Source organism: Cheilinus undulatus, linkage group 5 (genome assembly GCF_018320785.1).
Source record: "Cheilinus undulatus linkage group 5, ASM1832078v1, whole genome shotgun sequence".
Classification (NCBI taxonomy): Eukaryota; Metazoa; Chordata; class Actinopteri; order Labriformes; family Labridae; genus Cheilinus; species Cheilinus undulatus.
In genome coordinates this window covers 51,136,372-51,280,550 of record NC_054869.1, presented here as the reverse complement: position 1 = coordinate 51,280,550, position 144,179 = coordinate 51,136,372, and the positions used below count along the sequence as shown (strand labels likewise).

At 38.2% G+C, this 144,179-nt stretch overlaps 6 protein-coding genes across 9 annotated transcripts; 3 read left to right on the top strand and 3 right to left on the bottom strand.

Annotated features, from left to right (window-relative positions):
- The first annotated feature begins 2,688 nt into the window (after nt 1–2,688).
- Nucleotides 2,689–17,920, top strand: LOC121510331 (leukocyte surface antigen CD53-like). Its single transcript, XM_041788330.1, has 8 exons — nt 2,689–2,838; nt 8,068–8,152; nt 11,033–11,221; nt 13,685–13,759; nt 14,317–14,424; nt 14,534–14,638; nt 14,715–14,798; nt 16,610–17,920. Exons 1-8 carry the CDS (start codon nt 2,735–2,737, stop codon nt 16,679–16,681), a joined length of 822 nt encoding a protein of 273 aa, XP_041644264.1. The 5' UTR covers nt 2,689–2,734; the 3' UTR covers nt 16,682–17,920.
- Nucleotides 17,921–25,955: 8,035 nt separating this feature from the next.
- araf (A-Raf proto-oncogene, serine/threonine kinase) lies at nt 25,956–51,157 on the bottom strand. 2 transcript variants are annotated; one of them, XM_041787288.1, is made up of 16 exons: nt 51,112–51,157; nt 41,721–41,935; nt 38,850–38,953; nt 37,004–37,106; nt 36,764–36,918; nt 34,945–35,040; nt 34,698–34,842; nt 34,369–34,396; nt 34,134–34,264; nt 33,819–34,021; nt 33,523–33,699; nt 31,426–31,472; nt 30,877–30,995; nt 30,053–30,184; nt 29,528–29,662; nt 25,956–28,739 (listed from the first exon to the last, which is right to left on the bottom strand). In XM_041787288.1, the coding sequence occupies exons 2-16, from the start codon at nt 41,829–41,831 to the stop codon at nt 28,599–28,601; spliced, it is 1,827 nt and encodes a 608-aa protein (XP_041643222.1). In that variant the 5' UTR covers nt 41,832–41,935; nt 51,112–51,157; the 3' UTR covers nt 25,956–28,598. The 2 variants fall into 2 exon arrangements, with proteins under 2 accessions (XP_041643222.1, XP_041643223.1); XM_041787289.1 differs by lacking the exon at nt 51,112–51,157 and adding an exon at nt 50,245–50,265.
- A 4,505-nt stretch (nt 51,158–55,662) lies between these two features.
- On the bottom strand, nt 55,663–63,607 carry imp4 (IMP U3 small nucleolar ribonucleoprotein 4). Its single transcript, XM_041786587.1, has 9 exons — nt 63,503–63,607; nt 60,231–60,339; nt 60,027–60,110; nt 59,521–59,630; nt 57,813–57,945; nt 56,984–57,138; nt 56,795–56,889; nt 56,623–56,696; nt 55,663–56,062 (listed from the first exon to the last, which is right to left on the bottom strand). Exons 1-9 carry the CDS (start codon nt 63,503–63,505, stop codon nt 55,950–55,952), a joined length of 876 nt encoding a protein of 291 aa, XP_041642521.1. The 5' UTR covers nt 63,506–63,607; the 3' UTR covers nt 55,663–55,949.
- A 1,082-nt stretch (nt 63,608–64,689) lies between these two features.
- Nucleotides 64,690–71,277, top strand: si:ch211-102c2.4 (uncharacterized protein LOC568178 homolog). Its single transcript, XM_041788434.1, has 5 exons — nt 64,690–64,769; nt 67,312–67,599; nt 68,807–68,896; nt 70,416–70,438; nt 70,522–71,277. The coding sequence occupies exons 1-5, from the start codon at nt 64,733–64,735 to the stop codon at nt 70,537–70,539; spliced, it is 456 nt and encodes a 151-aa protein (XP_041644368.1). The 5' UTR covers nt 64,690–64,732; the 3' UTR covers nt 70,540–71,277.
- A 9,344-nt stretch (nt 71,278–80,621) lies between these two features.
- On the bottom strand, nt 80,622–109,442 carry rabl6b (RAB, member RAS oncogene family-like 6b). 2 transcript variants are annotated; one of them, XM_041788384.1, is made up of 17 exons: nt 109,315–109,442; nt 106,023–106,381; nt 105,762–105,896; nt 102,143–102,190; nt 101,910–101,939; nt 101,466–101,518; nt 101,202–101,290; nt 99,246–99,386; nt 96,677–96,782; nt 96,339–96,442; nt 93,492–93,877; nt 91,334–91,487; nt 88,374–88,577; nt 86,018–86,279; nt 85,561–85,747; nt 81,362–81,420; nt 80,622–81,271 (listed from the first exon to the last, which is right to left on the bottom strand). In XM_041788384.1, exons 2-17 carry the CDS (start codon nt 106,150–106,152, stop codon nt 81,080–81,082), a joined length of 2,280 nt encoding a protein of 759 aa, XP_041644318.1. In that variant the 5' UTR covers nt 106,153–106,381; nt 109,315–109,442; the 3' UTR covers nt 80,622–81,079. The 2 variants fall into 2 exon arrangements, with proteins under 2 accessions (XP_041644318.1, XP_041644319.1); XM_041788385.1 differs by lacking the exon at nt 101,910–101,939.
- A 1,168-nt stretch (nt 109,443–110,610) lies between these two features.
- traf2a (Tnf receptor-associated factor 2a) lies at nt 110,611–129,537 on the top strand. Of its 2 annotated transcripts, none has more exons than XM_041787834.1 (10): nt 110,611–111,179; nt 114,375–114,453; nt 116,234–116,332; nt 119,029–119,190; nt 120,862–120,936; nt 121,072–121,146; nt 125,074–125,556; nt 125,893–126,070; nt 126,165–126,313; nt 129,319–129,537. In XM_041787834.1, the coding sequence occupies exons 1-10, from the start codon at nt 110,992–110,994 to the stop codon at nt 129,535–129,537; spliced, it is 1,707 nt and encodes a 568-aa protein (XP_041643768.1). In that variant the 5' UTR covers nt 110,611–110,991. The 2 variants fall into 2 exon arrangements, with proteins under 2 accessions (XP_041643768.1, XP_041643769.1); XM_041787835.1 differs by lacking the exon at nt 129,319–129,537 and adding an exon at nt 127,558–127,833.
- The last annotated feature ends 14,642 nt before the right edge of the window (nt 129,538–144,179 follow it).

Sequence of the window (144,179 nt, the reverse complement as noted above, 5' to 3'; positions counted from 1 at the left end):
TGCTGTCTGACCCCGGATAAGCAGAAGATGGATGGATGGATGGATAAATGAATCTCAAATTAAGAACTGCAGAACATAAGACTGCCATCAGAAATGGTAACAGATTATGCCATCCATTGTTTGTTTTTCTTTGTCCATGGACCTCTGTTATATCATCTATTTTATGTTTGTTGTTGTGCTGAGCAGTGATGGGAATAACGGCGTTAAAATAAACAGCGTCACTAACGACGTTGTTTTTTCAGTAACGGGTAATCTAACTAATTACTATCTCCATCGTTACAATGCCGTTACCGTTACCGGCAATTAAATGGGGCGCGTTATAAACTAAAGCTACTCATTGAAGCTCTTGTCATCCGACTTGGCTCTCAGCCACAGGAGCTGCAAAACTGTTTATCTTTTTCTTTGGTTAGGGAGGAGGGAGGGGCAAGACAACCACATAAGTGATGGTGATTGGCTAAGGTAGAGTAAGCTTTCATGGTAAGCCAATCAGAGGCAGTGTTGAGTTTACACACAAACCACACGCGCACACACCCAAACTATCAGAGGTAAGCTGCAGCAACGGCGAGTCTGGAGGAAAAGTTGGTGTTTTCAAAGTGGAAGTACAGACACTACTGTATTCTCCTTGAGGTAAAAGGCAAGAACGTACATGTGAAGTGTACATTATGTCCCGGAGCGAAGTGTTTGTCCACGTCCGTTGTAAGTAACTCTAATCTAATGAAGCATCTCTTAACGGCACACACTTCTACAAAACTAGTGGCCAAAAACACCGCTGTTGACACCATTGATGATGATAGCAGTGTGGCTAACGTGAGCTCCGCTAACAAAGAAGGGCATGGAGCCATGCCGTCCAAGCAGCTAAAGCTCGATTTTTCCAGCTTCAGAAAAACTTGTGACACAGACTGAACTGAATGGAAAAGTTCTGTGTAAGTACTTGTCTATGCAAATGCAGCCTGCGACCCCCAAAATAAAGGTGCCAGAGACCGGGGACCCCCACTGTACCTGAACACAGCCATGAACATTCAGAGAATAGTCATGTGGAGACAAGGCCGCTTATTAGGGGGAAAAATGGGAGAGATTTATGGAACCCAGCCAAACTGGGGGGCAGCAAAATCATGGTCCATTGTAAAGTTAAGCTGTGGTATTTTATATTTAACCTGAATAATAACCACTCTAACCAAAGAAACAAATTTTAATTCATTTGTTTATTAAGTAGTCCTCTTAAAAATGTTAATCCTTTTGTTGAAAACAGAATTCAAATACAATAAAAATGGCTAAAATTGGTTAATATAGGCAAGACATGGTGGGAAAGGTATAGAATTGGATTTTAAAAGTAGCAGAAATGGTTAGAAGTGCCAAAAATTAGATAAACGTGGCAAAATAACCAAAAAAGGCAAAAATGGGCCAATTTAGTGGTAAAAGTGAATTCAAAAGTAACTGAAATTGTGATAAAGTGGAAAAAATAGGTGAAAATTTTGTGAAATGGGATGAAAGTTGATAGAAACTGGCAAAAAAGGGTTAGCTGAGGCAGAAAAAGTCAGAAACTGGCATAAATGGGTTTATCGAATTGGGAAATATGGCTTGAAAAGTGGTTAAAGCGGTTCATAGTGGCAATCGTGTGTCAACAGAGCCAGCAATAGGCATAGAGTCGCAAAATTTGGTTTAGAAATGGCAAAAAAAAAAGCAGAAATAAGTGTTGGAAAGGGTTTAAAATTGACAAAAGATGGGTTAACTTGCAAAAATGTGTTAAATTTGATAGAATTGGTGGGTAAAATTAATAAAAATAGGTTAAAATTTGACAAAATTGATGTAAGTGGCAACAGTGTCATTTAAAAAAGTTCTTAGTTTTTCAAGGCATCTGGAGACCCCCTCTCAGTGTCTCGTGACCCCAAATGGGGTCCCAACCCCAATGTTGAGAACCCCTGCTCTATGCAACTGGCTTGTGAAACCTTCTTAGAAAAAAAATCCAAATTGTAAGACATATTTAAACTAAAAAAAAAAAACAAACTAATGTAATAGTTACTTTCCCTGGTAAGTAGTTACTTTTATCATTGAGTAATTCAGTTACTATCTTAATTACTTTTTGGGAGAAGTAACTAGTAAATATAACTAATTACTTTTTTAAACTAATGTGCCCAACACTGATGCTGAGTGATCTTGTTGGTAATTGGTCATGTGACCATGTGCATTAAGCTTTTAAATGTGCAGCAGATTATAAACAGTACAATATTATGCAGAGACGCACATATAACAATACAGAGTGTGGCTATATGACTTTGCATATGACTGACCAGAACTAAAGGGACCATTGCAGCTAAAGTGCATAAGGCAGGTGGTAAAGTGCTGATGTATTGCCCATGATCCTGAATGTGCTTGAGGAAACTGCACATTTGCCCTTGGCCTGTTAATTAAAGTGTTGATATGATTGCACAGAGTTTGCATACAGACATTTCTGTGCATGTATTATAGCATAAATAAGTGTATCTATGCTATAGGGCTGTAAATAACTAAAGTACAGTGTCAGCTCTACATGTCTTGACCTCAGCGAGACTCTAACAGTATAAATGGACTCTATTTCTGCATGTTTGTCTACGTCTAAGTATAAGCCTGTCACCGACATGGATCTTTCTGTCTCAGCTGCTGTTATTTCAGTTTGCACGCTGCACTTTCTCAGTCATAGATTTTCCGTGTTGCTAATTTAAAGAAAGAGGAAGTGTGAAGGAGGTGCTGTGAAGTGATGCACAGTCCAATGCTCGATGAGAAGAGGAAGTGCAAACAGCAGCAAAGTCCACAGACAACGCGTCTGAGAGAGAGAGACGAGGCGGTAATTCTTCAGAGAAGGTAAGACCTGAGCAGAACTTTTTTACCTTTTGAAACATCTTCAACATTAAGAGCTGTCAAAAGATTATGTGTAGTTTTTTCCTGTTGACTGTAGGGAAATGTGTTGGTGTTAGATAACGTGAAGTATTCTGAGACTGAATAAAGAGGTTTAAAACTGGGAGATTATTTTTCTGTAAAACTGAGTTAACATTTTACTATAAGCTGTGAAAGTGAAGTATGACTGTAGAAACTAATCAGTATAATGAATGTTTTAAATGTAGCTGCTGTAAGTAAGTAAGTAAACTTTATTTGTATAGCGCTTTTCACAGACAATAGTCACAAAGTGCTTCACAGTAGTAGACATATATAAAACGATCATACAGTCGAATAAATAATGTAAGTATGAGAACTATGATCAGCTGCTGCTGATCATAGTTCTAAAATCTTTTATCATTATAAATGTTTAGTCTGCCAATATTTAAATCATGCTGTCATCATTTTGTGTTCTGTCTTACTGTTATCTTATTTCAGGATTAATCCTGATGTTTTTTGATCATGTTTGTTACGTATTAAATCTGCACGAAAGGCATTTTTGGTTGTATGAAACAGGAAGTGAAATGTTTTAGCATCTCCTCCCCACATTGTGACTCTGTTTTTAGTGTCAAACACACACACACACACACACACACACATGCACACACAAGTGTGGTCTCATCACTTCTAAAGGAAATTATGACGTACATTAGTTCAGACTCACTCAGCGGACCCTTATCACAACTTTTTCACTCTGACCTAAACTCAAACCAAATTATATAAACTAATCAGCAGCATTCAGCAGTGAAGCAGGGGCATAGCTCGGCATTTTAGGCCCCAAGAATGAAAAGAAAATTAAAGCCTCCCCTTTAGCTGGCCCCTCTTAGTTGTTTTAAAAATATCTATACATTTTAATGTATTTGAGAACCATACTTTCCCTACATTAATGAGCAATATGGTTAAATTAAATTTACTTTTATGTGTTTATTAGCATATTCCCAAAGTATGAGATGGTAAATACCATTTTAGTGTCTAGGTGCTACAGATGTGAAGATAGAGGCTCTCTCAGTCAAGTCTAAAGTTAATGGTAACCAACATTGTTGATGTTAAAAACCTGAGCTACATTTACAGTGTTTTTGCAAAGAGCCCAACAGCCTGGAGGTTACATTCCTCTGCAGGTTTACAACAAACGATAAGAAAAAGCACTGGGGTAGCTTTGTGGCAGTGTGATGAGTATGAAGGTTATCTTTAATACTTGAGGTCATGTTTTTGTGATTAACTTTGGCTTGCAGGAACAAATTAATACATAACTGTAAGATCCCAGTGACCTTTGACCTCCAAAATCTGATCTGCTTATGACCAGATCTAACCTGACATGCCAGATGGATTTGTTTCACACATCCATCTGGGAAAGCTTCAATAGGAAACGTTTGGGAAAAGGCAGAAGATTTGAAATAAACTCAGGGTGTGATTGGATGAACGTTCTGTCTGTCACATCTCTACGGGCCAATCGGAGCAACAAAACATGTGACGTAGCTGCTATCGAGCTGTGTGTGCGCAGCTACCGAGGAATAACGCGAAACATGGCGAGTATAGACATGTAAGTACTAGACTATTGTCGTTTTTGAAAAGAAACTCACTGCTGTTCTTTGTTTTTCTTTTAATGAAGAAATGTTGTCAAGTTCTGATAAAACTGGCATTTTAGCAGCATCCACGCTAATCTCTTCCTCCATAACTGCACCAGCTCTTGCTGCTGCTTGTTTACGTCACGACTCTGCCGCGCCTGAAAGTACTGCCTTTTGTCGCTGATTGGCCCTGTCACTTTCTAACCGGACCCAAACAGTTCAGATGGGAGCTTTGCAAGATGGATCCGCCAGTGAAAAACAAGGAAATGGGCGTATCCATCTGCTTTGCAAGGTTAGACCAGATCCAAGTAGTTGGAAGTTATTGAGAGATTGCATTCATAAGCATTGGATGAACATGCAGCCCAGTGACCATGACCTTTGACCTATGATCTCTACAATGTTAGGGGTTTATCCACCAGACAGAGTTGATATCTGTGCAAAGTGAGGATGACATGCAGTAAAGCATCCTAGAGATATTGTAGAAAGGTCTGGAAGGACAGAGCTTAATGTCACTGACAGGCATAAAACCATTAGCACACATATCATTAGCCTCATAGCATAATTGCCTGAGTCATTTTTGGGCCAAATTGTGAAATCTGCCTAACTCTACTCTCCTAACGTTGCTGGTTCATTGTACCTTACTGCCTATAGCCTCAGCCAATCGGAGAGCTTGTTACAGTCCATAATCACCATATGCCTCAGCCATCTATTAATTATTATCTATTAAGTCACTTTTATTTGTCATGTAGTCCTTGTTGTGGCTTTTCTTTTTAAGAAACTTATTCACACATCTGATAGAACTTATTGTTACAGAAAAACAGCAAAAATCTTTGTTTTTTTTCTTTTCCACTGAAAAACTTAAAATATGACTTTGGCAATTATGCTATGAGGCTAACGATATCAATCAGAGAGGCTCAATATGAGTTCAACATATTTATTTTCAAATCTTAATGAAAGAGAAATGTGCAGAGTCTTTGGCCATTAGACTCCATCATGATGACTTTATGTGCTTAAAGGGGTAGTGGGGCAAATGGCAGGAATAGAATACCACCTTATAGAGTCCAGACACTGATGAGGGGTGCAGGATCAGATGAGAAGTAGACTTCTGAGAAGCTGGACCAGGACCCAGTGAGGTGGCTTGGAGGTAGACACTGAAGAGTACAGGATGAGAAAAGCAGGAGACCTGTGAGGATGCTGATCAACTGAATGGAGGCGGCTGGGGTGGAGGAGGGTTGTAACGTCCACACTAAACGACAGGCTGACTGTGAAAGAGAGGATGATTAAAATGTGACGAGGGGCATAATGATTGGTTGAACGAGGTTGTGGCTGATTCTGATTAGCTGAGTACTTAGGAGAGTGAATGCCAATGATCAGCTGATCAGCAGAAAGAAGAGAGAAAGGATGGAATAAGGGAGAGAAATGAACGACTAATGAAAGAGTAGTATTTCGGTATATTGTAATCCTAGTTATCACTTTAGCCTGGGGATCAGACAGCACATTGGACAGCACTCTTATTTTTGCTGTTTTTTAAAAAATATTGATTCAAGGTTAACTCCTAATCTTGCAAAGCAGATGGATTCGCCCGATTCTGTGTTTCTCACTGGCGAATCCATCTTGCAAAGCTCCCATCTGAACCATTTGGGCCAGTTAGAAAGTGACAGGACCAATCAGCGTCAAGGGGCAGTACTTTCGGGTGCAGCGGAGTCGTGACGTATGCAAGCAGCGAGAAGAGGCCGGTGCAGTTATGGCAGGAGAGATTAGCATGGATGCTGCTAAAGCATCAGTTTTATCAGAACTTGACAACATTTCTATGTTAAAAGAAGAACAAAGAACAGCAGTGAGTTGTTTTCTTTACAAAAATGACAAAAGTCGAGTAATCACATGTCTACAGTTGCCATGGTTCGCGTTATGCAGTTCCCTATGGAGTTTTCTCCTCTGTAGCGGCTATGTCACGTGTTTCATAAAATCACTGATTTAACCAAAATAAGATTATTTTGATGATTATGTAGCAAAGAAACAATTTAAATCTATTTTTTTCTTTTTTTGAAATTGATCTTTTGCTGAAAAGAAACTGAAATGTACAATAAAACATGGAAAATAGCCAGCTGTATTTAAGTGACGAGTCAGCTGTTTGTCTGACAGCTGAGGATCATTAAAAGTCCTGGAGTTTATTTCTGTTCAATGAAGGAGCTGCTGATAAAACAAAGTTCTGCTAAACATTTTCTGTTTAAGATTTACAGCAAACATTCTGATTCAGAAATAAGTGAGTTATGCTGTAGACCACAAGTTTTAAACTCAAGGCCCGGGGGCCACATCCAGCCCGTGGTGCAGTTAAACCCGGCGCCCCAGATCATATAATATTTTTATTAGAACTGGCCCACCAGTATGTGGTCTGCAGATTTCCTCCAGTATAAAAATTCATACTTGATAATTTATAATATCCTTGTTGAGTCATAAAAATTAGAAAAAGTAAACGGTAAAGATAATTTGATAAAAAGTCAGGAACGTGGGAAAAAAAATGGTATTTTCTCTATATTTTTAATTTTGCATGTCACAGTTATGGTTTTGACTTTTTATTTCATATTTTACCTTTTAGATTCTTTATTTTAAATTTAAAATCCCATTTAAACCTGTTAAAGTCATGATTTTGATTTTTATCTCATGTTTTGACCTTTTTCAACTCCTAACTTGAAGTTCTATCTCAGTTTTTTTTCCTTCAAAACTTATGATTTATTATTTCATCTCAGTTTTTTGACCTTTTAAAAATCATGACTTTGACTTTTATCTCATGTTTTGACCTTTTTCAATTCCTAACTTGAACTTTTATTACATTTTTTTACCTTCAAAACTCATGATTTTTTATTTTATCCCGTTTTTTTTACCTTTTTAAATCATGATTTTGACTTTTATCCCACATTTTGACCTTTTTCAACTCCTAACTTTAACTTTTATATCTTTTTTCAACCTAGAAATATGACTTCTTATTTTATTTCATATTTTGAAACTCATGATTTTGATATTTACCTTATATATTGACTGTTCAAAATTATGATTTTGAATTGTATCTCGTTTTTTGATTTTTAATTCATGGTTTCAGTATTCTTTCTCATATTTGCCTTTTAAAACATTATTTTGACTTTAATTGTCATGTTTTTCATCTTCTAAACTTATAGGTTTGACTTTTTATCTCAGATTTTGAGTTTTTAACTTATCATGTTCACCTGTCAATCGCAAAATCATTTATCATCAGTGCCAAGTTTTTCACCCCCATAATTCATTTCTGGTGAAAATAAGGTTGACATTTGATGGTTAAATATCGACCCTGTTAGACCCTCAGGTTAGACCCTAGTTCAGAATCCGCCCCCAGTTGTGATTGAGTTTGACACCCCTGCTGTAGACTGAAATGAATCACAGATATCACTGACTGTAAATACTACACGTCAAAATTAACTCATGACTAAGTTTGCTGGTAATTCCCATTAATCATTACGACATTATTCATGTAAGCTGGACTAGCTTGATTTTGTCTCGTTCTGTTATCTGATATTCTGAAATACAATAACAGTAACTGATATTTTGTTTCTTGTTGCAGGTCTGAACAGAGACGTCACAGGATGGCTCAACACTGTCTCAAGTGCCTGAAGTACACCATGTGTCTGGCCAACTTCCTTTGTTTTGTAAGTAGATTTTCTCCTGAACTGCAGTTCGATGATGTCGGTGTCATGAGTCATGTTCCTCACAGAATTAGGAGAAATTTTTAGACTCTAATGCTAAGAACTTGTAGAGAATATCAGCTGGATGTTGTTTACATTTGTTCAGCCCTCTTAAGATCCTCAACGAGGAAATGCCACAACTTTATTTTATTTTTTGTTTCATTGTGGGTCATGGTTCATGAAGTTCCCCCACAGTTTAGTTGCTGGAAAGGGCTGATCTGTCTTTTACTTCCTTCTTTAGCTCCACCGATGCGCTGAAGCTAGAATAAAAAATGCACTTCCCTTCACAGCTCTCTACATAGTGTCTGAGAGTCATTACTGTGATCATTTCTGGGCTTCTGGAAAAATTCTACAGTTTGTTGTATTTCTTCTAATCTGGGACCTCAATGTTTCTGAAGATGCAGAGCTGAGCAACAAATCCACTATAAAGGAGGCATGGCTCAGTTGTAAAAGCACTGTTCCTCACATGCATTAAACTAAGGTTGTCAGTTTTTGAGAGGTGCAGCTGTGACACTCTGACTTCTTTCATTAAAGGTACAATACGTAGAGTTTAACCTCTGCATTGTCTAAATTGATAGAAAGATGAACTCAATCTCCTCAAAACCCCACAAAGTGGTGGCGTTTTGGCTGAATTTGTAGAAACTGTTGCCTTTACTCAAACATGAACAGAACATGTGATTGTGTCACAAGTTAACACAGTGAGTGTGTCTTCCACTCTACTTCCTGTCTGTGTTTGAACACATCCCTCAGACTGTATGCGTCTGTTTCAGACAGCCTGTAAGAACAGACCCATACAGTTCATGACAACAGTGACACGGTAATATATCCCACAACAAGTTCTAGTTACACTTTATTTTACGGACCCTAATCACCTGGTAAAGTTATAGCAATAGGTGCAATAATTTATCATGTAATTTCTCAAGAATAAGTTGTTATTTACCTAGATAAGATGGCATTATACCAAGTAATAACTCTGTAACAAAAGTATTTACCAAGTAATAATGAATAATTATCAAGTTATTTTTGTAATATTGTGCCAGTTCTCTGGTAATTAGGTGGTATTTTACCCCAACCCTAACCCCCTAACCCTCATAATATTGCAGCAATTTACCATAAATTAGGATGGTATTTATCCTGACCCCAACCCCCTAACCGTAACCCCCTAACCCTCATAAAATTGTAGCAATTCTCTGGTAATTCGGTGGTATTTTACACCAACCCCCTAATGCTAACCCTTGTAATAACCTGGCAGTTCTCTGGTAATTAGGTGGTACTTTACCCCAACGCTATCCCCCTGACCCTAACCCTTGTGATATTGTGTCAATCTTCTGGTAATGAGGTGGTATTTTACCCCAACCCCTTAAAACCCTTGTAATAACATGGCAGTTCTCTGGTAATTAGTTAGTATTTTATCCCAACACTAACATCCTGACCCTTACCCTCATAATATTGTGGCAATTTACTACAAATTAGGATAGCTGTCCTCTGCATTTGATGGTTTAACAACATTATACGATGATAGCACAGTGGGCTGACTGATACTGGGACAGTGTTTCATTCACAGAAACAAGGAACTTTTAGATCAAAATAGCACCAAGGGGAACTCCTACAGAAATTTAAATCCACCTCACACTAAGGGGAAACACAGACGTCAGTGCTGAAGAGCTGCTGTGTGGCCTTCTGAACTACAAAAAGACTTAAAATGAGAATATATTACAGCTTAGTTTTGTATTTACCCAACTGAAACACTGAGTAGGGGAATTTTTGACTTCTTTATATATCATAAGTTTAATTTTTCTCTTACTAGGAAGCCAAAGAATCTGGAAATAACCTGTCTGGCTACTGATCTTTGATTCATTCTTTTATAACTTTCTATACTTTCTTTTATGAAAAAGATGCTATTTATTTATTTTTCTGTAGCATTTAGTGTCTTATTGAATCAAAAGTGACTAAATGAATCGGTCAAGAGACTGGGATTAGTATCAAACAGAGTAAAATGGAGATGGTGTGGTCCAGTACTGCAGAATAATACAAATAAATTTAATAAAAATATTGCTCATAAATTGGGAAATTCTGGTTCAAAAATACATTAAAAAGGAGAAATATTTGTAGAAATGAGGCAAAATTTGCTGCTTGGCTAGCTGGTTAAGGGGGGCCCTGTGTAATATTCTTTCTGGGTGCCCTAAATGCCGAGCTACGCCCCTGTCCACAACACCCCCTTTCTTTTAAATGTTCTTTCCTTTTGTTCGAACAAGCGCCTTCCTGTAGTTAGAAGTTTTGGTGCAGCTCGGCTTAAAAAAACATGGAACTTTATAGCGACATTTACAACTGGCTTTTTAGTTCGAAGGTTGTTTTAAAAACAAACTTACAGACTGTCTGGGGATGTCCTTACTCACATTAAAAGGTTTTTCACTCATTAATATTATGGGGACAAATTGATTTGATTTTACCAAAGTACACACATTTTTAACCTTTCTCCATAATAAATTAAGAAAACAAACGTGACAGAAGTCATCACTGTGGTCAAACACAATAACTGTCCACAAACTCCTATAAAAGCCATATATTTGCTCCTGATGTTAAATCAGTAGTATTTATAACAGTCTAATGGAGAGCGACATGATTTCTCTCTAGCAGTATGAATAAACTAATGTGGCTTTCTTGGCAGCTGAAGTTGCCTGTGCCTGACCTATAAAACCCTGTTTTTCTAATCGACTCATGAACCGTCGTTCTTTGAATGACTAGCTTTGTCACTGTTGTGATGGGTGAATAAAGCAGTCAAGTGGAAGAACATGATGTGACACATGTATGAGGCATGTTCCTGACTGCCCTGTCTCCTCTCAGATGTGCGGCGTGGCCGTGTTGGGCTTCGGCGTCTACATGACGATGAACAGCAACCTCACTGAACTCACCCCCACCCTGGCCAAGTTTAAGGTGGCCAACATACTGATGATCTGCGGCATCTTCATCACCTGCGTGTCCTTCCTGGGATTCCTGGGAGCTCTGAAGGAGAACCGCTGTCTCCTCCTGATGGTAGGACACTGACACACTCCAACTACACCCTGTGACCATTCCATCTACATGTGGTTGTTTACAGGTGTCAGGAAAAATGTTTTATGTATGGGTTTAAAGTGCCTGGATGTCTGACCACCTAGTCCAGGGGTTCTCAAACTTTTCAGCCCCCGACCCCTGAAATAAAGGTGCCAGAGATTGGGGACCCCCCCTGCAAAAATGGGCTAAAAGCACTAACCACTGGGAGAAAAAAGGGCAAAAATGGAAAGAAAAAGTGACTAAACTGGGCAAAAATCAGAAAAAAGGTGGGGAAAATGAGTAAAAAGGGGCATTTAATTGCAATAGGCAGCTTAAATAGACAGCTAAAGTATGAAAAAAATAGCAAGAAATAGGATAAAAGTGTCAAAAGTGGGCAAAAAAATGGCAAAAAGAAGTGACAAAATTGGGCTAAAAGTGGCAAACACTGGGAGAAAAATGGCATAAAAGGGCAGAAAGTGGGGAAATGGGTGGGAAATGACCAAAAAAATGAGTAAACAGTGGCAAAAATGGCGCTAAAGTGGCAAAAACATGCCCAAAACGTGTGAAAAGTGACTAGACTGGGCAAAAATGTGAATAAAGGTGGTAAAAATGGGCAAAAAGCTGCAATTAATGCAAAAGACAGCTTAAATTGGCAAGAAGTGGTAAAAGAAGTGGCAAAAATGGGCTAAAAGCAGCATACACTGTCATAACTAGTCAAAATGGGCACATCAAACAGTGAAGTGTGGTTGAAATGGGCAAAAATGGGCGTAAAATGTGATAAAAGGGGTTGATAGGGGCAATAATGGGTCAACAGAGACAACAATACATGGAAAGTGGCAAGAATTGGATTAGAAGTGGCAAAACAGGCATTAAAAAGTGGTGTAAACGGTTTAGAGTGGATCAAAACGGTTTTAGAGTGGCAAAAAATGTGTGAAAATTGGCAAAAATTGTTGATAAAAGGGATGAAAATGCATTAAACTTGGCCAAAATTGAGTAAAGTGGCAAAAGTAGGTCCAAATTGTGCAAAATTGGTGAAAAGTGGCAAATAATAGTCATAAAATTGGGTGGGAAAAAAGTATTTCAAAAGTATTCATTTATTAAGGCATCTGGCGACCCCCTCTTAGTGTTTCATGAACCCCAATGGGGTCCCAACCCCCAGGTTGAGAACCACTGATCTAGTCGACAGAGCATCAAAACTAGAAATGAGAGTTTAAATTGTGTTAGACTTCTGAGAAAGTCAGAGAGGGAAATACAGCTCAAGAAGACTGTACCATTGAATGTGGAGCAGGAGGGAGCAGACATAAAACACAAAGCTCATTCATGGTGCTGCAGCACCCTCTTCACCTCCCAGATCATAACTTCATTTCAATGCAGAATTGGGAGAACAAAAACTCATAATTATGAGATCCTTGATCCAGTGATCTCAAGGGTCCAAATATTTTTCTGGAAGGCATCCCGAGTGTCTACCAAGATAAAGGTTTATATTTTTATGGATGAAAAGAGTATTAAAAACTCGACATCTGACATGTTTTTAACCACAGAAAAAAGGAACTTGTTATGGATTGAACAGGAAACGGGGAAACAGTACAAGTTAAATGCTTGATAACACAGGGTTCAGATGATGTCTGACTCGTCCACTGAGCTGTCTCAGCGTTTTCAGAGTGAAATGAGACATTTAAGAGCAGTGGGGGGCTTATTTCACATCACTGGGGCTGTAGGGAGATGCTGCAGTGGCTTAACTAAAGAGACAATAAATCATGTGATTACTTGTGATTTTTAAATCATTGTGCACTAATTGTGAATCTTAATTCATTAATTCCCACCATCATGAAAACAGCAAACTGATGCATGCCATGTTACGCTCATTTGCACCTAGTTTTCGTCATGTGTGGCGCATCCTCTCCTTTACAGCACAGCGTATGCTCCGCCCCTTCATCTGAAACAGCAGAGGCATGACATACACTCCAGCTAGTTTTAAAGGTCACATATTTTACCCCTTTAAGACAAGTTTATACTGGTCTTAGTGGTCCCAAAAACACGCCTGTGAAGTCTGTTTCTGAAAAAACACTCCAGTATTGGATTTTTGCATGTCTATAATATGTCAATATGTCAATAATATGTGTCTCTGGACAGGCCAGAGACACATATTATTGCTAGAAAAGCCCAAAAAGTGTATTTTGCATAATATGTGACCTTTAAAAGCAAGAAAGCTTGAGAAGCTGAAATATAGGCAACAAAAATTGTTGAAAAGACCTCAGGAGTACAGAAAATTTAGATTCAAGGAGCTGTAGAACAAGGTAAATGAACTTGCTTATTTTTTGTGACTGTCTTCTAGGCTCTTCAAGTCAGCAGGACAGATTTATTCAAACATTTGAAGTCCACACTATCATGTTTAAGTTCTTATAATTGATGTAAACGTGTGTGATATTTTCTTATTAATGAATGTCGTGTTGTTTATGCTGACAGTTTTTCCTGCTGCTGTTCCTGCTGATGCTGGTGGAGCTGTCTGCAGCGTGCTTGCTCCTCATGTACGAGAGAGAGGTAAAGTCACATCATTTATCAGTCACTCATTGGAATAAGGTACACAGAAACAGCCATAGTTACTCCTTAGTCATTTACCTAAAAAGCAGTAAGTTCCTCATCCATGACCTACGACAGTGTTTTCCAACCATTTTTCCTTGGAGCCCTCCTACATCTACCTAAGAAAAGTGGAGCCCCCCCACAAGGACCCAAGAGAGAAGAAAAAGGTGGTTCACTGCTGCCAAAAATCAACACAGATTTTAATTGTTGCACCGATAAAGCCCTAAAAAAGGCTTTGCTTATTAAAATACCTTTGTATAAACTACTTAATAACAGCTTTATCATGGTTTTAGTCAATATTTGCAGATCTAATTTTGGCAGCTCCGGAGCAGACAAGGCCTCTTGCCCACCCAAAGATCCCCATCCCCCCCACCCCCCCACCCCCAGGGGGTCCTGGACCCCAGTTTTCTTCGTCCCCTTAATTAGCTGATTGTTATTCATTTATTGCCCTGTAACTATGCAATATTTGTTAACCGTCCTGTGAAGTCTTACCTGCCTCATGTCATTTTGTTATTCAGATTTCCATATGGGTAGAAAAAGATCTTAACGATGGCCTGGAAGAGGCGAAGGGCAAGGTGAAGAACTCAACTGACCTTCCCACCCAGTGGGATTACCTCCAGAATACAGTGAGTTTATAAGAAACCGTAAACTGACCGCTCTACACATACACACATAAAAATGTGACGTGATCTCAGTCTGTTTATCTAAGACTCCTTTTAAAATCATCTGTTGTAGCTGAACTGCTGTGGAGTCAAAAATGCAACGGACTGGGGAGTCAATTTGCCGCAGTCCTGCTGCGTGGGCGGGTGTTCCCCTTCGTACCACCAGTACAAGGAGACGGTAAGGCTGGATTTGACAGAGTTCAGAGGCCTACAGCCAGACAAATGTCTTAATACTGTGTGCTCTTTGTTTACAGGGCTGTCTGGACAAGTTAAAGACCTGGTTTGAGGAAAATTTCCTAACCACTGGTATTGCTGTCATCCTGCTCTGCATTGTCGAGGTAAGTCTACGTGCATATATTTATAATTTTAGAAAAAAGACATTAAGACCTGCTTTATACCACAACATCAAAAATAGAAGCCCTAGAAACCTGATATGATGATTTTTATTGTCGTTATTATCAGAAACTGTATGATAACTTCTACATGCTCTCTAAACTGCACAAGTATGTTGGCAACATTAGAAAAAATGTCTGGAACTCTAATAATTTCAGGCTCTAACAGTGAGATCAGTCCCTTTATCATAGCGGGCCATGAGGGGGCGATTGAGATATCTTAGGCCGGCCACACACTAGACAATTTTTAATCTGAAACGATTTTTAAACTGTGGGAGACCACAGACTTCAGGACAATTTCCAAAGATTTTTCATCTTTAATCCTCTGAACGCACACACTAGTTGACTCAGCCAGACTGTCAGATCACTGGAAACCACACACCTGCCGACCTGCCTACGACCTCACGTGATCACGTGACTTCAGAAAAAAAACAAAACACGGTTATCTGTCGTTACCGTCTTGCTGTCTCTCCACAACAGGCTGTCCTGGCATGAGTTACAAGTGCAGCAATAATCATAAAACAAGGGAAAGACTCGGGATGAAATCATGGCTGAAATTTAGTTAAAGTTGTGTTCATGGTTGTGAGTGGTGAAAGCATAGCATATATTATGTCTATGGGTGAAAGTACGTATGATCTGGCTGTGACGCTACCCCGTCTGCTCGCTCTCATTGGTCGTCGTGGGTACTCCATCAGTGGCACTACGACCTAGAACTGTAAATATCAAATGTGTGCAATTCTAGTGCCGCTAGATAAAATAGTGGCACAAAAAGGGATAAAACATGCAGGAAAAGTGGCTTAAATGGATCAAAGAATGGCCAAAATTGGGTTAAAGAGGCAAAGAGTATCATAAATTGGTTACTAAAGACAAAAAGTGAGGAAAAGGGGTTAAAAAGTGGCAAAAATAGAAGAAAATAGCAAAAATTGATTAAAGAGTGGCACAAAGGGGATAAAACATAATTGGTTAAAGAATTGCAAAATTTGGGTTAAATAGGCAAAAAGTGTCAAAAATGTGTTAAAAGTGACAAAAAATGTTTTTAAAGTTGCAAAAATTGTTAAAGAAAATGTGATGAAAAGGGGTTAAAAAGTGCCAAACACAGAAGAAAAGTGTCAAATGTGAGTTAACACTGGTGCTAAATCATTGTCTGGGATTCTCAGAGGCCAAGCCAACTCTGTTGTCAGGCCGGCCTCTTCGTGGCCTGCCGCTTTATAGATAACAGGGATAGGTCTCACTAAAAATACAAATACTACTACAGTAATATTTAAATCAGACCAAAATGTTTATTCAATTTTTGTATATTTGAAAGTTTGGTCCCCAGAGTTTCTGTGGAGACGAAATCTGGCCCTTGTGCGAATGTTCTTGATGAGCCCTTGTCTAAAGGAAATAACCCAGAATTCCATGTCCAGGACTTTTGTTTTTGTTGCTGTGGAATCAAATCTATCATAGTTCATATTTCTGATGTTGTGTCTACCATGTGTCATGTCTTTACAGAAAAAAAATATATAAATTATGAAGAACTCTTCAGATGAAAAATGAGATATGGCTTTTGGCCCTGCCCTGTCAGCTTTAACACTGTAGTTGAATTTAGACTCTTTAAAAACTATTTTGTGACTTAAATAGAAACTTAGAGGGCAAACACAATTATTTAGCTGTTTTATGCATTTAAACTAAGGATATCTCTTTTCCATTTTAAGACAAATATGAAGGAACCTGTTTAAACGTCATGTGTGTTTTGTCTTTATCTTGTTGGTCTCCAGGTCCTGGGAATGTGCTTCGCCATGACGCTTTTCTGCCACATCAGTCGATCTGGACTGGGCTACAAGTTATAAACAATATTCTCTCAGCCAGTCTCTTCTACCCTGTCAGTTTAAAGGTTCATGTTGTACAGTTTTCTCCTCACAGAATCATAAAATTTTAGCGGGGGTGTCCAGTTCTTATTTCACAAATACAGAAAAATATAAAGATGACTGACCTCTTAGATAAAGCTCATCTTAAGTGTTGTAAAGTAAGTGAAACCTCTCCAGCTTAGGTTTAGATATGCTTAGTAACAGAATTAAAATCAACCTCTGTAACATGTTTTCATTACTGGCCTCCGAGGTCCGAAACCTGGATTTTGGGCCCTGGCGATGGCTCCATCCCCATTGGTCAGGATCAAAACAGTCAGTAGAGAGTGGCGATGTTGGCGGCTCATCTCTAAATTCATAGACAAATCAAGAATGTGCCAGACTTCTCTAGGAGTGTAGGTGCTTGTAGATGATCAGCTGATCTATATCAGACCTTAATAGAGATAGAAGAGCCAGTGATTTGTACTGCTGTTTGCTGCCATAATCAGTTTTTCTTTTTGCATCATGGTGTCATGAATCAACGTATCATGATAATTGTGTATTTTTGAAATGTTTGTATACAGAGTGTACACATTAGCTTACAGAGAAGAGTCTGGAGAAAGATTCTAGTGTGAGCTATATTTCATTGTATTTTTAGAGTGTGCTACCGGTGGATTAAATATGAGCTGGAGTGCATGTTGGCTATAGTTTGGACACCTCTGGATTATGACTGGAAAAAGGCATGCTCCTAAAAAAGCTGGCCTTTCCTAGTTTGCAGAAAGTAATATATATGTGCCTGTCTTAGTGCAGTGAGAAATTAAAGCGGGTTTGTTGTTGCTTTTTGAAACTCGACATCTTTTGAATTTATTCATCATGAAATAGATGCTTCAACTTCAACGGGCTTTCAGTAAACGTTTCAAATTCCTCTAATAAACCAGTGAAGTGTTGTAAATATTGTAAGCCTCGCTCATGCGAACAGACCACCACTGTTTCCTGTCTCAGGCTGCAGCTCACTCCTCTGTGGTGGAGCTTTAAATGCTACCACTTCCTCTTTTCAACTTTTTCACCCATCAGTTCCTTAACAATAGAGCATGTCACTCCTATTTATTTAGATCACATGACTGAGGATGAATCTAATGTTTAAATCCCTGTAATGCTGTGAAAACTTCCTTTTTTCTGTAGATGAATAAAAAATTGAAACTTTCATGTTTTACAGATTTGCTGCCAATAAAGTGAATTATTTCAGGCCTTGGTTTTCTTTTAAGCTTGACGATTACAGCTTATAGATCATCCAATCCAGTCCGATTCAGAGTTTAAAAATTTAAGAATTAGGGACGAAGCGTGAGCCCTGGTGACAAACATCAGCCCTCAGCAAAAAACTCCCATGATGCCATTTTTGCCCAGTCTCTAGCTGTTTCTTAAAGTCCAAGTTCCTTCCTCTGTGGGAAGGATCCTGGACTGTGGCACTGCTGGGTGTTTGAAGCTCAGGTTGCTCTGATGGCAACCTAAGCTTAAATAGAAAATGCAGTTTCTAAATGGTGATTTTATTTATGAAAGGGGTAAAAAAAAAAAAGTCCAAACCTGTCTGGCCCTGCGTGAAAAAGTAATCGCCCCCTGAACCTAATAACTGGTTATTCCACCCTTGGTGGCAATAACTGAAATCAAGCGTTTGTGATAACTGCTGATGAGTCTTTCTCATTGCTGTGGAGGAATGTTGTCCCACTCTTCTTCTCAGATTTGTTTTAACTCACCCATATTGGAGGGTTTTCCAGCATGAACTGCCCGTTTAAGGTCACACCACAGCATCTCAATTGACTTTGACTTGGCCACTTCAAAACCTTCATTTTGTATTTTTTTTTTTTTTTTTTTTTTAGCCATTCAGAGGTGGACTTGCTGGTATATTTTGGGTCGTTGTCTTGCTGCATGACCCAAGAGCGCTTGAGCTTGAGGTCATGAACTGATGGCCGGACATTGGCCTTCAGGATTTTCTGGTAGACAGCAGAATTCATTGTTCCATGAATCACAGCAAGTGGTCCAGGTCCTGAAGCAGCGGCCCCAGACCATCACACTGCCACCACGTTTGACTGTTGGCATGATGTTCTTTTTCAAAATGCTGTGTTATTTTTACTCCAGATGTAACGGGCCGTGGTTAGGTCATTCTCCTTGACCTAACCGCTGCCTTCGACACAATATCCCACACCATCCTCCTTGACCGCCTGTCTCACCATCTTGGCATCACTGGTACAGCTCTCTCCTGGTTTCACTCATATCTCTCACAAAGAAAACAGTTTGTTACCATTGGCACCTCTCACTCATCCCCCGCCCCAGTTAACCAGGGCATGCCTCAAGGCTCTGTTCTTGGACTTCTCCTTTTCACCATCTACATGCTTCCCCTTGGACAGATTATTCACAAACACGGTATCAGCTTCCACTTTTATGCAGATGACACCCAACTCTATCTCAGCACCAAACATCCACCCAGCTCCCTCCCCACTCCCTGGTCAACTGCCTCCATGACATCAAAGCCTGGATGACATCTAACGAACTCAAACTCAACAGCAATAAAACAGAGCTCATGGTTGTGGCCCCCAAAGCGCTGCTGCAGAAGGTTGGAGATCTCACGCTCAATGTGGACGGGACCTCCATCTGTCCGTCCTCCGAGGTCCGATACCTGGGCGTCATCCTGGACTCCACCCTCTCCTTCCAATCCCACATAAAGTCTGTCACCAAATCTGCCTTCTATCATCTCCAGAACATCTCCAGACTCCGACCATCACTCCCTGATTCTGTGGCTGAAACACTCATTCATGCTTTCATAACCTCCCGCCTGGACTACTGTAATGGAGTCCTGTCTGGAGTTCCCAGCAAAACCCTGGACAGGCTTCAGTACGTCCAAAACTCTGCAGCTAGAGTTCTCACCCGCACTAGATCCTGGCAACACATCACTCCGACCCTCATCCACCTCCACTGGCTCCCTATCAAGTCCCGTATCAACTACAAAGTCCTCCTCCTCACATACAAATCTCTCCATGCTCTGGCTCCCCAGTACCTTTCTGATCTCCTCCATCCATAAATACCATCCCGCAACCTTCGATCTTCAGACACCGGCCTACTTTCCATGCCCAAAACCAAACTCCGAACCTATGGAGACAGAGCCTTCAGTGCTGCAGCTCCCACCCTCTGGAACACTCTTCCTGCAGACATCCGTAGCGCTCCATCTCTGGAAATTTTCAAAAAACGTCTCAAGCACCACCTGTTCACCACAGCCTACAGTCTTCACTAAACCACCCCTTACACTCATCCTACCCCTCACATAGTTTGTCCATGTCTATGTGTTCCTGTAAAGCGTCCTTGGGTTTCTTGAAAGGCGCTATATAAATTCAAGATATTATTATTATTATTATTACCTTCCAGAAAGTTCCACTTTAGTTTCGTCAGTCCACAGAATATTTCTCCAAAAGTCTTGGGGATCATCAGGATGTTTGTAGTTAAATGTGAGACGAGCCTTTGTGTTCTTTTTTGTCAGCAGTGGTTTTGGCCTTGGAACTCTCCCATGATGCCATTGTTGCCCAGTGTCTTTCTGATGGTTGAGTCATGAACTCTGACCTTAACTGAGGCCAGTGAGGCCTGCAGGTCTTTGGATGTGGTTCTGGGTTCTCCTGTGACCTCCTGGATGAGTCGTCGTTACACTCTTGGAGTCATTTTGGTCGGCTGATCACTCCTGGGAAGGGTCACCACTGTTCCCAGTTTTCTCCATTTGTGGATAATGGCTCTCACCATGGTTTGCTGGAGTCCCAAAGCCTTGGAAGGGTCTCTGTAACCTTTTCCAGACTGATAGATTTCAATCACTTTGTTTCTCATTAGTTCTTGAATTTCTTTGGATGGTGGCATGATGCGTTTCTTTCTGAGATCTTGTAGCCTATTTCACTTTGTCTGACAGCTTCTATTTAAGTGATTTCTTCATTCAACAAATCTGGCGGTAATCAAGCCTGGGTGTGGCCAGTGAAACTGAACTCAGCTTTCCAAGAACTGTGGTTAATCACAGCTAGCTCATGATTAACTGGGGGGGCAATTACTTTTTCACACAGGGCCAGATTGGTTTGGATTTTTTTCCCTTAATAAATAAAATAATCATTTAGAAACTGCATTTTGTATTTACTTGGGTTGTCTTTGTGAGATATTAAAATTGGTTTGATGATCCGAAACATTTAAATGTGATAAAATGCAAAAACAAACAAACAAACATCAGAAATCAGAGAGTTTTACTTTTTCATGGCACTTTAGGTAGTCAGATCCTTCTAGATATATATTTGGATAAATCCTGTAGTTCTCTGGCTATACTACCTGATTTTTTTTGTTCTCAACAGGTGTTTTTGGCTAAGTGGAGATAGAGCCTCATGTTTATCTTTGCCTTGGACTCTAAATTATGGGTGTCAAACTCAAGGCCCAGGGGAAAATCTGGCCTGTAGTACAGTTTTACCTGGCCCACAGGTTTATATCCTATTTTTATTTTAGCTGGCCCACTGGTATGAGGTCTGCAGATTTCCTCCACTATAAAGATGTAAATTCAACCTCAATGATTCAAAATATCCTTGTTAAGTCATTGAAACATTAAAAAACTAAAGAGTACAAATTAATCAGATAAAATGTCACGAAAAATTAATGTGTTTTCATTTCATACTATCAATATTGTATCCCAGAATCATGGCTTAAACGTATGATTTTGACTTTTTATTTCATATCTTAACCTTTTCAATTCATAATTTTAACTTTTATCACCCATTTTGAACTTTTGGATTCACGGTTTTAAATTTTAAGTCAGTTTTGACATTTTCAACTAAATATTTCATCCAATGTTTTGACCTTCCAATTACTAACTTTCCCTTTTAATCTCATTTTTACCATTTAGACGAAAAATGTGATTTGAATTCATATTGACCTTTTAGGCTCATTATTGTGACTTTCTGTCTCATATTTATCCATAAAATCATTATTTTTACCTTAAATAACGTGTTTTTACCTTTTAACTCATTCTTTTTTTTTTTTTTAATCTCAGAGATTGAACTCTTAAACTTATTTTGACTTCTTTTAGATTTCAAAAGTTTTTTGGCCCATAATTTATCACTGGTGAAAACGAGTTGACAGTTTATGGTTAAATGTTGACCCTCTTAGGCCCTCAGGTTAGACCTAAATTCAGAATCTGGCCCCTGCTGTGATTGAGTTTGACACCCCTGCTCTAAATCTTAAAAATAGCCCTTGGGTGAAATTCTGTCTCAAAGCAGCATTAGAAAACAAGCAGGCGAGATACACATATGAATTTATTTATTTAAAGAATAAATCCTGCATCAATATTTTAAGACAAAAAGAAAAAAAACTAAAAAAATACTAAGATTTCCTTTACACTTAAAATAGTTTTGTTCTTTTTGAAACCGTCACACAAAAAATAGAAACAAGTACAATTTTTTTGTAATTTAAAAAAATGTAACTGTACACAGCAGAATATACCATTTATTGCAAACTGAACACCCCCTGACACCTCAGAAACTATAAACACAAGTATTGCAATTCACCTAGAGATATGAAAGACAAAAAAACTACTCTGATACACAGCTCTTCTTCTCTGGACCAAACAGCTGAGTGAAGTCTGGTTTCCCCTCCTGACAGCGCAGTGTCTCATTTGGGTCGATTCAAACGGGGATTTTCAGTAACTGTGGCACTTGTCCCCTCCTCCGTTAGTTACTAGAGGAACAGAGTCCTCTTTGGGAGACACCACGCCAACACAAAACGGAGCCACAGTGTTTCAAAGTCCTTAAGAGCGGGAAAAGAAAGAGTCCTCCACTGCAGTCAGTGGTGATGCACTTATTACACTGATTTACAAAAAAAGCTGGTGCGACATTGAAATAAAGCACTCCTGATTTTGCAATATGGAATTTTGTCCTTGCTAAAAAAAAACGCTCATTTAGAAAGCATGGGCTTATTTCATTCATCAGTGTGTTTGGGTCACTGGATATTTGTTTCTGAAACAGATACTAAAACTAAAAAAAATAAACAAAACAGAGGAAAAAAATATTTTTTTGTTTTTAATCTCTGTTTCAGAGACCAATATCCGATGACCAACAGCTACACAGACCCTTCAGCCACTCAGTTAGTTATGTACACTCAGAAATCACAGGACACACTCAAGTTTTAACAGCCCACCATAGAACAAAGTCATTTTACAGTATTCTGAAGTGTTGCCATTAATAAATGCTATCGTAGTGAAAACCATTGAACGAGACATTGCCTGAAACCCAGTTTGAGCTCAGGATGCTTACAAGAAAAGTCATTACAAATGCCCCAACAGGAGACAGGAAGTCGTTCAGAGGAGTGGACAGTACCGTGCCGAAAAGAACATTCTTGTTAGAGAGAGCCGTGATGTGAACGCTGCACAGTGTTCTCTCCGTAAACATTGAATCCACCTCTAAAGAGTCGCAGGTGCAGACCAGAATATCTGCAAAGACATCAATAAATAAAAGTGACAGAGACAAATCCCCACCCTACTATCCCCCGCCTGTCACCGACACCTCTGAGACCACGATCAGACCGCATCACTGGAATGAGTAAGAACAGTTAGGGTACCCAGCCCCTAGTTTACAACATAAATTATCAAGATTTAAAACATCTGATCTGCACTTCATCATTTATGACAAATGCAGACATTAAGATCTGGTATGCATCATACTTAGTCACATCACAAGCAATATACAGAGAGGCAAGGCCAGTTATCAGACCACTAACCACCAGTTCTGACAGCCCCCTCACAGCTGATAGTCCATTTACTAAAGTGGGACACTAAAAACTTTACGAATCAACACAAATACCACTAAAATTACACCAGAGAGCAGTAGATTCTGTATTGACAATTGACCCTTTGTCTGATCCCTGATTGGTCCACCTACCCACCAGAGAGCCCCCTCTCAGAGCAACCACTGCTGGACTACTTAACTTTTCCTAAGCCAAGCCTCCTGACCTTAATGAGGTTATTTCGACAAGTTCTAAAGGAGCTGTTGATACCAATATCCTTATCTGGGAGTAATTTTCACCCCATTTCTTAAACTGAAGAAAATAATGACAAATGCCTTCTTTGGATTGACTCTTTAGATAACCACCCTGGTAATCCAAGTCATCAGCAATCACAAACTGGCATTAGTGATGTTCTGCTCATGTGAAGTTGTTTTAGAATCATTTAACAGCAAAGCAAGCTAATGTTATGTTGCTGGTAAAGTTAGCATAGGTAAAGCTACTCTGTTATGTCAGCTGATGGGAGTTATGGCTGGTCAAGATAGGCAGATTTGTTATACCTCTTTTGAGAGGAGGATGGCTGCAGACAGGCGATCTCAGACCGCGCTCCGGCAGACCGCTAATGTGAGAAGCAGCATATCTCAGATCGCATATCTCTGTTGTAAAGTGATTGGTTGGACTTGTAATATAAATTAGGATGTTATAAAAGTAAAAAAGGCTCACTGTATTAGGGACACAATGTGACTAATTTCCTTTCTTGCATATATGCCACCAATGCTTCGGATCAAAATAGTCTTTTACAATGAAAGCAGGTATAAATGCTTATTTTGACACATGAAATATCAAATTGAGCTCATTGCATTTATATAGTAAATGATGTATTTTTAAGAGGTCCAACCGCAGAGTCAATGAGCTGATTTCCCTGTGTCCTGTTCTCCGCCTGACTTTAATATATATAAACCAACAGCGTGTGAAAGTTAAATAAGATAGACAGTTATCAGTTAAATACAAACCAGAAAATGCTTAATAGGAAGTTCAATCCAAATTAATTTTAAAAATACCATGAAAGGAGACGATTTGTTCTAGAAGTAAGCTTTTTTTTTGCACATTGAACGGTTCTAACAAATATCTAACTCTTATGCAACACAAATGATTTGAGTGTCCCCCAAACAAAAATAGATATATAGCTAAAACACTTAATACGAAAGTGTACTCTGGTTTTATTTTGAAAGGTTTGTGTTTATTTCAGCCTGGAGGGTGGAAGATTTTCAACAAACCGATTTTATTTTTGGATGTTCTCACATGTATTTCCATTCTGATGCATGGCGTCTCAGATGAACGGTCTGTAGCCAGACTGTCTTGCCTCCTAGTTTTTAGTGATATGGAGTTATCCTCATACACTCTAGATCAGTGTTACTCAACCTGCTCAACTGAAGAGCCAAATTGTTGAAAAATACCTTTGCAAGAGCCACAATCTAAGTGGTGAAAAGTGGCAAAAATGGGTTCAAGTGGCAGTAAAATAAGTTAAAGGGGGAAAAATGTACAGAAAGAAGAAAAAACGGGTGAAAAGGGGCAAAATCGGCATAAAACATCAAATACTGGGTGAAAAGTGACAAAGATGGGTGAGAAAAAGTGGCAAAAAAGGGCAGAAAGGAGCAAAATTTGGGTGAGAAGTGACAAAAAATGGGTTACAGGTGGCAAAAATGGACAAAAAGTGGTAAAACATGACAAAAAATGAGTGGAAAGTGACTACAATTGGCAAAAAGCAGCCAAGAGTGGTGGAAATTTTGGAAAAAAAGTGGCATTTAATGGCAAAAGGCAGCTTAAATTGGTGAAAAGTGGCAAAAATGGGAAATAAATCACAAAGATTAAAAAATAGGATAAAAGAGTCAAAAACTGGGCAAAAAGTGGCAAAATAGAAGTGACAAAAGTGGTCTTAAAGCAGTAAAAATGAATTTAAAGTGGCAAAAAATTGAAAATATACAGACAAATTTAAATGTTGACAATTAAAGCCAACTGTGTGAGTGTGGGAAACAAACTGATAAATGTACCTTGCAATTGATAATTTCTGAGGTCAAAGTTTCCCTTTATTTAAGGTTTTCTAGGGGAATAATATTTCAAATTAAGACATAAAAGAGCCACAGATCATCACAACAGAGCCACATTTGGCTCTAGAGCTATGCATTGAGTATCACTGCTTTAGAGTATCAAAGTCTTATTGAGTTAAGTTTTTCATGGCTTTCACTCTAAGTTTAAGATGTGTGGAAAAATTACACAGTAATCGATAGAAGTAAGTAGAAGTATGATTCAATGTCTGTGTGATGGTTAAGGCTGGTATATAAGTTTGGTGTGCCATAAATCTTTTTATAAAAAAGGAATGAACGTTGATTCAGCAGATGATGGTACTATAAACTTAAACTGCTTCAAAACTACTTGAATGAATTCATGTGGCATGTTTCTGAAAACTGATGTTGTGAAACTGAAAGAAGAGTCAGCAAACTGAGCAGCACCCTCTGTTGTTAAAAATGAAGCCAATGCACAAGTGCAAAAAAACTGCAGTCTCTCTAGTGTCCACTTGAGGCTGACTGAAGAGGTCACATATACACCTATTGTTAAAATACCGACTTTACAGTAGAAATAAACCTGTTTACTGCCTGGTTCAACATGATATTGGTCACAGTTCATGTGTTTATAGGGATAAAATGTACAGGTGGTGCTTTTTAAGATCCATCTGTTTTGATTTCACGAAGGATCCAGGATTTGGATAACTGTGGGGAATGGCTGATACGGCTAAAATCCATCACAGAGTAGTTGCATGTTAGGAGGTGAAAGGCCCACCATAGATCCCCCTCTGTGTCTGTTTACTCAAAATACATTTGAGACAGCATTTTCAAAATAGTAACTGCCATGAATTGGCTTCAGATGATTCCTTCAGTAAACACATGGATAAAACAACAGGGCATGTTCCTGTTATTGCATCTGAATAAACTTCTCAACTCTGTAAAGGATGTGAAGCCTCTCAATAAAACAACACAAACATCCTTAAATATGCAGTTCTGCAACCCAAAGCATGATGGCATTGTAGTCAAATCTGTGATGACAAACTGGACTAATGATGTTAAATAAGCTGTTAAAAAGCATGCTGATCTGTGCACAAGGGACTGGTTTATAAAGGAGATGACAATATCTTGTAATGCAGAAGTTGTGTAACACCGTGTCCTAACAGCATGCGAGCGTCAGGTATTGTGCTGAATCTGGCAGTGGCTGTCTACATTGCATCTGTTAAATATTTCATATCTGCCCTGTAAATTTGAGTTTTGCCCTGGAACAGTGAGACATTTAGTGCTTTTATTTTGAATGGAGAAGAAAAAAGTGTTGGGCCAGCCAGAGTATAAGATATCAACGATGGATCATAGATATGGATGCAATTGATGCTTCACTATTTCCACGTTGTCGAAGAAAGCAAACAAGCTCCGACAAAAGAGAAAGAGAAAAAACAAAGAAAATATTCCTGTGGGGCACTACTAGTGCCTTGAAGCGCCTTGACCATAATAATACAAGCGATGGAAAAAAAAAAAAATACAAACAGGGCAAGAGGGTAAAAGTTAGAGGCTGCATCATGCTGCATTACTGGCGGGCCGTTAGGAAACAAACAGAGAAAAGCTGATGTTGCAAATGTTCACGCATGGAACATGCTGTTAGGACACCACTGTTACTGCCACACCAATGAAGGAACTACCATTCTATTATAATGCAGAAGTCGTCTCCTAAATTTAAAAATATATGCAACACTTTCATTTTTGCTTGACAGGTTATATGAAGGCATACAAGCACTCACAAAAGTACAAACTGTCAATAAAAGCTGCATTTTTCTCCAATTGAATCTACTCGATAGTTAAATCAGTTAAAAAAATAAAATAAAATAAATGATTTTACACAGGGATAACGTCGGCTGCATTAACAGAGAGGCAGAGCTGCATGCAAAACATGCAGTATCTGGGGTATGTGTTGTGGGACAGAACTGCACATTATAAAGATATTCTTATTTTTTAGTAGGGCTGTCAAAAGATTAAAAATTTTGATCGCGATTAATCTCAGGATTTCTGTATTTGATGGTGATTAATTGCATCCTTTCAATCCCATTCTAAAATTCCTCCATTTTGCATTTAAATCTGTTTTTGCATCATCTCTTAAACTGAGAAAAACTGACTTCCTGTTTGGACACAGATCTGCTTTTAGAGGTAAATTAAACATTTTAACATCAACTTAACCACAGAAAAAGGAACCTGTTATGTACTGAAAAGGAAATATGTGAGCAGTAAAAAGTAAATGTTTGATAACACAAGAATCAGGTGACTTCTGGCTTGTCCGCTGAGCTGTCTGTAAGTTTTTACAACTGAAATGAGACATAGAAGGATCAGTGGTGGCCTTATTTTAGATCACTGTGGCTGCAGGGAGACGCTGCAGTGGCCTAGCCAAAGTTTTTTTCAGCAAAAATAAAGCATGCAATTACGAAATATTAATGATCTCATTGTGGGGTGTAGTTAATTGTGATTAATGCGATTAATCTCTACAGCCAAGTTTTTAGTTTAGATTGCATGACTGAATTCAAACTACTCAGTGTTTGATTTTACACCTTGTTTAGGTAAGATGTTGAATGTGCTTTTTCCCCTCCTCAATCTTGGCAATCAGGTTGGTTTTAAAATCTCAGATTTCACCAACAGGTATAAGAATATGATAACTGAGCATTTGAACAATGTATGACTGTGGTGAGAAGCCCTCTAGAAATGAGGTCCTGAGGGCTTCCACGCTATAAAAGGCTAGCTGGACACGCAGCCTAATACAGCTCCGGGTTTTCTCTGGTGGACTGGTCAGACGTACGTTTTTACCTTTAGGAACTGGACATTTATCTCACCTAGTATTCAGATCCTTTTCACCTGTTTAACTAAAAAGACATTACACTTCTACACACAACAAATCTCTGCAGTTACTGGTTTTTCTGCAGCTCCTGGACTTTGCAGCAATGGAGGGGGAGTTTGGGGTTCGTGGTCTGTCAGGACAGTCAGCCTGTGGCCTCTTGGAGGCACTGGAATGCTGTGGTTGTGGCAGGTCGACGGCCTCTCTGCCCTTGTTGTGGTTGAGCTTAGAGGGGCATCAGCCTGGTGGTGTGGAACAGGAGGGGATTCAGATCCTCAGCATGGACGGCCCGGTGGAGCGACGGCTCGGAGCGACTCCGCTCAATTTTTGGCAGCAGGTCTTGCACCTGCTCAATGGCTACCAGGATCTGATGAGAGAATACCAGATACAGAAGAAAACTTTCAAAGTGAGATTCGAAGTCTGTGTTTGCATTTAAGTAGCACCCGGTACATTTCAAATGTGATCCCCCTCCACCAAAACTCTACACGTGCATGTGGTGATGGTTAGAATAAGTATGTATGAACATTATCTGCTTTAAGAAATGAGAACATGCAAGACCACAAAGGAGTATGCACATTTAAATAATGCACAAGCTGACCAGCAGTCCATAAAAATATCCTACTTAGAACCTGGAGGTCTGCAGACACTTCCTGCTAATATTTCTCATTCTTCTCTTTTTGTGATAGTAGAAGGAAGACACAAGGTAAAACAAAAAACAAAACATAAGGTTGGAAATCAGCTGATGGGTCTGCACTTTTTGGGCTGAAGTGTGCAGTGTGCTGCCTGACTTCAGAAGCAGTTGTCAGATTGAGCATCAATTAGAACAGAGTACTTTATCAATCCTGAGGGAAATTCAATCAGAATATCTGATTGCAGAACAATTAATGTTGGAGTGGGATTTGAGCTTCACTGTTTGTTCTTGAATGGAAAGAAAATGGATATTTCTCCTGCTTTTCTTGTTTTGAAGGTTACCTTGTTTCTAAATAAACAGCTTTATGCTTACTGGCATCTGACATGGCAAATACATTTGTTATCAGGCAGTACCTTATACAAGGCTATATGAAATGAAAAAGAAACAATGTTTATGCAGGTATGTGCTCCCCATGGTGCCTGAGCTAAATATGCTGGAGACGTTCAGGAGCTTTAACCACTCACCTGTGGAAACAGCGGCCTCTCATCTCGTTTGAACTTTAGGCAGTCAATGATGAGCCTTTTCATCGACTTGGGTGAGGTACTATACAGCTTACTGAGGTCTGGAGACAAGTAACCGCGTCCAACCATAAAGATTATCTGAGAAAGAAGGTAGGGAGGCAGTTACTACATTAAGAATTACCACAAATACTGTTATGAAGTACACAAACCAAACTCTCTTCTGTCATTTCTATTCTATATTAGTGAAAAATATGTGAATTCAGATATAGAGAGAAACATCCAACTTTAACTTTTCAAATCTTATACTTACAATACCTATAAAGCAGTCATGTTCCCCCAGTGTGATGAGGAACTTATCATGCTTTGGTTTCCAAATTACAAAAACAAATGTGGCCACAGGAGCTGTATTAAATAGTGTAGACTGATTTTTGTTGAGTGGTATTCAAACATACTTCTATGTTGTATTTCAACATTATTCCTCATTTAAATACACAAGTGTTTCAGGTAGAGTGCACCCGTATGACTGACCTGGTCTCTGTTGTTGATATTGGAGTAAGGCAGGGTCCCTGACATCAGCTCAAACAGCACAACTCCATAGCCGTACACGTCAGACTGGAATGTATAGGGGTTGCTGTCCTGCATTCGGATCACTTCAGGCGCCTTATTAAAAATAAAAATACAATTGAAAAAGACAATTTGTGCAACTACCTAACAAATACATATAAATAAGTAGCAATATTAATTTTAGGCCATATCACCCAGCCCTACTCTTCAATTTAAAAAGATGCCTTTAGCATCTTTATGAAATGCTAATGGCATAAATACACATACTTGCACACCAGTTATATACCAGTTATATAAAACCCATCAGCAATAATCGTATTAAAGATAATATATGCCACTAAAAATGGATGTGAATTTTTTTTCATTTTTGAAGCTAGGGGTTAGTGTTAAACAATGTCTGATAAGGATTTCCTTATCTCTGTGGTATTTATAACAAGTATTTTCTATTCTTTAAAGCCGGTAGTATTAAAAAAGTATCAGAGTAATCAAAATTTTGACAACTTTAGCAGAAATTTAAGAAAATAAGCCCTCTTAATGCTGTTCCCTGAAAAGAGATGTAAATATTAATCAAAACTTAATCGGCCAAGCATGGGTGGATGATTAGAGAGACTAGCTCATATCCTTACAAAAGCTTTCTCGCAGTCCATGTTTTAGTTTTACTCTGAAGATTGATTTTCTGTAAGTTTGTCCACATCAAAGCTATTCCTTTATGTTGTAATTTTAGAAAAATCCCTCCCATACAAGTAAGATCTCTTGGTCTGTCAAAGTCGGTGTATAAAAGGGCTTACCATCCACAGAATGGATCCACTGGGTTGTTCTACCTGTTGAGAGCCGCTCCATCGGGACTTTACTGTGGCCAAGCCAAAGTCACCAATCTTGACGGTCCAGCCCTCATGGAGAAAAATATCTGGCAGCAGAGCTCAGGACATTAACAGAATTCTGGTGTAAAAATTCGTCACACAGGAAATAATAAGGATTGAGAGGTACAGAGAGGAAACTTTAAACAGGAACCAATGGGAACGATAGCAACTCTAAAGAATATGCTCCAGTGAAAGACAGCATTAGTAGCATTAGCAAAAACCTCTACATGCCAATTTCATCTTAAATATATAGGCATAAAAGACCACAGTCATGTGGTCAAGTACCTCAATGCAGAGACAAAAAGATGTCATATCTGTTTCTGTACTTTAACTGTTCCGCTTCCTGTTTACAGGTGATGTATGGTAAAGGTTTGCCACACATCTAAAATTACCGCTGCGGTTACCACTTATGTTCAGAGCTGTTAAAAGCTACATACTTACATGGCTGCAAGCTTTACCTGGACAAGAAAAGGATACTGTTTGATTTCAGATCTCTGTGAATTATGTTCTTAGCATGAAGATAACTGAAAGAGGACAAAAAAAGATGATTATAAGCTTTCTCAGAAGATTTCTAACAGTCATGACAGTGTTTAGTGAGTGACAGCATTTTTGCAGAGTTCCAGCAGCACTGTTTGGTATTATCACATGGAACTGTGCAGCTGTTGACCAGTTAAACAAGTTCCTTAACTTTAAAAGACTACAGCTCTGGACTGCCTGGCTTTGATTACACCACAAAGGGCACGGGGAGGAAATCATCATTACAGTTTTAATTTCTAATAATACAGGTCTGATTCTTATTAGGTATGTGCATGGTTAATTGTGAAATGGTTAAATTTGTTTATCAAATTAGTTAATCCGGTGCGGGATTTACAGGTCCGTTAAACGAATTACCTATCATGTTTTTATGAACATAGGCTTGACATCCTGGTCTATAATGCTATTTTAAACTGTAATGAATCTCCTGCCACTAGATGCTGCTGTAGCTTCAGTTAATGGCCGCTGCCTTCCTGTCTGGCACTTCACTGGACATAAATATAAGAAGCTCAGCGGTAGCTCAGCGGTTAGCCTGTAGCAGGAACAGCACAGTACGACAATTTTTTTTTTTTTTCTTTTTTTTAAGATTTATTTTTGGCCTTTTTGCCTTTATTTTGATAGGACAGTGGATAGAGTCGGAAACAGGGGAGAGAGCAGGGAGAGACATGCAGGAAATAGTGTCACGGGCCGGATTCGAACCTGGGTCGCCTGCGTATATGGCATGCGCCTTAACCACTCGACTACCGGCGCGCCAGTACGACAATTTTTTAAAAGCAGCTGTCAAGGGTTGAACCCATGTGGCCTCTTTTCACTACCGAGGTTAAAAGAGGCCAAATATTAAAGCACAATATTAATCTGCAAAGAGCAACGAAGGCCAGCGACACTAGCTTTTAATGCTAGCCACGCTGGAAAGAGTATATCCTGTGAGGAATTTGACTGTTTTCTAGGGATTTTCTCCTCTTCAGACTAGTCAACTAAACAAAATTTAAATGAGCGTTTAGCCAAATAGGGAAATAAATGCTTAGGAACATCCTTAATTCTTATCTTGCATTTTTCCAAAAGAAAAAAGAAAAATTGCTAAGCACTACATTTCAAGATACTTCACCCAGACTCTAGTAGGGAAAATGGTTCAACTGAAGAGGATTATTTTAGTTAATTAGATCTTCTTTCTTGAGCCTTTTAACCGACAAAAAACTTGGTCAAAGTAGCATTTGCTTTTTCAGGTCAAACACATCCTGTAAATTCTGTCAAATGTATTTTTTAGAGCTGTTTCTTTAGATTAAGAAAGAGAAGGCTCAGTCAAATCAATGTTTCTTAATAAAGTGTAACATTCTTCGTTTCTACTGAGTTCCAGGGATTGAACAGATTTAAAGGAGAAGTATTATGCAATACTCACTTTTTCAGGCTTTTTAACAAAAATATGTGCCCCTGACTTGTCAACAATCCCTCAAGAATCAGAAAAATCCATTCCCTTCCCCTTCTCTTTCTCCACCTTTCAGAAAATGCTGAAACAAGCCGTTCTCAGATTTTCCCCTCATGATGTCATGTGGGGAGTTAGCCCCGCCCCCAGGTTTGGTTGGCCCTCCCACTTGGAAGAAATTTCTGCCCTCGGAGTCAGACAGCTCAGTAACATTTAAAGCTACAGACACAGAAACAGCTCGTTCTGAGCAGGGCTGAAACGGATGGGGTTTTAGACATGCAAAAATCCAGTACTGGAGTGTTTTTTCAGAAACAGATTTCACAGGCATGTTTTTGGGACCTCTGAGACCAATGTGAACTTGTCTTTAACGGGTAAAATATGTCCCCTTACTACTGAGTTCCAGGGATTTAACAGATTTATTATCACTGAGATGTATCATGAAATGCAAATCCATCCTATCAAAAAATAATGTTATAATGTGCACAGGGCTTTTGTGCTTAGGTAAGCACCCAATTAAAAATACACTGTGTGGTGATTCACAAAGTAACTGGTAATGTCTAGTAATCCCCGGAGGGTTACAGCAGTAAAATGTGAAATTAGAACAAGCATTTATTTCTTACTCCATGCCCTGCGCCGTCTGTCTGGCCACATCGATGCGACGCATAGTGTCAAACTTGGTTTCTGTGACATGCAGATGGCGGTACAGGCTGCTGCCTTCACACCACTGCGTGATGATGGCAAAGTTGGGCTTAGTCATGTAGCCCATGAACAGCAGGATGTTGACGTGGCGAGTCTTCCTGCAGAGAACATATTTGCTCATTCTCTATTGACACACATTTACTATTGCAGCACAGAGTGTTATCAGCATTTTTTCATTAAAAATGGACTTCATGTCAAACACAGTAAGCGCCCTCACCTTAAGACCTGCATTTCATTTTTGAAGGCCTGTAACTGCTCAGGTGTCGGCTCTGTTACTTTAAGGATCTTGATGGCCACATCTCCATGCCACTTGCCCTTAAAGACAGTTCCAAAAGAGCCGGCTCCTATTCTCTTTTGAATACTGACTTCACGCGAGTGGACCTCCCAGTAGTAACTTGAGTCTCTGTAGCCCCCTCGGTGCTGAAATACATGGAAAAGCAGTGTAATGCATTACACTTTCAGTATTCAAGGAAGGACTTTGCAGTCACTGATAGCTCTCTATTTGTCAGTCTGAGAATGCAGGGTTTCATACCACTTTCTTTTTATCGTCTGATGAGGAGGGCTTGCGCTCCTTGTGCTCTGAGGGAGACTTGGGAGGCCTCCTACCAGGGGAGCCCAGAGAAGATGGCGGGCTGGTGGAGGGCTTCGGTGAGGTCTCAGGACCTGCAGTAACGGGTCATGATTAGAAATAAATATTACATGCAGTTTTACACATGAACACAACTCCAGAAAGAGAGTGAAATCAGCTTATTTAAAAAAAAACATACCCATTGTGTTGTTAAATTTTAGTGCTTCCTAAAAAGAAAAAAGAAAAAAAGAGGACAAAGCATTTTTAAGGGTATACTTTGTATCTTTCACAGGTGAATAAAGACACTGAATCAATGCTTCTTCAACCAGGAGACAACAGACTTTTGATAGGAAAGAAGTTAATAAGCCCAACACAAGTTTGGACAGCTGTAAACATCATGGATCTCTGCTATTTTGATAGTGCTGCTCTATACAAAATCACCATCCGTCCTACACGGCTGTTTAAGTTAGGCAGGTTAAATCCTTACAACTAGCCAAGTCAAACCATAGCCAATGGTGCTCCACTGACCTCTATGATGCTGACACCAGCTGGGCCCACTGAACCAACCATATGAACATTAGGAGTGGAGGTGGAGCGATGTCGCTGGAGAGACTGGCCGTCTCCAGCCGGCAAAGGGAAACGGAAGGCTGACGTCGGGGACAGGAGGTCCATCCTAGGAGGGAGTAATAATTAGTCCAGATTTTATTTTAATGCCACTGACAGTCTACAAATCTTTTCGTTTAGATACAGTAACTTTGTAAATGTGTGTGCTTACCCAGAGGGCTCAGGGGTTAAGGCTAGGTTGCTCTGTGATGGGGAATTGTCTGGCAATAGTATCTGTGGGTACTCATCTGTGCAGGTAGTGGAGTCACTACAAAAGGGATAGAAAATCTCAGCTCACATGACTCCATGACTTTAACTGCCAAGAAATTAACATGCAATCTAGAAGTTTACTGGTTTATGGCTAAGGACACATGTCTCAACATCACATCTTGTGAACAATCAAAGATAAAATTTTAAAAATCTCTAAGACCCTTGGCTTTCCAGGATGTCTCTTGTTCCCCTAAAACACAACCATCATGTGAAACCAAAAGCAGTGTCCAGGTTTTATTTTAAGGCAAGCCATGGCTTTTTATAACCAAAAAGTTAGCTTTAAATTAAACAGAGGGAAAAGAGAATAAAGGACTTTATTGGGATGAATGAAAATTAGATGTTGGAATGTTAGATGTGGCAATGTTACACTCGTACTATGAAGTATAAAGCTTAAAAACAAGGAAAAATAGGCAAATACAATCTGTTGTTTGGCATAATTTACTCTACTGTATCTGTAACTTGCACTTTACTTCTTAATACATCAGTGCAACCAAATTTTGAAATGTCAGAGATTTTTGTTGCTTTCTTCCCAGTTGAACTGTACTAATATGGTAACTACACTTGAGCCTCAATAGCACTTTTCTAGTCAGTCAGCGGCTACAACTGTGTGTATTAAGACGCTCTGCTTGGACTCTGTTAAAATGACCCATCCTGTGTTTACATGACTTATTCAGCTCTCCTTCACTGAAGAATACAAGTCATGATTTTTCACACTTAAACCAGCACTCTCTACCTTTACATATCCACAAATAGCCTTTAATATGCTGTTTTAGAACAACTATGTTAGAGCGTCACAGGACGCTACATAGAGCATATGATACCTTGAAAAGGTTCTAAAATATACAATTTTACTTTAATTATTACATTGTATTAATTCTAGCATTCTAATGAGATATATGACTTTCCATTCCTGTGCTGCTTTTTATTTAGCATCTTTTAAAAACATACACTGTCTCTTTTTTCATGTTTCATGTGCCACATCCTATACCCACTACTACAGGGAGTTCTCACACTAGAAGAATCAAACTGTAAGCTACACCACTGTCAGCTTAAAAGCATTAAATGAGGGAAACCTAGAATTAGGCCTATAAATTTGGGACTTTATTTTCCTTTCTTAAACAATGAAACAAACCTGTACAAAACTGTTATCCAAAAACTGAGCTACAAACCGAACTTTGACCTATGAACTGACACCCCTAGTGTTAGCCAATCCCCCTCAAACACATTCCTACTCATATAAATACCTCGGATGAAGCTGTGGGAGCAAATTGGGGTTAAGTGTTTTGTCCAGGGACACATTAACATGTGGCCTTCTGATTTCGAGATGACTGACTAACTACTAAGCCACAACTGCCTGTATACTGAAATGTGACCCCACAAAGCAGAGGTATAGCAAAGCTGTGACATTAATGAACCACTATACCTCTGGAAGATTTGGTTAATAATCAACTTTTTAAGGTTACTTTGGCAAACTTGTCCACAAAGTGAAGAAACATCTTCATCTACCCTGGCAAGAACCTGCATCAGACACATTATTTGTGATGTCGGTTGTCAGGCAGCGCCAAGGAAAACATTACACATTTAAGGAATGTAAGAATGCTAAATGTTCCAGCTATGCTAAATAAATGATGACGCATTTCCCAAATAACCAGCTCATCCCTGGAAGGGAATAACCAGAAGGTACCTGTGTCATACAATGTACAGACATCTTCTTCACTCACCGTTTGCTAACTGTGTCCATGTCCACACACACAGTAGGGACCTTGCTACTGCAATGCTGATGAAATTTATAGCCGCATGTCTGACATCTGAAGCCATTAAAAAGAAACTTGTGGCAAAAATCACAGTAGGCCAGCTTGAAGAAGGTTTTCCGTACCTGCATAGACAAAGAAGGAATAATTTTCATTTCTGTATCTAAAATGGTTATCATCACCCAGACTGTGTGTTTGACAGCTACTTACAAAGTTGTGCATTGTAAGGGGAATATCATCTAAGACCTCAACTAAAAGCTCCTCTCCAACCAGAGGAGTGATGTCTGTCTCCCAGTCAGTCAGTCTCTTACGGCTAGAGAGGATGAGACAGGAGAAACATTTAAATGAGGAGAGATTATTATGAGTTCAATAACAATTTAAACATTTCCAAAATTTAGCCTTTCATTAACATTATGATCTTTGCCAGTTTCACTAAGTATGCTAACATATGTTTTCTATTCAATTCATTCAGGGGGCTCTGAACAATTAGTTACAATCATTTAAAATTCACATAAAAACATTCTGGTGTGTTCTGACAAATTAGGCCGAAACATATAGGTGCATCTAAAAATGTTAGAATATTATGATAAAATTCATTTAAATATCAAAAATTTCTTTTCCAGCATACTGATACATTTTAAAGCACCAGTCTGTGCCTTTCAGAACAGTTTTAACATCATGAACCATTCTTGTGGCCTCTTCTGCTTATTCTAAAGTCATTTTGAATACAATTACATGCATTTGGACTTGGCTAGTTATTGTGGTTTTGCTCTATTTTAGCACTTCATACTTCCTCTTGCTGTATAGAGTAACATATGAACAGGTTGCTTTTTTAAATTAAATTTTGTAAAATTTTAAGGCCTGCTCACAATAGGCCCAGCTGCCTTGTGCTAAGGTGAAGCACAGTTGATCTGTCACCTTTTTAACTGATCTGACACTCTGCCATTGTTTGAAATGATTTTTGAGAGCAATGGTTGAGCTGGTTAAATTTAATGTGTACATTGTGCACCGGTGCTTGTGCATGTGCATGAACAATCATAGCGTGCCCACCTACTCCATCTGCACCAGGGCAAAGAAAGTATACCATGCTTGAGCACTGTACGGACTGTCTAGCTTGTGTGCTTCCTTGATCTGTGGTAAATGGTGATGCATAGAAAACTGAGCTCATTGTTCCTGTGCCAGAATTTTGATTTTAAATAAATAGAGTGCTTGGGACAAGGTTTTGCTTTGAAAGACATAGAGCAGCCTCATTACAGGAGAGAGAGTTACAGACAGACAAATGGAAAGAAAGGTTTGTCAATTGATACATAAACCAGTTGATCTATTGATCCAGACTGATATACCCCAAACATTTCCCTAATTAATAAAGTTTCTAAACCTTTACATTTGTCTACCCCTTCCCCTTGCCTCTTGAAACAGAGTGGTAAGGGATAGGGGTGAAAAACCCTGATAAACCACTTGATTGCTCATCATCACACATTGCTGATAAACAGTGCGTCATCAGTGGTGACAATGAAGCTTCAACCATCTCGTTCATACCATGGATCTCCAAGTTGCTCTTCTCCATATGTTTATACAGTTAATGACCCTGGTTTACACGTGCACATACCGAAAATTAGGGATGCACATTATTATTGGCCTAATATCGGTATCGGCAGATACTAGCTAAAAAATCAAATATAGGTATAGGCAGAAATTTTGATATCTGCCCATACCGATATTTGCCTTTTTGAACATACTATATTTTGGTCGTGAATATCAGCATATATCGACTGTACAATTTGGCCATATATGCCAATAAATTAGTGGAGTTTTAGGCTGGACCAATGGACCTATGTAAGTTAAGATTTTTTCTTTGTTCTTTCTCAGCCTTTAAACTTCAAAGTGTGTATTAAGAATAAAAAGTTTGTTTTTTCATCTTCAAACCTCAACCTCAAGCAGAATCTTTTCATTGGACATTATTGGGAAATGATGCATGATGCACTCAAAACTGAACATGAGCCGTGACATTTTTATGGTATGGAAAAAAATTTGATTGATAAAAAACTCTTCTTACCCTTCCAGAAGGCGAAAAACAGCACAGCACTCCTGGCTTAGGCCTCTCACTTTGAGGGCTTTATCTAAACTCTCGTGCACAGTCTGTCCTTGGCGAACATTCACCTGAAAAGAGGAAACTTTGTTTATACAAGTGTGACATTGAATTGACAGTAGTTGGCCTGGTACATTCCTGTAACTAGGAGGCATACTGTAAGAACTGATAAGTGAAAATGACAGCAAACACTGAGTTTTGTTTTCCCTACTGATTATCTCTGTTGTGACAGAACTTTAGTCCGGTGCACAAAAACATTTCCCTGAAATAACTCCACATCACAACCAAGCATAACAAGACTGCAGTGTGGGATATTGGTGAACTATAGCCAATAGAGATGTCAGGATATATCCCGAACTAGCTAAAATTAGTACAAATAAAAGGGGGATTTAATTCAATGCAGCACAACTTGTGTCACGATACTCTGTCTGAATGGGGGCTGACCCAAGAGCAGCAGGTAAACAAAACAGCTTGAGGGGAGCAGATGAAAACTTTAGGGTAGTGCAAAGTTGTAATTCAAGCACTCAGAGATGCCGTTGCATTTCAGTAATAATGGACGGCTGGAACTCCGACAAACACGGCTCAACTAATAACCAGTGAGTGTCAAACAGCACATTTTGTTTTACAAACTCATCTTTTGTACAAAACATACTGGAGAAAATAAGGCTTAGGTTCTGAAGCCTGCTATCACAGAATAAGAGCTTGACAGGGCAAATCCGGGGACTACTGTCCTCATCAACAGCACTAGTTCAGCCTCCCTCGTAAATGTTGCAGAGAGGGAGGCGGAACTAGCGACGCATCTCAAGAGCTTTCCCCACATGCTTAATTTGGCCACCCAAGCCGGTCTGCATGAACCCCGCTATTGGAAGAAAGCCACGACGTATAAAAAAAGAAAATATCAGCAGATATATCTTTAAAGTTTTCCACTGACAGGGAAATTAATCTATACTTTGACTCTTAAGTTTTCTTCAGAGAAAATTCAGGATTCAATCGTATATTGGAACCAAAATAAGAATTCAAATTGCATCGTGGGTTGGGTGAATCCTTACATCCCTAACAGCCAATTACTAAAGTGGACAATTCACAAGTATATGTAGATTTTTAACCAAGGCAAAATGGAGTTTAAATCCCAATATGGCCTTCTATCTAACAATCACACATTAAAACACAGTGGCAATATTTTGGGGAAAAAATAATTACATTATTTCTCCACATCATTGATTCCTATTTGTCACATAAAATCAATTTGTTGCACAGTGTTTTAGGTCTGCTAATTTAAAAATCCATCAAACACATCTCGGCTATTACTTATTAATGGTTTAGTGGTTTCTCTATCCTCTTAAAGCACACATAATTATGACTACATTGCAGAAAATGGAAGCTGCAATGGCCTTCGAAATACAGATTCTCAGAAGCTGACCAAGAAAACACACAAAAAGTTCTTCAATCAAACAATCTATGGATAGATGTTTTATTACTCTGATTAACGTTTGTCCTTTGAACAGTCATCACTTGACTTGCTTTTCTGCACGTGTTGGGCTGAGGTTGATATTCTGATAACAGATCTGTTTTTATTTTAATTTTATTGATATTTCCCATACTATCCAACCTGAAACGAGCAGAGTTTAAACCTTACAATGATCTTAATAAAACGGTTGATTAAGTATCAAAGTTAATAAAAAGACCTACCCCTTCATTTTTAATTGGTTTAAAATGGAAGAGGAATCATTACAATTCTATTAACACAGATATAATATATAATAATTAAATAATATTTATTAATAATAATATTTAATTTCAAAGTATAATGCAGTTCTTTTTATGTGTTTTTATTATCTCTATTTATGTATTTATTGATGTTGTAATTGTGGGACACAGTCCCAAACAAAAATTTCCCTACTGGGACATTAAAGTATCTCCTATCTCATAATGAATCCAAAACAAAATTTATTTATATACTGAATATTATTAAATTATGTTTGAAGACCAGTAACAGTACTCAGTGCTTGTTTACACCATTAAAGTGACTATAAATCAAGTCTAAAATGTTTATACAGCTAATCAGAGTGTGACGCAGGCAGACATCTGTGTTAGTTAGTGTTATTCACTCGTCCCGTCTTCTGTTCTCCTTCTGTCAGCTGGTAACGATGGGCTGAGTTGGTTTGCCAAAGCAATTAATTTAAAAGAATTTGTGAAGTCTTGAAATAATAGAAAAACTAATCTAAATAAATATATACTGCATTTGAACAGACTTTATTTAGCAGATGTGCACAAATCTTAGCTGAGCACTCTGTGCTAGTGTAGGTCACACCAGTATGGAGAAAGAACAGTCTAGTTGACCAGTTTAAAATGTTGCTGGTTGGCCTGGTTCCTGCATTTACAACATTAATAAGGATTTTCTGACATGTCAATGGAGGCTTTACTTCCTCAAACAGAGCTGCCAATAGAGTGGATGGTCACTGTTGAGCTCTATTAAGATACACATAAGTGATAAGACCATGACAATAAAATAAAGCAGCTACTTTTCAAATATGAAAGCACACTGATGAGGCCAAGAAGTTAACAAACCAAAAACAGAGGCCGGCACCATCTGTGAAACCTGACACCAACTGTTGATGAGCTTACTCATCGTTATGCTGTGAAAGATGTCAACTTTTGTGAGAGAAATTTCACTTTCTGTGAACAGCACTGGCATGATTTTATACAGAAGCTGTAACACGCTGCTATGTCACATAAATCTAGTTACAGCATCTTCATATTTGCATTCAATTTTTTTTTTTTAAATAAAAAGAGCTGCTGTGTGGCTGATGTAAAGCAGTAGAAATCCAAATATCTTACCACTGTCCTCTGTTTATTTGGGAGGTAGACTCGGATAGTGCCCCCACCTCGGGGTATATCCTCTGGGCTGGTCTCTCCTGAGGAGGAGTACGAGGAGGAGGTGGAGGACATGATGAGAGGCCGGATGAGCAAGGGGACGCAGCAAGTAGACACCACAACCTCAGGAGTGCTTCATGCACAGTGAGATCCAGAAGAGTAAGTCCTCTACTTAGAACCTGCAACAACACAGATACTCTTTGATTTGGCCACAATATACCATTAAAATACAAAGAACTGGAAAATGTCCATCCCTCATCTCTCCTAGCAGTGTTAATTTTGACAGCTATTCTTAATTTTAGTCCCAGTCTTAAACCTTTATTTTCTTTCAATGCCTTTTAGTTTTAGTCACTTCTACCCTTTATAGTTTTAGTCTAGTTTTAGTCCATGAAAAGTTCCCAAATTTTAGTCTTTATTTTAGTCCAAGCATCTACTCTCTTGCCTAAATCTGGTACCAAGTCATGGTAGTGTGTTCTATGTACCCTGGCAAACCCGGGGTCCCTGTTTTCTACAGCTCAGAGGCAGAATAGCTACAGATGCATTGTGATTTTCAACGGATTTACCCATAGTGGAGAAATATCATAGACTATGAATATCTGGCAAAAACTAGATTACCTTTTAGTCTAGCTTTAGTCATCTTGATGAAAATTAAACTTACTTTTTGTCAGTTTAAGTCATCAAAGATCTATTTTTAGCTAGTCTTAGTCTAGTCTTTCTTATGGAAAAAAAGGCTGTCAACAAACATTTTAGTCATAATTTTAGTTGACAAAATTAACACTGTGTCCTAGATATTATTGCATACAAAGGCTTGATGGGGAACATGCCCCTATTGAGAAATTGACTGTGATAAGCAAACTTTATGCAAATTATCTGACTATACACCCATTCCACAGTTCATGACAACTATAGCCGGATCCCAAGTCTCTTATTGATCGGTCCTCAGCCCTAAGGATTCACTCGAACCGGATGTAGTTTCTGATCTGTCATCTGAAAGACCGTCCCAAAGACCCTTGCATGGTTTTAAGACCCAAGCCATAAGACTGTGGACTGAGATTAGACAACTGATGAGAAAAGACACATGAGAGCAGGCTTCCCGGAACTCTTTTTACTCAAAGACACACCCCCTTATAGGATATCACTCTCTGATTGGACGCTGCTACACAGTGGATAACAGTGAAACTTCACAGCAGCAGCAGAGATCAATAATGGAGGAGAAACTCAGTTTATAACAGCCGATAAACAGACTCAATGGACTCTCAAGAGAATAAAAACATCAGAAGTTTTAAAAGGCTAAATAACTAATGGGCTGGGATTTTAAAAAGAAGTGTTTGAAATAGGCATTTACAGTGAAATATTGAGAACATGTTTAATAAAATCAATAAAAAAGAGTGAATCAGTATGGAGTTTAATATTTTATTAGTTTTTTGAGTCACCTTCAAACATAAAACATGTTAAAGGCTCATAAAATAAAAAAAAATCAGATATAAATCTTCCCCTTCCCACCAAACAACCAACATCATTTAGACGTTTTTTCTACATTCGGTCTGCCATAACCTTAATCTAGTCAAAAGATAGTTGTAGAAAGTTGAGCCATGTTTTGTCCGTCTGATTTGGTCCAAATTTAGCCCAATAATAGTTGTTTAAAATATGACCATGTTACAGCTAAGTCTTTACAGAGACGTCTTTTCAACAACCTGAAAATTACATCTTATAACCTTTCACTTTTCAGTTAAATCTAGACGTTGTTTAGACATAGCGGAGATGGTTTTTTTAACGTCTTTCCAACTATTCTTTTGCTTGGTGGGTTAGAAGTCTATTCAGTAGTTATTTCTGTTTATTAGATTATGAAGAGAATTAAAGCCAGACAGCAGCAGGCTGTCTGTCTGTCAGGAAGAAATACGTTTTAAATCATCGCAGGGTCAATAAAGTTTCTGTCAGTCTGATCGTTAGTGAGTGTCAGGTTTGATCATTAGCCTTCACACTGAATGATTAGGATAATAAATAGTTTATTAATATAGCATTTGCTGGTAGAAAGAGTCTGCATGTTTTTTTATATACTGCAGGTTTCTCTTCATGCAGGTGTTTTCTGATCCCACACTGAGACCAAACACTGTTAATGTGGATATTTGTTTAGAATAAATACAGTACAAATTATGCAGACACAGCTGTTTATGCCTCCTGACAGCTGATTGGTGATCAGCCGGCACCGTCATCATAAACTGAAGTCGCTTCACATGACGCTGCAGAGGGAAGGACGTCCCATGAACGGTTAATCGTCGGTCTTATGGCTTCAGTCTTGGTCCTTGGTCTCTCCATGAGTCTCTGGTGGGCGGGACTAAGGCTGTTTTCACACCTGAAAGTCTGGACCAAGGTCCGTGTTACATTGTATACATTTGGTTCGGTCTGTTTGGGTTTCACACTGTCATTATTGCACATGGACTAACAGACTTTACATGACGAGCCTTCGTGATATCGTCATCAACTACGTGGTTTGCGTGTCTCTGTAGTTTACACTGATTGGCCATTTGGCCGGTGGGCATCTGACATCAACACGTTGAATAACGCAAGTCTTGAATGCTGTAAACAATGAATGAAATCATCATTCCCACTTTCATATTATTGTTGATTTTCTACTGCTGAAAGCGAAAACTTAAAGAGCTGTACATAAGGCTGGTCTGAGTTTGTCTTATGAGTTTAATCATTAGACAACAACTTTATTGCCATCGACAGGAAAGGAGAAGAAAGTATGCAATCCTGCGAGCCATTTCAACACCGACTCGGGAGGGAAGGTATGTGTTGTACAACTCTTGAAAAGATGAGCTGTCAATAGTGAGGTATAACTTTATCTACAATTTTATGAAATTTTCCATGCTAGGACAATCTCCATTTAACATAATAACGGACACTTCTACTCCTTGCATAACGTAAAGCAGCTACCGTAAACCCACCCTGTCCAGGCTGCTGCTTAATTTCGGTAGCGTGAGATTGTTGTGGGCTCTTTCCGCGGCTCATTTTGTTATGGTGATGGATTTCCTTTGCCGGTAGTCATGTCGTAATTTCCTGTCATTGACACGAAGGTCCGAACCTTTCAAAATAATGCTTTCACAGTGGGCACAAACCAGACCGTGGTTCGGTTTGGTACGGGCCGAGACCACCTCTTTTGGACAGACCAAGGTCCGGCTGTTTGGTCCGGACCACGGTCCAGGGTAGGTTTCACACCTATCATTTTGGGTCGGACCAAACAGAAAAGTCCTAAAGTCCAGACCAAACAATGCAGGTGTGAAAGCCCCCTAAGACTCAAGGAAAAGACCCAAGCCATACAACAGAGAAAGTAAGATGCAGCCTCTAACATAGTACACAGAATATTAATAAGGTTGGCCTTTTCTACAACTGATGCACGTTTAAAAAGTTATAAACAGTGCCTGAATCAATCATTTTAAGAGAAAAAGAGAGCGAAAGAAATACATAGAGAGAAGGATAACAACAGAATGGTCAACAGCATTAAAAATACGTTGATAATTGCAAAGGCTCCTTTGAACTACAATTTAACAATACATAAACTCTTAAAGTAAAACTAATACTATGAACAAATGTTTATATTCATATGAATAAAAACTCTTACCCAAGTACAATTAAAGTGTATTTTTGCCAGCTCTACACAGTTCAATCTTCTGATTTATATATATAGTGAAGACAAAGTATGAGATTTTTTTTGTGCTTACAAATTTGAACTGTGATGCATTTCTTTTGCTTTTTGTCAAAGCTGAATTTACCCTTCAATGATTTCTCCTGAAAATGCTAACCTTTTGTTGTGTTTTGGCTGTTCACTGACATGCCAATGACATTTAGGGTGTCTGAAAACAGGTTCCAAAGTCCAACCTTTTAAAAAGCCATCCTTTCTATTATCATGTAAAGTGCCTCTACAGAATTTCTACTGAAAATGGAGACTTTTTGCAAATGCATTATATAGCTCCAGTCATTAGCCATGTGTAAATAGGTAGACTACTAGAACAACAGCCTCTGAGTTGTGTTTGTGCTTCTAACAGTCCATGCTGTCTTTTTTCTTTCCTCTTTGTAGTTGAGGGTCAGCTGATGTAGCCATCTGACCACACAAATGTTCGTGTATTACTTTTTTAGCTGTTTACACCAAACTGCTCTGTTGAAGGAAGCTTATATACATGTTTCATTACAAAGTCATACCCCAACCTCTTGGCCTCTAAGTACACTGCATCATTTTAAGTCTTTTTTTGGATTGTTGCGTGCAATGATGTCATTCAAACATTGACACCTGAAAGTGGAACTGTTTGGAAACTGAGTAACTACTCTGTTTTCTGTTGATGGTTTCTATGTAGAAGTTGATTCATTTATAGCAAATGAAACACAGCAGATTCTTGCTGTGAAGGTTACATGTAACTTACTACAAACACTATAAATAGAACTTGAAGGCGAAAGATCAACTGGTGCCTCAAAGCTGCAATTAAACACAACACAATTTTAGTTGTTAAGACAATCCTGACTAGTTGTCATGATTCCAGAAATAAAAACTTTGATTTGATACCAGTAAATATCAAACAATATGGATCCCTGTATTGATACCAGAGGAACAACAGTAGAAGTCCTAGACATCCAACACAAGACACTTTCTTTTATCGATGTTGTGTTTAGACCAGACGTGAGTGAAACCATTTACAAGTCAATAGCATGTAAAGTCAATGTAAAGACGTGGAATCGTGACATCGAAACATCTGTGTTTATACATAGCGCCGGCTTCCTCCTCACCAGCAACTGTTATTCTCCAAAAGCTAGGAGGGCAATGTCTTTAACAATCACGTCTTTAGCATGTTTTAATTGAAGTTACAGAGGAAGAATTATTGATTACAAGTTGGAGAACCATGAGGAGGAGCTGCTGTGTTGACTCTTTTTGCTGAAACAAATGTGCGCCTGCTCAATCGAGAGAGAGGTGAGATGGGGGAATGCGGGAGATCAATGATGAAGTACACCATTCTTCTTCTTTTCCAACTGTGTGTGATATTTCAAGCCAGAGATTTTTAATCATCTGGCCATCTGTGATCCTCCAAGAAAGAATCACACAGATGTTTATATTTTCTTAACCTCTGTAACTAAAAGTTCATCAAAATCAGCCAATCCTGACGTCTGGCGCATCTGGTTCTGTAACAATCTCAGAGATGTGTACAGCCAGCTGAAAATTTGCCGTAAAAGAGCTTGTCTCCAGATTTTACGCCATCGTGGTGCACTGAATGAGCCGTTCGCTTCACTCGCTTATTTGTGAGAGTTGAGTAATCGGTACTCAAGAAGAGGGGGATCTCCAAAGGACCAGCCTAGGGGCAAAGAGGTTCATTCAACCAGAAAACGGAGGAGAAGGTTGTAGAGTCTGCCTGTGGCTACCCTGAGCTATATTACACAACATGCCAGTTCTACTGGCACAGACATAAAAAAAGGACCTCACTAGGAGGAAAGTGAGTGAGGAGGTCAAATTGCCTGGTAAGTTGTGAAACATATGTCTGTCACTTTGTCACAGCAGATACAAAGCCGCAATCCTCTTAATTTAGTCAAGCTCAGCCACATTTGTTGACAACTAACTGAAATACCGGATGTTGGAGAAGGCTCCCCTCTCGAATCTTGTGGGCACTTGCATACACAGGATCAGACGCACGAGTGAAGTGAGTTATTTGTGTGAATTAAAAAAAATATGCAAGTAAACTCCCTGTATTCAGATATGCACAGATAGACAACCCTTGATGTCTGGTGTAAGCACAACATCAAGTAACTGACAGCTGCAGGAGCAACATTAGCAATCCTGTGGCTAACATGTCAGTGGTAAGGACATACTTCAAGCTTGACAGTGAAAACAGGCCAACGGCCACTTGAAGCATCTGTAAAATTACCGTTTTACAAAGTTGTAGCAGCAGAGCTGCATTTAATACTACCAATTTGATCTACCATCTCCGAACTAAGCATACAACAGAATACAGCAACTTCCCTGTAGCAACAGAGGAGAAGGCTGCAACCCTAAAGCAACAAACTCTAGACTTTAAGAGAAAAGATAAATAACCTGTAGAGAGAGATGAGGCAAAAAAAAAAAAATCACGAAAATACATGTTTGCTGGTTTTCTTAAAAAAGAACCTTCACTTCATTTTAAGGTAACAAGGGGTAAAGAAATAAAAGTGAGGGCGGAAAAGGTTCTGTAGCAGGTCCGACTGCACCTTACAAATATCAATGTGATAAAAGAGTGTGTTGTATTTGATAGCCAGGTTTTACTGTAACAATATTAAGTGTTTTGATTCATGTTTCAGATGAGGCTGCTCCATTTGAACAGCGAGTGTTGTTGAAATCTGTATAGCTAATTAATTTGGTTTTGATTCTGTTGCTATTCAAGTCAAACTTTTTACACCTCTTTAAAGTCCAGTTGGGACGTTTTGAATACATTTTTCAGTTCAGTTTTTCTAATTTGGATTGTAAAATTTAAAATTCAATTCTTGATTTATTTGTTATTCTGAGCATAAATGCTGTTTGCACCCTGTTTAAGCGGAAGTGAGGTTATCTGATTTTTTTTATTAATTATTCAAGTAAAACAGAGCTTTTATACCATTTTGAGTAGGGCTACACGATTCAGTAAAATAATTTAATTGTGATTTTTTTCCCCCAACATTTCGATCGCGATTTAATAAGCGATTATTTCTTAACTTCCTTATCTCATGGATTTTACAACAAAAACAAGCAATACTTCATTCTATACTATAACCAACACAATATTAGATTAAACTAGGGCAGAACAATTTTTAAAAAATATCAAATTGTGATGATTTTTTTCTTATTTTGCACATTTGATATGAACTGTTGTATCAAAGGGAATGATCATGTTTTTTATATAATTCTCATATTTAATAAGAAAATCATATAAAAAATGAAGAAAACTGGATTTTTTTTGCACGCTGTTCTAAAAATATGGCACTAGAATGATTGCACAACAACTCTGCTGCAATAAAAGTTCTACACTGGTATTTTAACACCAATTTCAAGTTAAAGAAATATAGCACTTTCTGCGATTTGAAAATTGCGGCAGGCTATATTGCGATTTAATCTAATTTGCGATTAATTGCCCAGCCCTAATTTTGAGTAGGAATTTAATTTTACATTATACAAAAAATGTTAGTTATTTTTGTGGACAAAAACAGGGCTGGACAATTAATCACAAAGTAGATTAAATTGCAATGTGTCCTGCTGCAATTTTCAAATCGCAGAAGTTGCAATATTTTTTGAACTTGAAATGTGTCAAAATACCAGTTTAATAAATCAATTTTTTGCAGCGGCAGAGATTTTATGTACATTATACAAACATTCAAGTGTCATTTTTCTATAATGGTTTACAAAAATCCTCCTTTTTGTGTTTTATGTATGTTTTCTTTTAAACAAAATGAGTGACATAAAAATGATAATGCCCTTAAACAAAGCTAATGACATCACATTTGCAATATTAGCAAAAATAGTTAGCTCATTCTGTCTAAAACTGATGAAGCCTAGCATTATTTCATGAAAGTCATACCCAAGCTGCAATCAGCTGGTAGCCAGCCTCACCTCCCCCACCCCAGCTGCCTCCTTTATAGCTTAAAGCTTGTTGCACCCCCATATTCAGATTCATGCTACTACAAATTAACTGCTTGGGAAATAATTTCATTGGTTTCAATTAACATGGTCTTATTTATGGAATTATTAATGGCTGGAATTTTGTCGAAAAATACATGAAATTAACCCAAGAATAACTGCAAATTAAAATGCAACTGCAATATTTGGAGAAAAACATCGCAATTAGATTATTTTTGCAAATCGTTCAGCCATAGACAAAAACCATTGAAACTTTAATCTAGGCAAATATGAGGAACAGATCAGTACTCTGAATCATTAGATGCTCAATAATAAAAAATTGGATCGGAGGCCAAAAATTTCTTTTATTGAGGTTAATTATACTGTAATAATAATGATTATGATATACCGTGCAGCCCTACATTTTTCCTTGGTTGTTGTATTTTTTTTTTTAAATCTAAAGTAACATTTATTTGTATGTTTTCTTTAACTAATACAAATAAATACAGATGATACAGTGCCAGAAAAGCCAGTGACACATGGAAAACTTGCTTAGTGTTTGGCAGAGAGCAACAGTACAGAGTTCATGAAAGGCCTTAATTTAGGTTAGAAAAATCTGCTTCCCCAGATGATCTTAACAGTGACATGAGCAGCAATAATTTACATCTGCCACAAAAAAGATGGAAATTTAAAGGAGGGGACAAGTATTACCGGCAATTTAAGTCGACTGAATGTAAAAGGAAAATATGGTGGTGTAAAGGAGGAGAACTAGAGAGATCTATTCTCAACACTGCCCTTATTTGTATGGGGAGAAGGTGACGCCAAAAGCTACAAAAATGCTGACAGCTGAGCAGACAGCAACATGTCTCGCATAACAAGACTCACCATTCTGCAAGACAGGCAAATACAGGCAGCGGGTCGCGAAAGGTTCCCAGTTCTGTTCATGTAAGCAAAAACCTTAGTGGCCAAAGAGGCAAACAACTTACAGCAACAATCTAAGTCATGCCTGGCTTTAGAGGGAATGGCACGTAGCAAATCTTAACGTTGCATCTTTGTGACTTCACGGCTCAGACAAGCCCTACAAAGATGTGTGCAGATATTATAACTGTAGTAAATATTTCAAGTTACTCTTAGTTGTTGTCGTAAAAGGGGAGACGCCAAATACCAAGAGGAAAAAAGTTTTACACTTGTTATCTACTCGCGTGATTCTAATGGTAACTGACGTTAGCCATGCCTAGCTTAGCATGGGATTTGCTTGCTATGTAATATGACATTTCGAGTTTTGGGAGGCCATGTTTCTTTCGGGGCGCAAGTTAAACGACTTCAACTGTAATTAATTTAAATGTGTGTGGTAAAAGTTGAGATAATTGCAAAATAATACATAGTCTAAAAAGCTTTGCCAATTCCTCTGAACTCGACTTGAAACGGTGCTAGCTAGCTGAGTTGCTAAGTGCTGACTGGAGTGAGAGAGGAGATTATGTAGCTAACTCTGAGGCTAGCTTTCTTTACTCAGCAGAGCTCTATCGCTAACATACGCCTGCCGGCTAACGTTAGCCAACTTGGGGGGGTTTACCACCGCGTCAGCTTGTTGGCTACTTCTGGTGGCTTCTAAACATACAACTAATAGGCTTGACTGTTTTTTAAGCGGACGAAAACAAGATACAGTCGTTTCTATACATCTGCAACGATAAAAGCAACCCCTCTTCCCTGCAAAATGTTTTAATATAATTTAGATACAAGTTAAACTCTTACCTGTAGCAGCCATCTTGAATTCTCTCAATCTGAAGTCGGATCTGTCAAGAACTTGGGGGAAAGCGGAAAACCTCGGAAATGCCTCGTCTCGATTGGTTGATTTTTCCTGCTGCACTTTCATTGGACAACACAGCCCTACATGTCAGGGGTGGGAGCTGGGAGTACTGCTTTGTCATGTAAATACACTACATTATTCAAGTCCTAGCAAGGGTTTGCCACAGAGATAAATGAAGAGATTAATGTATGCTAAACTACATGAATGGGTTTGATTTTGGATCTGTTTCCCACTGTATAAACACCATGGAACATGGCTGGATTTTTAGAACCCTATTATGATTTAAATCAGAGATACTCACATTGTCCTGCTTAGAAGCCACATTGACAAAATGTATTTTTGCAAGAGCTTCAACTAAAAAATGTTCCTTTGCACAGGAGTTAGTATAGGAGAGCAGGGCAAATAGTAATAGTTTTATAAGGGATGACAAGCATTTTGTTTTAGTGCAATAAGAGATTATTAATTATGAGTCATATTGATATCCTTATCAATATCAATATTCATATTTTTCTGCTCTTTGGTACAGTTTTAACAGAACTGTTACGCTGGGTAAAGCTAGTATTAATAAATTAAACTAAACTTAAAAAAAAGTAAGACAATTTGTGTTTGGTACATTATTTTTTTGTTGTAACAATGCTTTTTGGTAATAAATCTTATACTGTTAGAAAGCCTGTTTATTACCCTTTTAAATGATGCCACATTTGTAAGGATCATGCATTTGTGGGATGAGCAGCAGAGCTGAGTATGTGGGTTGCGCCCATGAAAAATGTGCCAAATCTTCTCTGCCAACAGCTGATTCTGCCATTGACTCTTGTTGGGTGTTGGGTTGGTGGATTGGATGATTGAAGTTTGAAGGAACAAGACATATTGACAATTTAACAGTTTATTCATTTAACAAACAGGAGCCTCAGTAGCGTGTGGAAGAACCATACACAGCCACAACAGCCTGGCACTTCCTCCTCATGCTTGTCACCAGCCTGGTCACACACTGCTGTGGGATGGCATCCCATTCTTCAACCAGCATTTGTCGCAAGTCAGCCAACGTGGTTGTGTTGTTCACTCTGGCACCAACAGCACACCCAAGCTGATCCTACAAGTGTTCAATGGGGTTAAGGTCAGGACTGCTGGCAGGCCATTCCATCCTCTCCACTCCCAAATTCTGGAGGTAGTCTCTGATAAACCCCGCTCTGTGGGGGCAAGTGTTGTCATCTTGGAGGATAGAGTTCTTGCTGACAGGGTGAGAAAACAGTATTCTTGGGGTGTCGTCTTCCTGGGATGCCCACTTCGTGGCCTGTCTCTGACATTCCCCATTATATGGAACTTGGCCTTCAGTTTGGAGATGGCACTAGGGTTCACTTCAAACAATGCCACAACTTGGTTTTGCGGAACACCAGCTTGAAGTTGCCCAACCGACGGGCCCTATCCAGATCAGTCAAACGTGGCATGCCGATTCTTGAAGCAGACATCTACTGACCACTGTAGCAGGGCCCATGCTCACAGGTGCTGCCAATCAGGCACCTGATTGGCAGCACCTGGGGGTACCAGAAGCTCAAAACAAGAGTCAATAGCAACAGCAAAATAAGCTGTTTAGCATTGGCAGAGAAGATTTGGCAGTTTTTCATGGGCGCAACCCACATACTCAGCTCTGCTGCTCATCCCACAAATGCATGTTTCTTACAAATGTGGCATCATTTAAAAGGGAAATAAACAGGCTTTCCAACAGTATAAGATTTATTACCAAGAAGCATTGTTACAAAAAAGAAATAATGTACCAAACACAAATAGCCTTACTTTTTTTTTAAGTTTAGTTGGAACTTTATCAGTAACATCTATGTTATACTGGGAAAACAAATGTCATGTCCTAACAACGGAATTTATTCGTTTATTGCAAAAACCTAAACTTTCTTTTTAGTGACATTACATTTAAAGCACCATAATTTACTGAAATTTGCCTCAGGATATATTTGTATACATTTGTATTTTTTTTCCAGTGTTCTTGCTATTAAAGAACATGTGTTTCTCTAGGTGTCTACTTATTTATGAAATGTAAATGTGTATGATGATGAATCAACCAGCTCCAGGTGATCACTTATCCTAATGGTTCCCTGATTGGATAATTGAAGAGCAAGGCAGTTTCCTTGCTTATGTATACACTCACTGACCACTTTATTAGGTACACCTTGCAAGAACCGGGTTGAACCCCCTTTCACCTTCAGAACTGCTTTCGCTCCTTGTGGCATAGTTTCAACAAGGTGCTGGACACATTTCGAAGAGATTTTGGTCCATATTGACATGATAGCATTACACAGCTGCTGCAGACCAAACAACAATGGAGGACACTGAGGTGAAAGTACCAAGTTCTCGATCTGTAGCTTTTTCTCAAAGCAAGGACCTAAGTTATATTTGTATAGTTGTTTGTTGAAAGATTGGGAATTTCTACAGAGCAGTATGAAATAGACCAGTGGTTCTCAACCTTGGGGCCGAGACCCCCTTGGGGGTCGTGAGACACTGAGAGGGGGTCTCCAGATGCCCTTAAAAAAACAAATAATATTTTTCAAATTCCACTGTTGCCACTTTACACAAATTTTGCCAAATTTTAACCCCTTTTCATATTTTTTTCCCCACCAATTTTAACACACGTTTGCCACTTAACACCTATTTCCATTTCAAACCCTTTCTACCAATTTTTTCTGCCTATTTTTGCCACTTCTAAACCAATTCTTGCCAATTAAACCTAATGTTGCCTCTGTTGACCCATTATTGTCACTACTAACCCCTTTTTAAACCCAATGTTTCCCATTCTAACCACATTTCACTTTCTGATATGCCCATTTTTGCTAGCTGAACTAATTTCTGCCAAAATCTGCCTATTTTTTCCATCTCATTTAACCCTTTTTGCCAGTTTACATTCATTTTTCCATCTCATTTCACCAAATTTTCACCCATTTTTGCCCATTTAAAGCCATTCAGCCACTTTATAACTCCCCTTTTTACCACTTCAATTTCCATTTTGGCCACTTTAACCCAGTTTTGCCTTTTTTTCCCCCCATTATATTCTTAATTGTGCACAGCTGTGTTTAACCACCTCCAGGTACAGTGGGGGTCCCCAGTCCCTAACACCTTTATTTTGTGGGTCGCGGACTGAAAAGGTTGAGAACCCCTGAAATAGACAACCAGAGGAGTTTGATTCCTACGTTGGATGTCCCACTCATGATGCTCACACTGACAAATCTCTCTGTGGCTGGCAGTGAGTTGATTTCATACAGGTTAAGGTATGGCTATTAACAAGACTAACACTGTGATACAATTTTATTGAACCTAAACATTTTGTCATGTTAAAATGTTCATGCAAAAATTGACAGACTGTCTCTTTATCAATGGAGACCATTTCTGTCTTTCTTATGAGTCCTCAATTATTTCCAATGATTTGTTCAATCTCTTGAATAATTTCATAAGTTTTTGATTTTCATGGTCTTGGACATCCTCTCTGCCCTCACTGGATCTTTAATTCCATTCAATGACACACGACTGTGGCATGCAGTGTTCCCCACACACCTCAGTTAATGTTCCAAAAGATTCAGCTGCTGTTTTGTTCAATTTCACCAAAAAAATAAATTGAATGCGAGGTTCAGCTTTTAAGCTAATCATTTTCCTAAATCTTAGTAAAAACACTTCTAGCGGTAGCTAGCATACAAAAGTCGTCATTTATTGGTGCAGCAGTTGTGTGTGAATACAAAACCTTTAATATAGAACACTCAGTGTGACTGTGAACCATGTGGTTTTATCCTCATCAGAGAAGTCTTATTACATAATAGCCACACATCGTATTTCGGTGTCCACTCTGAAAACAAGTGGAATTGAAAAGCACTTTTTTCTTTTTTTTTATTCTCAGCCTAGATCTGAATTCCTGATGTCTTGCTTCTGCTCTTGGAGTCGCAGGGTGTGCAGTGAGCGAGCGAACTACAGACTGATTTAAGCAGAGGAAGAGGAGCAGAGAAGTTGAAATCTGGTAGTTGTTTAATGTTTAGGGTGTCTTTAAAATGTTGGGCACTTATGCAGCACCCCTTCAATGAGGCACCCTTAAGCCCGTTGCACACTGGGAGCATGTTCTGCTGTGCCTGTCTGCTCTCAAAGCCTTGTCCTTCTTCTGAAGTTTTACCTGAATAAACCCCTCTTCAAGCGACTTGATTCGGTGTATAGTGGAAGTGTGCTGCGAACTATTCAAAATAAAAGCATTTTGTACAAGTGAAAGAAGGAGTTTCTCTACAGAAATGCTAAGTTGAACACAAGCTGTAAAACACGCTCCCAGTCTGAAACAGGATTTAAAATCTCCACGCCTGAGCCGTGCATATCAGGCATGCGAGACGCGGGACACATGCAGGCAGTCTGGAAGCCCTGACTTAACCCGCAATCAAACTGAAAATGCAGGTGTGTCGCGCTTCCAGTCTGAAACGGGCTTCAGTAACCGCCTTTACCACAGCAGAGCCGTCCTGACATGAAGTAAAAGCACTTTATTACAAAAAACAAAGAGTAGTATTGCATGTTTTAGCTCTTACATTAATGTGTTGGTCAAATAATATTGGAAATGTGGTTTTCCATGAATTAAACATATATAGCATGTAAGAAAAAAAAAACAGTTTTTGTAATATTTGGTAACCTAGTCCCAAAAAAACCCCACCATTTGTATTCATTAATTTTACATCATTTTGTAAATAAACATTTTGATATTTGTAAGGTTTTTCTAAGCAGGAAGGGCAGGCGTGTCTTGCGCCTGATCCATTCTCTATTGAACACTGAGGAACCGTCTTTTCTTGGCTGTGTGTGTATACGCATGGTGACGCCACTCCACGTCTGCGGTGCTCTCGTTCTCCAGGGTGCCCAGTTTGATCATGTACACTGAGAAAAATAAAGCAAACATTTTAGACATTAGTAATTAGAAGTGGTTAACAGAGAAATTAGAAGATTTTCCAGACAGATTATCTAAAGGAGATTATTATCACTGTTTTTATGCACACATTTAATCATGTTAATACCATGCCTTTATCCCTCATGGGCCTATGTACACTTCATTTTTGTTTGTACAGAAAAAAAACATTTATCTAATATGAATACATTTGTATGTGTGTATGTTTGTTAAAGCATATTTTGAACCCCTAATTGTTTCTATTATTTTTTTATTTATTGGGTAATAGTTTAATATTTAAAGCTTGAATGAAGAGACAAAGTTCACCTAAGACAAAGGCTTTGTATATGAAAATATACCTCTGTAATAAAACAGATTCAGATTGAAATAGAGATCCTTAAATCAGGTGTCATCTTTCACATCTTCACTTTTTTCCCATAATCCTCTTTCATGTCACAAGTGCCACCAGGAGGCGTTGTGAAGTCGTGACGCATTGAGTAAAACTTAAGGTGGAAGTTAAAGGCAAAAGTCTGCTTTAGAGATCCGTACTTACATTTCATTTCAAACCTGGGTCCTACTTCTGTCAGCTCAATGTTCTTGTGGTCTGTTTTTTTGTAGGTATGGTGTCTGTGATAAAAAAAAAGAGAAAAAAATACATTTCTTTGTAGTGTTATTGTTGAAAGTGCTGTACAGCATGTACATTATGAGAGCCCCTTCACACTCACCTGAAAGAGATGAAGTCTTCTTGGTTGGCGAATGTGATAACACGCCTACTGTCCTCCTTTGGCACTGGAAACAGATACTTGAGGATATTCGACACCTGAACACGCAGAATTAATTAGTTGTAGCACAAACAAATGGTGAAAGAGAATATGAGTGTCATGTTTGCAGAGCATGGTTCAGCACGCGCTCACCCTCCTGCCGAGTCGGGAAGAGAAGTTGTGAAAAATGAGGTGAGGGTAGGCCTCTGACATCGTGCCTATGTCTGGGACATCATGCCTCATTACCACGTTGTAAAGTGTGAAATACGCTGTGGGTCCAAATGGCAGGTGGCACACCACTAGACCATCTGTAAATACAAAGAAGAAACAAATCAGACTCTTTAAGTGCAGTTATTTCTTCTGACTCATGAGAGTGGCACGCTGTTTGAAATCACATGTCTTTTTAATGTTCTCCCCGTGCATGCGTGGTTTCTCTCCGGGTAGTCTGGCTTCCTCCCACCACCAAAGACATGCTTGTTAGATTAACTGGTGACTCTAAATTGGCCATAGGTGTGAGATAACAGAAAAAGGTCATGACAAGCTTTGTGGTGCTGGATATTTCTTAACTGGAGCTTACAGCTTTATAGTACCCTATTATCCAAAGGGAGCCTGGGTATGTTGAGCTTCTTTATGGTCTATCCCTTATGTTTCTGTAGGCTTACAAAAATTCTCAAACAGGAAAAAGAATATTCTTCAGATCTGTTGGTTTCCTCAGGTCTTTCTGGAGTTGCATGCTCATTACTCACTGTGGTAATAAATCCCATTTCAGTATGTTAAATTTTTCCTTATAAAGACACCTCTTAACCAACAATCAGAGTGTCTAATATTACTTATGTACAACGTTAGCTTTCACAATGCTTTTTTTTCTTCTGCAGTCGTATAAAAATAGCCTGAAAGACTTCCTGTCTGCACAAAGGCAGAGATTTATAAAAGGTTCTAATTGTGAGAATAAAGGTAAAAGCAATGGAGTAAAGAGACATACCTGGCTGCCCTCTAGTTTCATGAACAATGACGAGGTCTGTGACGTTGTTGGCTTTGCAGGCTCGCACAAGAGCAGCGATTTCATGGTTTCCTCTGTTCATACGCTGAGCTCCAGGGAACATGAGTTTTACCTCCTGTAATCAGATTCATGTTAAAATCAGAGGTGGAAAGTAACTGATTAAAACTACTCAAATCACTGTAATCAAGCAGCTTTATTGTGAACTTGTACTTTTTAGAAATCAGTAATTTCTGTTTTTTTCTATTAATTACCTAAGTATATTCTGGAATAAGTATTGTACTTCATTACGTTTAAAAAACATATTACTAATTAAAAGTCAAAATGAAGAGGTTCTAGTTGTACCTTAGGTCAATTTTCACCAAGGTAACTGTATTTTGTACTCTTCTCCCCTCTAGTTAAACTTTATTCTGTGCTTTTCTCTCAGTATTTCTATATCATCTATACGGAATGAAGTTTTATTTTCTTTCACTTTTTCTGGATTGGGTTAAACCCTAAGCCTTGTCTTTTGATAAGAAGTTTTTTTTTTTTTAAATATGTCTGCATGTGATGATGGAGGTATGAACTAAATTACCCCTAAAAGTTCTGCCGGTCATGGAAAATTTTATTTAAATAATTTCCAAGATTGTTTCTATTGTTCTGTTCTGTTGTAAAAAAAAACAAAAAAACTTCAATAAAAATATAGTAAAAAAATAAATAAATAAAATATATATATATGTTTCCAAGATATAAAAGACAAAAATTTGGCCAAAGATTTGAATATAAGTTATAACTGAAAAATCCTGAAAATTCCCCAAAATTTTAAAAGCAAAATTAAATAATTTTTAAGTCAACTTTGAATAAAATGTACAAATGCGTGATTGAAATTTGGGAAGTTTTTTAAAGAAATTCCTCCAAACAAAATCTCCAAAATTTCCATGATAATTCAGTAAAATGTCAAATGAAATTCCAACCCCAAATTTCCAATCACATTCCCCTAAATGTACAAATAAATTCCCCAAACTACATGACAGAACCTTTGAATTTCAAATCAGGCCCCCCTATAAAAGCTTAATTTCCTACAAAATAACCAAAAATATACCCTGAAATGTTCATAAAAAAATCCTAAAAAACCTAAAGCAAATTTCCCAAACTTTCCATGCAAATTACTTAAACTTCTATGGAAATTCTGAACAATCATCTCAAATAGTCTAATAGCAGAATTGTTTCTATGTTGCATGAAAACCAAAATGTAATGTCCTCATGAGTACATGCAGGGTCTCAGGAGGATATAATTACCTTAGTTATTTTCATAACCAGGACAAATCAGCCCATGGTTAAGCTTTTCTACGCCCTGCTCTGATTTTCTGACATGTCACCATTGAGAATTAAGATTGCCAAGGTTTGTTTTAGCAGCCAGGACTGCTGTGAGCCATACATGTAAACGAGAGTCTGCTTTTGATTATCATGTTTAGCAAACTGGAAAGCAAGATGCAACAGGATGCACATTTGGTCCTCAGGCATGCAGTGCTGGCAGGGTGTTAATCGATGAGCTTTAGAAGAAAAGTGAGCTTTTCATGATAGTAGATCACAAGGCTAATTTATATGACTCTTTTTATGCCAACAAATCATAAAAGCAGCTCAGCTACTTGTCAGCCTTTAGGCCCATCTGCTGTCTCTATTACCAACTCAACAACAGAGAAAGCAGCCTCACCTTGGCAAACATTTTGAGTCTGGAGCTTGGGTCCCTGGATGTGGTAACCATGACTTTGGGGTCTTCAACTCCTGCCCATTTGTACTCATCATCCATGTGTGAGCTGACACCTGTGATGAAAAAAATCATAAAAAAGATGAATGAAAGATAATTGAGTGTTAGTATCAGGTAGTTTGGTGTTCATCACCGGAGGTGATAATGTGTTTTCACAGTGCATTTCTGCAGCAGTACTGAAATGAAGCTTTGCTGTCGGTGCAGGTTGAGACATTCATATAGCTGTGATGGTGTGATATTTGGTGACCCCATCTGTCAATTCACAGTGTTTCCACGCAAAAGGGAGCACAGCACCGCAGGAGCTCCATGCACACATGCACAATCAGACAAACTGGTGCGACATCCAAAGACAGCACATAAGGGATCACCTTGTCCCACCTTTACACCTCCATGACGTTCATAATGAAGGCAAAACATCCCAGAGGTGTAAATATCCCAGCTTTAACACTGACCTTCTGCCCCTTCGTCATCATACTCCAGTAGTTTCTGTAGCTGCAGAGCTTCTTTGCGTACCTCAGTTGGAAGAAGACGATTTTCTGCAGAGACAGAAAGAATTTGCTTTATAAGAATTTCTGATTGGATGATTTACATGGCTGTGCAATAATAATATCAAGTACATCAAAAAACAATGATGCTTAATGCTTCTTTTATCCAACCATCAAGTGCGCCCTTCAGCTTCTGTTTCTTCTCCTCAATCGTCCGGAGTCTGTCTTCTTGTGCCTTCCTGTACAGGTACTCTCGTCTCAATCGGACCTCCCGACGAAGCTACGACAACGTAACATCAAAAAAATTATCAATTATAATTTTAAAGCTTTTTATTAGCCTCTTATTATTTGAACAGGTAGACCAGGTTTAAGGCATATCAGCAGTTTAATGATATCGTAACATAAGGATGAGAGAAGTAGACTTTAAAAAGTATGGGTGAGGAGGATTTCATAAAAAAATAAAACAAACCTTCAAAATAATTTTATGAAATACAATTGTATTTTTAAGTATTTTTACTTGATATCTTTAAGTACTGAAATGTAAACACTTGAAGCTGGTCTGAGAAGAAGTAGTATCTATAACACGCAAAACAGAAATTTATAGTAGCACACAAAAGAAATAACTAATTATGAACATTTTCATTCATTTCATATTTGAGGTATTATTTTTGCTAAATGATCTATCATACTCTGAGTATTACTAATATTGTATTTTAACTATGCAGAAAAAAATCTAATTGTTCCATATAAACAAGAAATGATTCAAATGTGTCACCAGCTAACAGTCATACTTTAAACCACAACACCCACCTTGCATCATCTTGCAACTACCGTATCTGTGGAGGAAATCTGTGTTTGGTAAAGATTATTTCTTTGTTGTATCAATGCTTACTGACATAAATCTTGAGCAATGGAAAGTCTGATTGTTCCCTTTTAAACGGTAACGTGATCGTGTTCACATGATGACTCTTAGGTCTGATAATGTCATTGTCTATGTGATTACCTTCATCTGTATATAGTAAGGTGCTTTGCACTTGTCACTTTTGTCTGATGAAGAGCGACTCTGCTCAAAATGTCATGTTGGTGCAATAAATAACTGTATTTTGGAGCCTTGCAGTGTGCGAGATGTCCTTTTGTTTTTTGTCAGTCTCTTTTTCGGCTCAGCACCTACCCACCTAGGTTTGGATGTGCGTGCTGACTTTTTTTTCCCTACTATTCCCTTTTACATGGGGCCACATTTGTAGTTACAACAGCCTGGCTCCTCCTCCTCATGCTGGTCACCAGTAGGGCTGAAGTATTTGGGAAAATAATCGAATTGCAATTTTTTTCCCCCATTTGCGATTTGATGTGCAATTTAAATTTATTCATTTGATAGGGATGATGCGGTTTAACATAGTTCCATAACAGAGCATGAATTTATAGCAATTGCTAATTTCTAGGGGTATCGGCGATCGGCCGATACTTACATATGAAACCGATCTTATGCACCGATCTTATCTACCTCTACCTACTAAAATGTGAAAAATGAAAGACTAAAGGAACTGATATAATTTAGTAGTCTGGACAGAAATGCTCTAAACTTTTCATTTATATTTGACAGAACTACCTCATGTGCAGTTAAAACAACAAGTTTGTATTGTTTCACGGGTATTGTTCAATGTTTTTCAATAAAATAAGATTGGAACATTGAAGGTGTATGCTGTCAGTTAAAAAAAAAAAAAAAAAAAAAAAATTGTATCAGCCAAAATCGGAATCGGCAGGTCAGGCTTTTTAAAGATCAGTGATCGGCCAGAAAATTGCAATCGTACACCCTACTAATTTCCAGCTCTCGTCCAACTATTTCTTAAGTTCTTCATCAAATGTATTTTTCCAGCAACCATAAGCAATAAATCGTTCTATATTATAACCAGCACAATATTATTTAAAACTAGGGCTGAACAATTTAAAAAATCGAATTTTGGTGATTTTCGTATTGTAAATTGGATATGAAATGCTGTTTTGAAGGGAATGGTAATTTTTTGTTATTCTCATATTTATTAAAAAAAAAAGTACAAAAGTGAGGACAATTTTTTTGTAGACTATTCTAAAAAACCAATGGTACTTGAATGATTGCATGATTTGCAAGTTTAAAAATATTTTAAACTGGCATTTTGACACAAATTTCAGGTTGAATAAGTACTGCACCTTCTGCGATTTGAAAATGCAGCAGGCCATAATACGATTTAATCTGATTTTTGATTAATTGCCCATTGTCACCAGCCGGGTCAACACTGCTGTGGGATGGCATCACATTCCTCAACCAGCATTTGTCACAAGTCAACCAGTGTGGTTGTGTTGGTCACTTTGGCAAAAACAGCACGTCCAAGCTGATCCCACAAGTGTTCAACGAGGTTGAGGTCCGGACTGCTAGCCATTCTATCCTCTCCAATCTCAAACTCTAGAGGTAGTCTCTGATAAACCCCGCTCTGTGGAGCTGGGCTGTGTCATCTTAGAAGATAGAGGTCGATCTCAGATAGTGGAAATATGGGATTGCCACTGGTTGCAGAATCTCCTCTCCATAGATCTCTGCATTGACACTGCCTCCAATGATGACAAGCCTGTTTTTTTCCAGTGAGGGAGATGCTTCTCCACACCATCACACTGCCTCCACCAAAACATGTTACTCTATCGTGGCAGCTATCAGCTTGGTGTTCTCCACGTCTTCTCCACACTTCGATCCTACGATCCATCTGCCCTAGACAGAATCTGCATAGCTGAACATAACAGATGCAAATCAGGCACCAGATTGTCAGCAACTGGGGGAACCAGAAACTCAAAACAAGAGTCATCAGCACAGCATAATAAGCCGTTTTGCACTGGCAGAGAAGATTTGGCAACCCACATAATCAGATCAAATGTGGCTCCATTTAAAAGAGAAATAAAGAGGATTTACAATAGTATAGGATTTATTGCCAGGAAGCATTGTGATAAAGAAATAATCTGCCAAACACAAATTTCCTTTCTCTTTGTTCTCAGTTTAGTTTAAACCTATTTAAAAAGCAATTCTTGGTGTACTGGAGCCGTATGCATGTGCAGTATTTCATAGACATAGAGAGATTTTTTGTTTTTTTATTTTACATGGATAAATCTAACCTACCCCCCTCAAAAAAAAAAAATCTACGTTAATTAGCGCCACCAGAATTGGGTATTTTATCCCACAAACAAACGGGAGAGCCTCAAAGCTTACTTGACTTTGACTCAGTTCTTAACGATGGAAACATTAAAACAGTAAACAGACATTACTGGATTCTAGGGAAGGAAGAAGGATCATCCCGCGATGTTTACGTCAATGAAGCGCACGAGACATCCTCGTTTAGCTCTAACGGTGCCGACACCGGTGTTAGCAAACCGTTTAACTGATTTAAAGACGTTTAGGTACACGTTTCTGTTCTTTCTCAACTTACCATGATGGATCTTTAGATTCTATCAACCAGCGGCCAGAGATAAACACATGGAAACACAGGAGCATGCGTACAAGGGAGAAGCTGATTGGCTGGCAGAGAGCAAATAGGAACACTCAATACTGAATTCTTCTTCTTCTCTGGTGGTTTTTCAGAGACGGTTCCTATGCAAACTTTTGCAATGCCGCCCTCTGCTGGATATGAAGCACACTCATAGGCTTCTTAGTAGGATCAAGGAAGAAAAGATAAAATGCCACAATATCTTAAAAACAAAAATGTTTAATTTCACTTTACAGCGTCTTTAACAGTTTTGCATTTCCTCTTCCACTGAAACAATGTGACAAAACTTAATTTGAAATATTATTCCCCCAGAATACTATAAAAAAAAGGGAAATTTTGACCTCAGAATAGTCCATTGCAAGTCACATTAATCAGTTTGTTTCCCACACTTGTACAGTAGGCTTCAATTGTCAATCTTTATTTTTTGTCTATACATTTCCATTGCCCTTAATTGCAATTTTTGCCATTTTTTCCCTTTTTTTGCCCCTTTTAATCCATTCTCACTACCATTAGTCCATTTTGCCACGTCTTTTTGCCACTTGTATCCCATGTATGCTGCATTCGGCCATTAAATGCTACTTTTTCCCACTTTTGCTAATTTTACCCACCTTTTTGGCTGCTTTTTGCCCATTTTAGCCACTTTTCACTCACTTTTTGCAAAGTTTTCAGTCATTTATGCCATCTGTAACTCATTTTGTTGTAATTTCTTGTCACCTTCTGCCCTTTTTGCCACTTTTTCTCACAGTTTTTACAACATTGAACCCAGATTTGCCATCTTGTACCTATTTTGCCTCTTCAACCCAGTGTTTGCCACTTCTCACTACTTAGATTGTGGCTCTTACCAAGATATATTTTCAACAATTCAGCTCTTTGGTTAAGCAGGGTTGATTAACACTGTACTAGAATCATATCAAAGTTTATTATGCTGGTATTTTGACAAACATTTCTTATTTCGTTAAAGAAAAAAATAAAGAGAAAAAAAGTGTGTGTTGCCATTCTGCTGAAGCATCTCAAATCAGGATTTCTGGGCCGTATAGCCCAGCCCTAGCCCTCAGCATGAAGACCAACCATATCAGTGTGGGTTTAGACTTCCTGAAGCTCTACCGCTAAAAGCAGCATCTCTTCTTCTTCTATACATCTGACTCGAGCCTTACCACTGACAGTGCTTGGAATATGCATGTCCTTATTTTGATGCTGCTTTCTGCTGTGGGTAAGTACACATCATGTTGGATAACTTATATTAAAAAAACCCTACGATCTTAACAGTAGTTAGAATAGATTTTAAATGGGATTTGTCAGCTCTGATATTGAAGCAAAGCCAGAACAACATGAGAGATAAAATTATTCCCTGATAAACCAAATATCCACTAAAGTTATGATCTTTCTCTTCAATACAAATCTGTTTTTCTGTGTCAGCAGGCTGCAGAGGTTTCATTATTTAGTAAGCCTCTTTAGAGAATAATAAATATTATTATGAAGTAAATAAAAGTTTATACTCTGACTGTTGTGACATGATACTAAGTTCTTAAACTAGAAAGGTTTATTTTGACCTTATCTGAGTCTGATTTACTTCCTTCACTCTGACTTCATACCTGTGATATCATCATTTGAATGACTGTGCCTATTAATAATCATCAAAATACACTATTATTGAAATAAATGTCACTGTTTTTTTTATCATATTCTAAACTTTGAATACTCTATAATCAGATCATTTTATCCTACGTCAAAGGTCAGGAAGTGGCTGGGGCCCACAGATATAATCCGTAAAAGAGTACATGAGAAAATGATTACTATCATTTTTGATGGTTAGGATGTGCATATAGCATCGAGATTTAGATTTTCTAAAAAGTCCTAGGGAGGAACCCTGAGCCCCAACAGCAAAGTCAAAATCTCTCAAAGAGTGCCACAGTGTCTTTATAGCAAGCAAATAAGTGTTGTGATGAAATCTATAGACATACTGAAAGGGTGAACTGTCGGATTACAGCGAGGTAAAAAGGCATGCAATCAATATCTTTTATACAGTGCCTGAATCAAGACTTCTGAGGGGGAAAAGCATGTGCTCAAAGTCAGGATTTGGATTTTATCTCGTCGCTCATGGAAGATCTAAATTTGGGTTGTTTTTTTTATATATATATATTTTGAGAAATTAATACACTAAAATGAGAAAACAAGTTTTGTTTCTCCCAGAAAAAGAGTAAAAAGAGTTCAGACCTCGACAAAAAAACTCTATACAGGTTTAATAGAAAAAAAGAGTAAAATAAATTCAGAAGCTGCTTAGACCTTGCATACGTCATGGATTTTGTGCCACAGTTTTTTCCAGGCACACCCAATAGAAAGAAACATCTCCATGACCAACTTTTGGGTCCCAACCCAACAGTTGAGAACCTCTGCTTTAGAACTTCTATTTTTGTTGCCCAGGTGCCTGTTGCACCAGCTACATTTCAGCTCTGACTTAAGTTATGGTTTAAAGTCCACACTAAACTACGCTGAAACTTGTTAAGTTGTAACTTAAATTGTATCATTGTTCGGTCACACGGTTTTTAATTGTATGAGTTACACGTGGCCCAGAGGTTAGTTGGAGTTATGATGCTCTTCTCTTCTATTATCTATATCATATATAATTTAGTGCTGTCAAAATAACGCCTTTGGTTGATTAATCAAATTAAAATAGTGATTAATTAATACTTAGGAATTGGTCTCATTGACGTCATACACAACAACCATCCACCACACCTGTACACCTGATGAAAAACAGCCACATTTTCCATGGATTTTAGATTTTTATCATTTCATACATCCAAAACTTCTGCATCATCCAGGATTCATTAACAGGACGTCTCTCCTGCCTGCTTGTGTTAGTGTGGGACTCCTGAGCGCGTGCACACACAGCAACAAGCACTTGAGTGCATGCAGACAGGTGTTGCAGTATTACGTCCAGGGGCAGAGCTAGGGATTTAGGGCCGCCAGAAAAAATATATATCACAGGGCCCCCCTTAACTGGCTAGCCAAGCATCAAATGTTGCATCATTTTTACAATTATTTATGCATTTTAATGTATTTTTGAACCATAATTTCTCCATTTATGAGCAATATTTTTAATATGGTCAAATTAAATGTACTTGCATATTTCATAGTGCTGGACTAAACCATTTGGACATTTTTAAAGGAGGAGCAGGCCTCCCCCCAGTATTTTATTTTATTCTATTTGATACAAATGTCAGTCTGTTGACCGATTAATTTAGTTTCTTTCGATTCAGAAATGACACATTACCATTAAAAAAACAGACAAGGACCCTTCCCTACTGGGGGCGCCTTTGCTATGCCCATGACTACATCATAAATACTGAAGTCATCTACTGATGTGCAGACTTACCTGTTTAAAAGTTTAATCTTAATTGAAAATTGTATTAATTATTAATTGAAAGTTATGTATAATTATAATTTTAATGAGGCGTATAATTCAGTTGCAATTAATTCATGACAAAACCTGCAATTAATGAGATTATTTTTAAAATCAATAATATTATATTGTTTTTATTTATTTATTTTTTATTTATTTGCATTTGCACAAAAAAGAAATAACAAATTACAGTTTGTGCACATTTTTCACAAGGAAAGTACACATGTGAGATTGTGCTGGTGAGGTAAGGAAACCCCAAGAAGGGCTTTTAGTTAAACCTCACCATAAGTAGTCATAACTATTAACCAGTAGTGATAATGGTCAAGATTAAAATCACTGTCATGTGCAGGTGCACGTAAAGCCGTGTCCCAGCAGACGCTGATGTGTCCCTATGAACTAAACCATGAGGGTCTGCAGAGAGTTTGGTGCAGGCAGAGCTCCGCTGACTGTTGCACCGGCTTCACCTTCAACGAGAGCGCACATTTCTTGGATGGAGGCAAACTAGAGGTCACTCATGGCTTGGATTCCTTCACTGTGGCCGTGCTGAAGCCCAGTCATGGAGGGGGAGTGTACTGGTGCGGTGTGCTGAGTAACAATGGCACCATCATCAAGCTGGCTGAACACGACATCCACACAGGTAAGTAAAGGGAGCTACTGAGGCCCCTGTTTGTTAAATGAATAAAATGTTACATTGCCAATAGGTCTTGTTTCTTAACCACCCAATCCACCAAACACTAAACAAGAGTCAATGGTAGAATGAACTGTTTGGCATTGGCAACCCACATACTCAGCTCTGCTGCTCATCACAAAAATGCGTGCTCCCTACAAATGTGGTGCCATTTATTTATTTTTGATATGATGGATCACTGTATTTAATTGGAAAGACTTGAGAATTATTTTGCCTCTCAGGCCAGGTGCTCGAGTGGTTGAGGTCTTACCTGTCAGAGAGTGCTTTCTTTAACGTGTTCTCTGAGTCCTGTGCTGTTAGGCATGGGGTGCCACATGGGTCTGTGTTGGGTTCACTATTGTTTTCTCTCTATTTGACACCTTTGGATCAAATTTTGCATTCATTTGGGATCTCTTTTCATTGTAGATGATTCACAGCTATACATGCCTTTAGTCCTTCAAAGCGGATCTGACACTAATGATCTTCAGGTCTGTCTTGGCAACTATAGGAGCTGGTTATCAACACATTTCCTGCTTCTGAACGCTGCTAAGACAGAAATGATGGTTATTGGACCTGTAAGACTCAATCATCTGTTTGATAATTTCACTCTGTCCTTGAATGACTCTGTTATTCATTGCAAAGACAGAGTCAAGAATCTTGGTGTGCCCTTTGATCAAACTTTTTCATTTGATTTTCATATAAAAGAGGTGACAAGAGAGGCCTTTTTTCACCTCAGAAATATCGCCAAGATTAGACCACTCCTGCTGTTTCAGGATGCTGAGGTCTTTATTCACGCTTTCGTTTCATCCTGTTTAGATTATTGTAATGTCCTTCTTTCAGGTTTGGCAAAAGCAAATATGAGCACATTACTCTGGTGCTGGCCTCTCTTCATTGGCTAGACATATATCACACATACATTAGACATAAATCTCACACATAAATAAACAAACAAATAAATAAAAATGCATGAATAAAAAGTAAAATAAATAACTTAAGTCACATCTCATTTTGTCTCATGACATTCTGTCTGTATTTAAACATCTGTTCTGTCTTTTATCTGCCTATTATGACCTGATGAAGACTCTTTAGAGTCGAATCATGTAGATATACCTGTTGGATAAAGGATTTAGTGTTAAAGGGTAAAGCAAATTCTCTTTTTTCTCCCATCCTGCTGCAGCCTGGGGCTTTTACATCTGGAGCATTGCTCGCTGGGTTCTGCTGCCTGTGATGCCCATGGTGGTCATTTTCACCAACTTTTACTCCAGAAGTGAGTTATCCTGCTGCTGCACAAACTAACACATGCATTTGCATTTCATTTAAAGTAAAAGTCCGCAAGGAAAACTGAGATTAAACATACAGAATGTACTATGAGTATATCATATTTGACCTCCTTTACTAACATTAGCTGACCCTAGATTTGTCAGTGTTTAGCAGAAATGCTCCTCAGAACATAAAAGAGTTTTCTATCAAGTCCAGTACAATCACGTTTTCAGCTGCCAGTACCCATACTGATGATATGTCCTTGTCCTTTCTTTAAGTTCCGTTTGAACACATCATGATTATGTTATATGTACCTAAGCGCCCGTCTAACAGTCATTTTACCCACTGGAACTTAAACACATCATTATTTTACATTATGTTTCCTTACTCAGTCAGCTTAGTTGCTTTTATTCAGCTGGTTGCAACATGGATTTCAACTTTAAATTACTACCTTTACCCAATGGGACTTATTACAGTTCGGATGCTTAAGCACTGCTGCTTTCAGTAGAGAGGATAAGGTAAGACCCACAGCAGTAGGGTGTACATTTTAGGACATTCACAGGTTTTGTGGCGAGGTGTCAGGTGTCATAGAAAAAAAGCATCAGGTCTCAGGAAAAAAGGTGCAGGAATAAAAGACGTCAGATCTAGGGAAAAAGGTGTCAGGAAAAAAGAGTAAGGTCTCAGGAAAAAAAGGCATCAGGAAAAAAAGTGCCAGGTCTCAGGGAAAAAGACGTCAGGGAAAAAGAAAGAATACGGTCTCAGGAAAAAAGCGTCAGGAAAAAAGGCACCAGGTCTCAGGGAAAAAGGCGTCAGGAAAAATAGCATACAGGAATTTTATTACTTTACTTAGAGCATTTAATAACTTACAATGGTGCCTTTTTTCCTGATGCCTATTTTCCTAAAGCCTTTTTTCCTTTGACCTGATGCTTTGTTTTCTGACGACTTTTCTCCTGAGACCTGATGCTTGCTTCCTATCGCCTTTTTGCCTGAGACCAAATGCCTTTTTTCCTGATGCCTTTCTTCCTGAGACCTGATACTTTTCCATATGACACCTGACTCCTCACTCCGAGACCTGAGGATGTCCTAAAACATACATCACAAAGCAGCAGTGGATATGTAGTCAGAGTTTTTTTTCCAAGCCAACAGTTGAAGGAACAGCATCGTGGTTCAGCACAACTCACACTGCAAACATGCTGAATACTTACTGCCTAAGTTCACTAACATAACTCTACATGTAGTGTTCTCACAGCCCCGGACACCAGAGGATTAACCAAAGGTGATTGGTCATAGTGATTCCCCATCCGCCAGTAATGGATCTTCAATGAAAACCAGCTGATAATGATTGTTTCCTGTCATCTCTAGTATCTAGAAATATGTTTTTGTGGATTCACTTCACCACACATGCAAGTGTCAAATTTTCTACGAAGCTAAATCAGTCCAAAGGATCTCTTTGACATGATTTATCTTTGAAATCAGTTACTGCAGATATGATCATTTGACTAATACACTCTTCCTTATATTCACAGGAATACGTCCAAACATGCGTAAGGTAAAGCAACGCTCCACAAAAAAGCAGTTTGTTCTGATTTCTAGACGTCCAACGACTGACCTGCTTTTCTGTTCTTGTTTCAGGAAACAGACAGGCTCTGATGATGTACCGCCATCCTGCAGAGAGAAACTTCTCTGAGCTGGAGTGATGAGGAGAAATTTATCTAGATTTTGGAGGCCTTTTTTTCTTTAACTAACACATTACTAAAGAAACACTGTAAGAGGGATAATAGAGAAATATAAAGAGAAAATAAGGAATAGCTCACAGGCAGCCATGCTATTTTTTTTATTATATTTTAAATTTAACAGTAAAAAACAACCCTTTTATTTTCATCATAACAGCAAGACATTGTCTGATGCCAACAGATAATAATAAAACTACACATAATCGTAGAGTATAAACAGCGTGACATGCAGTGAGGGGCAGTTATTTCAGAGTCCCCAGGCAAAGACCAGTGTGTGGACATTTTTCATTGTGTCTAATGCAATCAAAGCAAAGTAGAGGGACGTTTTGAAGCGTTTCTTTTCAGTTTAAAAAACATCCCAATAGTTAAACATGTTTGAAAGAAAAGTGTTTTTATAGATAAAATTAATATTTGTGGACTACAGGTGAAATATCAGTTCTTGTGCCATAAATCCTGATTTATTTGATGCCACTTTACCACACAGTAGTCCTCAATTTACTGATTTGATATCTCAGGATTGGTCTAGCTTGCTTTAACTTGTTTGATATAAAAACATGGTTGAGCTTTTTTAATAGCATTGAAGCCAGTAGGGCAGTGATACTCAACGTGTGGCTCTTTATGTCTGAGTTTGAAACATTATTCCTGTTATTGCCACTTCTTTTTCACACCTTTATCCTGCTTTTTGCATTTTTTTTGCCCTTTTTTCGCCTTTTTTGCCTAGTCTCGCCCATTTAAGCTGCCTTTTGCAGTTAAATTCCACTTAATTCCCATCTTTCCACATTTTTTTCTGATTTTTGCCCATTTTAGTCACTTTTCACTCATTTTTTTGCCACCTGTAACACATTTTTTGTGCCACTTTCTGCCCTTTTCGCCACTTTTTCTCCCCCTTTTTTACCACTTTCTCCCAGTGTTTGCCAATTTTTGCCACTTTTTTTGTCCCTTTTCACCCATTTTTGACACTTTTATCACTGGCTTATGCATTTTTTGCCCCTCTTTGTCTATTTTGCATATTCTTGCCCATTTAAGCTTCCTTTTGCAGTTAAATTCAACTTAATTCCCATTTTTCCACATTTTTTCTGATTTTTGCCCATTTTCCTCACTTTTCACCCATTTTTTTTGCCACTTGAGGACCATTTTTGCCACCTGTAACAATTTTTTTTGTGACACTTTCTGCCCTTTCCCCCATTTTTCTCCCAGTATTTGCCATTTTTTGCCCATTTTTGCCACTTCTTTTGTCACTTTTCACCAATTTTTGACACTTTTATCTTGCTTTTTACAACCCCCCCTTTTGCTTCTTCTCAGCCAATTAAGCTGCCTTTAGAAGATAAAATCCACAATTCCCATTTTTCCACTTTTCTCTCAGATTTTTGCCCATCCTAGTCACTTTCACTCAGTTTTTGCCACTTTTGACCATTTTTTTGCCACCTTTCACCCTTTTTTGCCACTTTCTCCCTAGTGTTTTCCCTTTTTTGCCTATTTTTGCCACTTCTCACCCATTTAAGCTGCCTTTTGCAATTAAATGCAACTTTTTTGCCCTTTCCCCCACCTTTTTATTGATTTTTCCCCATTCTTTAAATTTGTTTTTGCCACCTTTAACTTATTTTTTGGCCATTTCCCACCCATTTTTGCCACATTCTGCCCTTTTTCACCACTCTTCTCCCAGTTTTTTTCTGCAATTGACCACTTTTGCAACCTTTAACTTATTTTAATTGACACTTTTCACCACTTAGACTTTGGCTCTTGCAAATGTATTTTTCAACAATTTGGCTCTTTGGTTGAGACATAGATGTAACCCACCCTTGGTCCATTCTTGGCTCGAAATTATGTAAAAAAATTTTAATAAAACCAGAACAACTTTGTTCAATGAGAAACGTGTGGTTATGACTTATTTCATTCATGATTTAATTTACTATTACTTGTTGTCTACTATCACTGTTATTATGTTTGTTTGTTATTTATTATTATTCCTGATTTAATTAGCAGTCTATCAAGCCCACCCCCTTTTTTGTTGTTTTCTCATAATTTCTGTATAGCCATACAGAAATTGCCATTTCTTTGTAGCCCTTTCTCCTTAACTCATTGAGTGCCAGCCCTTTTATAAAACGGAAAGTGGCTTGTGCCAGCATTTTTGGCCATTTTGAGTCATCTTTCAAGACCCACCGAATATTTTGTACTATGATTCTGAAAACACCAAATAGCTCAAATGAAAGAAGAAACTCTCGATTTCATCATGGAAAAAAAACGTTTGTTTACAGCTTGTTCCATTCTGGATTTATCTGAAGTTAAATAGAGGCTAGTTTCACCTAAAAGACCACTTTTTTTTCTAGAAAGCTGAGAAAAATACATTTTTGTGAAAGTCTGTCAAGCAAAACAATGATTTGAATGTTATAATTTTGCCTTCAATTACATAAAAGACATCTGAAAATTGTATTACAAATGTAATTTTATTGTAAAATAAAAAACAATGTTTCCAGTCACTGTCATTCACACTATGGAACTGGATGGCCTCCATGTGACCCCCTATACGCCAACGCCCTCTCCTGCTTGCGTGTCCCCCGGCACTGCCTGTAAATAACAGAAGTAATATAATAGTTATACAATATTTTATATATACAATCTATAATATAGAATTTTTTTGTTCTCACCTCTTCTTCTGCCAACAGACGGTGTTGTAGAACTGCATGGGGCTTGCTCTTCTCTCAAGTCTGCTTCTGAAATCACAGGAGCATGAGTGATGGTTTCATTTGGTAAATATGGCTGAATAATCAGTGTGTTCCTAAGGTTAACTTACCTCCATCGCTCTGGGATGGAGAACAAGATCCGCTCCGCTCACTCGGCAGCCATTCCTCAGAGTCTGCGTCGGAAAAGTCCGTCTGAAGTGTCGTTGCTGTATGCATCCGGCTGGTGAGAGGCTGCCTTATTTCTCCGACGTACAGCGGGAGACCGCGCAGCATTCTTTAGCCTCTTGGCCGGCCGAGGCAGATGAATGAAAGCGCTGATCCCTGGATTCGCTGTCGTTAAGTTCAGTGTCGGTTTCAGTGAGTAAGTGATTTCTCAGGCAAAAGTTTAAAGTTTCTTCCAGCGTCTATTTTAGAACTTTTAGCTTAGATTACCTCCGTAACGATTGCTCTGCTCTTTGACCCCAGCGTTTCCACTGATCTCTGTGGCTTTGACCTACCGTCTCTTCTGACTGTAGTGTTCCAACTACGTCTCCCAGAAGCCCCAAAATTACTCACAGGGAGCGTGAGAGCGCCCCCTTGTGCCAGCTGCCGAAAAAAACACTTAGACGAATATACTAGTATACATCAATGGCACTCAATGAGTTAACCTACAAAATTAAGCCAGGACACCATACCACACCACAAATTATTCAACACCAACGCCATAATAATGTCTGTTCTTGTTTTTATTTGTTCACTTTTTTTGTTTGTTTTGTTTGATTGATTTTTGGTTGTCTGTTTTTGTTCTGTTTTCTTGTAACTGTATGTATGTAAACGTCATCACCAATAAAAAAAAAAGGAAAAAAAAAATCAGGTCAAAGAAATATTGCACCTTTTGCAATTTGAAAATTGCAGCAGGCCATATTACGATTAAATCTAATTTTCAATTAATTGCCCAGCCCTAAATAGACACACCTTTGATTTTTTTAAACATTAAAGAGGAATTATTACTAAAACAGTATCTCTCATAACTGTTTGCAACACCTAACTGGAGCTCTGACTTTCTGTAACAGTTTGTATTCAGTGAAAGAAGACGCCAGAAATCTTCTCTATGAAGAAATAAGTTTGCATTTATTTGACAAACCAAACATAGGCAAACTCACACATAGTGTAAAGATGGAACATGACATGGGGTGAAAAATAGATGAAGGATTTAATTCCAAAAACACCCATTTTTAAAAACAGCATTCCTATCCCCCATCCTTTTACTTTTTAAAAATCTAATCATTCACCATCATTTGTAGGGATTTTATTGATGCTGTTTCCAAATGGTGTATGTGTTACCTTTGGAGCAAAACCCTTCAAATATATAGATTTATTTATATACTTTATACATTCTTTTCTTGCTGTACATTTAAGTCTCATGCTTTGCTTGAAACTGTGCTTCTAGCATTTATCCTCAATCACATGAAAAACAACAAAAAAAGCCTTCAGTATTCAGGATCAATGCTGCATAGTTTCAACTTTGGAATATCAAACATGATTTCTTTGTAAACCGACTGAGTGTAACAGGATGTGAGATGGAAACTGTATGAAATCTGTCAGTTGTCAAACATGTCTAAAAATACACATCATCTCTCTACAGATGCAAGAATGCTTTGATTTTTTTTTTTTTGTTGAAACATTTTGGTTATGCCATTTATGGAAGATACTGCACATTATCTGTCTACCATGAGCAGGCAATCTGAGGCGTTGGACAAAAAAGGGAACAGAAATAAGCAGTTCTTCACCACAAACATCCTTAAAAGCAGTGAAAATAAACCATTGGGAATGTTTTACAGCAAGAATTTGATCAAGGTGAAAAATCGTTTAGTTAAGTTTCAGCACAAGTCACACAAAATCTCAACATTTTCAACAAAACAAAACAGGAGCAATAAATAACAGGAGGATAAAACTGTGTGGAAACTGATAACCGAATTCCATGGTAACTCCTCTATAGGATGGCGTTTGGCTGTCCAATGAGAATCAAACAAAACAAACTATTGCACTGATTCACTGCAATCTTAAAACAGGCTTAAAGAGAAATCCTGGATCATCATTAGAAAGGCTAGCAACATTCTGAACCCGACTGAGCTACACTTTACAGTAAGAACACTTAAAAATGGTTTATGAGGACAGCGGCACATCGTTCCCTTCTAGTGACGTCCATTAAGGCAGAAGCAGAAAACATGAAGACGAAAAATAAGATTATGTCCACACTCATTTTCAAAATGCTTTAAATGTTAGAAAGTTTTATCTGGTCCCCCTCTGTGATTAAGAAATAGGGCGGCCACTTGACAGTTCAGCAGACTCAGCAGACGAGTCAACATCTATTTATCAGCCAAATCAGTTCCTTAGTTTGTTTTTTAGGCTGCGTTGCATGTCGTTATCATTAATTACATGTCAAGATGAGCCTTTCTCTAAATCTTCTAAGCCAGGGGTGTCAAACTCACTCACAGCAGAAGCTGGATCCTGGATTCAGGTCTAACCTGAGGGCATAACAGGGTCACCTTTTTAACCAGAAACTGTCAACCTCATTTCACCAGTAATAAAAAACTTTGCATTCATAATAACTGATTTTGAGGTTAAAAAAGTAAAACAGATAAGTTTAAAGGCTCACAATCTGAGAAAAGTAAATTTACTAGATCAAAAAGGTCATAACATAAAACTGAAATTGAAAAATGTTTTTAAAAGGCAAATATATTTGAAAGAAAGTCAAAATCATGAGCATAAGAGGTCAAAATATGAAAGAAAATTTGTAATCATGAAATTTAAAGTCAAGTTATGATTCAAAATTTTAAATTGCTGGTCTAAAAGGGCAAACTATGGGATTATGAAGTCAAAGCAGGGAGTTGAAATATGAGATAAAAAAGCCAAAAGATGACTTAAAATTTTAAATTATGAATCTAAAATCTCAAAATATTATATATATGAAGTCAAAATTATGAGTTGAAATGCTCGAAGTAGAAAATAAAATTCAAAATCCCAATCTTGAGTCCTTATTGTGAGGTGTAAAATTAAAAATATGAAATTAAAACACAAATCAATTTATTTTCCCACATTCTTGACTTCTTATCTAAATATTTTTACTCCTTACTTTTTCAGATTTCATGACTTAACAAGGATATCTTACATCATCAATGATAAGTTTAAATTTTATACTGATTGGCCAGTTATAACAGAAAAATGATATGATCTTGCAGGCTGGATTTGGACCCTGGACCTTGAGTTTGACACTCCTGTTCTGAGCAGATAAATGCAGCAGGAGTCACTGCCAGCTGAACTGCTCCTGGCTAACATCTAGTTAAAATTCCTCTTTTGATTAGAGTAACATGCAGAACTTACATGCACTGTTAAGTTGAGCTATTATGTTGTTTAATTGGACTTTAGGGGTGGGAGAAAAATGAATACAGCGTAGTATTGCGATATTTTGTCTGGTGATAATCGTATCATCTTGTCCACCAAGTATCACTTTTTTTCAAATTAACTGCTAATATGAACTGAAGTCTATGATAATGGAAAAAATAAAATCAATTGTTTGTCCGGTGAGATCAGCAGAGGTGTCGGTCATAGAGCAGGAGAAAGTCAGTACAACAAACATGGCAGCACCAGGGGAAGGACATTAAGAATGCAAGCAGGGCACGAATGAGATGGACATGACTCATGAGGTTTGCAAGAAGTGCTACATGAAAATAAAATACTGTGGAAATATGACAAACATGAGAGCAAGACTAATGCTAAATCAGCTAAACAGCTGAAAAAAATGGTATAGATCACAATATATGGTATTGCAATACTCACTGTATTGCAAAACGTTTAAAACTGTGATAATATCATATCGTGGAGCCAGAAGTGATTCCAACCCTTCTGGACTTCTGTTCTTCCTTGTCTGTGTACACCAGGGGTGTCCAAACTTTATCCACTGAGGGCCACATGCAGAAATATGTAAGGACACTGGGGCCACTTTAATATCCACAGGACACAGTATATGACATTAATGAAGTCAGAGGCAGAATAAAGGAGGAGCTGGGGTGAAGAGCTGCAGAGCATAGCCAGGCAAGAGCAGTTTAAATAAGGCAGCATGAGAGTGACTGGCCAATTGCATGCTTAGAGCAAGTCAGCTGATGAGGGCTCGTGTGAGATTAGCCGACCATGTGCTAGATTCAATGTCTGACAAGGCAAACAGACAATCATTTCCGGGTTTTTAGGGATACCAAGCTAATTTCAGGGGGGTGCTGTTTGGGCTTGGCTCCCACTGGCTCCGCCCCTGGAATATTATTGGTACTTCTATTTTCTACCGAAACTCATCAGGGAGTTAAAAACCAGATTTTATTATTTTGATTACCAGTGTTCATATGTGGACCATGTTTTATTTTATTTCTAGAATTTGCTGCGGGCCAATCAAAATTGTACATAGTGTGGACACCCCTGATGTACACAAACACAGGGGGACAATCTGTTCATTAATGGAGGTATGTCTGACTTAACCACCCTAAGGTGGTGACCAGGGATGGGGATCATTGATTTTTATTGATACTGACACCCTGATTGGTCCGAGCCCTAACTGATAACACCAACAATACATTTCTATTCATCTGGACAATGACGAGGACAAAACATATTTAGCAGAGGTAATCTGAGCTGTGAAGAGTTTAAGATGATTAGTTTAAAAAGGTCATGATTCCACCTGTAATTGATTTTATATTGCTGAAAAAAAAAATCATTATGTCATATAACCCATGAGACCTAGCAGCAGTATCACTGAGCTAAAACTTATTGAGTTTCAGGTTTTAAAATGACAGGGTTTTGTCCTCCACCTCAAATCCAAGTTGAGTCCTGAGTGTTCAAGTCTGAGTCGAGTCCCTATTATCAGTGTTTGAGTCCTAGACAAGCCCCCAGTACCTAAAACCCAGAGCCAAATTAAATTCAATTATCAATTATTTTTAAGCCATTCCAGCTTTCCAGGTGGGCTACACTGATGTGTTTCATTAATGTATGAAATTTTTAATCTAAAGGGCTAATGAGCTGTTACACTCTTCATCGATAACATTAGTTATTTTAACAGGATTATTTGTGCATTTAGGGTGGAAAAATGAGACATGTTTTTAACTGCACTCCTGCTCTACATCTGTCTTATACTAAATATTCCTCCTTTAAAATGATTTATTCTGATTTTTCACTAATCACTAAAATTCCAATTTTCTCCATGGGGCATTTGAATACATCATAAAAAGGTCTTAACTTCATCCCCCCTTCAATACTCTAAAGCAGGGGTGTCAAACTCAATCACAGCAGGAGCCGGATTCTGGATTTAGGTCTAAACTAGCCTAATAGGGTCAACATTTAACCATAACTGTCAACCTCATTTTCACCAGTAATAAAACTTTGGAAAAAAAAAAAAAAAGCACTGATGATAATTCATCTGGAGATTCAAAAAAGTAAAAATGACAAGTTTAAAGGCTCAAATCTCAGACAAAAATTATTAAATAAATTAGTTCAAGACATCAGAACACAATATCAAACATAGAAAAATAATGTTTTTAAAGAGCAAATACACTAGGAGAAAGTTGAAATCATACGTCTGAAAGGTCAAAATATGAGATCAAATTTGAAATCATGAGTTTAAAAGTGAAAATATGACTTAAAATTTTAAAATGTGAGTTTTAAAGGTCAAAATATGCGATCAATAAGGCAAAATCAGAGTTACAAATGTCAAAATATGAGATGGAATTCAAAATGATGACTTACAGGTCAAAATATGATTAAAAAAAGTCTAAATTATTAATTTAAAATGTCAAAATATGAGAAGAAAATGTGAAGTCATGAGTTTAAAAGCCATAATATGGGATTAAAAAAAGCCAAAGGAGTTGACAAGTTTAAAATATGAAATGAAAAATCAAAATCATAAGTTTGAGTTGTAATCTTGAGATGCAAAATTCAAAATAAGAAATAAAAACAAATTAAGTTCTTTCCCCACATTCTTGACTTTTTATGAAATCTTTCTTATTCTCTACTTTTTCAGTTTTTTATTGCTTAACAACTTACACTGGAGTAAATCTGCAGACCTCATACTGGTGGGCCAGTTAGAATACAAATATGATATGATCTTGTGGGCCGGATATAATTGACGGGCCGAGCCTTGAGTTTGACACCCCTGCTCTAAAGTCTGAGCTGTCTTTAAACATATAATTTTACTGTATGTCACCTTGTTTGGCTCATTAATCAGCGTTATCTCGCCGATGTTAACGCAGATTTCAGCGTTGGATTGATATTTTTAACTAAGGGGACTCACTACAAGGTTTAAGAGTTTTTATTACTCTGTCCCAGACTGAGGAGGATTTCTGTACAGCAGCAACAGCAGCTAATATGACGAGTCTGAGCAGCTGATGGAGATTTTCTGTGATTCAAAGGTAGGCCATCAGCATTTTAGTTTAATTTCTTTCAAAGATTACCATGGGAATACAGAGAAAAGCCACAGGTTTAAGCTACCTATCAGCTCCTCTCTCTGTCACCCAGGCTCGCTCGCTCCTCCTGCTCTCTCTCCTCTGGTTGTTTTAACAGAAAGCAGGTTAGACACACATGAACACGCATGCAGGGGAACGCACACCGGGCACTGCATGAACACTAATCAGGTATAAGGGGGTTTCTCACACAAAAACCACAAATATTGAAGAATAAAATAGTCTTCAGCAAAAAAGGTTTGAGTTTTCCTCTTCATCCTCGAGTCCTGACGCATTTAAAGCTCGAGTCTGAGTCCAAGTCCGAGTCATGAGTCCTCAAAATCAGGACTCAAGTTGGATTCGAGTACTACAACACTGGCTGGAGGATTTAAAAACGGTAATAAAATGTATAGAAGCAGTTTAATTCAGATTTACTCTGAGCTGCCTCTGATTTACCCAAACTAGCTAAAGCAAACCTCTGATAACCATCCATCTTACTAGTACAACATCAGATTTACGCAAGCTGATAACAGAATTAGGTGAGGAGCTGAAGCACGGAATGTCCTACAGCTGAGTTTATCCCAGTGTTTCAATTTTTCAGCCTGATATGTGCAGCCAGAATTAAGAGACTTTTAAAATCTTAGGATCATTTTAGATGCCATCTGATTTAAAGTAAGGTAAATGCTGTTGAGTTTGGTCTCTTTCGAAGGGTGAAAATGTAATATCCCTTGTTAGCAATGGGTGAAATTCTTAAATAAATTTACTCTGACTTCTTCAGAGTGTATTAAAAGAGATACAAGACTAAACCTGCCATTAACCAACTGAAGCCAACAAGAAGAAAAGACAGAACACTACGAGTCTCTAGGAAGTCAGTCGTCACTTTAAGCATGCTCTCGATCATTACACCAACCAAACAAATATTCAGACAAAATGGTTACCCTATTTACAGCAGCAGATTCGGAGTGGATCACTTACAGAGTGTATCAAATCAAAGAAAATATTTGGAAAACAAGTCAGTCATGTCAGAGTACAAAGAGCCAATTTACGGACACGCCAATCATCACTACAGTACTCGCGAGTTTCCCAGCAGTTTCCTGTTGTTTGGGATGGAAGTGTAGCAGTAGTGCAGATGGGAAATAATTAGAAGGAACATACAGGTACCAGAGTCCTCGGCTGTTATACCTCTGCGTCATCAGTAGCCTTGTGTATTGCGTATGGCTTGAAGATGCTGCTTTATGCACATACTCGTCAAGGACTCAGGAGGTTTTAAGTGACTCCATGCCTTGCTGCTGTTCTGTGGCTCATCAAACACAAGCTCTTATAGTTCCTCATAATCACCGTCATCTCTTTTGATGGAGCCTGTTCCTCCACCCAGAAAGTCCTCCAGCTCGTCAACTTCCGTTTTCTTGGGTCGGGATTTCTTTTTCTTTTTCTCCTTCTCGTCCACCGCTGCAGCCTCATCCTTTTCCTTTTTCTTGTGTTTGTGTTTCTTTTTGCTCTTTTCATCCTCCTGGCAACACAAGAACACGAGTTATTGTAGTGATCAAACTATATTAGACATACAGTGTAAATTCTAGCTGGATGTGGTGTAAAACTTTACCTCTTTGCTCTTCTTCTTCTTTTTCTTCTTTTCTTTGGAAGAGTGTTTGCTTTCCTTCTCTGGAAGAGGAGCAGAAACAGACAGAAGTCTTATAGCAAATGATTTTAACAGTCTAAAAAAACATACCTTCGAAAGAGAAGAAAGGGGAGATTTTTATCATCCTAATGTTTAGATTTAATAACGCACCAGGTATATAGCTAACGTGGAGGGGACTGCAGGGTCATGAGAGGCTTGCACACATATAGGAGGGGTGGGAATCACTAGTGGCCCCACGATACGATATTATCATGATACTTGGGTCACGATTCGATATTATTGCGATTTTAAACATTCTGCAATACAGTGAGTATTGCGATGCCATATATCGCGATCTATACCATTTTTTCAACTGTTTAGCTGATTTAGCATTAGTCTTGCCCTCATGTTTGTTGTATTTCCAGAGTATTTTATTTTCATGTAGCACTTCTTGCAAACCTCATGAGTCATGTCCATCTCATTCGTGCCCTGCGTGCATTCCTAATGTCCTTTCTGTGGTGCTGCAATGTTTGTTGTACTAACTTTCTCCTGCTCTATGGCCGTACCTCTGCCGACCTCACTGGACAAAAAATTGATTTTATTTTTCCATTATCATAGACTTCAGTTCATATTAGCAGTTAATTTGAAAAAAACAATACTTGGTGGATGACATGATACGATATATCACCAGACAAATTATTGCAATACTAATCTGTATTGGTTGTTTTTCCTACCCCTAACACATATATTTTAAATTTGATAAAATAACAACAAAAAACTTGAGCTTGGTTGAACGTCTGTCGATACAAAATTTAAGTTATTCAAATCCATGAATCAAACTCTAATGCCATTTTGAGCTTGTACTTTTAACTAAGTTACAATAACTCAAACTACACTAAACAAACATCATTCTTCTCCACTTTCTGACTGCAATCTTCTTTAATTTATCTTTATAAAAAGACTCAATACCTACCACAAATTCAAGTTTATAAGACACACTCATTTTAGTTTTATGATTAAAGTTCTTGAACACCTGTTTGACCAGTATAAATGAAACATCAATTGCTAAAGAGTAGCCACTACAAACACCCTCTGCTGACCTTATTCACATCTTTTTCCAGGTGTGATACTGTTTTTTAAGAAAAAGCGCTCGATTTTGATGTTTTTCTGACACAAATCTAAACTTGTATTTTATCATATTTGCCATGGTAACTCTGGGAACATCCCAAGTAGCATCATACCAAACAAGTGGTGTCACTTTTTAACAGCTTTTCTCCTTCATCAATTCAAAGTCCTGCATTAATAGAAAAAAGTGGTATTCTGTTTAACCTTGGTACATGCAGATGAACATTGGGCTGTAGGTCTGTACATCACACCATCACAGTGTTAATGTTGTCAACTAAAACAATGATTTAAGATGGTAATTGACTACCTTTGTCCCCATGAGGAAGACTAGACTAAGACTAGCCAAAAAAGATAAGAAAAGTAGTTTAGTTTTAGAGTTCAAGATGCTTGTGCTGGACTGTTGGACATTCAAAATTCATGGCTCTTATCCACTGTGCATATAAAGTTTGTCAATATTTTCAGCAGTATATTTTAAATCAATTTAAGTATGACTAGCGCATTGATATGTGTGTTTTCATTCATATTAAGTTTACAGTTAAGCTAACTAGATTCAAAATGTAAGGACCTTTTCTGATGTAAAACCGAACTAATGTTTTTAGTATTTTGTCAACTAAACCGGACTCAAACTTTAAAGATTTAAAAATGTGTCTGAAAGTCTTTCAATCTAAATACTAAGACTACATTTAAAATAGCAGCCAAAATTAAAACTTCACAATCATTGCTAGCTTAGAGCTCACAAACTAAGTAGTGTGCAAACTCCACATAGTAGAAACAGAATGTTCTAAAAGAGCTTAACAGCTGCATAGAAACTGCCAAATACAACAGAAACTAATGTAGAAAGACTGTTGAAATCTGGTTTTCCACTTGGAGACCCCCCAAAAAACAGACCCTGTCTTAATATAACTTTTCAACTTGTATTTTAGATTTTATTTCTAACCACCAACACTGACAGACCAGCATCAGCACAGTGGAAAGCTGAACCCCTTCAAAGCACACGAGCAGGTAAACCACTACTTCCTGTCAGCTCACATCATGTGAAGAAATAACTCAATAAATAAGCTACATCAAATAGCAGATGAGAGGTGTTTCTAGAGACCAGAACAGGAAGACAAACTTTTTTTTTTTTACCAGAAACAAAGAGTAGGTGCTGTTTGCCAAAATCAGACTTTCACTTCTCATTTCTAACACAGACAGACTTACACTGAAGCAACTAGAAGTGGGAGGAAAAGGTTTATCTGTGAATGCCCAATAATCAATAATCAATAACAATTTAAATATTTAATAACTAAAGGTGGAACTCGGATACGCAGTACGTAACAGCAAGATTTAGATTACCAGTTGTTCATCTATGAAAAAGGACATTTGTATGCTTGTAATTTGAGATATGTTACAAGGAAAGGATGCTGCTACCTGCAATTGTAAACTTCCAGTTTACACACATCTTCCATTAGAGCAGTGGTTCTGAACTGGGACCAACCATCAACTTCTCAAGGAGAATTGGAACCCAAATTTTGGAGACATTTTTTAGTCAATCAGATATATGCACTGAAAAAATAGTGGGCCTTAGGAAAGTACAAAAGGTGTAGCAAAACAATGAAACAGGACAAAACATGTATGTTTTATAGAGTCTCATAGACGATTTTGCACCATTTTCCCAGGCGCACATCGCAATAGGGCAAAATGATTTGACAATAATCTAACTGCAATTTTTTTTTTACCGAATATTGCGATTTATTATGCCATTACTTCTTAAGTTCCTCATCTCATGTATTTTCCAACAAAACAAGCAATAATTTATTCCACACTATAACCAACACAATATTAGATCAAACCAGGGCTGGACAATTTTCAAAAAATATCTAATTGTGATGATTTCGACTCATTTTGCAAATTGGATATGAACTGTTGTATGAAAGAGTGTGGTAATTTTAATATAACTCTCATATTTAACAAGAAAAACAGACAAAAATAAGGCAAATAGGATTTTTTGTACACTATTCTAAAAGCATGCCACTAACATGATTGCATGATATGCAATGCATAATGTCTCTGCTGCAAAAAACCTTTTAAAATGATGTTTTGATGCAAATTTCAGGTTAAAGAAATATTGCACCTTCTGTGATTAAAAATTCCAGCAGGTCATATTGTGATTTAATCTCATTTGCGATTAATTGCCCTGCCCTAATCTGTGACCCACTGAAAAGGGCTTCATGACCCACTTTTGGGTTCCAGACCCATCAGTAGTGGAAATTTAATGTATCTCTTTTTTCTAAACACAAATGTTATGTTTTTATTATGTTTGACACAGTGAGAACGACAGTAATGGAAAAAAAAAAACAAAAAAAAAAACAAGTGCATCAAAACGCATCAATAACTTAATCGCATCTTGAGGTGCCCAAAGATTCCCACTGCTAGAAGAAATCGTTGTTGAATAAAGATGTGTGCTTGTCCACTCACTAGGGCTGGGCAATCAATCAAAAATTTGATTAAATTGCAATATGGCCTGCAGCAATTTTCAAATCACAGAAGGTGTGATATTTCTTTGACTTGAAATTTGTGTCAAAATGCCAGTTTTAAACTTTGTTTTGTAACAGAGATGTTATGCACGACCTATCATGCAATCATTCAGGTGCAATTTTCTTAGAATAGTCTACAAAAAATCCTACTTTCTTAATTTTTGTACTTTTTTTCTTATTAAACATAAGAATGGCAAAAACCCTTCAATGCAATTATTCATATCCAATTTGCAACACGAGTCAAAATCATCAGAATTAGACATTCTTAAGGAATTGTTCAACCCTTGTTTAGGAATGAAATAAAGTTAAGGAATAACTGCATATCAAATCGCAATTGCAATATTGGGGGAAAAAAAAATCAATTGTTTTAGATTGTTTTCCAAAATTGTTCAGCCCTACCTCTCACTATTCTCACTTTCTGGGAAAAACAGACTTCATATTTCCATTTGTTGAATGACCAGCTTATCAATCTGCTCATTTCAACAACGGTGTCATTGTCACATCGACAGAGTTATGGAAACTGACGGATATTCTAGGACTTGCCTTCCTGTTCCTCACTGCTGTCTTTGGCCGGAGGAGCCTCCTCCTGGATCCCAAGGCCAAACAGGTCAGTGTCATCCTTGTGTTTGAAGGAGATCACAGTGGGCTTCAGAGGCTCGGGCACCTTGGCTAACTGCAAGTCATCATCAGAGAGGTCGGACAGAAGCTCATCTCTGACAGGAAATGATTCCTGCAAAATACGAGGTAGTCAAAGATGAGAGGTGGGAAGGAGATACTTTTCCAAAGAGAACAGGAAGAAGAGCAACAGGAAAGAAATAGTACATCTTCTAGTATGTTAGTGTAACAGAATATTGTGAGCAGTACTATGAAGAAGTCTGCCTTCAAATCGAGCTTTGAAGAAATGACTAAAATTTAAATCGAATGGGTCAAATGCTCAGTCCTTTGGTGGCTAAACTAGCTGTGACCTGATTCCGCCTCACAGGTAAATCGGTTCCCTCACCTTTGCTATTTTTGGTGTATCTGATGCTTCGGACTCAAAATCGGGGTCATCCATGACAAACGAGAGCATCTGTTGGGCGACAGGAGCCTCAGGGTCAGTATCAGAATCCTCAGTTTTCGGGGAACTTCCTTTCTTCTTGCCTTGATGTCGGGTCGGCTGCTCTGCTGCAGGAGTCAGGGTGAGGGAGATGGGTGCTGCGGTCTGACCTCGGGGCTCTGGAGGTTTTGAAGCCAACTTTGGCTTTGTGATGTGGATGACAGGCCTAAAAGAGAGAAATATGGAACATGAGATTACCTTTAGCATCTTCACTTTCATATCTGTATGCTGTTTTGAAATGTTACTTTTAGGTTTCACACCTAACCTGTTTGGTTTGGTTAAAAAACAAACTCTAGTCTATTTGCTGAGTTGGTGCAGTTTATTTGTACAGGTATAAAAGCTGAGAGCTGAACTGTGGCATTGACCACAGTAACACTATGAGCAAGTCTGAGAGTATCCAAAAACTAAATAAACCCTGTATTCTCCTCACAGAGACTCTGCACAGGTATTTGAGCAGGCAACAGCTCTGTTTCTTCACCAGCCACCACACCAATGATCGTTGTATTTTTCAGTCTGGTTTTATCTTCTGCCATGACAGAAAAAAAAACACTTGTATTGGTGCAATATTGATCTCAAGAGACAGTTTCCCCCTCACAAGAAATCTTGTGACATTTTGATTTCCCGAGCTCTTGTCACAGCTCTACTTACAACACATTTGCTGACTGGTAAATTGAAAAGTTAGTTAGGTCAGGTACGCAGCAGGCAAAGAGAGGCACGTCTTCAGTATCAGTCAACAAAGAAACAGCAAACATTCAGGTTTCTTATCCAATGATCAGATAAATGGCAGGAAGCCAGAAGCCGTCATGGCAAATCCAACCTCTAATCTAACTAGATATCCTTGAGTCACACCACAGAACTTTGAGTGGCAGATAAAACTGACTCATATCTCAGGATGTGCATCGCAACACACTGAGGTGGAGAGGGCACAGGGGGACTTAAAAGTTTCTTGTTAAAATATAAAATGAAAAGAGAGAAGAATTGTTTTTGCTGTCACTATAGAGATGAACATTATCTTCATCTCAAAATGGAAATAAAAAGCCTTTCTGTCATAGTAATTGATCTGAATAGACTTTCATCATGTGCAGTAAGTGTCTGCTTAGTATGCTTGTGTTCAACTCACTCAGAACACAAAGTCTTTGGATTTTACACTGGGGTACTGTTCAGACAAAAAATATGATAGGTAAATATTAGACTTGTGACATGACAGCTACTGAAATTGTATCTTTTGGATCTGGAGGACGTTGATGTAGTGTCTTTAGTATCTTTTCCATCATGAAAAGCTCTGTGGCTCTGAGTACATTAACCCCCTCCTTCACCCCCCCCCCCTTTACTCTTGCAAACTCATGCAGAAGCTGGTTGGCAGAAGAGAGAAAACATCTTTTCTGTCATGAAAAACTTTCAGTTCTGTTCTTTGCTCTTTATTTAAAGAAGTAGTGAACACATTTTTTTCAGCTTTACACTGAAGTATCTGACTGGACTATGATAGAACACATCGGTGCTGGTGTTATTTCAGACATTTGCACTAAACTGATAAAAATCTGCATTTTATGGCTTTTAAACGTACATCTGCTTTGAAAAATCTTTTCTGTAAAGGTGGGGCTTATGTGACGTAGAAACGTCATATAAAAGGTAGAACGTTACTGCTTCTAACCAACTTTCCCATTCAGAAATCACTCCCATCCTCTCCTGCCGGTACTGCTTTGGCTCAGAGAACTCCGGCTTTAGTAATGCCAGTGCTGGAGCAAACAGCCCACACGGGTAGTGCTCAGAACCACCACAGTCCACCACCACACTACAGCCTGCTTCAGGGGACTCTGGGGGGGAAAAATCCTCCACCTCTATAGATTGCTCTGAGGCAGCAGTGCTGCAGAACTCTGTGTCACTTTCTGGCAACGGGACGCCACTGTCACTCCCGCCTCATCTGGAAAACCCTGTTCATTTCCCCTCCCTCCTCTCAGTACCAAACCGCACACTTTCTGTGCTTTTTTTTAAATCCTGAAGGGAGCGGAGTTAGCTTTGAGCAGAGGTTCTCTTACACTTTAATAGAGAAATGTGGCCCAATCCTGATAAAACTGGCGCAACATGATAGCTACATCCAAGCTAACTGCTAAACTAGCAGAAGCCATTGCTAAGGGCTTCTAGTACAACTAAACCTAGATGTGATTTAGCTGGAATAGCTACCTTTTTAACCCCCTATCTTCCTGACAATCACCTAAAAATGCCACAATAAAAAATAGTTTTGGGTGTTAAAAGGACTTACGCCTTCAGCTCTGGTTCACTGTCCAGGCCTTGGTCCTGTGTGATGGCAGGGGCTGCTGTCACTCCGTCCTCCTCGTCACTGGTCAGAGTGATATCTTTACTGGGGGGCAAGCTTTTGGGTTGGGGAAGGCTGGGCTCAGTGTCATCAGGATCCAGCTCATCCTGGAACCCAGACACCATGGGGTTTCCTCTGCCTTCACCATCACTATAGGAGAGAGAGAAAGCACATAAAAATATAACCTTTTCAAGCCCTCACGCTTTCATAAAACAGGATTACATATATATTGCCAGCTTGAAGGCTGACTGAGCCTAAATCAGAACATGGGGACATGGACTGTTTGTATATGTCATGCTCTGGACCCCAGGAAGAGTAGCTATGGCTAGGTGCCACTGCTAACAGGGATCCTTATAACAATAAACAATGGGACTTAGAGGTATAATATGTAGAACTGATGTCCTCAAATGTCCAGATTAATGTGAAAACTGACTAAACCCATGTTGTATATTTTTAGCTAAGTACTTACATTACTTCAAATATTTCCAAACATTTTCAGAGCCAACTTGATCTGTCGTCACAGCCTCCAAGATGAGACATGTCATTTTCCTGTACTAATTTTATCCAAACTCATCAAAACCCACACAATGATGTAGGGGTGGGTAAAAATATCGATTAATCGATGCATCGCAATATTTCCCCCTCCAATTCAATATCGATTCAACAAAAATCCTCTGAATCGATTCTCCTCCTGGCCAGTGGGGGTCACTGTGCGTGTGATCCGCGTTGTATGGACGGAGGGCACACTCGACCAAACAATAACCAACCATAACCATGTGAGGTTCATCACAATTTCCAAGAGGAAAGAAATAATATATAAGTTTACATGCACTTTTTTTATTTTTTACTTTTTCAGTGTTTATACAGAACTTTCATGTTTTTTACTTTTGTATTCCATATGCACAAATAAGTTTTATTGTGCAAATTTATATTTTCAGATGTTTTATTGCTCAAAAATGTGAGGTGACTTACCACATATGTTCACATGGGCATGAAAATAATTATTTGAAAAATGTCAGTAGGTTATTTATGTATTTCTACTTCTTACTGAATCGACATAGAAGCATTTAAATCAATATCGAATCGAATCAATATCGAATCACAACCTGAAGAATCGAAATCGAATCGAATTGTGAGGTTCTTAACAATACTCAGCCCTACAATGATGATATGTAGCCGACTCCACAGAACACAGATTCCATCACAAGTTAACAGCAAGCATCCCACCCAACTCTCTGTGTTTAACACATCCCTTAGACAGTCTGTTTCAATCTATAGAAATACAAACATTAACAAATAACAACAACAATACAGGACAAAAATCTTCAGCTTATAACAAGAAGAATTCTCAGCATGAAAAGTTATCTACACAGTCACCCTCACTTTCTTTCCAAATTTATCTAAGTACTTCAAATTTTTTGACTCAGCAAACATTTCCCCATGACGTTAATTTCTCTGCAGGAACTGATAAAATCTTTTAACTGGAAAGGGAGCAGTGTAGCTGCATGCTTAACGTTGATTTGGAACGTAAACTAGAGTCATCAAAAGAAGGGCTGCTGGGCAATAAATTTTTGCAGGTCTAAAAACCCCTCTGCTTCAGCCCTGCTCAGAACGAGCTGTTTCTGTGTCTTCAAATATCACCGAGCTGTCTGACTCTGCCCCTGACTCCGCCCCTCTCAGGAAATGGATGTGGCTTAATGGATGTGGGTTCTTCCAAGCAGTGGGGCCAACAAAACCTGGGGGTGGTGCTAACTCCCCTCATGACATCATGAGGAGAAAATCTGAGAATGGCTTGTTGACAGGCCAGGGCACTTATGTTTGCTAGAACAGCTTAAAAAAGTATATTTTGCACATGTTGCTTTTAAATGCAATATGGCCTGCTGCAATTTACAATTGCAAAAGTTGCAAAATTTCATTTATTTAACTTGAAATGTGTCAAAATCCCTGTTTAAAGCTTTTCTTTTTGCAGCAGAGATTTTATGCACAGTATGAAAACATTCTGTTTTTTTGAGAAATTCATTTTTTTCCTAATGTATATGTTTTTCTTTTTAAAAACGAAATTGACATAGTAATAATAATTATAAGTTTTATTATTATTATTATTATTATTATTATTATTATAATTATTAACATTATGACATAGAAATGAACATTCCCTTCAATTTAGCATTTGATATCAAATTTGCAATATGAGCCAAAATGAAAAACAATTAAGACATTTGTTTCTAACTGTTTTGCTCTACTATATTCTATCTAATATTGCATAGGTTGATATAGGATGATTTATTGCTTGTATTTATTGAAAATATATATAAGATGAGGAACCTTAAAATAATCGTGTATAAAATTGCAGTTGCAAAACTGGAGGAAAAAATCACAATTAAATGATTTTTGTGAATTATTCAGAGTGTTACGATAATACTGGAACAAAAAATTGTCACTTAATTTTCACTGGGAATGGGGGGGTTAGAGTCATGGGACTGATTCCCTGATGTAATCTTAATTTTTTGTTTTGATTGCGAACTGCCAGGTAGCAGAATTTACATACTGTGATTTGAGGTTATGGGATGTAAAAACAGGAATGATTTTAGAAGATTTTTTTAAAGTGCAGGCACTGTGTGGGGGGGCTTGACTGAAAACATGCATGTGAAAGTCTGAAAGCTCAGCTGGCAAAAAAATAAAATAAAATAAAATAAAACAAATACATGACTGAAAGAGTCCAAACACCTCTCAGAGTCCTTCTTTGTCTAGAAACATTATTGCAATAGTGTGCTGAAAAGTGACCTGTTTGCTACGGTAGTAAAAATTTAGTGGATTGAAGAAGGGATTTTGTCTCATGACATCAGGAAATTTAAACATCATCTTAAAGAATGATCACACTTATGTCAAAGTAGATTAACACTCACCTGTCGCTGTCCACAGCTGGAGCTGCTGCTGGCTGAGATGCCTTGTTTTTGGAGGGCAGGCTGTCCTCCAAGAAGCTTTTATCCAGTCTCTCATCTGGCACAAAATCATCCACACTCTGAACCTTGGAAGGACAGACTGGTGCAGGATGGTCCTCTGAGAAAAACATAGAGAACGGTTTATGAAAGTAACTATCAAATAATCTTTTAAAACCTAGGCTGTGCTTCAGGAAGCCCCCACAGTGCTGCCATGTGTCGCTTTAATAATTACACAAAAAGTCCAATGAAACTGTTAAATCACATGACATCCACACAGCAGCCGGTCATTTGATCTTTTAAAAGCTCTGCATTGCTCAACTGCTAAATCTTGAATCTTGTGACAAGGTGCAGCAGACACAGGTTTGAGTTTTGTGCTAGAACTTTCAACAACTTAAAAAGAAAAACTTCTTGTTTTTGCATCTAAATAATAAACTATGAAAATAATTTATACCTGTGTTGAATATGTGCGGCAAAATCAAACTTGTAAATCATTGCCGTCACTCTACACCAGGGGTGTCAAACTCAATCCCAACCAGGCGAAAAAAGTCAAAATGATAAGTTTAAAGGCTCAAAATCTGAACTAAAAAGGCAAACTTATCAGTTCAAAAGGTCAAAACACAAAATAAAAAGAAAAATAGAATAGAAAAAATAATATATAAGAGACTGAAAGTCAAAATCATGAATGTAAAAGATCAAAATATGAGCCAAAATTCACAGCTATGAATTCAAAAGGTGAAATATGAGAATATGAAATTAAAAATTGTGAGTTTAGAAGGCCAAAATATGAGATACAATTAAAAATCATGGGTTTTAAAGGCCAAAATATGAGGTAAAATTAGCATTTGTGAAGTTAAAATGTAAAATATGAGATGAAATTAAAAACTGTGTGTTAAAAAGGACAAAAATTATTGATTGAAAAGGTCAAAATATGAAATAAAAATGTGAAATCCTAAGTTTAAGATGTAATTATAAGATGCAAAATTGAAAATTGGAAATGAAAACACAAATTAATTTTATCTAATTGTTTTTACTCTTGACTCTAAATTTGATGACTTAAGGATATTCTTAATCATCAAGGTTTAGTTTACATTTATACATATAGTGGCGGAAATCTGCAGATCTCATACCTGTGGGCCAGTTGTAGTTAAAATGTGATATGATCTTGCGGGTGGGGTATAAATGTACCACGGGCCAGATTTGGTCCCCGGGCCTTGAGTTTGACACCCCTGCTCCACACTGTTACAGATAAAAACAGCCCTCTACTGTCAGGCCAATAAATCAGTCACTTGTAGCTTCAGTTCTAACAAACACCATGAAAGTTAAAGGCATGGGTCCTTTCCTGCAGGCTGGCTGCACACAAGAAAATTTCAAATCTTGTCTGACTTTAAAAGTGTTGGAGACAATGCACTAAGACTTTTCAGCCACTATAATCTCATAGATGATTTGCACCAGACTGCAAATCCACACACCTGCTACTTGCAGTAACAGCATAGAGGTCATTCTGCAGACTTCACATAAACTTGCTGATCAAATATGACTTTAGAAGACAAACACATTTAGAGGAAGTTCACTGTTGTCAGCTTGCTGTCCTGGAATGCATTCTATTCAGTGGCAAGAAAGTGGAAAAAAAGGGCACTTTCAGGTATTTAAAGTAAGCAACATCCAGTTGGTGACACTTCCCAGTTCACTCACACCACACATATTTCATTGGAGGTGACCCAATTTGGAATTGGAAATATCAGGGAATCTCTGATTCGATCAGGAACTGTAAAATAATCATGTTGCCATCACACACTTGTGGACTATTTGGACAAACAGACGTTTTGTAATTCGGACATATTGCTATGGTACATCTGCAGCTGATGCAGCTTTTAAATAACTTCATTCGGCAATCAGTAATGTTGGGAACAGCAACACAGACAGCAATACTAGATATACTGAATTAATACTTCTGTTTTTTAACTTGCTACATCCACCTCAACATCATTTAGAAAGCCTTCAGTTCACCTTGGAAGTCAGGGCCTTTGTTAGTCAGTCTCAAAACATGCATTCATGCTTATGCTGTGGACAGTTAAACATGTAAAGGAAAGATGAAGCCAAGTCAACCACCTCAGAGACTCACCTGGTGCAGAAGCAGAAGTCTCGGCAGCAGGAGATGAGCCAAACCAGCGGGACATAAAGCTGCGTTTCTGGGGGCCTGAGGCTCCGGATGTGGCAGAGGACTGAAGGTGTTCAGGTGACTGGGCCGGAGGCTTTGACTCAGCAACCGGAGAAGCTGCTCCACTAACCACCGCTGATGAAGGCGGAGGGGAAGAGGCAGACACAGAAGGTGACTGTGGAATCACCTGGACTGGGATAGGGGGCTGAGGGGTGCTAGGGCTGGAGCTGCCTGTGGAAGCCCCACTGGGAGGGACGATTGGGGACTGGGAGCCTGAGGAGGGACTCTGACCGTTGGCTGGACCAGGGGATCCGTAGCCCTTACTGCGAGACTCCAAATTCTCCAGGAAACTGCAGAAATCACAAAAGGGCTGATTAGTGAAATTTGATTAAACTAAAAACTACCAAGAGTTTGACTTCAAATAGTCAAAGTTTTTACCTTCAAACAAGGATCTTCACATTTTTAAGACAGCCAGTTAACAAAAAAACCCCCACTAAGATTTAAATATCCAATTATAATCTTACTCTAGGCTTTTAATAAAACTAACTTTGGGGCCTTCTTCTAAATGAACTTTAGCACATGTTCACTCTGAGTTGGTTGAGTCATACATGTATTTTGCAAGGTTTTGGGAAGATCATGATGAAGGCTAAACCAACAGTTTGAGATTGTATTTTTAATTCCATCAGGATATACAACATATATGTTTAAATAGAAGCCCTAGAGTACACAGCTACATACTGAAAAACCCTGGACATTAAGATGAAATTGTGAGCCCACTTCAGACTTTAACAGTCACATATCTGCATGTGAAACACAATTGAAAGCCATTTCCTAAAATTGCAAAGGAGGTTGTCTTTTGTTGGAACACTATTATTCAATGACAGAACATAATTGATTACTGCACACTGACATTGATTTTAGATTTTGGACTGTGGCTGGACCTCTCTACTATAAAATTCAGTGTACAAGATGAGTATTTAATACACATTTTTCACCCAAAAGTTGGCTTTGTTTTAGACACCAGTGTGAGCAATATACCAGTTTGAAATGCTGAGAAGCAGTTTTGATTTTATATAATAAAACTATGACTACAAATGTTTGCTGACTGCCTATTTTCCATGAGAAAGACTAGACTAACCTCCAATATCCAGATACAGCAAACGCGCCGTAAACTGCCTGCTAATCGTACTGCGGAGCACATCGCTCCCTCTCTAGTCTGTCAGAGCATTTCCACAGCCAGCGCTCCAGATCGGCAGCAGCGTGTGCCTGGACCGACACTTCACTCTGCTTTGTTCGAGATACGCTGCAGGTCTATTTTCAGTGCCGGCCGCTGCCAAACCACGTCAACACGTTAGGCTTTCAGGTTAGACTCAGAGGAAGTCACCAGCGTAGAATATCCGGTTCTTTCAAAATAAAACACAATGCACGGACTCCCACTCGCAAATCATCACTATATCAAGATTTCATCTCATCCTGCAGCAAGAGCAAAGGGTTACCGAGAGGTCAGTGGGTCACAGAGCTACAATGGTGCCACTGATGAGGAAAATTTAACTTTTGGGGACATTTAGTCAAAGAATTTGCATGAAACCACAGATCCTTTAAGTAAACATGAACCTTTTAACTTCCTAATGTACTCACCCAATAGAGGAAGCAATAATATCATGGACTTATACCGGAAAGGATGATAAATTAAGCCCCAAAGGTAAAACAGTCCGTTACTGACATGCTATTCCTGTGTGATCTCGCAGTTCTCCCGAGATCTTTTCCTGCTGATCAGGGCTGCGTGCCGTGGCGCTCTAGACTCGCTTCCAGGGGGCGAGGTCGCTCACCTTCAGTCGGAGCAAACCCACTGCGCTTTGGTGTGTGGCGCAGTTGTCCTATGTGGAAATTGGAGGTATGACTAGCTAGAAATCAATCTGGAAAAAAATGTTTTTGAGTGGTCACTGTCTAATTCTGGACTAAAACTGTTAATACTGAAAGTCATTTTAATCGAAAGACTCAAGATCCTTACACACCAAACGCGATTTTATTCACACGAAAAAATTTGAGTTTGATCTGGCCTGCTGGTATGATCAAAAAGATTCCTCAGTTAAACACAACATGTGGCCAGCAAGAATGTGAAGTGTGACTCGGGGGCTGTGGGTCTTAACAACACTCACTGTAGGCTGAGAGCTCATTTACTGTATTATGGCTAGTAGGAGGCTGATTGTACTAAAAGAGTGCTACTGATACACAGAACCAACATGCAATGGACTTTGATAAACACAATAGAAATCACTATAAGGAAGACAGTTAAGACCTTTGTCGCCTTAGGGAAAAATCCCCCCAAAATTCACTGAATTGTATATTTATGTAGTTAATAATATGGATTTTACAGTTATTTTTCTTTGTTTACAATGTAGGGGAATTTTTGTTGACATTAATTTCAAAATAAAGAAAAATGGTGTCTGACTGCATTGATGAAAAAGTAGCCATGCGCAGAATTATAATGTATTGTGATATTGAATCCCTGACAGGAAAATTGTAAATAAATGTTGAGACTAACGGCCCTAACTGATGAAAAGCTTTTGTCACACAGCTCACTACTGAAAACTGTTGTGCTACATAGCCTGTCTCAGTTTAGCACTACAAAAAGGAAATAGACAAAAACTAGCTTTCAAGTTTGTGGTTCTAACCAGAGAGCAACATATAAACCGCTCACAGTACACTCTCTGGTATGGACAAAAACCTTTAGAGGACAACACTTTCACTATTGCCCCCTGGGGGATATTTGCAGATACACATCAGACAGAAAAATAGGGCAGACCGTACATGTCATAGTTTTGATCTTCTGTCTCCTGCTGCACAGACAGCTCCTCCAGCGTTGCATCCATGTCTAGCTGGTTGGTCTCCAGCTGCCTCAGTAGTGTCTCTCTCTGCACAAACACAAACACAAACCTGACATGAATGATTCAACAAGGGCTCAGATTAAGCCACTGTAGCCGCACTCTAAGAAAGCATGATTAGAAAGAATGTTTCTGTGGCTTAACAATACAGCATGTGACTTGGAGATTAATGAAATCCTTACAAACCAGTAACAGATGGGAAACTCTTAAAAATGTTAAATAATCATGGCACTGATGAAGAGAAACCAGGAACAGAATAACAACCTGTAGCTGCAGGAAGGGGATGTTGAAAAACCTGTGTAGATACTTCAATCCAAACCCATTTTTCATAGAGGACTCAGCGTAGTGGATGTAAGACGATCCCATTGGTCTGAAAAACACAAGATCCAACAGTTATTTTTTTTTATCGAAGTTTCATATTTACGGTACACTTATCTGCCTACAAAGAAAAATGGATGAGGTTACACCTGAATAAAATATTTTCTTTGGACAAATGAGGGCAGACAAACAGGCTGAGAAAAAAGCTGTCACATCACATTATCTGGCCGCTTAATAAACTTGTAATTTTACACAATAATTGTCAGAGAGCAACATTTTCCTTTTCCTGAGTTGTGTTTGAGACAAGCTGCTAATTCTATGAGTGGCTGCTGGGAACAAAGAGGAAATACAGTGGAATGTGTAGAAACTTTGTTCTAAAATTTAAAATTATTCAAAACACAATACATACTTTTAACTTGAGTACCTACATTTCCTCAAGTATTTCCAAAAGATTTTTTTTTTTTTAGAAAAAAATGTTAGTTCATTACAGTAAAGAGATTGTTTCAATTTCAACAGATTATCAATAAGGTTAAAGTAAATTTTAGCATTTCAGCCACAGTGAACTTTAATCATATAAAATGGAATTTCCCAACCACAAAATTGTGGCTTGTATATGTGCTGAGGAGGCAGTAACTATGGAAACCACAAGCCACATGAGGAACATATGAAGACTAAATAATTAGGAAGCTGATGGCATCCCTATTTCTGCAGCAGATATTCATCATACTTCTTTCTACTTTCATTAGAATACAATCAAAAATTACACAGACATGGTGAGTACAAAGAATCAAGCTGATAAAGGTTTAACTTATTCCCTTTACCACACAAAGGTCAACAGCAGCTTTCAGTGTGGAATGTTGAGGAAATTACTAAATATATACAGTAAGCCTACATCTTTAATCAATCCACACATTAAATGGCTTTATACCAGGGGTGTCATACTCAAGGCCCAGGGGCCAAATCCGGCCGGTGGTACAATTATACCTGGCCCACCAGATCATATGATATTTTTATTAGAACTGGCCCACCAGTATGAGGTCTCGAGATTTCCCCCAGTATAAAAATGTAAACTTAACCTGGATGAATTCTAATATCCTTGTTGAGTCATAAAAATTAGAAAGGGTAAACAGTAGAAATAATGTGATAAAAAGTCAGGAATGTAGGAGAAATTTGTGTTTTCGTTATATTTTCAATTTTGCATGTCACAGTTATGACTAAAAATTATGGTTTTGACTTTTTATTTCATATTTTAACCATTACATCTCATACCTTTGATTTTTTATGTCATATTTTTACCTTTCAGATTGATAATTTTACATTAATTCCTAGTTTGACCTTTAACAGTCATGATTTTGACTTTTATCTCATGTTTTGACCTTTTTCAACTCCAAATTTTGCTTTTTATCTGTTTTTTAACCTCTAAAACTTGTGATTTTTAATATTATTTCATATTTAGAATTTTAAACTCATGAATTTGAAATTTAATCTCATATTTTGACATTTTAAACTCAAGATTTTTATATTTATCTCACATTTTGATTGTTAAATATCATGAATTTGAATTTTTTTTTTCTCAGTTATACTGACCATTTCAACTCCTAACTTTGACTTCTAGCTTTTTTTTTTTTTTTTACCTTTGAAACTCATGATTTTGACTTTTTATCATATTTTGACTTAAAAATCGTGGCTTTTAGAAATCTACCTCATACTTTGCCTTTTAAAAACATTATTCTGACTTTAAATGTCATGTTTTTACCTTTAAACTTTAAATTTGACCTTTTTTCTTAGATTATGAGTTTTCAACTCATCATGTTGACCTTTCAATCTCAAAATCATTTAGGTTGACAGTCAACGGTTAAATATTGACCCTGTTAGGCCCTCAGGTTAGACTCAAATTCAGATTTCAGCCCCTGCTGTGATTGAGTTTGACACCCCTGATCTAGATCATTCAAACTGTTATAACTCTGTTTACTTTCCTACAGCATAATATGTCTCCTGAAAACCAGAGCTGTAATTCTACTGCTGTACCTCGCAGATACTTCACGTGTCATTCTATTCAAATAAATACTACTTATTTTTATTAAGCATTCTGCAATTAAAATAAATACTTTACTGATACCGGCGGATGCTGATAAGCTAACCACTCTGATTTTTGTTTTAGTGTGAGAGGCAAAATGTTGGTTCAGGGTGTTTCATATAATCTGTGTATGTCAGACAGTATTGAGTTTAGGACATCCAATTAAAATAAAGTGGATTTTTAATGTATTTTTCTTCTGTATACTATAAAAATATTAAAACAGGTTTCTGAGTCTGAATTTGGTTCCTCCTCCTTTAATTTTTTTCTTTAATTGTGTAAAGCTGTCCACACACTACATGACACACATGATTGCTGACAAATTTAAAAATCTGCCCTTGAATCAGATTCCACAACTGACACAGGACTGAGAAATGGCTTCCACATTCAACCATCACAATGTGAGGGTTGGTTTCATTCGACAATCTAGTTGATATCTACCTGTTAAGTCCAGCGATCAGGTCTCTGATATCATCAGGCAGGATAACCCGATGCTCACCCATGTCCCTATGGTTTCCCAAAACACACACTGGTACATGGGTGGGTACTTTGGGCAATTCCCTCAGTATGTAGTTAAAAGTCCTGTAATCAAAAAACACAACACAAGCTCAATGTGAGGCTGGATAAGGACATGAAGAATGTGTGTGACTCATGCCTATATTAGTCTGGCAGCCACTCAAATGGCTAAATTATATACTATTACTTTATTAGGCACACCTCATCAATGCAAATACCTAATTAGCCAATCACATGAAAGTAATCAATGCATGTATGAATGCAGACATGGTCAGGATGATTTGCTAAAGAAGAACAGGGAAGAAAGGTGATCTAAATGACTTTAAACTATGGCTGATGGAGTCAGATGGGATGGTCTGAGTATTACACCAACTGACCGTCTACTAGGATGTTCTCTCACAGCTACCTTTTGGGTTTACAGAGAACAGTAAAAAAAAAAGGGGGAAATAGCCAGTGAGTGGCACTTCTCTGGGCCAAAATGCCTTTGTGTTGACAGAGTTCAGAGGAGAACAACTACCCTGGTTCCAGCTGTTAGAAATGCAACAATAATTTAAAAACCCTTGTTACGACTGAGATATGTAGAAGAGCATCTATGACAAGGGCTGAACGATTTGGGAAAGTAATCTAACTGCAATTTTTTTACCCCATACCGGATTATGATTTAATACACGATTATCTGTTAAGTTCCTCATCTTATGTATTTTCCCACAAAAAACAAACAATAATTCATTCTAAACTACAACCAACACAATATTAGATTTAACTAGGGCTGAACAATTTTGAAACATATCCAATTGCGATGATTTCACTCATATTGCAAATTGGATTGGAATCATTGTATTGAAGGGAATGATAATTTTTATGTTACCCTCACATTTAATCAGAAAAATGTACACAAATGAAGAAAGAAGGATTTTTATGTAGACTATTCTATTCCCCGAACGGGATAAGCTGTTTAGAAAATGGATGGATGGATGTCTAATTGTGAGGATTTTGACTCATTTTGCAAATTGGATATGGACTGTTGTATTAAAGGAAAGATAATTTTGTATAATTCTCATATTTAACAAGAAAAACATACAAAAGTGAAGAAAAAAGGATTTTAGATACCACTAGAATGATTACATGATATGAAACGCATAAAAAAGTATTGCAAAAAAAGTTTTAAAACTGGTATTTTGACACAAGTTTCAGGTAAGACAAATAAAAAAAACTGCAGCAGGCTATATTGAGATTTAATCTAATTTGTGATTAATGTCCCAGCCCTATCTCTGACTGTGCAATATGTCAAACTTTAAAGCAGATGACCTGCAGCCGCAGAAAACTAAAACGGGTTCAAAGTCACTGAAACCTTTCCTCTTCATGCTGATGTCTGGTTACCTCCAGCAGATTATGTGGACATTATGATGGGCTGATTAAATATCTGCATTAATGAGCAGTTGAACAGGTATACCTAATGAAGTGGCTGGTAAGTTTATGTATAAATATAACATCACTACACCATTTCCTAAAAGAGTTGGAGACTTAAATAAAAAAATGTTATTAATGACTGACTAGAAATGAAGGGAGGAAAGTGATTATATAGCACTGTTATGGCAAAGAAAGTATCAGCTGTCCCCATTGGTTTGGTAGGTCCCTCCTTATGAGACAGGAAAGTATTTTTTTAAAGAGAGAAACACCTTTCATTAGACATGATACCCAAAAATAGCAACATGTTAAAGTTTTTGAAGGTTTTCGCCTTTGAAGGTGAACAAAATCCACAGTGGAAACTTCATAGCTACATGCAGACTGACTGAAACCTTATCTGTCCATGCATATTGTAGCATTAGAGCTCACGGACGACACGGCAAGAGGACAGCAACCAGGACACATGACTCTTACCACTGTTTGGTTATATCAAACATCATGATGACTCCATTACAGTTCTTGTACACATCCAGGAACTCTGCATCCAAGGCCACCTCGTCTGACTACAACACAAACACGTGTACATATTTATGTATGAATAAGGAGAAACTATAAAACAACAACAATATTTTTGATCACTTGCATCATGTAAGACCTCTTTGGCAAATTCCATCCCTGACCCACATTCTATAAGTCAGCTTCTTTTCCCTAAACACATGACACTCATGTGATAATCACCTCTTGGGGCTCATTCTCCAGTTTCAAATTGTCTCCACGCCGTTTTCCTTTGCCTGAAGAAAAAGGAATAAAAGAATGTTGAAATAAAAAATTTAATGCCATAAGGTTAACTCGTTTCTTTACATTAGTTAATGATAAGTAAGCAGGCAAGGCAGCACAGCCGCTTCTCTTACTGAAAAGCATGTCGCAGCACCTATTTATCACACATTGCTCCTGTAAATATCCATTACTGGCAATTAGTTATGGCCCACATGGTGCACACACTCAGGCTCTAGCTAGACACAGCAGAAAAACTCAGCCAAACTCTGAAATGTAGCCACACAGCAAACCTGGGAACAGCCAAACCTTGAGACTATTGACATTTCAGATAAAGGGAGGAGTTAGGCAGGGCAAACCTACAGCACACGAGCAAATTCAGTTTCTACACTCTATGGTGACGCTCACCTACACCTTCAGGAAGAGGGTATTTTTGGCCTGAGATGAGTGCAAGAGAGGTGCAAAAAAGACAACATCAACACTGAGGACAGAAAAACAAACAAGCATCCATGCTTCTGTCTGACATCCTGACATACTGGAGCAGGATGGCTGCTGTAGATAGACAAAGTGTAGCTTCTTTGAGTGAGCTTAGCTTCAGTGGAAAGTCTGGCTCTCTAACTGGCAGGTGTGTCAACACTTACCTTTGTCTACCACATCCCACACCTCTACTTTGACCACATCATCCGTAGCTGAGAAAACAGAGAGTGCATACACATTATTCATGTTTATAGGCACTAATGGACAATATAAATTACAATCTCTTGAAGCTGGGGTATGCATTTTACTTTGGAAGAGTGTTTTTCTTCACTAGACATCAGTCTATCACATCCTCTGCCACTGAACTGAAGCACTGGCGTCTGTTGCTGCAGGACTATAATGATCTTTTCAGGCGTTTTTGTTTGACTAGCTTACCCACCTGCCTGCTTGTGTACTTACTGGCAAGAGCAAAGTCTTACACACACTAAATTTATTTGATATAACAAACAATGATAAGGATGAGCTGGGCTACACTTCCCATCAACCTCTGGTGAAATCGTCCTGATTCAGAGGTCAGCCACTGTGTTTTCATGTTTGGAGTTACTTTTGAGTAATTTCTGTATTTAAGTTCTTGCTTTACAGCGATATAGAAAAGTGCACTACATACTTGTGATGCCTTGACTGGCTAAAAATCAAATCACTACTTGATGGCTTTCATTAAAAATATGTGATCAGTAGATCAGTATTAATGCTTTTAGACGCTGATCACCAATACTGATCACCTGTGGTTAATGCTCTGGTGTCTGCGGCTGAGAGAAGCAGTGTGTGTGTGTGCGGTGTAGTGTAATTATATAAATGAACTGCCAGCCAATAAGTTTTAAGTGCACCAGCACTGTGAATTAAATCAACCTTCAAATGTCGACTTCGAAGAAAATGTCAACTTGTCTGCTGCCACTGCAGGCCAGCCATCCTCCACCATCTCTATAAAACAGCCCCTATAAGATCCCCAAACAAGTCCTGTTAGCTATAATAGTAATACAATGTTGGCACTGCCAGGAAAGCTGGTTAACTAAGTAAACAAAATACATAATCACATAATGCTACATTATGATGGGTTGAAGGTCAGGCTGGTAAAATGACTATTAGGAGAAGACACTTTAAAAACTCCAGTCTGTTTGAGGTAAAATTTGTTTTCTTCGTAGTATAAAATAACTGCACCAGGTACATAATGCAACCTAGTAGTGAATGTTCTGCGACTAATTAGCCTTCATTTATCCAACTACATGCACTGCTTAGCCCTTTTGAATTGGCTTAATTTTTTCAGTCAGCTAATTATTGCTTTTTATTCACATTAATTACACTGCAGGACTCTGCATCTATTACTCCTTGGGAGGGTTTTGCACTGCTCTGTCAATACCGAGTCAGTAAAAGCATGTTGTTGGCTAAGTAAGGATGACTTTAGTGCTTCTTTCTTGAGAATATGCTGCCACCTGTATGCAATCCCCGTATACACCATAGCAAAGTAGACTAACCAGCCATAAAACCAGCTGCTACATCAAAACATGAATTATGACCATAACAGTCAATCTCACTCATAAATGACTGGAACAGCAGCAAAAGACAGTGCAATAAGGACATCCACTGTAGGTATAAGAGGTGTAACGTATGGAAGAATTTCGGTTCGGTACGTACCTCGGTTTTGAAGTCACGGTTCAGTACGTTTTTGGTATGTTAATTAAAGTGAATAAATAACAGATTTTTTTTTTATTGTATTAAATTGTATTAAAGTAAATGGGCTGAATAAATTACACTTAAACTTGTAATAATGCTGCAACCTCCTTCCAAAAGGTCTTTAATTAATAAAAATATTAATAAATACATTTTTGAATTACTAGGTTATTTTAATTTATATTTTGACATATTTATACCCATTCTTTAAACACTAAAATTTCCCAGCCAACTTGAACACATCACCATACAACCGTAAGCTAGCTTGTTAAGTATGCTAATTAGCGTCTATCCTGCTGATTTCAACACGGACTTCAGCACTGGATTACTTTTTTAACCAATGGGACCTACTACAAAGTTTGGGAGAACTTTTCACAGCCCATCTTGGTGGATAAAGAGGTTAGAGCCATGTGAAATCTGAGGATAACTTTAGCTTTAGCTGACAGCTGAAGGTACCTTTAGAATCAACTTGATTTACAAAACCAGAGCATCATTGTTATGATAAAAGGATCTTAAATCATGGGAAATTCAGCCGGTGAGTCTTTTTGTTGTTCCTTCTTGTTACAGTGACGTTCTTGTTTGAGTGGAGCCTTTTTTAAATGCTTTGATTGATCCGCTGGACAACGTGCTGTCAGCGACACACCCGCTGAATAATGTCAGCGCTACTGTTGTTGTCTTTGTCCACTGTTGTATTTTATTGGGAAACACAGTGTTCCTAAACAGGACACTTTAATCTGGGAATATTTGGGCTGTTGCTGTCATTTTTTGTGGTTGTGTGGTTGCCAGGACAGTGTGACAGTAAGTTGTTCTCTGGTTTTCCGTCTGTGCATAAGCTTCTTTCCACATGTATCTGTTCGGTACAAGTCTGTACCGTACCTAACAGACATAGTACGAATACACGTACCTTTACACCCCTAGTAGGTATGAAAAAAGGTCTTTAACATTAAAATTAATTAAAAGTTTAAAAATTATAATATATTTTGGAATTTGCTTGCAGACTGTTGGCAACATTCACTTTTGTCATGTTTCACTAAAACACAGAACTGCATCTGTGGCTGTATGGATGTATTATTTTTAGGGCTCTCAAAAGATTACAATTTTTAATTGCAACTAATTTCATAATTTCTTTTTTTTTTTAAAGACTTATTTTGGGCTTTTTTGTGCCTTTATTAGATAGTGGAGGACAGTGGATAGAGTCGGAAACCGGGACGAGAGGGGTGGAGAGACATGCTTTACCGCAGGCCAGATTCGAACCTGGGTCGTTCGCGTACATGGGGTGCGCCTGCAACCACTAGGCCACTTGTGCCCCCAATCTCATTATTTCTGTAGTTAATTTCATTCTCATTATGGATTCTTTTTTCTTTGCATTCAAAAGTGTTTTTGTGTCAATTTGGATTTCTCTACTGTCTTAAAGGGTAATCGTCCTCTGATTTGACTGCAGACCTGCTTTCGTAGGTAGCTTCAAGATTATGGCATAATCTGAACCAAGGAAATGGAAACTTGTTATGGATTGAAAAGGGAATACTGAACAGTAAAAAGTTAGATGTTTGATAACACAAGGTACAGATGATTTTTAACCTGCCCACTGAGCTGTCTAAGAGTTGAGGAGCAGTGGTGGACTTATTTTAAATCACTGACTGCAGGGAGACCTGTGACTGATCTTGACAGCGCTTATTATTGAAAAAGAATGTTTTTCCCCTTTATTAATCATAAAATGTTACTTTACTTTCTCTATTTTCTCTAAAACTGCCTACCCCAGCTTCAATATGATCCAGGAACCCAGAAACTGTAAAAACTAGAATAAGTTGTAGTGGAAAAAGCTTGCTCCTTATAGAGGGACTAACACAAACACAGGACATTTATGCTAATGGTTTTCTGCTGAATCTAAATCTAAATGAACGATCTTTTTTTTTTACCTTGATATGGAGCCACTGAAACATTATGATGCACAACATCAGATGTCATATAATCATCACACAGAACAATAACAGATTCAGATTTGATAAAAATGACAGCTGTCGATATTCAGGGATGAAATGAGTCACATTGACTTACTTTTGTAATTCCAATGGATACTTGTGGCTTGGATCTCCTGAGTGGGAAGGTACTCTTCCACAAACTTCTTGCCCTGTAGTCGATGCCATAAGGTACTCTTTCCAGTGTTTCTATCACCCCGAATGACTATTTTCACTGTAGTAGGAAAAAGATTGTGGAGTTGGTTCACTAGAATATAAGCTGTTTTAGAAAGAGCATTTCATTTTTATAACTTAGAAATATTTGAGGAGTTCTGCCCCTTTGATTTGCTTTATTACTCACTATTATATTGAACCCCTTTGGCGAAGCGTCTCTGCAGACTTTGGTTCATCGACTGCATGCCAGCAGGAATGTTCTTGTCCCTGAGCTGCCCTGGCTCGGATCCCACAAGCTTCTTAAGTGCTGAAAACATTTTGATGACGTTTTGCACACTTTTTCAGTAATAAAGGGTAGTACGGTTGAAATCACAACTCAAGGAATAGTGTAACAGTGTTTCCAGCTGTGGAGTTATGGGTCCATGCTTTGAAGCAAATATAAAGCCTAACAACTAAATACTGAGCAGCACTTTTCTTAAATCCAGCTAGATGATCTTGCTTGCATGTCAGAGGCGGAGGCAACTACCATGTTGTTTTGAGCGTCATCTGTAAAAAAAAGAAACACAAAGGAATATTTAGATTAGTATTGGAGAGGTTTTTAAATGCAACTTCATGGTGTAGGCGTGACAGAAATGTGTAGATAAATGTAGTGACTCAATAAATGTACATCCAAGCATCATCGTCTGTGTTGTTTAGTCCTTAACTGGGAAAAAGCTTAGATTTTCCCTGAGGGTTTGCTTATTTTTATGCAAGCCACAGGGCTAAGCATACATTTTTATTAAAAACAATGACCCAGTACAGTGAGTATTATTGAATAATATAGTTTGATGCTGTTCTGGCTGACAGTGCATTTCCAGATGCCACAAAGACACTATTACCAGCTCCACCATTAATGATTTTAAACCTGTTTACACAGATACAGAAAGCTGGCATGAAGAAATAAATATGCACTTCCTTCAAAGTTTTGACACTACCAGTACTAGCTCTAGCTGGACACATTGATGATTCATTGTTTTAGTGGAAGTGATGACGTTTTTGTTGCAGTGCTGTGATATCCTGTTGTGAAGGCAGACTCAATAAAGCTATAGCTTTTGGTGTAAAAAAATGGATTCCTCTACAAAATTCCTCTGTTTCAATGAAAAAAAAGAGACAGATTATACAGCAACAATTTAGATGAAGGTAACTGTAAATTCTTGTGTGTTTCTTTCTGTTCTTTTTTGATAGCCTGGAGAAAATGGCACCATCTGGTCCACACGTTTGACAAGACAAGCCACCAGTATTTAGGGATGGTACTTTTGGCTAATAAAATAAAAGGAAATTATGACAGACATTGACATTCTCAAGCATTTTTGTAAAACACTCTTTCAGGAAAGTATCAGCAGATTCATTGATAATAATCATAATCAGAGCCCAAACTACCATATACTACTTTGCTTATCTTATGTTGTACAGATTATCCCGTAAGACTGTGTTTCTTGCAACAATCTCACAATTCTTTAAGTATTAGGATAAAGGATTCATGCAAAACTTGCTGTTTGGTTGAGATCTTTTTCCCTATTCAACCCCACTCTTTATACTTAAAATGTGTTTTCAGAAAAAAAAAGTTTATTTCTTTTTTCATCCTCAAACTTAAATCCTGTTCAAAGGAACATATTTTTTAGTTAAATAAAACTTCTTTAAATATCGGATATCGGCAAAAATCCGCTATCGTGCATCCCTAACCTATATTGATACCAATATTTAAACGTAGTTCAGACTTAAAACTTCTGATTTTTTTTAAAAACACAGTTTAAAGTTTTTTTCTTACAGCCAACATCTACTGATATAGGCTAAACCTTTGTACAATATTGGCTGGAAATATCGGTTCATATAGGCTACACTTTTGTACAATATTGGCTGGAAATATCGGTTCATATAGGCTACACTTTTGTACAATATTGGCTGGAAATATCGGTTCATATAGGCTACACTTTTGTACAATATTGGCTGGAAATATCGGTTCATATAGGCTACACTTTTGTACAATATTGGCTGGAAATATCGGTTCATATAGGCTACACTTTTGTACAATATTGGCTGGAAATATCGGTTCATATAGGCTACACTTTTGTACAATATTGGCTGTAAATACCGGTTCATATAGGCTACACTTTTGTACAATATTGGCTGTAAATACCGGTTCATATAGGCTACACTTTTGTACAATATTGGCTGTAAATATCGGTTCATATCTCCAGATACTGAAAGGTTTTTTTAAGCTAATACCTATCAATATCATGTTGATAATGTTGTGTATTCCTGGCCGAGTTGAAAAGCTTTCTGTTGCCATGATATAAAATAGAAAGCTAGCTTGGAGTTCACCTGACAACATCACAATGGAGTGAAGGTGTGGATATCATACCTGGGCCTCCATTCAGCAGTTCAATGTACACATGCTGGACCAATGAGTATTGCCTACTTATAAAAGGATCTTCTTGTATTCATGTGAAAACTTCATACCACCAAAATGCCTATTGCAAATGCTTATATTGTGATAACATTCTGACTAAATGTGTAAGCCTAGTCCCAGTCACAAAACTTAATGAGGTGTTAATCAGATATACTAAAATGTCCCATTTTCTATATCCATTGATACCAGCAACCTAAATTAACTACGTGAAAAGGGAAAATAGGTGAAATATTGGATCACTGGCTTAAATGTTTTTTGTTGAGATGATGTCTGAGATTTGTGGAAATGTCTTAAACGAGCAGTAGGGGGTTTTAATTTTTTTTTTTTGATAGTTTTACGTTACTGTTGGTTACTCATTGTTCTCTTAAAAGGAAAATCCTGGCTAAAGTTAATCCTAACATAAAAGGCAAAACCCCGGACTGGCTGCATGTGATCAGATGACAATTAAAAACTAACGTGGAAAAGACTTTAACTGCAATTCACCTTAGTATGAGAGCTAACAGACAAGGTTTACATCAGTGTATTCATGTCCCTGTTTAATCCCAAAGGGAGTAGACAGCAGAGATACATCATTCACAATCACCTGGGTTTGTCCGCTGTTAACACCATCAGAGCCAAGTACACCTCTGTTTAGCTATAACCGGATACAAGCCTCAATTTTAAAGGGCTTAACAATGAAAAAACACAACGAATCAGTTATTTCTGGGGGGAATATCCTCTTTAACATTATCCAGCTAGCATTAGCTGACCAAGCTGTTAGCTTAACTGTGGCATTTTTAAAGCAATAATTAAGGAAAATAATGAATTAAATGTCCTACAGACTATGTCAAGATGAAGACTGTCCTTAGACAGTGATGTGGCAGCTCGGTTTGTTATCTACCCTGACTAAAAGGTAACGTTATCCTCTGGCTCTGCTCAAGCTAGCCATCCATCCGATATTAGCCTAGCTCTACTCCCAGTACGCTCAGTGACATTAACAGCAGAAAGGCTGAATGTCTTCCTTCCGTTGCTGTCAGCTATAAATACTCACGGTCTTTTGTTAAGATGAGACACTGCATCCCGGACATCTTTTTTTCGAAACATCTGTCAGACCTCCATCCCGACTGAGAGATAGCAGCGACATTCCTTTGCAAAGACGGCAGCTACAGTGGCCCAGCGTGAAGTGTCACGTAAAACACAGGACTTCCGCCCACCCTTTCAAAATAAAATCAAAGTTTAGGTGTATCCGTCAAAGTAAGATGAATTTAGGTTGATTGGGAAAGTTTTTGTAATTCTTGTCATGAATTAAAAGACAACCCAATTTACAAGACATTTCTGAATACTTTGAAAACACAAAGTCATTCAAGATCATATATTTTTAATCAAACGATTTATTTAAGATATAAATGTGCACAAAAAATTTCTTTATTCATTCTTCAACTTATCATTCAAATATTTCTCATTACTCCTTTCAGTCTTCGTCACTCCTCGTTTTCTTGTTTGTCCCTGTTTTTCCAGACTCTCCCTCGCAGTGTGGTGCACAGACTTTTTCAAGGGCAGGGGCGAAAAAAAAAAAGGGCACATACAGCGCGTTCTGGGAGGGCACTAAGTTTCGGTGTTTCCCACACTTATTTAGAAGGCTTTAATTTTATTCTTTGTCTATTTTCATTGCTCTTATTTGCATTTTTTACCCATTTTTCCATTTTTTCCACTTTTTGCCACTCTAAATCAGTTTCTGCTGCTTTTAGCCCACTGTGCCAGTAGCTACTTTTTTTTTTTTTTTTACCCATTTCTGCCACATATATCCTGCTTTTGGCTATTTGCACCCCCGGCCACTTTTTGCCAACTTAAGCTGCCTTTTGCCTATTTTTGCCACCTTTCTGCCCATTTTAGTCACTTTTCACTCATTTTTGGCCATATGTGCTGCTTTTTGGCCATTTTGGCACTACTTTTTGCTTCTTTTTTTCTCAGAAAAAAGTGATTGAAATGATATAAAATTGACAAAAATGGATTTTAAGTGGCAAAAATATACTAAAATTGGTTTAAAAAGTGATGAAAAAGGGTTAAAATTGGATAAAACTGGTGTAAAGTGGCAACAGTGTAATTTAAAAATATTCTTAGTTTTTTTAAAGGCATCTAGAGACCTCCTCTCAGTGTCTCATGACCCCCAATGAGGTCCTGACCCCGTGGTTGAGAACCACTGCTCTAAAGTAGGCTACATACTGCAGAGTATTTGTCATGGCAATTACAATTAGTATTCTTCTCAGTATACTCAACGTTTAGTAAACACGTTTCTAATCTCACAAAGGACCTCAGTGATTACTGAATAACTTTGCTTTTACTTTGAAACAAAAAAGGCTTCATTTCTTAGATTCATCTGGCTGAATGTAGCTCAATTTCCACAGCTGTGGTGGTCCAATCCGGCGCAGCCTGCGTCCTCCAGCCTGGATGGTCTCCTCTGCTGCTTGCGACACCTAGCGGTAGACGTAGAGCCTAACACCCAAACTCAGCATCCTCAGCTGTCACTGAATCACATGCATACAGGCTATAGTCTCTGCATACGAGGATCACACGGTGTCATGCGTTTTAAACACAAGCAGGAATGTCTAAGAACAGCTTTCAAACAGCAATGAAACGTTGCTCTGGATTATCTCTAACAGTACATTTAGCTCTATTTGCTGTCTTGAACACACCCCGCTGAGCACCCCGATATTGTTCAAGAGGAATAATGGCTGCACAGGAGCCGTCTCCACCATCTTCCCTGGAAGGCAACAAACCGGGCTTCCCAAAGAAAATACTCGCCAACAACCTCGAAGACAAACATCTGTGCAATTCATGCCAGAAAGTCCTAAGAAGGCCTTTGCAAGCTCAGTGTGGCCATCGCTTTTGCTCGTTCTGTTTCAACAAAATTGTGAGGTGAGTGTCGTGGCTGCTAACAAGCTAGCTTGATGTGTACCACAGCCTGTTTGAGCAATCCGAGCCTGTCACCAGCCCTGCTTCCGATAAATGTCAGTTTAATCCTGCCCTGCAGGGAGTCACATGTATCACTCACACGGTTAGGAGCAGCTGTAGAGCTGGCATGCCAGGCTAAATCACCAGTCACCTCTTCATCCCCATCAATTCTCAACTGAAGTGATGGTCTGTCCAGGTGTCCTCATAGTTAAGTCCCGTTAACCTCTGCTATGGCTGGCCAGGTTTAGTGTGAGTCAGCTTAAAAATATCATAATTTTAAGCTTAACCTATGTAGGAACGCAGTGTTAGGTCAGCATGTTTGCCGATTTTACCAGAAGGTTGGACCTGGTGAAATCTGTGCAGCATGTCTAACTAAGACTTTTCGGAAGTAGGGATGGGCGATATGGACCAAAATTCACGTTTCGATATTTTTGGAGCTAAATGTCAATACAAGCAGTATATCTCAATTTTCTTGTTAATAAAGGTCAAAAATAAAGTCGATTCCAATATGAAAAAATGATTTTAAAATAAACTACCGTCTTATTTAAAAACACTCCTTAACTTACCCGTCTAGAATCCACAGTTCAAATGGATTATCTCAGTGGTTCTAGGGATGCACAATATTATCGGCCAGATATCGATATCGGCAGATATTAGCAATAAAAAAGCTAGACAACAGTATTGGCAGATATCAAAATTTTTGCCGATATTAACATCCGATATTTTGGTCGTTCATATCAGCATATATCAACTGTAAAATTTGGCCATGTTTACTAATAAATTAGTGGAGTTTTAGGCTGCACCAACAAAACTGTGTAAGTTGAGATCTTTTTCTTTATTCATTCTCATTCTTTAAACTTTAACCCCTTAAAGCCTGTTGTATCATATTTAATGCATACTTTTATGATACCTCTATTTAATCAATATGATAATAAATTACTAAAAACAATTTCTGAATTCAACTTGATAAATTATTAAAATGCCCTACAGTGGATTATCACTGACCAAAAACACCTAATGTATCAAATGAGATCCAAAAAATATATATGTTAAATTTTTATGGAAATTTAGATTTTTTGGGTTTCAGTAGAAAGTGAAATAAACATTTCAGTTCCCAAAAATTAGAATTTTCTGGCTATAATTTATGATTTTAGGCTTTAAGGGGTTAGAATGTGTTTTACGAAAAAAAAAGTTTGTTTCTTTTTTCATCCTCAAACCTAAAATTGTGTTAAAAGGACGGAAGTTTTATTTATGTAAAACATATTTAAATATCGGTATCGATATTGGTATCGGCTAAAATTAATTTATAAATATCGGCATATTGGATATCAGCAAAAATCCAATATCATGCATCCCTAAGTGGTTCCCAAACTTTTTCTGCTGGGCCCTGGCTTTGGCTTATGAAAAAAATTTTACCGTACACATCAGCATGTAAAAATATATGAGGCAAACACAGTCATGATTTTAACTCCAGCTTAAAACCTAACATTTTGTAGAAATAACTATAACCTTCACCTTAAATGTAATTTTAAAAAAATGTCTCTCTGAAGATACAAAATTCAGGGGGGGGAGTGAATATCTTTTAAGATTTATACTTCCAGTAATAATTTCAGTGACTACTGTGGGTTTGTCCAGCTTTGAACTGATGTTGTCTTTATTAAGTCAACAGGAGGAAAACCTCTCTCACACAGGTAGGATGATTCAAAGGGAGAATTCAGGCCAGGGCTCTCCAGACCAGTAGGTGCTCCTTTTACACTCCAATCTAATTGTGATTATTTTTCCAAATATTGCGATTTAATATGCAATTATTATCACTTCCTCATTTTATGTATTTGTCAACAAATTCAATCAATAAATCCTTCTATATTATAACCTACATTCAGTAAGGAACACTCTCGTCATACATTTAAACACTTTATTGCAAAATGGATTTGTAGTTTATCTTGACGGAGAAGGCTCTATTCAAAAGGAGCTCTCTGGGTTGGTCAAGCAGCATGCAGTGACTTTCCAGGCATTGCATAGCTGGAAACCTCCATATGGATCGATACAAGCTTTAAGCTATAAAGGAGGTGGCTGGGATGGAGGAGGTGAAGCTTTGCCAGCAGAAGCAGCGTGGTGCATCAGTATTAATGGAAGCAGGGTTTAGTGAGAAGTACGTCATATTTAAATGAACTGCTGTGTTGAAAAGAAGAGCTGTGATTGGCTGTAGGAGCTGGTAGGCAATAATTGGCTATATTGTAAATTTTTCATCAATTGCTATATTGAAGAGGATGATAATTTCATGTCACTTGTTTTAATTAAGAAAAAAATACAAAAAAAAACACAAAAAGGAGGATTTTTGTACATTTCTAAAAAAAAAATTACACTTCAATGTTTTTACAATGTGCATACAATTTCTGCTGCTGCAAAAAAGGAATGTTTTAAACTGGTATTTTGGTATTTCAACACATTTCAAGTTAAAGAAATATTGCAACTTCTGCTATATAGATTGCAGCAGGTCATATTGTGATTTTAATCTAATTTGCAATTAATTGCCCAGCCCTAATATCGATACAGTGCCGGTATCCCTTTTTCACCCCGTAACGCCTCTGTTAATGGCCCTGAAGTGGCACAGAGGGAGGATCACTGTGTCCTCTGGTTACACCTCTGCAACATTCATTGCGAATCTGAAATATCACAGGGGCATAAACATCGCAGCTTTGAGTTTGACACTGTGAATTGGAATTTAGTTTGTATTTGGCACAGCCCTAAGCCACCTAGGAACCCCCCCCCCCAGAAATGCTGTGGTAAAAGTGGTAAAACCCCACTCTCAGTCCTAACACCTCATCACTTCACCTGTTGTAACTGTAATGCTTCATCAACCAATTTGTGATTATCCTAATTTTCTTAAATACTTATTTTTTGAGGATTTTAGCTGTTTTATTTTGCGTTTTAAAAATCAGTAAGTAGATGTTATTGTATTTTGGTGTTCCATTAATAGAAGTGATTAAAAAAACTGCTCTGCATTCACACAGAACTACACTGCTCTGAAGTCTCTGACCAAAGAATTGTACGGTCCCTCCCGACACATAGTCACTGACTTGTTTTGGGTATTTAAAATAATAAATAGCAAAGTTTTTATTATATTTTAAGCAAATATTTGTCTTCCTCCCTCCACAGTTCTGGGCCACAAAAATGCAGCGCTTGCATTAAAGAAGACCTGTTTGAGGAGCCCACCTCTATTCTCAAGCAAGGTGGTGTAAGTACATTTTTTACCCTCCATGTCATATTTTCCTACGGGTTTCCTGGATACGTTCAATACATCATTTTAGACACGTAGGTTCCATAGTTTAGTTTGTTGACATATTAGAGAGACTGTGGGACATCATGCATATAAATACAAACCACAGAAACGGATAGATCCAAAAACCTCAAACTAAGTCATATTTACAGTAAAGGGGACTAATCTCTTGGCTACAGATGTAGAGTTGGAGAAAAGGTTGAGTTATCATGTTAGTTGACTTAAACTGGGATTTTGAAATATTAAACTGGTTCCTTTGACTGAAATTGCACTTATTTGAATGTCTAAACTAACACACCTAGATACTGCTGTTTATCTGGGGCTGTTATTGTTGCAAAGCTAGATACAAATGTGTACAAAGTTCTGTACACAAATCTGCAAATGTGTATGTAGATTTGCAAATGCATGCACAAATCTACAAGTATGTGTGCAGATATGCAAATGTGTGTAAATGTGTGGTACAAATGTTGCAAAAGTCATATGTGTATGACAACCACCTGAGAAACAGATTTCAGTTGTACCTGATGGCTTATGAGGATTTTGACAAATGGAAGCAAAAAAGAGTTTTCTGAACCAAAATGAACTAAGTCCACAATTACAAATTTGTCTACATATAGCGCACACATTTGTGGATTTTTGTAAAAACTTGCAAATCTTTGCACACATTGCAGATCTTTACATGTGTTTGCAGATCTGTACATGTGTTTGCAGATATGTGCACGCATTTGTGGATTTGTACATGCATTTGTGGATTGGTGCACGCATTTGCAAATCTACCTATGCATTTGCAGATGTGTGTACAGATCTCTGTACCCATTTACACTTTTGCAACAATAACAGCTCCAAATGTTTAGTGTTGATTTACTCTTGCATGTATTCACCTCAATCAGACCCAAACAGGCTTAGACATTCTGCACATTCTTCTCTGTGTTTTTTGTGGATTTTGACCTGATTTTGACCTTCATTCTCTCGTGATTCTGATTCTGAAATCAAACCACATAAATGCTGAGCATAGCTGATGTCGTGTTGTCATCTGGCATTGCCTGTCACCACAAACTAGGGTGATCAGGAGCATTGTAAGGTGTGGGTTATGTGGAAAATATACAAGGCTGTAACATTTTCAATATTTTTGTTCAATTTACAACCAGTTAGCTGCATGCTAACTTGTTAGTAAGGTCAATCTTATAATGAGGAAATTGCTTTGCAAAGTCAGACATACTTCTGTCTCTGAACCAATTTTCCCCCACCGCTTGTTTACTGGGACAGTAGAGCAGTTAAGAATCCTAATAAAGAAGTGATAGTAGTTCAGCTTAACTGTGCATGCACACGTACTGACTTGGCTTCAATTTCAGTCAGGTTTGGTATTTTTAGTTTTCAGAGTATGACTGCCAAATGTCTTTTAGATGTAAAAACCCTGAGAGTAATCCTGAGAGTCAGCACTATAGCGTTATAGTCGTTGTTTGTTTTTAAATCCAGTGTTTTGAAGTATAGAGCCATTACTACTTAAAGCTTTGGGACTGCTCTATAACTCTTGGCAGCGTGGACGATAAATGGAGCAGCTCTAATGGTCATGTGTTCTGAAAATGACCATATGTGCTAGGGAAATAAGAGCCAGGAGGGAAAAGTGAGATCCTAGTATCCTGATCCTTGGTAAACTGATGTACACAGTTTGTTACAGTATCACTCAGACTGTAACTAAAGACTGTTACCTCACAATAACCTCTGCTTCTCTGTGCAGGCTTTCCCTGACAACGCAGCACGGAGAGAGGTGGAGGCTCTTGCAGCTGTATGTCCAAATGAAGGATGCACGTGGACGGGAACTATCAAAGAATTTGAGGTAGATACTGTTGCAAGGCAGTGTGGGAAATAAACACATTTCCCCACTAAAATGTTGGTTAAAATCTGAAAGTGGCAGGTGTGTAAAGGCTGGCTCAGACTACACCATTTTTTTTGGTTGTTCTATAAAGTGTGAAATAATCAGAGGTTTCAGTGTGAATTGAAACTGAATGCATATTGATTTCTTACTTAAGCTATAGTATATTTTGTTTTTCACTGTGTCGCTGATTTTCCAGGTTAATCCTTGGATGGTACAGGATAGGCAAAAATAAGTCACTGGCTTCAGCCATTTTCCTTTTTCAGTTACTTACATACAAATTTAATGTAAAGTGATCTTATTTGATGCTTGTTTTTGTCAATATGTATGTAATCAAAAAAACATTCATTCATTCATGTTAAAACACTTAGTAACTATTTTTGATGTCCACACATATGTTAGATTTAGTACTTTAACAGCTGCCGAACTGCTTATTCTACCAGAGTCATCAGAATAATCTGTTTGACATTGGCAACCCACATACTCAGCTCTGCTGCTCATCCCACAAACGCATGTTCCTCACAAATGTAGAACCATATAAAAGGGAAATAACTAGTGATGCATGATAAGCATTTTTTTCAACCGATACCAATAACTGATAATTCCCTGCTCCTGATGGCCGGTAACCTATGATAACAGATATTTTTTTTTCAATTTTTGATTTAACAAAAGAAGTTTATTTGATGTGTTTATGCACATCTGGGGGTAAGTGGGGGTTAATAAGTAGTAAGCAAAGATATTTATAACTAATTTTAACTATATCACTCATGTTTTTCAAAAAACAAAGAACTACTCTATAACTGCTGTTATAGTTCACTTTTTTTAGTTAAACATTTGTGTACCAAGTACAACATACACAAACAACTGACATAGGATTTCCTCCATAAAACCAAATGATAACAGGCTGTTATGTTTAACAAATGGAGATATTTGGGAGTCTGTTTTTTTTTTGTTTTGTTTTTGCTGCTTAAGCCAGAATTAAAGCGAGCTGATGTTTTAAATAAAGATTAAAAGTATGCACTGACATAAGTCATATCAGAGATAGGTTAAGAATGTAAAGTCCACCGTGGTCTGTGGCTAAACTTCTGTTCCTAACGTCGATCAGACTGAATGAAACCACGTCAAACAGAGCAGGCAGGTATACGTCTATGAAAGTAGCGATGGATCAGGAGACTGTCAGACTGATTTTGTTATTATAACGTTGCGCCTTTTGGCTCTGGCAAACTTTCTGCAGTTTTCAATGCCTGCTTGTGATCAGCGCTCTGCCTGGTATTAGCCATTGACTTGGTCCTAATGCCCTTAGCTGAGGCTGGTGGCTGCTGCCGCTTTGTTTTAACATTGTTAGGATGATGACTCTTAAGTGACTTGTAAGATCTGTCGAGGACTTCTTTCTACTCTTTGCAACCTTAGCAGGGCAAATTCTACACACACACGGTCGTGTTGTCCTCCCCGTAAATAATGAATAATGCCACCGTGTTGTTAACATTTTAGCACAGGGGCTGCTTCCTCTTCTTTGGTGCTTAACAGCGGGTCATGTACTGTGGTGCCACCTGCTGTTTCAGAATGTGTAGTCTCATGAGAAAGAAAACAAACACCAGCACTGCCGTGCTGACAAAAATATATATGTTATCGGGGCTAGTCATCATGATATTGGACTTTTATCGGAATGACGTTATAATTTCCTGTTATCGGCTCGATAATTATCGGCCTGATAGTTATCGTGCACCCCTAGAAATAATCAGGTGTGTTAACAGTGTAAGATTTATTGCTGAGAAGTATTGTTACAACAAAGAAATAATGTACCAAACACAAATTCCTTAATTTTTGTGCTAAGCTTATATATTTTTTGATAAAAGACAATGAAGTTTTTGTCCGACATTCAAAATCCATGATGTTTCTCCACTGTGGTTTTGCAGGACATTAGAGGACACAAATATGATCTGGCACCAGATTCAGGCAAAGACAATTAATGCTTTGACTTAAACCTAATAATGTCATGTACTAAAACAAGACTTAAATGTCTTTTTAATTGTTTTTGTTGACTAAAACTCGAGTAAAACTCTAAAGGGTGGACATAAAATTTGACTTAAACTAATGGACATTTAGCATAACTTATTTGGATCTCTAAGGTAGTCATTTTGTGCACATAAAGTAAAAAAACACAATTAACAATGAAAAACATTCAAAACAGAAGTTAAGGAGGTGTTAAAATATTCAAAAGAGAAAAAGATAACCCCATAGACATTATGACATTTAAAATAGAAACAAAACATCAAATTTGGGATTTTTTTTGCATATTTTTGTCTCTAAGTTATGCAGTTTTCTCATCTTTTTGTTAAACTTAACTCTAATATATTTCTAACTTTTACATTTTTAGTTTCATTTTAGCCTAATAGATAATTTGAATAATAAAACATTCTTAAAATTCCTTTGAAAGATGCTTTTAAGCTAAACCTTAATCATGTTTGTACTTATTTTTTACATTTCAGTACCATAACAATGACTTCTCCAGCATTTAGTTTTTTTTTTATGAGACAAGATTACCCACATGTTAAACACATCATCCTCATAATCCATACACTACCTTTTGGTTAATAATTTCATTAGCATTGTTCCTAATGTTGAGAGTTCAAAAGTCTGTCTTTGTTTGTCTCCCACAGGCAAGCCATGAGGGCAACTGTGACTTCATGATCATCCTTTGTCCCTCCTGTAAAGAGCTGATGAGAGCTAACGAACAGGAGCGCCACAACGAGAGAGAATGTCCGGAGAGGACGCTCAACTGTAAATACTGCAAAGAACCTTTCCTGTTAAAGAACATCAAGGTCAGACTGGTCTCCATGAAGATAATCAAACACTGTTCAAGCATCCAGAATTATTATGCATGATGGTATTTATTGATCAGATAGTGACTATCTGTTGTGCACTACTTTTTACAGTACACTTAAGCATACCGGGGTACCCCACCAGTTTAACGATGCTCAATCAGATTTCAGTCAGTTCTGCAAAAGACATACACATCAAAGTGGACTGTAAAGTGCATTATGTAGTGATAAGGGTTTCAGAGATTTCAGTCACAGCCAAAGTGTAGTCTGGCAGAAGTTCTAGAGTCTAGGTGAGATATATTATTTCTTCATGCACTTTAAAACACTTTAGTCAGAGAAACCATGACATATTTTTTTGTCAGCTTTCTGACACATAATTTAATAATAGCAGAGCCCTGTGCCAGACTCTATTCTTAATCTAGCCCCCACTGGATTTCTGACCATTACTGCCCACTCCAGTGCAATGTCAAAGTAATATTTTTTTGGCCCTTATTTACACATCATTTAGTTTTAAGTCAGACAGAGGGGGAATTGTTTTCTGACCTCTGGAAAGTTTGTGCACCATAAAAACTGCACACTTCCATCAGCTCTCACAGACATTAGACTAATCTTTACCATGTTTATGCCGTGCTTTTACTGTCCTCATAATTGGATCTTTCATTCCATAAGGCCAATTTGTATAGAAAGAGGTGTATCTTCCTCCCGTGGGGGTCCACAATCATGTTGGCATGATTTCGACATCCACTATTTTTGAAAAACAGCCACATTTTTCACTACAATCACTTAGTGTGGAAAGTGTGATTTTTCAGCTTTACTTCCAGTTTTTTTTACATCATTAGGCCAAATTAAACAGGTAATATGGTTATTTGAATTTGACATAAAATTAATTTTAGACATAGGTGACAGTTCTAGTGGCTTACTTTGATGAGGGATTGTAGAGCAGGCTTATCTTCACATCTAGTTGTGCCAAATAAGTTTCCCTGTGGGCGAGTTTCAGCAAAGTCCAGTTGTTTTCTGGCTCAGTCACTTACTTTTAAAAACTAGAAGCAAATGGAACACATTCAACCCGGGTGTAGCGGCATTCCCAGCTCCGACATCCAACTTCCAAGGTGATGGAACTCTTCAGAAGTCCCTGCATGATGATTTGGAACAACATTTCAGGATTTTACTGAGAATCTGTACATATTTATAATTTTTTCATGGCACCAGTTTCAAACCAATACACCCAAGAAGTCTTCTGAGAGATATCAAGGACAAATGGAGCAACGGTGTGGCACACAAATCAACACAGACAGACAGAGACAGACATATGACCACGCTGCCAATCATAGTTGTAAGATACAGCACACTTTAGTTTGAAGTGCATGTAGAAATTAAACCTCAAAAACCCACGAAGGCCTCAGGAGAGAAAATGGACCATAAACATTTTTCTACTTGTCTCTCAGGACTTCTACAATTTTATTATTCTGATTGGCTCAGTTCTATTACAGACAATTCTACAATTTTAGACAGGTAAAGGTCAAATCAGTTGCAATGAAACCGCTGCCACCATTGTGTCTTTTTTGTTTTGGTTTTGTGTTGCACAAAATTAAAGAACGCTGAGTTTATCTGTTGGTAAAAGAAGACATTTCTTCTAATATGAAATAACTTTTTTTCATGTTTTTATTTCAGGCTCACGATGAAATCTGTCCGAAGTACCCGATGATTTGTGAAGGCTGTGCAAAGAAAAAGATTCCCAGAGAAAAGGTATCCAATTGAATTATTTTCAACTGATTTCTTCTCATAATTCAGTTAAACTGACCTCATTTGCCATTTGATAGAGATCGATTTCTGCAGCATATTCAGTGCATGATCAGCTTCTTTCATTTTTTTGTTTTGCAGTATGTGGACCATATTAAGTTCTGCAGTAAATTTAAAGCACCATGCAGATTTCATGTTGTTGGCTGCGATACGTCTGTAAGTAGACATTTTTGTCATAATTTGCTGTATGTGTAACAGGGGCTAAATAATAACTACTGGGTCATGTAATATCTTGGCAAACCAAAATTAAAGTTCCACTTAATGGATATAAATGGATATTTATACAAACAACAGTACCAGGATCAGAAGGCATTAATAGATATTTTTTGGTATATTATCCAAGCTGTGATGAGAAATATCATTAAATTAGGATTATAGAGAAGACTTTTATGTTTCAGACTTTGCCTTTGTTTGCCAAGCAAGTACATTTTTCAGCAGTTATTAGATGATGGCTTTCTTCATGCCTGTGAGTGAGTCCTGTGTTGTTAAGTATGAAGTCTGTATGTTTATATGCATGATATAGAAGGTATTCATCTAAGTTTGAATTATCCAAAAAATTTAAACATGGGTGTAGTTTGGACTTGAATGTTGAAGGTTCACCAGAAAAGAAAGAAATTAAAGGAAGATAAATTAAAAAGAAATAATTTAAAAAACATCAAGATCCCTAATTTTTAATTATTACTTATGAGATGAGCCCATTTTCAGACTGTTGAAGCTGTGGGAATGAGCCAAATAGTCAATTTTTACCAAGTGGTCTGATTTGTTTCAGTCTGTCATGCAATTATTTATTAACTTTGCAAAGCAGATGGATACGCCCGTTTCCGTGTTTCTTACTGGCGATTCCATCTTGCAAAGCTCCCATCTGAACTGCTTGGGCCCGGTTAGAAAGTGACAGGACCAATCAGCAACGAAGGGCAGTACTTTCAGGCGCAGCAGAGTCGTGACGTAAGCAAGCAGCAACAAGATATCGGTGCAATTATAGCATGGATACTGCTAAAGCGCCAGTTTTATCAGAACTTGATGACTTTTCTTCGTTAAAAGAAGAGCAAAGAACAGTAGTGAGTTGTTTTCTTTTCAAAAACACCAAAAGTGATGTACTGACATGTCTGTAGTCACCATGGTTCGCGTTATGCAATTGTCTATGGAGCTTACTCCTTCAGTAGGGGTGCTGCTAGGTAGCGGCTACGCCACATGTTTTGTTGCTCTGATTGGCCCGTAAAGATGTGACAGACAGAAGTTTTTTTTCAAAGGCTCTGCCTTTTCCCAAACGCAACCAGATGGATGTGTGAAAACAAATCCATCTGGTGTGCCAGGTTAATTATCTATGTTTTCAATGTCACAATGGGAAGGGCACCAAAATAACCAGTCCATACAGTCCTACCTTTTTAGTACCTAAGTGTATCCATAATGTCTTTGTGTGTGACACACTGCTGGTTTAAAGGTACAGTGTGTAGAATTTGGCTGCATTTTGCCGAACAGAAACAATGTACATGGGATATGTTTATATATTTATGTGAAGTATGTTAAAATAAGTGCACAATCATCCCCTTTAAACTTTAGTTTTCTTTTTACAAAATTAGAAAAAAAGCTTTTTAAATTTACATCACCGTGGGTTGCCCTCACGGAGGCTGACATAACGAACCGCCATGTTGTCTACGGCAACTTTTTGGGGACAGAAAGAGCAAAACGCGATTTTTAAATACGAACCTGCCCACCGGTCCTGAAAGCTACCTGGAAGGCAGGTGGAGAAGAAGACTGACCTATAATCTATAAAAATAACGGTTACAAAAATGAATAATTAAACCCTCACCTTGTCACTGCTGTAAATGATGTCCGGCTTACGATACTTTTTGGTCTTCACAGGCTCTCGTCGCTTAGTGATGTGACGTTTTGGTAACAGATAGGCTCATTCTAAAATCGGAACGCTAGATGTCGCTAAAATGCCAAATTCTACACATTGTCCCTTTAAGCCAGATACATACTCTAAACCCTACACATTGTCCTACACACACAGCCGGCATACACCTCCTTAAAAATTCATTACAGTACAGCTATGGCATGGACTAAACACAGAAGCATAAACCAGGCTTTACACCTGGCCTAGTAAGCAAGTAAGGGTACAGCTGGCTGTGGAAATGCAAGAAAGATTACACAAAGCTGCCTGGTAACAGAGTAGGAAACCTCTAAGAGTGTAGCTGCTGTTGTGCAAAATTAAATAGCTTGTTATGATTCATTGAGGAAAAATGTGCTGCTTTCTATCCAAATCAACCTCAAAGAAAAACAGCTGAATTCACAAACAATTGTGCTATTAGCCATGCGTAGTTGGAGTTTAAAAAATTACCTTTTGCTGAGAGTAGGCTGTTTCCTGCAGCATTTAGGGTTAAATAAATGTCATACTGATCAGGAAAACAATTACACCTCTGGAAAATCTAAAAATGGTGTTTAAATGAAGTTTAGTGTGATTATTTTTACACTGGTATCATTATTATGAGGAGCTTTTATCAGTCCAGGCTATCTAAGGCTCATCTATGATACACACCTGTTATGCATGATTGGAGTTATTATTTTTTACCTGGACAAGCTGCTTGGGCTTGCTTAAAGGGGACATATTTTACCCTTTTAAGACAAGTTTATATTGGTCTCAGAGATCCCACAAACATGCCTGTGAAGTTTGTTGCTGAAAAAAACCCCACTCCATGATTAGGTTATTGCATGTCTAAAAACCCCCTCTGTTTCAGCCCTGCTCAGAATGAGCTGTTTCTGTGTCTGTGGCTTTAAATGTATTGAGCTGTCTGACTCCGCCCCTCTCGGGAAATGGATGCGGCTTAATGGATGTGGCTCTCCTGATCCTCCTCTCAGCTGGCGGCTGAGAGAAGGATCAGGAGAGGAGGCCAGAACTTTCTTCCAAGCAGGGAGGGCCAACCAAACCTGGGGGTGGGGCTAACTCCCCACATTACATCATGAGGGTAAAATCTGAGAATGACTTGTTTCAGCACACATTTACTGAATTGTGGAGAAAGAGAGGGGGGTAGGGAATGGAATTTTCTAGTACTTAATGGGGATTGTGGACATGCCAGGGGCACATGTTTTTGTTAGAAAAGCCTGAAAATGTGATTTTTGCATAATATGTCTGCTTTAATTTAGTGAGGAACTTTTAATTTATGGTGCAGCTCTTCACAAGAGATAGAGGACACACAGATACCTAAGCCTCTCTTCATCATCAAGGAAAAAACAAGTGCAAACTGCATAGAGCAGGAAAACTTTGAGGGCCTGTTTGAATATCATTAACCTGGTAAAGGACCTTGATAGTGGGTAGTTATTGGAGACAACTGATGTGAAATCCATGGTTCTATAAGCAGTACAACATCCAACACCCCCAAACTCAGCATACATGTTTGAATTAATTTAAGAAACCTTTATGCCTGAAGTAAGAAATTACAGCGTACCTGCTATACTTAACAAGACAGCTGAGTTTCCCTGTTGCTGAGCCCTGCTTGTACTGTCTATATGAGCCGGGACAAATTGGAACTATCAGAACTATCCCCTTCCTGCACTGCTTTCTTCAGTCACATACTCTGGTTAAAAAGAAAAAAATTATAACCCCCACATGACTCTGCAACTATAAAAAACAGACCTCTGTGTGTAGGTCTGAATCACTGCTAAGCATTTGTTTTCTGCTGCAGATTCTCCTCTTCTCTACTTACAAACTGCACAAATTAACCTTATTTTTGGTCAGACTTCAGTGTCAGAAGTAGAGAATGAACTTGCATGGAGGCAGTGAGCAGTTGAGAAGTTCTGACATTTGTAACCTCATTAAATAAAACACACATAACAAGTCTATCCTGATAGAAACTTTTTAAATATAAAAATAAAATCATGAAAAATTCTGATGATTAATACTTACTGTAGTGTACAACTATCATCTGCTCTGTAATATCTTTGCTGATAGCTCTTTTTTACTTTCTTCCTTTATAGCATTACTTGTCATTCATTACTAACATTAATTTTCTGTTTGCATGTTATACTTGAGAAATATTCCTCTGTTCATGAAGATGTGTCTGCTCCTCTGTCTTTGATGCCAAGGTGGAGAAAGAGAAAATCCATGACCATGAGCGGCAGTGTTCTTACGAACACCTCAACTTGCTCTTACATTTCATCATGGGGATCAAGGTGAGCCTGGAGAGTCTACAGCCTCAGAGCCTGGAGGTGGCCAGCCACAAGCTGCAGGAGCTCCATCAGTCCCTAAGGGACCTGGAGCTGAAGATGAGCCAGCTGGGAGGGGGTGGTGCAGCTCCCGTGCAGGGTGCATGTGCCCCAACCATGGCCACCTCCTTCACCCCGCTGCCCAGTGCTATGGGTGCCGCCCTAGAACTGCAGCTCCAGAGTGAGAAGACCAAAGTGGCTGAGCTGAGCAGGCGCTGCCAAGAGCTGGAGCTCAAAGTGAGCACGTTTGAGAACATCGTCTGTGTCCTCAACAGAGAGATGGAGCGCTCCTGCACCACCATGGAGGCGTACAACCGCCAGCACCGGCTGGACCAGGACAAGATTGAGATCCTCAACAACAAGGTGACAAACTGCTAATAACTAAACAAAACAAAGATATCCTTTAAGGAAAACCACAGCAGAGGTAACTAGAAACCTCTAAGTACATCTAAAAATCCTTTCTAATACATTTGTCCTTTTGTGAAATTGTGGCGTTGAACACCAGCCATATATCCAGAAGGATATAATATATGGAGAGTGACCTTAAACAGCATAATCTGATTCGAGATGTGAACTGGTTCATCAGTTCTTTTCAGGAATATACCTATCTGTCATTGACTTGGTTCTTCATCAGTTTTCCTGTGTGGAATGATCTCCACGTCCCTTCCATTGCTAATGTTGTGTTGATCCATGCTGCAGGTCCGCCAGCTGGAGAGGACAGTGAGTCTGAGGGATCTGTCTATCGTGGAGATGGACGGTAAAATGAGGGAAATGTCTGCTGCCACCTATGATGGCATCTTTGTGTGGAAGATCTCAGATTTCACAAAGAAGAGACAGGACGCTGTGGCTGGCCGTGCCCCTGCTATGTTCTCTCCTGGTAACATTTCACATTCTAGTCTATGATCTTCCTGATGAAGCTTTTCTACTTGTGAAAAAATCCCTCTTCTGTATTTCTGTATTCTGTTTTCCAGCCTTTTATACCAGTAAATATGGCTACAAGATGTGCCTGCGAATCTACCTGAATGGTGACGGGACGGGCCGCGGCACTCACTTGTCTCTGTTCTTTGTGGTGATGAGAGGACACAGTGATGCACTCCTCAAGTGGCCTTTTAACCAGAAGGTATCACGCTGCACATTTACTTCATCTGTTAATGTTACAGAAAACATAGTAGGGTTGCAGTGGTTCACAGAAGCCACAGTTCATTTCATACTTCAGTCGTAGAGTCACAGTTTGGTAGGATTTTAAAGCATCAAAAAGTCCAGGAAACATAATCCTGGTTTTCTCAGGTTGTCATACTTTGACAACGTCACTCCCTGCGCCTGTCCAGGGCTCTCTGCAAACAGAGGGGCGTGAGCTCCCTCTGCTGGCATTAAGGAGCCTTTTTTTTTCGAGGAGGAGGGGTAGGGAAAAATGGAGTGTTCGGAGGACTTCTTTTTCTTCTGGTCCCTGGGGTCAGAGGAATGGTGTCTTCCTACCAAAGCTGCAAAGGAGTGTTTTCCCCATGGCTCTGTATCTGACCAAGGTTGCTGGCTAGGTTGCTGCCCAGCTGCCTGTCTCAGTGGCCTTGCACCTCCCTGTCTTCCCTGTGCAGCAGCAGCTGCAAAGCTACCTCTCTGCACCTGAGCAGGACCAGGAAGGTAGAGGTCAAAGGTCTCACTTTCCTGTTTCCTGAGAGCACTGGTATCCCTAATCTTCTCCAGAGCTGGGCCAAAGAGACCTTTGGTGGGGTCATATGCTGCATCCATAATGATAGCTTTTTGTGCATCACTCAGGTCTGAGAGGTTCAGCCACAAGACTCTCTCACCAGCAACTGCAAGTCCCATAACTCGGTCTCTGCTGACAGACTCACTCAGCAAATCTGAGCTGAAGCCAGGAACTGCGTTCAGCAACGTATTCCTTAACGGGACAGTTTAGCGGTGCCTCGCTAGCTAGCTTAGATGAGCTGATGAAGCTATCGTAAATTTCTCATGGGAAGAAAGCGAGACTGATTTGTCAGAGGTGGGTCCACTGTGATGTATAAGGGGGCGTGCCCCAAGCACAGCCCGACCTGTCTGTCACAGACAGATGTGTGGTTGGAGTTTCCAAATAGGTCGCGCCTAAGCGATTCCAATCGTGAAACACTGAACGAAGTTAGAAAAAGAATTCCTGGTCATCACTTTTACACCGACCATGTCCTGACCTTTGTTTCCAAGACAGGAAAGCATAGATGCATAACATGATGCATATTTGAGATGATGAAGTATTTTTAAAAATAAAAAAGCTGCATGCTTTACAAACAAAATATGCAAAACTATCTGAATAGCATTAGAACAAATATATTTTTTATGTTAAAAAATTTCCTTTATTTAATTTTTCTTGCACAGCTGCAGAGAGCCAGTTGGGAGGGTCAAAAGATCTGCATGCAGCTGCGGGTGCTGCAGGTTGCCCTCCCCTATGCCAAGTCTGGAGCTGTTTTTTTAGTCAGAAAAACTGAAAGAGAGACACTTGTGCACAAATTCAGTGGGCTCCATGGAATTAAACCCCTCAGAAGACAAGCTTGAATGCCTGGTGAAATGGTCTTAATTCTCAGCAGGACTAACCTTTTCTGTATGTTATTAACAGACATCTGAAAAAGATTAGATATCGTCTCAGTTTTAGGAATAAAAGCAGATTTATTTAATACATAATATGAATGCTTGTTCTTTGAGTCAGTTGTTTTGTGTGCTTTTGGCTGGTCATGTTTCTAAAGTATTATTAAGTTAATTCTAATGATGCATAAGTCGTTCTTAATGCACTGCTAATGGTTTTCTTACAGCACGTCTTAACACAGGGGTGTCAAAATTAAGGCCCATGGTGCAGTTATACCCAGCCCACCAGATCATACAATATTTTCATTATAACCGGCCCACCAGTATGAGGCCTGCAGATTTGCTCCAGTATAAAAATGTAAACTTAACCTTGGTGATTTATTACATCCTTGTTGAGTCATAAGAAAGAAATTTGTGTTTTCTCTATAATTTCAATTTTGCATCTCACAGTTATGACTAAAGGTTATGGTTTTAATGTTTTAGTTCATATTTTAACCTTTTAGATGCATGATTTTAAATTTTAAATCCGATTTTGACATTTTCAACTCCTCACTTTGAATTTTATCTCATCCTTTTTACCTTTTAAACTCGTGTTTTTAAATTTTATCTCAGTTTTTTTTACCTTTTAAAATCATGATTTTGACTTGTATCTAATGTTTTGACCTTTTTCAACTCCTAACTTTAACTTTTATCTAATTTTTTTACCTTAAAGACTCATGATTTTTACTTTTATTTCTTATTTGGACATTTTAAACCCATGATTTTGATGTTTACCTTATATTTTGACTGTTAAAAAATCATGATTTTGAATTTTATCTCAGGTTTTGACTTTTAAAATTCATGGTTTCAGTATTCTATCATATATTTTGCCTTTTAAAAACATGATTTTGACTTTAAATGTCATGTTTTTACCTTCTAAACTTATAAGTTTGACTTTTTATCTCAGATTTTGAGTTTTTAACTTATCATGTTCACCTTTTAACCGCAAAATCAATAATCATCAGTGCCAAGTTCTTTCCCCCCATAATTAATTTCTGGTGAAAATAAGGTTGACAGTTGATGGTTAAATAGCGACCCTGTTAGGCCCTCAGGTTAGACCCAAGTTCAGAATCCGACCCCTGCTGTGTTTGAGTTTGACACCCCTGTCCTAACAATACATGACATGAGTGAATGTCTGCCACAAAATCAGCTTATTTCAGCTGTTTCTTATTGAAGTTTCCTAAACACTAACCAATGATGGATTGTGAAGCAGCCTGATGCAATGCGTTGTTTTTACCCCAGTATCCAGTCTGTATTTCCCTTTTTGTCACCCGTTTTTACATGAAAAAGGAGAGAGAGAGGGAGATCTACAGGGCCAGGGTCAGACAGCATTTGCAGTGCGGGCAGTAAGCACCCAGTGCTGTTTGATGCTGAGCAGTATCTGACACTCACATGCTGTTAGAACATACTGTTTCTTGCATTTTAAATCGTCATAATGCTAATGACTAGGCCATCATTAGCTGGCCAGCTCCAGTTTTTCAAGAACGGGAAATATAAAGTCTTAATGTGTATGCCCAGGTCACCCTAATGCTGCTCGACCAGAACAACAGGGAGCACATCATCGATGCCTTCCGGCCCGACATCTCTTCCTCATCATTCCAGAGGCCGGTCAGTGATATGAACATTGCCAGCGGATGTCCACTCTTCTGTCCGCTCTCAAAGCTGGACTCTAAAAACTCCTACATACGTGATGACACCATCTTCATCAAGGCCATTGTAGATCTCACCGGGCTCTAGTGAAATGATGAGGGCATTAATGTAACCCTACATTTGGTTGCTATATTGGTTGATTCACCAGGTTTTGTTTCCTCCAGAAACTGGTATTTTTTTCTAAAGGTCTGTCTTGTACTTTTGGTTTTTGGTGCAAATAGTTGGCAGGAGCAGGAAAGATCAGTTAATGAGACAAGCAAGTGGTTTCTGAGACTTCCTTTAACACTTAATCTCTTTCAACTAAAACAGTGATCACGTACCAAAGTGACCAGAGAACTGAATGCAGTACATGTGTGAGTATTTGGCTGGTGACAGGCAGCAGTTTCCCCCTGGAGAGGAGAAGAGGGGCCCTTGAAGACCGAGGCAGGATTTATGCTTGTAAAATAAGTAGACAACCTAGATGGCATTGTCTTTAATCTCCAGTGATTGTCCCCTAGCGTCTATACCTCTAATGCAGCCTGTCAGGTTCAGAATTTGGTGCAGCCAAAATGATGTCTTGAGTCAATTTGAGGACTATTGCTTTAGGCGCTGAGTTTGGTCATTTGTTTTAGTTATGTTATGTTTTATCCATTTGATTTGATCAAAAAGGGCCCATATTTGGGAGACAGGGTGAATGTGCAATGTTACGCCTCTTTCCTGGTTAATGATTGAAATTGCCATGGTAGGGATTTGTCATTTTTAAGGCAGCATCCTCCAAAACATAACATGCTTCAGAGACACGAACGGAGATCCCTGTGCACAGCCCAGGTAGTCAGGTGCCGGTCGGTAGCAGGTCCGAAGTAAACAAAAAGAAATGATCCACTGCACACTGAGATAGACTTTACTTTTCATAAAAAGTAAAGTCTGTCTCAGTGTGCGGCGGATCATTTCTTTTTGTATGCTTCAGAGACTATTTCACTCTAAAAGGGGACATACTTTACAGAGTCCATCATGCTGTGTTGAAAAATACTTGAAACTATTGATTAACACAATAACCTTTATAGGAAAATCTTCACTGAGATGGTAAATCAACTCAGAAGTCAGTTTCTAGTTGACTTTCAATACCATTGGCACAGTAGCGTCCCCCTTGCCTGCCAAAAGGAAGAATGCAGAACAAAGGCACTTTAACACTGACTTCACTTTGAAAAGCAAGAAGCTATGTCCATTGTGTATAAGAGTGTAACACAACTCTAATTTCAGATTAGATTCAAGATGTTTAAAGTAGTAAATAATATAAGGTCCATTTACATTCACCTTGAATGTGTTCTATATTTAGCTGCTAGTTCAGATTGTGCAGACACTACATTGTGACTACCTTCAAAATAGCCACGTAGAAGGCTAATGCATGATTTTAAAAACTTGGAGCTGAATTTGAAAACTGGTCATAATTGATGTGATTCTGCTCAAGCTATTGGTTAAATTTCCAGCCTAATCAAATGACCTGAAATAAACATTAACCTTGTGAAAATTTAAAAAATGTTTTCATAAAGCAAGCATTAGCAAGCTTGATTTTTCACCATGATTACTAGTTAGTTACATACATTATATTACTGTAGTTTAGTACCCTGTAGGCTTTGGCTAAATTCATTTTTATGTTGTAATTACCTCAGAGATCCTGTGTACATCTTGTATTGACATCCTTGCAGGATATTCAAATACCTAGTGGTAATCTTAAATCCTTGGCGTGACTGCTGCTCTCTAAGTCGTGATGATCATTTGATATCTGATTGGTCAGACTGCATATGGAGGCAGTCTATGATGCCTCTACTCCAGTGTTAATTTCATCGACTAAAACTATGACTAAAACTATTTGTCGACAGCCTTTTTTCCATGACAAAAACTAGACTAAGACTAACAAAAATAAATCAGTAATGTCTAAAATTGACTAAAAGTATGTTTAGTTTTCATCAAGATGACTAAAACTAGACTAGAATGTAATGTAGTTTTCGTTGGACATTCAAAATCTGTGATATTTCTTTACTAGTGGTGAATCTGTCAAAAATGATGCATTGTAGCTATTCTGCCCTCAGCTGTAGAAAGCAGGGACCCCAGGTTTGGCAGAGTGAATAGAGCACGCTACCATGACTTGGTACCAGATTTAGGCAAGGAAATAAATGCTAAGACTAAAACCTGAGAACTTTTTATCGACCAAAACTAGACTAAACTGTCTTAAGTTTTTCGTCGACTAAAACGTAAAAGGGTAGAAATTACTAAAATTGGACTAAAACTAAAAGATATTTCATCTGAAGACTAAGACTGAGACTAAAATTAGAAATAGCTGCCAAAATTAACACTGCTTTACTCAGACTGGTTTGGTAGTGTAGACGCTCACATGTGCTGGCATGCATTAAAGACCACCCTGTTACTGATTTTTTCCATGGTAGTGTGCTAGTAATCAAAAAGCATGGTTTACTTACACCTGTCCCAGCTTTGTTGTCATTTCATTCTAACCAAACAGTGCCCTACAAGGTCTATTTTCTAAACAGCATATCACCATCTCCTTTAAAAGCATGTTTATAAAAAACGTTGAGAAAACGTTGGCTAGGTATCATGCCGCGTGCAATGAAGGAGCAATATTAATGGATGGGGAAAAACTAGCAAGAAGCTGCAAGGCTAGGGGCACCCCCCATCCCTGTTTGTCATAATGATGCATCTAATGTAAAGGAAATGACATTTAAGGAATAAGCTTTTTAGGGTGATGTTGGATTAAAATGACTTCTCATTTCAAAATAACAAGTAAGCATTGAGGCTGAACAGATGTAAGTCAGCCATGTCAAGCCTAAGAGCCATGGAGATGATCGAAGGTTGTTATTTGCATAAAAGGGCAGGTTTTATTGGACATGTAACATTAATGCAAAGTGTGAGCTCCTAAAGTGCAGTCAGCCTAGTATCTAGTTACCCAGCATGGATATTAATGCAAAAATGTGAACAGGGTCTAAGACTGCCCACGAGGCTCAAGCTCTGTGTTTACACAGTGTTTTAACACATTTTCTCTTTACCAAACTACAACCTTTCACAATCCTGTCCTTAAAGTTTAAATGCTGGCTAATGTTGAGATTCAGAGATTCAAAGGACAGGAACAGCAGTAGGGGGAAATGTTGATTGACATATTGGCTTTACTTTCAGTTAAAGAATAAGGCAAATTTTAATTACCTGAGCTGTTTTAATTGACCACAGTTGCTGCTAGAAAGTGGTTGGATAAGAATGGTAATTCAAAAAAATCAAACAAGTGATAATCAACATTTAGCATGAAGTCACTAAGAGTGGTTTCTAGGGATGCATGGTATTGGATTTTTGCTGATGTCCGATATGCCGATATTTACAGATTCATTTCAGCCGATACCAATATCGATGTCGATATTTAACTGTGCTTTCAGACAAGAAATTTCAGTCTTTTTGGACACACTGTAAGGTTTGAGAATGACCAAGGAAACAAACTTCAGTCCTTAAAAACACTTTAAGTTTAAAGAATGAGGGTAAATAAAGAAAAAGACTTTGACTGACATAGGTCTGTTGGTTCAGCTTAAAATTCTAGTAACTTATTGGTATATATGGACAAAATTTACAGTCGATATATGCTGAAATACACAGGCAAAGTTGCAGATGTAAATATCAGCAGAAATGTTGATATCTGCCAATTCCAGACCGATTATATCATGCATCCCTAGTGGTTTCACATTTGAGACCTGGGCGTAAATCTGAGTACACTTGACCCCAAAGTCTGGCTCATTCCATCAGTTGACACAAGAGTGCCCGAGTCTGCTTGAAGAGGTGGTCTCTAGCACGATTCATGTGCGCTCGAGCACGGTCTGTTAGAGATGTGAACGCAACCATGCTCAAGTACAGGGTACTTACCAGTAAGCAGACCTGCAAATGCAATTTTAAATGTCTCCTGTCTCTGCATTAACTGTCATCTGTGCATAGCACAGGCCTGTTTCATCTTCTGCGCTGCATGGCAGATGTAGAAGAAGCAAGGTCATTGCCAGTGTCTTAAAATGATAAAAACATCCATTGTAGCAGGATGGACTCCATTGTCTGCACAGAGCATAAACAAATGTAGAGGTGAGTGGCTGCAGTAGCTGTTTCCTCCTCTTTTCCTCTTACTGGCAGATTTACAGCTGCATACTGATTTGGACTGTGTGCATATGCAAGTGTGCACAGAACAGAACAGTTGCTAATGTGAAAGCAGACCAGAAGAGGAGAGGAGAGGGGGCAGCAACCGTGCTTGAACACGGTATGAAACAATCATGGTGTGGAAACGCCTTTAAACAGTAAGCAGAGCTACAGAACTGGGTTAGCATGGTCTGAAGGTTGATCCTTTCATATCATCTGTAGTTATTTTGCCAATCATCAATAGATCAATATCAATAGTGCAGCTTAAAATACGACAGTATTACGATCTAAAGTGCTTTTGATGCAAACACTATTTTTGTTATCTGATTTTCACCTGGGTTTTGTATTGTATTTTTATATTTTTTAAGTTTGAAATTTTTTACACCAACACATCACCATATTATTTTTTGAATAAAAATTGAAAATAATGAGCGTTTGACCAATGACATTGTATTCGTATAGATTAAACAGTCTGAAAGACAACGTGAGATCTAGGCGCTTGTGCTCTTTGTTTGTGTACTGCTTGCGATTTGGTCAGCTAACAACATTTAAGCCCTTTTTCTTGCATTTATGAACATGAAGTTCCAATAACAGTGTGACACACATGTAGCCTTCAGAGTAATGCTCAGCTTTGCACAAAGTTTGTAGTGCAGTCGATCTTTGAAACTCGTTTACTGTTTTGAACATCTATGCCTCTAACTTTCAGTCCTGTGTTCAATGGTAATCATTTGTGATGGTGAACATTGCTTGAATTCCATGAATTCTGAGTGCAGTATCAGTTGTTTAACTTGTGTGTGTGTGGGAACTGTTTCATTTCTGTAATGTCAGATAAAGTGTTAGCTTGCATGTTTGGAAGATGCAGTGGAGCCTGCAGCAGACTCTGGACTGTCCAGGAATTAGATGGTGCTCCCACATGGAAATAAGACATATTTTATACATATTTTGCATTCCAGCCAGATCCACTAAATATCTTCTGATATCTAACTTTGAATATTTGTTGTTTGTATCTTTTGCCATCTTGCCAGTTTAGCATATACATTCTCTTTTTAGCTCATTTTATAATCATTATTGTGCACATACTGATATTTGAATTTAAAGGCAGAGTATTTAATACACTAAGGAAAATTTTTTAAAAATAATCTAAGACAAGAATTACTTTTTTAAATAGAATTATGTCCTCTCCAGTGTCTTCACAGATAATTTCCTTTCTTCCTTATTAAGTGGGATGTAAATTCGATCCTCCAAACCTTTTTCATCATCAACCAAAGCAAAAGTCATTGTGCCACACAGTTAAAGGTCACGTATTATAAAAATACACTTCTTCATACATATCTAACAAAAATATGTGCCCCTGTCCTGTCCACAATCCCCCCCTCAAAACAAGCCCTTCTCAAATTTTTCCCTCATGATGTCATGTGGGGAGTTAGCCCCGCCCCCAGGTTTGGTTGGCCCTCCTCGCTTAGAGGAAAGTTCCTCCCTCCTCTCCTGCCAGCTGAGAGGAAGATCGGAAGAGCCACATCTATTTCCTGAGAGAAGTGTGGTCAGGGGCGGAGTCAGACAGCTCCTTAACATTTAAAGCCACAGACACAGAACTCACTCGTTCTGAGCAGGGCTGAAACAGAGGAGTTTTTAGACATGCAAAAATCCAATAATGGAGTGTTTTATCAAAAAAAAAAAAAAAAAAACAACCCACAGGCATGTTTCTGGGACCTCTGAGACCAATATAAACTTGTCTTACAGGGGTCAATATGTGACCTTTAAAGTGTGAGGCTGTAGACTGGTATGGTGGGCTTGTAGATGATGTGGTTTAAGATGTTCCCTGTGAGACATGCTCTAAGCTCTGTTGTCTGACACTGTTTAATTATCTTATGAGAACACTGAAGCCTCCCTACAAAATTATTTGTCTGTATTCACTTAAAACAGGATGTGACCTCATTGCTCTTTTAGCAGTCACATTTCTGTTAAGCTCACAAAACTCTATATTGTTATTATCGTTATTATTATTATAATTATAATGTGTGGCATCTTATCCTGAACCCCAAGATTGAAACTACAGGATATCTCATGCTCGGTTTTAACCATCAAACAGATAATCCCAAAATTTTAACATCTGTGCCTGGTAATCGGATACAGAATGGTAATCCTTTCTGCTAATGCATATATGAGATACAGCTTTGTTGTGACCGTTACAGAGCTTGCTAAAGTTTGAGCTTCCTTATCCTGCAGGACAACATTCACCTGACTCATACCTAAATGCAGAAAGCATGTGGGTTTTTGGAGACTTTGTGAAGACACTGAGGGATATTTCCATACGGGAGCAGCCTGTTGGTGTGGAGGCTGAGATGTTCAGGCCTTGGGATAGGAGATAGCTGAGATACTAAAAGAGAAAATGTTAATGTTATTCTGATATTTTCCTATTTTTGGATTTCCTCACAGCTCTGAACTGACCTACTTTCTACAAAAAAATTAAGTGCCTGTACCTATTTTATGTTTCATGAGCCCACTGAGTTGTGGATGTGCTTTAATGTGATTTTCAACCCACAGAAATGTGAATCTTTGGATTTTGGGCATTGTGTGTTTTTCATTTGTACTTTTCATTACTTGTCTGTATGAAGCCCTGTTTATAGATGTGTTGAAATGTAAGTTACTAAGAATGTTTCCCTTTGAATACAAAACTAGTGAATGTTCCAGCTTTGTTTATAGAATTATTGTTAGAATGAAGTCAGAAAAAGCAGCCAGCCAAATACATCCATCATGTTCTTTTAATGAAATACTGAAACATCTCTGTGCATGAGAAGTTTTGGTGTTAAGAAAATACGAATATATAAAACACTGGTTCTTATCATAAACCAGCACTAAGTTATTATGATTTCATGATTATTATATTTCAAATAAGTGAGATCTATTATTTTGGTGCATACTTTGACGATGTGTCTGAACTTAATAAGGTGCGTGATGCTGGGATAAAAATATCTACATAGAATATAAACTGTTTTAAAGAGGATATAAGCTATTTTATAAGTTGAGGCCATTTAAAGCATGTTTGGGATGAGTTGGCTGGCTGTGAAAAGACGCATTCTGACCTCAGTGAGTTGCAGATTCTTTCTGATTTACCCAAAACGGAATCACTTATAATAACTACACACTATATAGCATGAGTGAAGCATTAGTAAATACCTTACTTATCACCTGTTATTATTTATGTCTTTTATAAACACAGATATAAATGCTTGATAATGCATTAGTAAATACTTAAAGGTACTGTGCATAGAAGGGGAATGTTGTAATGTCACTTTTCTCTGTGTAAAACTTACTTATATAAAAGAAAAAGTACTGATTTCAAAAACGCTGCTCAGAGTAATATGAGTAAATGCAGTTAGTTACTTTCCATTTTTTTAACTAATAATCTGCAAAGCAGTATCTTATCTCATTTATAAGCAGTTGGAATATTTATTAGTGCAGTAGCAAGACACTGAAAAAGCAAATAGCAAATTCATAATCTATGAAGCAGTGATATTCAACGCATAGCTCTTTTGTGATGATTTGTGGCTCTTTTATGCCTTCATTTGAAATATTATTTCCCAAGAAACCCTGAAAAAGGGAAACTTTGACCTCAGCAATTATCCATTGCAAGTCCCATTTATCAGTTTGTTTCCCACACTTCTACAGTTGGCTTTAACTGTTAACTTTATTTTTTGTCTGTATATATCCGTTTTGCCACTTTAAATCCATTTTTACTGCTTTAAGCCCACTTTTGCCACGTCGTTTTGCCCATTTTTACCTCTTCTATCTCTGTTTTTACCTCTTTCATCCTGCTTTTTGCTTTTAGCAATTTTTTCCCTTTTTTTGCCACTTTTCACCCATTTTGCCATTAAATGCCACTCTTTTCAGCATTTTTTCCATTCTTTACTGCTTTTTGCCCATTTTTCCTGCCTTCTTGCCCGTTTAAGTCATGTTTACACTCATATTTTGCTATGTTTTTGCTATTTTTAGACTATTTTTGCCACCTGTTATTTATTTTTTTGGTAACCTCTGACTTTTTTTGCCACCTCCTGCCCTGTGTTGTAGCTTTTGTCTCCCCATTTTTTCACTTTTCACCCAGCTTTTGCCATTTTATGCACACCTTGCTTCTTCTGCCCATTGTTTAACTTATTTTATTGTTGCTTTTACTCATTTTTGCCATTGTGGCTCTTGCAAAGGTATTTTACAACAGTTTGGCTCTTTGGTTGAGCAGGGTTGAGTAATGCTGCTATAGAGCATTAATTAATCAATTATGTTTCATAACAGTTATTAGGGCTTTATTGCTAATGGAAATGTAAATCTATCATTTTATTCTTTGAAGCATATAACTCAAGATAAAAAGTAAAGCACTTAAAAGTGAGTGACTGTATTTACAGAACATTGTGTTTAATCCTGGGTCTGGGCAGATCCAGGTGTTAAATGGAGATAATCACAGGTAACAGTTCAGGTTTAGTTTCAGTTTGGGCAGATGCGGTTTTGCAAAATTGGAATCGTGCAGAACTCTTTTTTGATGCCTATCGTAATATTATGACAGCTCACGAGAGATGCCCAACGCACAACGTACCTATTTTCTCACTCACCAGAGCTTGTTGGCATGCGTTAAAAAGTGGAGATAATTGTGCATTAATAATTAACATATCAATGTTTTAATACGTTATTGAAGTAGTTGCCTTTAATTGATATTTAAAGCTTTTCAGTGCAAACTGCCACACTTCCTTCTCTCTTCTTTCATGATTGGAGCTCTAGATGTCAATGTAGCGAAACTGCGGTCTACAGCGGTGGTTCTCAACCATGGGGTCGGGACCCCCTTGGGGGTCACGAGACACTGAGAGGGGGTCCCCAGATTCCTTTGAAAAACAAGAATATTTTTAAAATTACACTGTTGCCACTTTACAACAATATTAAGCCATTTTCATCAATTTTTCCATCAATTTAACACATTTTTTGCCATGTAACACCTATTTTTGTCTATTTTAAACCCGTTCTATCATTTTTTCTGCCCCTTTTTGCTGTTCCTAAATCAATTCTTGCCACTTAAGCCTAATATTGCCTCTGTTGACCCATTATTGCCACTATTAACCTCGCTTTGCCACTTTTTATATCCGATTTTTCCAATTTTACCCACATTTCAATACCTGATATGCCAATTTTTGTTAGTTTAACCGTTTCTGCCAATATCTGCCTATTTTCTCTTTCTTTTTATATCAATTTTTCAATTCAATTCAATTTTTTCACCAAATTTCTACACATTTTTGCCAATTTAAAGCAATTTCAGCCACTTTTTTTTTTTAAACTCCGTTTCACCACTATTTATGCCCATTTTTTCCACTTTAACCTATTTTTGACAATTGTTTTTTTTTTTGCTATTTTTATGTAACTGTTGCAACTTTTAACCCATTATTGCAACTTTTAAAATCCAGTTTCACCACTTTTTCCACCATTTTTGCAATTTTTAACCCATTTTATTTTATTTTTTTCAACAAAAGGGATTTGCATTTTAAGAAGGCTATTTACTACACAAATGATTAAAAATATATTTGTTTTTTTGATAAGAGTGGTTATTATCGGGTTAAATATAAAATATGGTTGTCACAGCTTAACTTTATAATGGATCATGATTTTTGCTGACCTCTATGGGCCCCCAATTTGTCAGAAAGCTCTCCCATTTACCCCCCCTTACAGGTGATCTTGTCTGCTCTATTCTTGATTATGCATGGCTGTTCAACCACCTTCAGGTACAGTGGGGGTCCCCGGTCTCTGGCACCTTTATTTGGGGGGTTCATGGGCTGAAAAGGTTGAGGACCTCTGGTCTACAGGGCAGAGAATTAAATCTTTTGCGGATGCAAAGAGATACGGCATGGTGTTTCCATTTAACCTCAGTTTCAACATAAAGTGTGCAGCACTCTGTGCCGATGTTTCATCAGTGCCTTACACTCCGGAACAATTATCTCCTTTGCTCGTCAGTCTTTAGGTTTCCACATGCACAGTGTGTATCAGAAGTGCCACTCGACTCTGTTCTGCTCAATATGTGCATATTGACCGTTTTCAAATCTGCAGAGCATTTTCAACCCAAACACAAAGACACACAGGGAAAAGCACAGAGCATCGACGGCAGGCTTCCCATCATTTATCCCTTTACTATATCAACATTACATCGAATCAGCTCTGCACATGCAATAAGACAGGATGATTGTATGTTGTTTTCTGTATTCCCACGTAAACCTACGATCTTGTGTTCCAGCTAAGCCGCATTTTAAAAATAGGCCCAGGGAGTGAGGGCAGATGGCATAGGTTGGAGCAAAACCAAGATGCAGGTGAAATTCTGCAGACACAGACACTGGAAACAGTGAAAACTAACCCTTTACTAATGCTTGATTACTGCATTAAATCACATTTGTATCTGTTTTTATAACAAATATAAACCATTTAAAGATTCTTTATAGATGATAAGTGTTTACTGGTGCTTTTAGCGTGTAGTTATTGAACAGCGTTACGACATAAACATCTACTTGTCCTTTCTTTTATAGCACTGTTGCACATTGTGTCAACTACATTTTGCATGTATGCGTGCAGCCTCAAATAAAATAGCTGCTACTTTTCTTTGGATGGCAATGTCGCTGATTGATGCTCAGCCTAGCAGCACTGTAAGGATGTTTTATCTGCTCTTTCTCGTCGATGTGTTACCTGATGTGTGCTGGGACTTCAGCATATTCATAACAAAGGGCTTCACATTACACCCCATCTGCTAGTTGTCAAATTAAAGCGGACACACACGCTAGTCTGTGTTCAGCCCGCTGTAGCTCTGTCTGGTGAATGGATCTGACAGACATTTTTACAGACTCCAGCTGGGGAAACAATATCACATCTGAGCCGGTTGACGTTATGCTGTATCAGCGATGTAGACTTGTCGGAAATGCCACACTGCCTCACTGTTATTGCAACAGAATAAACAATATGTCACCTTGATGTATGTATTTGAAATGACACTTCAGAAGTGAAGCAGGTGGCTTGATGTTCCTTTACATATCTATCTTTGTGTGTACAGATCTCTCTAAAGCCTGTGTTGAGATTAAGATGAAGAGCTTTCATCTGTAGCAATGACATCAAACTGCATTCTTCTTGTTCTCTCTGCTACATTGTGTGGATAGTGACTTGTGTGTTAGTAAACTCTTTGTATTACAGGAAATTTGTTCCATATTTGTATTTTCTTTTGTTTTATTAAAGGTTTAAAGATGCCCTCTATGCAGATGTCTCTCATTTTTTATTCTGACCTTTTACATCTCTACAAGTTTAAGAATCAGACTACAGCATGTTTTTATATGCATAGTTCTACCACAAGGGGGTGCTCAACACACACTGCAAATGCAAGGCAGCATGTCAGAGCAGCCAGTTTTAACAGGACACAAAGAGACAAAAATATGTATCATATCTGCATTCAACACTGATGCTTTAGAGCAGTGGTTTTCACACTTTTTTCTCCCAAGGCACACCTAAGGTTAAGCCAAAATCTCAAGGTACACGATATTTAAATCAATACAAAACAGACTTTTAAAATAATGTTACAGTCAAGGTGGCCTATAAAGGGAGATAAAGGGGAGAGCTTTCTGGGGCCCTGCCAACTGGGGGATCATTGAGATGGTAAAAGGTGGCAAAAATGGGTTAAGACTGATGACATGGCAAAATGGGCAAAAAGTGGCAAAACAATGTCAGAAATGGGCAAAATAGGTAAAGTGGCCAAACAATGGTTGAAATTGGCAAAAACTTGTTGAAAGTGGCAAACTAATGGCAAAAATGGGTTTCAAGTGGCCTGAAAGAAGAGTTAAATGTTGTAAAAAGGTGGTAAAAATGGGTTAAAAGTGATAAAAAAGGGCAAACTTGGGCAAAAAAGTGGTCATATGAAGGCAAAATTGGTAAGAAGGTAGCAGAAATGGGTTGAAGTGTCAGAAAGGTGGCAAATTAAATCACAAGTGGCAGAAAAGTGGCAAAAAAGGGTTAAAGTTGCTAAAAGGTGGTAAAAAGGGTTAAAAGTGATGGGAAAAAAATGGCCAAACAATAGCAAAATTGGGTGAAAAGTGGCACAAAAGTAGCAAAAGTGGGTTGTGGCAAAAAGTGGCAAAAATTAGTCAAATGTAGTAATAAGAAGTGGCAAAAATGCTTGAAAAAGCAGCAAAATGGTTTGTCAAAGAAGCGGCAAAAATGGGTAGAGAAATTGGTTAAAAGTAGCATGAATTAACAATTTCAACACCTATTTCAACCCAATAACCGCTCGCCATACTTTTCATCTCTTAATGAGGTAACTGTTAGCCAGGATGCTAGCGCCATTGCTACTGATCCAACACACACACACTGATATCATCAATAAATCCAACTGGGGAGGTCCCATTCTCTGGGGTTTTTCAGGGGTCCAGCCAGATCTGTGGGCAGGCCTGGTCACAGTACTTGCCATAAAGTTGTAGTAATAACATATGGTACAAATTCCCACGGCACACCTCGACTTGCCTTTAGGCACACTAGAGTGCCTTACCACAACATTTGAGAACCACTGCTTTAGAGTTAAGCTCAGCTCATTAAGCTACACATTTCCTATTCTACATTTATGCTGAAGTATATATATACAATTCTTATATACTATACTTACAGGTGTGACTCAGAAAATTAGAATATCATGAAAAAGTTCAATATTTTTTGTCACTCATTTCAGAAAATGAAACCCAAATATTATATAGACTCATTACACTAAGAATGAAATATTTCAAGCCTTTATTTCTTGAAATGTTGATGATTATGGCTTACAGATAATGAAAACCCAAAATTCAGAGTCTCAGAAAATTATAATATTACATATGATCACTAATAAAATGATATTTTAAACAGAAATGTCAGGCTTCTGAAAAGTATGTTCATTTCTATGCCTTCAATACTTGGTTGGGCCTCCTTTTGCATGAATTACTGCATCAATGCAGCGTGGCATGGAGGCGATCAGCCTGTGGTACTGCTCAGGTGTAATGGAAGCCCAGGTTGCTTTGATAGCGGCCTTCAGGTCATCTGCATTGTTGGGTCTGGTGTCTCTCATCTTCCTCTTGACAATAACCCTTAGATTCTCCATGGGGCTCAGGTCTGAATCAAGCACAGTAACACCATGGTCATTGAACCAGCTTTTGGTACCTTTGGCAGTGTGGGCAGGTGCCAAGTCCTGCTGGAAAAATGGAATCAGCATCTCCATGAAGCTTGTCAGCAGAAGGAAGCATGAAGTGCTCTAAAAGTTCCTGCATTGACTGTGGACTTCAGAAAACACAGTGGACCAACACCAGCAGATGCCATGGCAGCCCAAATCATCACTGACTGTAGAAACTTCACACTGGACTTCAAGCAACTTGGATTCTGTGCCTCTCCACTCTTCCTCCACACTCTAGGACCTTGATTTCCAAATGACATGCAAAATGTAATTTCATCTGAAAAGAGGAATTTGGACCACTGAGCAACAGTCCAGTTCTTTTTCTCCACAGCCCAGGTAAGACGCCTCTGATGTTGTCTCGTTCAGGAGTGGCTTGACACGAGGAATGACACATTTGTAGCCCATGTCTATTGGTCTGTGCGTAGTGGCTCTTGATGCGCTGACTCCAGCCTCAGTCCACTCCTTGTGAAGCTCCCCCAAATTCTTGTACGGATTTTGCTTGACAATTCTCTCAAGGCCAGCGCTGTTGCCTCACAGCAAGAAGGTCCCTGGTTCGCTTCCCGGTCAGGGCCTTTCTGTGCGGGGTTTGCATGTTCTCCCAGTGCACATGTGGGTTCTCTCCGGGTACTCCAGCTTCCTCCCACCACCAATAATGTCCTTGTTAGCTTGATTGGTAACTCTAAATTGGCCGTACGTGTGAATGTGAGTGTGTCTGGTTGTCTGTCTCTATATGTCGGCCCTGTGATCGACTGGCGACCAGTCCAGGGCGTACCCTGCCTCTCGCCCAGTGACAGCTGGTATAGGCTCCACCCCCTGTGACCCCTAACAGGATAAGTGGTGTAGAAAGTGGCTGTTGAAATGTGTCAGTCTCAACATCTGATATTTTTTTTTATGGTCTATTGTGACTAAAATATGGTTTATGAGATTTGACAATCATTGCATCCTGCTTTCTACATTTTACAACGCTCCATCTTTTTTGGAGTTGGGGTTGTAATGGGTTGATAAGATATTTAATAAACAGCCCTGACACACTGAATATCATCATCTTGGAGGCTGCAAACAGTTTGAACAGTTGGATTGATCTCCTGTACTAACCCTGTCACAGGATGAATCGAGGATGAGAGAACTGACTGTTAAAGCCTCGATGTGAGGCCTGAATTTACAGCAAGATATAAGATATCCTCCTGAGACCCAGAAGAATTACAACTGCAGAATGTCAGTAGTTTCAAGGTGAACCGAGAGAAACATGTAGGGATGAAAAAATGTCTTCATGAACTCTTCCTCTGCTGTAGACATCAGGATGCTTCAGTTGTTACTTCTCATATCTGATTTTACATCAGACCAAAACACTTATGCAACATCACCACCTCAAAAAGAAGAA

What these genes read in the sequence shown, in the direction of transcription:
- imp4 (XM_041786587.1), bottom strand. An exon ending in GACTCAAAATGTTTGCCAAG is followed by an intron (nt 57,946 to 59,520) that starts GTGAGGCTGCTT and finishes ATCTGATTACAG; the next exon opens with GAGGTAAAACTCATGTTCCC. An exon ending in CTTCCCGACTCGGCAGGAGG is followed by an intron (nt 56,890 to 56,983) that starts GTGAGCGCGTGC and finishes CTGCGTGTTCAG; the next exon opens with GTGTCGAATATCCTCAAGTA.
- rabl6b (XM_041788384.1), bottom strand. Translation starts at nt 106,152, where the DNA reads ATGTTTTCAGCACTTAAGAAGCTTGTGGGATCCGAGCCAGGGCAGCTC. An exon ending in GTGGGATGTGGTAGACAAAG is followed by an intron (nt 101,940 to 102,142) that starts GTAAGTGTTGAC and finishes CACTCATCTCAG; the next exon opens with GCCAAAAATACCCTCTTCCT. An exon ending in TGGAGAATGAGCCCCAAGAG is followed by an intron (nt 101,291 to 101,465) that starts GTGATTATCACA and finishes TTTGTGTTGTAG; the next exon opens with TCAGACGAGGTGGCCTTGGA.
- LOC121510331 (XM_041788330.1), top strand. Translation starts at nt 2,735, where the DNA reads ATGCACAGTCCAATGCTCGATGAGAAGAGGAAGTGCAAACAGCAGCAA. An exon ending in GCGGTAATTCTTCAGAGAAG is followed by an intron (nt 2,839 to 8,067) that starts GTAAGACCTGAG and finishes TTCTTGTTGCAG; the next exon opens with GTCTGAACAGAGACGTCACA. An exon ending in TGGCCAACTTCCTTTGTTTT is followed by an intron (nt 8,153 to 11,032) that starts GTAAGTAGATTT and finishes GTCTCCTCTCAG; the next exon opens with ATGTGCGGCGTGGCCGTGTT.
- araf (XM_041787288.1), bottom strand. Translation starts at nt 41,831, where the DNA reads ATGTCCTCCACCTCCTCCTCGTACTCCTCCTCAGGAGAGACCAGCCCA. An exon ending in CAGACGGCGCAGGGCATGGA is followed by an intron (nt 31,473 to 33,522) that starts GTAAGAAATAAA and finishes GTCCTCTTTCAG; the next exon opens with TTATCTTCATGCTAAGAACA. An exon ending in ATATCAACAACAGAGACCAG is followed by an intron (nt 29,663 to 30,052) that starts GTCAGTCATACG and finishes CTTCTTTCTCAG; the next exon opens with ATAATCTTTATGGTTGGACG.
- traf2a (XM_041787834.1), top strand. Translation starts at nt 110,992, where the DNA reads ATGGCTGCACAGGAGCCGTCTCCACCATCTTCCCTGGAAGGCAACAAA. An exon ending in GAACTATCAAAGAATTTGAG is followed by an intron (nt 116,333 to 119,028) that starts GTAGATACTGTT and finishes TGTCTCCCACAG; the next exon opens with GCAAGCCATGAGGGCAACTG. An exon ending in TCCTGTTAAAGAACATCAAG is followed by an intron (nt 119,191 to 120,861) that starts GTCAGACTGGTC and finishes TTTTTATTTCAG; the next exon opens with GCTCACGATGAAATCTGTCC.
- si:ch211-102c2.4 (XM_041788434.1), top strand. Translation starts at nt 64,733, where the DNA reads ATGCATGTCCTTATTTTGATGCTGCTTTCTGCTGTGG. An exon ending in TGAACACGACATCCACACAG is followed by an intron (nt 67,600 to 68,806) that starts GTAAGTAAAGGG and finishes ATCCTGCTGCAG; the next exon opens with CCTGGGGCTTTTACATCTGG. An exon ending in CACCAACTTTTACTCCAGAA is followed by an intron (nt 68,897 to 70,415) that starts GTGAGTTATCCT and finishes TTATATTCACAG; the next exon opens with GAATACGTCCAAACATGCGT.